Source organism: Psammomys obesus, unplaced genomic scaffold, assembly GCF_907164565.1.
Source record: "Psammomys obesus unplaced genomic scaffold, mPsaObe1.curated_primary_1811, whole genome shotgun sequence".
Lineage (NCBI taxonomy): Eukaryota > Metazoa > Chordata > Mammalia > Rodentia > Muridae > Psammomys > Psammomys obesus.
This window is the reverse complement of record NW_026592636.1, coordinates 3582631-3713848: the sequence shown is the minus strand read 5'-3', so window position 1 is coordinate 3713848 and position 131218 is coordinate 3582631. Positions and strand designations below refer to the sequence as shown.

General features: G+C 53.4%; 14 protein-coding genes across 24 annotated transcripts; 6 read left to right on the top strand and 8 right to left on the bottom strand.

Annotated features, from left to right (window-relative positions):
- The first annotated feature begins 9299 nt into the window (after window positions 1-9299).
- Window positions 9300-16482, top strand: Rad9a (RAD9 checkpoint clamp component A). The gene is made up of 11 exons (XM_055614545.1): window positions 9300-9826; window positions 9904-9974; window positions 10367-10495; window positions 10862-10973; window positions 11069-11168; window positions 13776-13885; window positions 14156-14265; window positions 14339-14403; window positions 14490-14627; window positions 15363-15564; window positions 15693-16482. Exons 1-11 carry the CDS (start codon window positions 9793-9795, stop codon window positions 15786-15788), a joined length of 1167 nt encoding a protein of 388 aa, XP_055470520.1. The 5' UTR covers window positions 9300-9792; the 3' UTR covers window positions 15789-16482.
- Window positions 16260-19662, bottom strand: Ppp1ca (protein phosphatase 1 catalytic subunit alpha). The gene is made up of 7 exons (XM_055614546.1): window positions 19515-19662; window positions 18906-19037; window positions 18533-18763; window positions 17944-18048; window positions 16993-17216; window positions 16779-16913; window positions 16260-16703 (listed from the first exon to the last, which is right to left on the bottom strand). Exons 1-7 carry the CDS (start codon window positions 19567-19569, stop codon window positions 16593-16595), a joined length of 993 nt encoding a protein of 330 aa, XP_055470521.1. The 5' UTR covers window positions 19570-19662; the 3' UTR covers window positions 16260-16592.
- A 1250-nt stretch (window positions 19663-20912) lies between these two features.
- On the top strand, window positions 20913-27799 carry Tbc1d10c (TBC1 domain family member 10C). The gene is made up of 9 exons (XM_055614706.1): window positions 20913-21213; window positions 21920-22019; window positions 22368-22475; window positions 22547-22653; window positions 22809-22923; window positions 23703-23768; window positions 23896-24085; window positions 26693-26847; window positions 27127-27799. The coding sequence occupies exons 1-9, from the start codon at window positions 21062-21064 to the stop codon at window positions 27472-27474; spliced, it is 1341 nt and encodes a 446-aa protein (XP_055470681.1). The 5' UTR covers window positions 20913-21061; the 3' UTR covers window positions 27475-27799.
- Window positions 27800-35662: 7863 nt separating this feature from the next.
- On the top strand, window positions 35663-46445 carry Carns1 (carnosine synthase 1). The gene is made up of 10 exons (XM_055614663.1): window positions 35663-36135; window positions 36477-36503; window positions 38249-38522; window positions 39244-39333; window positions 39583-40070; window positions 40316-40490; window positions 40577-40662; window positions 41265-41496; window positions 41593-41873; window positions 44231-46445. Exons 2-10 carry the CDS (start codon window positions 36501-36503, stop codon window positions 45455-45457), a joined length of 2856 nt encoding a protein of 951 aa, XP_055470638.1. The 5' UTR covers window positions 35663-36135; window positions 36477-36500; the 3' UTR covers window positions 45458-46445.
- A 1010-nt stretch (window positions 46446-47455) lies between these two features.
- Rps6kb2 (ribosomal protein S6 kinase B2) lies at window positions 47456-54459 on the top strand. Of its 2 annotated transcripts, XM_055614551.1 has the most exons (15): window positions 47456-47615; window positions 47911-47951; window positions 48049-48169; window positions 48437-48505; window positions 49920-50067; window positions 51561-51618; window positions 51693-51793; window positions 51917-52007; window positions 52092-52182; window positions 52294-52401; window positions 52930-52992; window positions 53103-53180; window positions 53270-53377; window positions 53466-53578; window positions 54034-54459. In XM_055614551.1, the coding sequence occupies exons 1-15, from the start codon at window positions 47538-47540 to the stop codon at window positions 54221-54223; spliced, it is 1458 nt and encodes a 485-aa protein (XP_055470526.1). In that variant the 5' UTR covers window positions 47456-47537; the 3' UTR covers window positions 54224-54459. The 2 variants fall into 2 exon arrangements, with proteins under 2 accessions (XP_055470526.1, XP_055470527.1); XM_055614552.1 differs by lacking the exon at window positions 47911-47951 and having other exon boundaries at window positions 47548-47615.
- A 79-nt stretch (window positions 54460-54538) lies between these two features.
- Window positions 54539-56953, bottom strand: Ptprcap (protein tyrosine phosphatase receptor type C associated protein). Of its 2 annotated transcripts, none has more exons than XM_055614558.1 (2): window positions 56395-56953; window positions 54539-55327 (listed from the first exon to the last, which is right to left on the bottom strand). In XM_055614558.1, exons 1-2 carry the CDS (start codon window positions 56395-56397, stop codon window positions 54734-54736), a joined length of 597 nt encoding a protein of 198 aa, XP_055470533.1. In that variant the 5' UTR covers window positions 56398-56953; the 3' UTR covers window positions 54539-54733. The 2 variants fall into 2 exon arrangements, with proteins under 2 accessions (XP_055470533.1, XP_055470532.1); XM_055614557.1 differs by lacking the exon at window positions 56395-56953 and adding an exon at window positions 55697-56388.
- A 79-nt stretch (window positions 56954-57032) lies between these two features.
- On the bottom strand, window positions 57033-62557 carry Coro1b (coronin 1B). Of its 4 annotated transcripts, none has more exons than XM_055614553.1 (11): window positions 62469-62557; window positions 61663-61865; window positions 61195-61317; window positions 60961-61090; window positions 60556-60737; window positions 60355-60474; window positions 59680-59784; window positions 59453-59598; window positions 58605-58662; window positions 57579-57842; window positions 57033-57469 (listed from the first exon to the last, which is right to left on the bottom strand). In XM_055614553.1, exons 2-11 carry the CDS (start codon window positions 61861-61863, stop codon window positions 57344-57346), a joined length of 1455 nt encoding a protein of 484 aa, XP_055470528.1. In that variant the 5' UTR covers window positions 61864-61865; window positions 62469-62557; the 3' UTR covers window positions 57033-57343. The 4 variants fall into 4 exon arrangements, with proteins under 4 accessions (XP_055470528.1, XP_055470531.1, XP_055470529.1 ...); XM_055614556.1 differs by having other exon boundaries at window positions 57579-57827; XM_055614554.1 differs by having other exon boundaries at window positions 62476-62557.
- A 4889-nt stretch (window positions 62558-67446) lies between these two features.
- On the bottom strand, window positions 67447-69006 carry Gpr152 (G protein-coupled receptor 152). Its single transcript, XM_055614559.1, has one exon. The coding sequence runs from the start codon at window positions 69004-69006 to the stop codon at window positions 67447-67449; it is 1560 nt and encodes a 519-aa protein (XP_055470534.1).
- Window positions 69007-72328: 3322 nt separating this feature from the next.
- LOC129682390 (calcium-binding protein 4) lies at window positions 72329-75641 on the top strand. Its single transcript, XM_055614738.1, has 6 exons — window positions 72329-72682; window positions 73027-73057; window positions 73140-73283; window positions 74630-74739; window positions 75375-75522; window positions 75613-75641. The coding sequence occupies exons 1-6, from the start codon at window positions 72329-72331 to the stop codon at window positions 75639-75641; spliced, it is 816 nt and encodes a 271-aa protein (XP_055470713.1).
- A 4113-nt stretch (window positions 75642-79754) lies between these two features.
- Window positions 79755-84871, bottom strand: Tmem134 (transmembrane protein 134). Of its 2 annotated transcripts, none has more exons than XM_055614757.1 (7): window positions 84637-84871; window positions 83697-83761; window positions 83277-83366; window positions 83080-83156; window positions 80370-80414; window positions 80188-80241; window positions 79755-80112 (listed from the first exon to the last, which is right to left on the bottom strand). In XM_055614757.1, exons 1-7 carry the CDS (start codon window positions 84808-84810, stop codon window positions 80030-80032), a joined length of 588 nt encoding a protein of 195 aa, XP_055470732.1. In that variant the 5' UTR covers window positions 84811-84871; the 3' UTR covers window positions 79755-80029. The 2 variants fall into 2 exon arrangements, with proteins under 2 accessions (XP_055470732.1, XP_055470733.1); XM_055614758.1 differs by having other exon boundaries at window positions 79755-80077.
- Window positions 84872-84998: 127 nt separating this feature from the next.
- Aip (aryl hydrocarbon receptor interacting protein) lies at window positions 84999-96926 on the top strand. 2 transcript variants are annotated; one of them, XM_055614756.1, is made up of 8 exons: window positions 84999-85057; window positions 89162-89318; window positions 89961-90170; window positions 92872-93051; window positions 95194-95382; window positions 95890-96066; window positions 96161-96302; window positions 96613-96926. In XM_055614756.1, the coding sequence occupies exons 3-8, from the start codon at window positions 90072-90074 to the stop codon at window positions 96816-96818; spliced, it is 993 nt and encodes a 330-aa protein (XP_055470731.1). In that variant the 5' UTR covers window positions 84999-85057; window positions 89162-89318; window positions 89961-90071; the 3' UTR covers window positions 96819-96926. The 2 variants fall into 2 exon arrangements, with proteins under 2 accessions (XP_055470731.1, XP_055470730.1); XM_055614755.1 differs by having other exon boundaries at window positions 89162-89332.
- Window positions 96927-97416: 490 nt separating this feature from the next.
- Window positions 97417-110802, bottom strand: Pitpnm1 (phosphatidylinositol transfer protein membrane associated 1). Of its 4 annotated transcripts, XM_055614752.1 has the most exons (25): window positions 110768-110784; window positions 110622-110708; window positions 109569-109687; window positions 107953-108167; window positions 107743-107864; window positions 107343-107567; window positions 105659-105985; window positions 105483-105578; window positions 105287-105394; window positions 104476-104537; window positions 104141-104391; window positions 103209-103398; window positions 102998-103105; window positions 102611-102768; window positions 102324-102526; window positions 101396-101566; window positions 100729-100893; window positions 100408-100556; window positions 100205-100315; window positions 99723-99839; window positions 99410-99558; window positions 99173-99322; window positions 98912-99095; window positions 98502-98630; window positions 97417-97921 (listed from the first exon to the last, which is right to left on the bottom strand). In XM_055614752.1, the coding sequence occupies exons 3-25, from the start codon at window positions 109644-109646 to the stop codon at window positions 97658-97660; spliced, it is 3732 nt and encodes a 1243-aa protein (XP_055470727.1). In that variant the 5' UTR covers window positions 109647-109687; window positions 110622-110708; window positions 110768-110784; the 3' UTR covers window positions 97417-97657. The 4 variants fall into 4 exon arrangements, with proteins under 4 accessions (XP_055470727.1, XP_055470726.1, XP_055470728.1 ...); XM_055614751.1 differs by having other exon boundaries at window positions 110622-110802; XM_055614753.1 differs by having other exon boundaries at window positions 110628-110802.
- A 1042-nt stretch (window positions 110803-111844) lies between these two features.
- Window positions 111845-113824, bottom strand: Cdk2ap2 (cyclin dependent kinase 2 associated protein 2). The gene is made up of 4 exons (XM_055614683.1): window positions 113272-113824; window positions 112878-112978; window positions 112650-112782; window positions 111845-112331 (listed from the first exon to the last, which is right to left on the bottom strand). Exons 1-4 carry the CDS (start codon window positions 113351-113353, stop codon window positions 112264-112266), a joined length of 384 nt encoding a protein of 127 aa, XP_055470658.1. The 5' UTR covers window positions 113354-113824; the 3' UTR covers window positions 111845-112263.
- Window positions 113825-123879: 10055 nt separating this feature from the next.
- On the bottom strand, window positions 123880-128201 carry Cabp2 (calcium binding protein 2). Its single transcript, XM_055614722.1, has 6 exons — window positions 128040-128201; window positions 125956-125986; window positions 125107-125241; window positions 124842-124951; window positions 124574-124721; window positions 123880-124080 (listed from the first exon to the last, which is right to left on the bottom strand). The coding sequence occupies exons 1-6, from the start codon at window positions 128199-128201 to the stop codon at window positions 124055-124057; spliced, it is 612 nt and encodes a 203-aa protein (XP_055470697.1). The 3' UTR covers window positions 123880-124054.
- Window positions 128202-131218: the final 3017 nt, after the last annotated feature.

The window sequence follows — 131218 nt, the reverse complement described above, 5'->3', positions numbered from 1 at the left end:
CTACAGGGTCATTCCCCCCCCTGCCCCCCCCCCGCCCCGGCCGCAGCAAGGAGTCTCTAAGGCGCTGGCTTGCAGGAACTGTGGGCAGTTCCCAGCAGATCCAGCCCAGGTGGGGAGCAGCCTTTACAAACGGCTCCTGGGGCTCACTGTTTACCTTATGATTCTTAATGTAGTGACCCCACATTCTAGGGAAGTCAAATTCTCCCTTAGCCCCATGTCTGGACGTGCCTCTCTGCCCTCTCCCCTCACCCAGTCCCCAACTCCTGCAGTGCCAAAGGGAAAATCAACTCCATCTCCAAGCTGCCAGTGCCCCTCTGCCATGTCTGGGCAAAGGCAGCAAGCTAGAAGCTGCCAGTTGAGGTGGGGTGGGGGCCAGAGTGAAAACTTTTCGTCCTGCCAAATCTCCAGTAGGGGTGGGCTGCTGGAATTTGGGGGAGAAGGAAGAAAGGAAAGTGAATCAGGAGAGTGCCCCCCAGGGTTTCTGTGAAGGGTGGGGCAGGACAGGTGCTGATTTCCGGTTTCCTACTGAAGGGCTGATGAAGCTCCTGCTCTCTCCTTATCTCTGGTGACTCTCAGGACCTGGTCAGGACCCTTCCACCTCCAGCAGTCTATGAGTGTATGGGGGAGAAGCCAGATTACCCCCCCCCTCAGTTCTAGATTAGCATCCTCAGGAAGAGAGAAGTATGCTCTTTGTCCTGTGAGATCTTGTAAGAGTGCTTTCTCAGCTTGTTTGGGATGCTCAGCATTGCCTTGAAGAATTTGGCAAAGTTTGAGGACCCTTATTTAATGCCATCACTAACCACAGTGAGGGTCCATTGGGCACCAACTCTACAGCTCCCACAGCAGCAGGCAGCGTGGACAGTGGGGCTGGGGCTCAAGCTGCCTGGGTTTCTACTGTTCCTGTTGAAGTTTGACCACCTCCACCCTCCTCTTTCCGATATTCAGGGGGTTGATTGTCGATTAGGATGCTGGTCTGCCCTTCCAGATATCGGGTCACAGGTGGATGGCAGGGAGACCAAGAAGTGGATGGGAGCGGTGCGCAGCTGGCAACCAAGCTTCCCTCCAGGGATTAAAGGCCACTGGGTACTGCTGGCTCAGGGACTGGCTAGAATCCCACCCTTCCTCTTTGCCCTCCCTCCCTTTCTCTCCTCTTCAGTCCTGTAACTGTCATGGGAGGGAGCTCTCCAGGCAGCCCAAAATACTACATTTGGTACAGCTATTGTCACTGAAGGGATACTAGCCTAAGGAGGTCCCAATTCTTGAACTAGGGAAACCTTTAATCTGGTCTTCTCTCAACAGGTGATCAGAGAGTGTAAAGACATTTTTAATTCATTTGTCACCAGACATTTCCTGAGGGCCTCCTCTATGTCAGTTGCTGGGGGGAGGGGGGGGAAGAAGAGCCTTGGTGGCTGTGGGTGGAAGGATAGAGGCTGACCTGGATAGAGGTAGGAAAGGCAGGGGTCCCCAAGTGACTCCTCAGCCTGGGGCCACGCCAGGAGTCCTTTCCCCCTGCCCCTCTGTGTTTTGTTTGTTTTTTTGGGACAGGAAGAAAGGATTTCTCTGTGTAGACCTGGCTGTTCTAGAACTCACTCTGTAGACCAGGCTGGCCTCAAACTCAGAGGTCCACTTGCTTCCGCCTTCTAAGCGCTAATTCTTTTCTTCCTGAGGGTTGTTTGGCTTAAAGAGTAAAATGCTCTGTTAACATCCCAAGCTCCCCCAACCCCCAGCAGCAGTAGTCCTCTTCTGCCAGGTCCGTTTTTGTCCATTTCTTCCTACCTTTGCAAGCACCCTGTGAGACAGGTTCTTTCCTTTTCCTTTCTTAAACGAGGAAGCAGAGGATCAGTTGATAAAGCCACTCCACTGTACTTCCATTAGACAGGAAGGTAGAACATTAGTGGGCCCAGAGCATGGTCTGGTCTCAGGGACTATACCATGCAGCTACCAACCTGGGGATGCCCTGAGAAGATTCCAAAGGGAAGAAGCTGAGGCTGAGAACCTGTTTTGTGTTGCAAAACTTCATTGAGTCCCTATGGAGTCCTCTGGCTATGAGGTCCTTCAAGATACCAACGTATTCCTAGAGACCTTTAGAGGTTATTCTACTACCTGGATTCCTAGAGGCCCATCTCTACCACGTATGGTGTAAGCTGGGCCAGGTGCCTTAACATCCTGCTGTGCCCAAGATCCCAAGGGTACCGAGAACCTCGGCCGGATTCTGGATCCGGTTAGCAGGGACTTTGGAGCCACACCGTGAGCATTAAAGTGGGAGTTAGAAGTCATCTACCAAAGTGGGAGACAGGGCTTTTCTCTACACTGGTCCTCAAAGGCAGTCCCTAGATGGGTTCAGGGGCCCAATCCTGGACACCCTTTGTAAGTGTTCTGGAGAGTTTACCAAACACTCCTGCAGCGTTGTGAGGAGGGAAGGAAAGGAGGAAGCTGAGGATACAAGAGTGGGCACTTTCCCTTTCTCTCCAGCACACTCCAGCCCAGAGGGCCCTGCCTCACCCTGAGTTGGCCCTGATGTCAGCGGAAACCCCAGGGGCAGAGGGTTCCTCTTACCTCAGCAACTCCCTGCCCTGCCCTGGCTCCCCCACCCATACCTGGCCCAGCTCAGGCCTCCCCAAAGGACACTCCACCCTATTTCCTCTGTGAAGCTGGAGGGAAGCTAAGATGCACCCCGCTATGTGCTTCTGTTGCTGTCTCCCCTCTCCCCCACCATGGCCTTATCTGTCATTCATAGGGTGTCTGGGTGATGGGTGTGTGCAGGGCCAGGGGCAGAAGGGATACCTCCAGGAGCATGACTCTTCCTTTGCCTGGCAGGAGCTGCCCTTGCCATTCTCCCAGGATGTTCCATTGCCCTGGCCAACCCATGCCGCAGGCTCTGTGACTCTGTCTCCCCTGGCAGAGGAGTGGGGTTACCTCTCCCTGGGCTGAGAGATGCTTATCCTGCCCTGCTGAGTCACTGCTGGCTCCTCCTACTCTCTCCCTCTCTTCTCCCCCCCATCCTCTTTTCAGGCCTCTCCAGGCTGTCTAAGCCAAGGGTCAGAGATAGCCCCTGAGACCATCAATGATGAACTGATGAGAAGGCTTTGTGACAGAGAGAAAATAGGTCCATCTTCTACTAACTAAGTGACCTTGGGCAAGTCACTATCTCCTGTTCTCCTAGGTGTCCTGTCTAAGACAGGGGTGTTGGTATTAGGACAGTAGCACCTTCCTTGTGGTCCCTAATACAGTCTTTGCATGAATTTGTGTCAGGGCCAACTTGTCAGATTTGTTAAATAAATGCAATAGGAACTAGAGCTGGGGTTGCAGCTCAGTGGCAGAGTGCTTGCCTGGCATGCATGAGGCCTGGAGTTTGATCCCCAGGACTGCAGACAAACAAACAGCATCAACAACAAAACAATGATGATAAGTGCATCCTAGCTCTAAGGAGGCAAAGGCAGACTGACTCTTGTAAGTTCCAGGTCAGCCATGGCTAGTGAGACCCTGCCTCAGAACAAAACAATGATAATGAAATAGGAGCTGAGGGGATGTGGAGATGTCAAGGGAGACCTCTCTGATTGGTCAGAGAGAAGATTGCATGGCCAACAAGGAGGCATATAGAGCTGGGAGGAGCTGGCATGTCTGTGCTGCCCTGTTGCCTCCCAAAGGCTTCCTAAAGCAGCTGTTGTTTATTCCTCGCTGTCCAATGTGGGCCCAGAGACAGCCTGCCTTCCAGGGCCATATGGAAAAGTGACTTTAATACTGGCCAGAGATGCGGTCAGCTTACCATGAGGCTCCAGTGCAGACCAGGGTACCTGGAACTGGCTCCTCCTCAACTTCGGCCTCACAAGGAACTCTAGACACATCCCTCGCTTTTTTTTTGGTATCATAAATTCCAGACTGGGATTTTTCAGTGGCTGAGCATGCGCAAGGCCCTGCGTCCTTTCCCCTGCGCTGGGGACAGTGAAGGCCCGGGTCTGCCAGTTACAGTGGTTCTCTCAACCTCACAAAACCCTTGGAGTTGTGGTGAGGCTCACATGAGACAGTGAAGTGAAGGCTTTGTGACTTCCTAAGCTCCAAGGAGCCCCAAGAGGCTTCTAGTCTTCCCACCCCTGTATGCAGCTACTGTTTACTGAGCGCTTATTGTCTGCCTGGCAGTACAAAACATTTAAATGCTTCTCACGGACAATCTCACACAGCCCTCTTGAGGCACGTGCCATTGCAATTGCCACCTTACCACGTAGAATCCACGACACAAATCCTACAACTTTGCTTAAGACTGTAGAGGTAGGCAACTTGGCTCTATAGCCCCCCTACTTTTAGGTGGCCCCTTCCTTATTCTGTCCTTATATCCCTGAAAGCCCCTTCCCACCTTCATGTCCACTAGCAAGTCCTAGGGAGGGTACCTTCTTTGCCCCCTTTCTCCTATGGGACCTAGCATAAGGCAGGACCCAAGACCGGTACCCACAGAGGCATGCTTGACCCTGGGTCAGGCCAGCCGCCCTGGCTTTGCACTGGGATCTGGGAGTGGATGTGGTGTCTGTCTCCCTCTGCTGGTCCCATAGGGGACAACCTGGCTGAACTGCTTTCCCCAGAGCTGGTTGATGTCCATGTCTCCCCAGCAGTGGCTGGTAAATGTCGGGGAAGCTGAGCACACAGGGGACTCAGGCCACACCCTGGTGCACAGAAACACCAGCGTCACCTTCTGGAAGCCCTGTGGCCAGAAGCTTTTCTTTAACTGGACCCCCAAGGGGTGGTCTTTAGGGAGGTCAGGTTGCCTCCCTGATGCCTGCCCAGGGGGCCCCCAAACAGCCTCTTTCCCCTTCTAAGTCATGAATGGAGCTGTCATCCATGGATTTATCTAAACCTTTTGTGAAGCTATTTATATTTCCAACCGGGACCACATCTTGGGGTAATGAGTTCCATCGGTGTCCTCCCCTGCTGGGTGAAGCATGCTGCCTTTGATTTGTCCTAAACTTACCTCACTTGCACTCCAAGGGGGCCCTGTAACTCCAGCATGCCAGGTTTTGGTGAACAAGCTGAGCTTCCCCCTTTCCATCCCCCCGGGGGTTTGAAAAATTCCATTCCATCTCCCCTCCACTTCCAGCCCTGCAGACTGAAAAGACCTGGTCCCTCATGTGTTCACCGTGTCTGTGTGTCTGTCTGGAGTGTGGCCACATCTTTATCTCATGGGAGCCTCCAGGAGATTTTGGGAAGCATAAGCACTCCCATTCTCCCTGCTCTGGAGGCTAAGGAGCAGCGAGAGCCCAGAACCGAAGGACCACATGTGGGGGCTCAAAGCAGCAGCAGCCTGCTTTCAGGGACCAGTTCTCCCTTCCGTCAGACAGAGCCTGTGCACTCTCCAGCCTGTGGGCTCCATCCTTTCTCTATACCATCTCACTGGGGAGATGTCCCTCCAGGGTTACTGTGTGCTCCACCCTGGTGTAAGCTGATGCTGTGCCCTGTTGTCCTCTCTGATGTTCAGGCTACAGTAAGGATGGACTACACAGACAGAGCAGGTAGAATGCCATCATCATTCAATAGCATATTGGAGGAGCTTCCTTTGCATACATGAACTAAATACATGTGCACAGTAGCTCCTTGAAGGAGGGACTCTAAGTAACTCCAGTCCATACATTAGAAAACACAGACTTTGAGAAGACCAGCCGAATGCCCATTTTCACACAACTTGTGATGGATTCAGACCCCAGCAGACCTGAACCTAGACCTCATTCTGTGTCCTAGACCTTATTCTGTGTCTCAGCAGACAACCTTGGATTCAAGGCTTGCAAAGGTTCTGAGTCTTTGCTCTTCAGTTATTCAGCATAGATGCATCAAACTAATGCTACGTGCCAAACATTGTTCTGATTGCTGGGACAAATGCCAGGAAACAAGAAAGCCTGGGCAGGGCTTGGCAGTGGGGGCTGGCAGCACCTGGTGTGCTACACATGGATTGCAAGCAGGCCAAGTGCTGTTCTCCCTTCCTAGTGCCCCAACAGCTCAGAGCTGCCATGCCCAGTTGGTTATCCCAGAGTAACCACATAAATGCCATATCCTGAATGTACAGCCGAGATCAAGACAAACCCAAATGAACCCCAACTCACCAAACTCCTCTGTCCTTCTGGTTTTTAATTACTCCAGTCTGATAAAACTCTCAGAGTAACCCCACCTGTTTGTCTATAAGTAGGACTGCATAGGACCTAAGAAGGGACAGAGCCTCTCCTGATATCCCCATTCTGACGGACAGCATGTTCCCGGAGTCACAGATTCCTGCCCTTCTCCAAGGTGCAGCTTCACACTGACTTTGTGAGCCTTTGTTCTTTGTCAGCTGTCTCCAGTTAGTTTAGGTCCCTGGGAAGCCTCCTCCCGGCCCCAGCCCCCGAGCTTCGACTCTTACTGGTGAAGCTCATGCCCTCAGGTCTTCGGGCAAATGTCTAACCTGGCCCTACTGTTCTTGAGGAGACTGTCCTCCCCCAGCACCCCTCTGTCCGACTGTGGCACCTGTAGATAAATACTGTACTCCGAGCTCAGGGACCTCCAGTTTGTCTCTGTCCCACACTTGGAAAATCGCACCCAGTGTGTGTTGAAGTAGTAAGTGGCTGAGCACCAAATCCCAGTTTTGGGCTTCCTGTGATTCAGCCCTAACCAGCTGGGTGAGAAGTAGCACTTGAAGGGAAGGGATCCCTGACAGGTAGCGATTTTAAAGATATGAAAGGCAACCACTCTTCATCGACATCCCTAGACACACCTGCATTTACACAGATGTACCTACTTGTAGGAAGCTGCCTCTAACACAGGGTGAGGTAAACACTGTTGAGTTTGGCGGCTGAATCTTGTCATCTCATCCAGCTGAATTTGAGGGAGATACAGTGAGGGGCCTTGACTTGCTCCAGGCCATCTGTGAGCAGAGCTAGAGCCACACCTTGCTCGACTAACTTTCAGGATGGACGCAAGTCCTCTTTGGGTGATCCATCTCCTACCCAGCATAACCAGGACCCCATGGGTCCCAGCTCCCTCTCTTCTTCTTCTTTGCTTCTGGGGCAAACACGCACGACTGGATGCTCCAACTGCACAACGAAGAGGTGGATTGGAAAGCTTCCTACTACACTCACAACCCAGGCATGTAGAAGTAGCTGCATCCCAGGGTTACAGCCCAGGGAAGCGCTTCAGGATCTAAGCGTCAGGTTGGAAGGGGTCTGGGCAAGCACCTGTTTCCTGCCCTCCCTCAGCCCAGTGTATGACAGAGGTTTCTGGCACTGAGGAAGGGCACAGGAGGGTGGCCACTCCAAAGAAACTCCTTTCTCCTTTTCCTAGCATGTATGTCCTCAGGTAGATAGCATCTTACATCCAGCATGTCGGGCCAGAAACGGGTCAATCAGCAGCCGTCTCCCTTGCTTCCAGAGAACCTTGTCATCTGTCTCCTGTTGAGTCTAGCTACTCAGGCAGGAGTTAGAAGAGGAAGTGGAGGATGTTTGAAGACCACGCTTGACCCAGTCCTGGAGGGTGGCAGGATATCTTGGAAGGAAGAAACAGGAAGTCAACAGCTAAATCTTGTTGGTACCAGGGATTGACCCAGGGCTTTTGTTTGTTTGGTTTTGGTTTTTCGAGAAAGGGTTTCTCTGGGTGTAGCCTTGGCTGTCCTGGACTTTTTTGTAGGCCAGGATGGCCTGGAACTCAGAGATCTGCCTGCCTCTGCCTCAGGAGTGCTGGGATTAAAGGTGTTCCCCACCAGGCCTGACTTAACCCAAGGCTTTTTGACCGTTTAGCAAGTGCTCTACTCAGAGATACATTCCAGCCCTTTATTATTTTTCTTTCATCTATTATTAGTGCGTTTGGGATTGCCAGTACTTGCATGCCACAGAGTAACTGTGGAAGTCAGAGGACGACTTTCTGGAATCAGTCCTCTCCTTTCTTGGCTTCTGGCAGTTGAACCCCTGTTGTCGGACTTGCACAGCAAGCACTTTCATCCCTGGCCCGTCAGCTGGGTTTCTCACTTAGTTGCCAGGGCTGGCCTTGAACTCTCTTATGTAATCTCAGTAGGCCTTGAATTTGTGTCAGCTTCCCAAGAACCTGAGATTATAAGTCTTCACCACCTTGCCTGTAGTTACATTTTGGGAGGCTGAGTATGGGAAGAGTAATGTTATCAGAAAAGGGGGCACTGTGGGCAGAGGGTGGGAGCTAGATTTCTTTTTCTCCATGTTATGGGGTGGTTTGTTGGAGCAATCTGGCTTAACGGTGCCACATGTTTAACTTCTTTTCTTTTTGGGGGTGGGGGACAGGGTCTTGCTATATTGCCCAGGCTGACCAAAGTCTCCTTCGCTGAGGGAACCTTTGATGCTGAGCCCAGGAAGAGAAGCCAGCATGGGAGAAGCAAGCCACAGTCTTGGAAGCAACCTATGTGGCGGTCAAGGGCCTGACAGGGCGTTAGAGATGGGAAGACAGTGGAAACGGGTGAGACTTGGGTCTGAAAATTCCAGACCAAGAGACCGGACTTTGGCCAGGAAACTTAAACCGGTGGAGGCAGATCACGGAGAACTGTGTGTTTGGCCAGGTGAAAGCAGCAGGGCAGTGGAGATGGAAGGAGGGTCACATTGCCATCTGATCGGGAAATGAAGCAGCCAGAATCCACTGAAGAACTGAACAAGTGTGGCGGGGAAGACTGCGGCGGATCTCCCAGCCTCGAGTTGGAGGCTTCTACATCTGCACTGGTTGCTGTGGATGTGGAAAGGGAAAGCAGCCTCCTCCCAGGAGGCTTTAAGGACAAAACGCTGGAGGAGGAAAAGAGCCCAGAAAAACAACGAAGGGCTAGGTAATAAATACAGCCTCCCCATTACCCACAGAGCCACACGGGTCACAGGGGCAAAGGGCAAATGTTGCTCCAGGCTGCTCTTTCCACACTTGAGAGAACTAACACCCAGGGCAAGGTGACTGCATCCAGCTGATAACCCTCCTGCTTTCATACTGTCTGGGTAATTGGTAAAATGCACACAAACTTGGGTAGTGCTTAAGCCTTTGCAGGGCTTTCCAGTTCATCGCTTCAGTCCCGACACCCTCCTACCCCCTCCCCCGCAAGGCTCAGGACATCCCACTCACGCACATGCCCCTATGTAGATGGCCTCACGCCATCGCCCCTCTGCTGATGCTGCTCCTGTCAGGACTAGCCCTTCTACCCTTTCCTGTCCCAGAACCTTCTGAACTTTCCGTGCATCTATGGGCATCAGTGAAGGATCCTGAAACCAGAATGGACAGCCCCTTCCTTCTCATGGTCCTTGGAGCAAGTTACGCTAACTTTTCGGGGGGGGGGAGGGGGGAGAGGGGAGCTGGTGGTTGCTGCCGCGACAGAGTCCCCAACCCAGGCTGAGCACGGATTATCTTGCTTTGACCCTGTAACCCCATTCACTGTAGTTTAGCGACGCGGAAGGGTCTACACCTCCCAAGTTCACACCGAACAGTGTCCTACGTGCCCTTCATCACAAGTGCCCCGGGGTGCCAAGACCAGCTGCAGCGCTCTGCAGGGTGTGGAGGTTTAGGGTTGGGCTGGGAAACCCAAACCTGATGAATGACGCAGGAGAGCGCACTCTGGAGTCACGTGACGCAGGCCACACCCCGGGAACTGGCTAGGTCACGTGACAGCCGAGCCTGGGGAACGTTTTTCTCACGTGACGGAGGTGCCCCCAGTGGACCAATAAGGATGCGGAAGCCGGGCTGGCGGGGAAAGGAACTGCAGGCTTCCGTGGTTGCGGGGACTCGCTGTGGGTAGGCTCCCGTCCCGATCTGGTTGCAGGTTAGGCTCGAGTTCAGTGCTGGTGCATCATGAAGTGCCTGATCACCGGCGGCAACGTGAAGGGTGAGTCTCGACCTGCTTGGCGGCGTAAGCAAGCCCGATGAGTCCCCCTAAACTACCATCTGCTCTCCTCCCCGCAGTGCTGGGCAAGGCTGTACACTCACTATCTCGAATCGGGGATGAGCTGTATCTGGAGCCCTTGAAGGACGGGGTAAGAGTCTAGGGTGCAGGGATGGGGGCCGATTCAGTGGCGAGTGGGGAGTCCTGCTCTGTCTTTCAGGAAGATGGTGAACAGGTATTTCGGCGCAGTTTATTTCCTCTTGAGTTGTGCCATCTGCTTGAGCTGTCATCTGGGGCTGCAGAGGACACTTGCGCTCCCTAGAACCGCTAGTGGGGCTAAAGTAACGTAGGGAAAAAGCAAGAGTGGCAGAGCCTGGGCCACGGAAGACTGGGAGGTCTGTATGCAGAAGGCCTTGCTACACGGAAGGGGAGTCTCAGTAAGAGATGGGAGAGGACAGCTATAGGACGAAAAAGCAGGCCGTTGGGATGGGCCTGCTGTTTGCCTTTGCCCCTGACCGTGTCTCCCTGCTTTTTGTGTCTCAGCTCTCCCTCCGGACTGTGAACTCTTCCCGCTCTGCCTATGCCTGCTTCCTCTTTGCCCCACTCTTCTTCCAGCAGTACCAGGCCGCTTCCCCTGGTCAGGACCCGCAGCGCTGTAAGATCCTGATGAAGGTATGGACCACCCGAAGCATCTCCACAGCTGTGCCTCTGTGCCAGGGTACTCAGTAAATAATGATTAGGGAGTTAGCCTCAGATGGGAACGATTCCGGGAAAGATGCAGTCTAAAGATGCTGAGACTCTAGAGAGGTTGTAAGAGCTGTGGAGAGGGTGGTGACATTCAGGTTGGTCAAGAAAAGATTAGCAGCCCTTCCCAGCAAAGGGAACACCATGGACAAGGCCTGGAAGTGTGCCGACATCCTGCGTGTAGTGGGAGCCCATTTCGCAGCTCTGTTGGGCCAGCAGTGGACCAGGGCCTACATGGGATGTAGAACTGGTCTATGGAGGCACAGTGCCAGGCCGATGTCCTACCCTGCCCAGTCCTTCCTGTCCGTCTTCCGCTCTCTGGCAATGGTGGAGAAGACTGTGGAAAAGTGCTGCATCTCCCTCAGTGGCACCAGCCACCTGGTGGTCCAGCTCCACTGCAAGTATGGTGAGCAAGCCACTGATCAGCCAAGAGTCCCTTCTACGGGTGTGGGGGGGAAGTGAAGGTTGTCCAGCCCGCTGAGACAGTTTCCTCTTACCCAGGCGTCAAGAAGACACACAACCTCTCCTTCCAGGATTGTGAATCCCTGCAGGCCATCTTCAACCCAGCCTCATGCCCCCACTTGCTCTGTACCCCAGCACGGTAAGAACACCTGCTTCAAACTTAGCGGGAGCCTCTGTCTTCCATCTTTGGGGCTTTAGGTGTCATTCTAGGAATACACTATTTTCAACAGGCCTGGTTAGCCCATGCCTGTCATCCCAGCAGCTCTTAGATGGAGATGGGAGGTTCAGAAGTTTCAAGGCCAGTGAGTTTCCAGACTGGTCTAGGTTATATGAGGCTCTGTCTCAAAAAGGGTGTGTGTGCTGGGGAGATGCTTTATGAACAGGCATGAAGGCCTGGTTTTGAGTCCCAGAACTCATATAAAAATGTGTGGCATCAGCTGGGCATGGTATCGCACACCTGTAATCTCAGCACTCTGAGAGGCAGAGGCAGAGGGATCTCTCTGTGTTCGGGGCCAGCCTGGTCTACAGAGTGAGTCCAGGTCAGCCAAGGCTAAACAGAACAAAAGTGTGATATCCTCTGGTCTGTGGCCCACACCTTTAATCCCAGCACTTGGGAGGCAGAGGCAGGCGGATCTCTGTGAGTTCAAGGCCAGCCTGGTCTACAGAGCAAGTTTCAGGACAGCCAGGGCTACACAGAGAAACCCTGTCTTGGAAAACAAAACAAAAGGGTGGTATCCACTTACAGTTCTAGTCCTTGGAGAGTAGAAGTGGGATTCCTGGGACTCACAGTCCCAGTCTAGTGAGAGCCCCTGTCTCAAAACAAACAAACAAACAAACACACACACACACACACAAAACAGCCCCCCCCCCCCCCCAACAAGGTTGACAGCACTTGAGAAGAACCACCACCTGAGGAAGTCTTCTGGCTTCTGCTTGCTCCTGTACATTCATACATAACTACATAGAGGCACCTTTCTCTTTATGAGACCACACAGCCCAGTACACATCTGGGCCTTTTCCTGGTTCTTCAAAAGCAGAGGCTGCTGCCCCTCCCCATTTCCATTGACTGTGGGGTCCTGCCTTCTGTATCCCAGAGGCCTGGCTTGGCTTTCTGCCTCTCAAGCCTGCCCTGACTGCTTTTCTAGAGAGCAGCTGTGACCTGCCTGCAGGTCTGTTGAATGACTTGAATAGCCTTGAAGCCTTGGCTGGCCCTGTGTGACAGTTTGAAAGCCCTCTGACCTGCTCATTCTTCTGGTGGTGCCTCTTACAGTGACTTCTTGCTAACTGCCAGGGCTCATGGCTCTGGGCCAAAGGAAGAACTTGGGCAAGGAAGCTGGAGTCCAGGAGGGCTGTCGCACAACTCACTAGTCACCATTAGGAGACGGCAGGCATGGAGGATGTGGGCTCCAGCGGGCCTAAGGTCCCTCAAGAGCAGCCCAGAATGCTGTGGACTCTCCCCTGCCTCTGCTGGACACGTTTCATTCAAGTAGCCCACGCTCCCAAGCATTTCTCAGAGGCTGAAAGTCCCTTCAGGTCCCAATATCAGCTTCCCTAGGGTCTGTTAATAGTGACCGAATTCTGTTTTGGAGAGAAAAAGGCACCAGAGGCTGTTTCTTCTTTTCTCTAAACACTGGAACCCATCAGAACCCAGGACCTGTGCTTGCTAGATACTCTACCACTAAGGTACATTCCCAGCTCCAGCTGCTTTTCTTTTTCGCATAATTTCAAATACAGAAGTCAGTAAGATGGCTCGGCAGCTAAGGCTCTTGCTTTAAGCCTGACGACCTGAGTTGTCAGTGGAAGGAGACGGCTGACTTCTGTGGGTTGTTCTCTGGTCTCCACATGTGCACCAGGGCATCTGAGCTGCTCTTCCCTCCACAGCACACACCCACACAAAATAATTTTTAAAATGTCAAATATAGATGCCAGGCACTCCACCCCCACCCCAGTGCTAGGGATGGAACCCAAAGACCATACATTGCACTGAGCTATATTCCCAGCTCCCAAACTTGTCCTGAGGCAAATCCAGGTTACCTTTTTGTAAATGGTCAGTTGTTATGTATCCTTAGAAGATGGGACCCAAGGTTTGGCTTGGTGGCCCACATCTTTAATCCCAGATCTTAGGAGGCAGAGGCAGATGGATCTCTGTGAGTTCAAGGCCAGCCCAAGTTATACAGTGAGACTGTGTCTCAACATATCTCCACCCCTACCCCCACCAAAAGGATCTACCCGCTTTCATTTTTGTGTATAGGTACAAGGTATTGCTATTTTACACAAGCTGTTCTTGAGTTCCTGTGTTCAGTAGCTGGGCTGGGTATGATAGTGCACACCTTTGACCCCAGCTCTTTAAGACGTAGAGTCAAGAAGGCAGGAGGATTGCTCTAAGTTTGAGGTCAGCCAGGGCTACATATAAAGAACACCCCCCCACCCCATTCCCCCAAAAGTAGCTGGGACTAACAGCAGTGTGCTCCTACACGCAGCTTTCCTTTCTTCCCCCCTCTGTACCAGAGATGGCGCAGGCCTTTGCCTGGCAGTCAAGTGTTTCCTGGGCCCCTTAGCAAATAGCCCTCTGTTCCCGCACCATCCAGTGTTGCCTGCCCATCCTACTGCGTGTAGCCTTTAGTTTGTGCTCCCGTCACCTGAAATGCTTCTGAGCCAGGCAGGCAACATACCCTGCTGGCGCACCTCCTCTCCTCCAGCGTGGGCAGAGCACTTCATGCACATCTGCTGTTTGCCCTTGTCACAGGGTTCTGGCAGAGGCTGTTCTGTCCTTTCCCCTTGCATTGACTGAGGTGACGTTGGGCATTGGCCGCGGCCGACGAGTCATCCTGCGAAGCTATCAGGAGGAAGAGGCAGGTGAGGGAGTTAGACCTGTCCCAGGCGGGAACAGAGCTAGGGCTGAAGCCTGGACTCAAGGACTTTCAGTTTTTATTTTTATTTTAATATACATTGGTGTTTTGTCTGCATGTGAAAGGGGGTTGGGTCCCCTGGAATAGGAGTTATAGATGGTTGTGAGCTGCCATGTGGGTGCTGGGAATTGAACTTGTCCTTTGGAAGAGCAGACAGTGCTCTTAACCTCTGAGCCATCTCTCCAGCCCCGACTCAAGGGCTTTTTAACTCACATAGATAACACCAGCAAAGCCATGGTGACAGAGACCAGCATTGGGGCGGAGGACTTCCAGCAGCTGCAAGCCCCTGAAGGGATAGCTGTCACCTTCTGCCTCAAAGAATTCCGGGTGAGTTAACTACTGCCTTCACCCAGTCTTTCAACCCAACACCAGCGCTCACTACCTGCTGCTTCCTTCCCAGGGGCTGCTGAGCTTTGCAGAGTCAGCAAATTTGCCTCTTACCATCCACTTTGATGTTCCAGGCAGGTAATTCCAGGCTTTTAGACTGGAGAGGAGGTAGGGCTGCCCAGAGCAGGCAAGAGAAACTAGCTTGCCCCTATCCTGTTACCCAGGCCAGTCATCTTTTCCATTGAGGATTCTCTACTGGATGCCCACTTTGTCTTGGCCACACTCTTAGAGCAAGACCCATGTTCCCAGGACCTGTGCTCCCCAAAGCCCCACCAGCCAGTGCCTCAGAAGCAGGTTCACAGGTAAGGGTACCCAGTACCCAGTTCTCCTCCATTTCTGCACATCTCAGGCTGAGCCTGCTACTTTAGGCTTCTGCACCTCCCCCAGTACATACTTCCTGTCAGGCCCAGCCTTTACAGAGCTTCCAGCCTTTACAGGGCTTCCAGCCTTCAGAGTCAGCTGTACTGAGACCCCTCCCATCCAGAGGCATCCCCAAGGTCCTGCTGGCTTCCTTCTCTGGCTGAGGCCTCCCCTCTGAGCCACCTCCCAGACTGGGAGGGGAAGGGCTGCTGGGAGGCAGGGAGCTGCCTGGTGAGGGGAAGCAGGTGGCTGGAAGGGCAGGTGGGTTGGGAGGATGGGCTCAGTGTAGTAGAAGCAGAGGAAGTTTGGTCTGGCTCTCAGCCCAGCACATCCCTGGGCTCTGGTGCTCTCCAGCTCCTGTCCCCTGGGAAGGTGCAGGATTGGGCCCCATGTGGCCCTGATCACAGGACTTGTTGCTTCCCTCCCCCAGCTGAGCTAAATTGGTCCCCAGGATGCGTCCCATGGGGCCCCTACCTGAACTCTGATCAAAGGGGTTCCAGTTCTACCCCCTCCAGGAAGCTCCCACTTAACCCCTGCATCCTTTCCTTCCAGCCAAATCAGGAAGTAATAAAACCAAAAGCTCACCAGCAGTCTTGAGGCCTCAGAGCCCTCCAAAGTGGGGCTTGCCTCTGTATCCCTCCTTTCCTGTTCCTTGCTGACATTATCTCTGCCTACAGTGTACCCCACTTAGATGACTTTACCAACGATGACATCGACTGTTACATGATTGCCATGGAAACCAGCGTGGGCAGCGAGGGCTCCCGGGCACAGCCTTCCACTTCCTTCCCACCTGTCCCCCAGACCTCCCATGACCTTGGCTCCCCCTCAGAGGAGGAAGCTGAACCCAGTACAGTGCCTGGAACCCCCCCACCCAAGAAGGTAAGAGCTGGAGGGAGCTGGAGGGAGCTGGAGGGAGCTGGAGGGAGCTGGAGGGTGGGATAGGAACCAAGAGGTGAGGAAAGCAGCAGCCTCCAGAGCTAACTGGGTTTTCTCTGTTCTCTTTCCAGTTTCATTCACTTTTCTTTGGCTCCATCCTGGCCCCTGTACAATCCCCCCAGGGTACCAGCCCTGTGCTGGCTGAAGACAGTGATGGTGAAGGCTGAACTTGAGAAACTGAAGTCTGTGTCCAAAGACTCATGGGCCAGAAGCAGGCCTAGCCACTGGCAGAGCTGGGCATAGAAAAACAGGCTATGCCTGTGGTAGGCCCTACTTGGCTGGCTGCTGCAGAGTTGCTCAGGCAACCATGTTTGGTCTATATTCACTCAACCTGTACCAATCATGTCTCTTTCTGGTGCCCAGCTGCCACCTGACAGTTTCCCTACCTCTTACCGCAGAGCCTCAGGCCAGATTTCCAGCATCTAGCAAGAGCTAGAAACCTACCTTTTTTTAAAAAAGGTCACAGTGCTGACAACCCCCTGCCAATCATGAACTGTTTGTCAAACCTCTGAGACCTGCTGGGCCTTGGCTTGGAATCCTAATAGCCCCTGGACCTGACTTAGTCTGCCCTCCCAGGTGGCTTTTGTACCAAAGGGCTGCTGGCCCACTGTCTGGTATAAGTAGACAGAGGCCATGGCGAGAATCCAGCTTTGACCTTTATTCAAGAGACCAGATAGGTTGCCCCCAGGATCCGGCTGCCAGCCGTGCAAGGCTGGAGACCCACAATCTGGTCTGCCATTGCCCTGAGCTGCAGCCTTGGCCCCAGGATTCCACTGCAGCCACCAGGTGCTGGTGGGAGGGAGCCCTGGGGGATTAGATGCTGCTATTGATTCATTAAAAAATAAAGGAAAAGACACTTAACGCTGTGTATTCCCCATGACGGGTGGGCCTGAGGGACCAGTGTGACCCATGGCAGCATGATTTCTGTACAAGTTATCCATCATCTGGGGCAGAAGGGCAGCACATGGAGGTTACTTCTTGGCTTTGGCAGAGTTGCGAGGTGGGGTGATGGGACGGCCTCCAGGGTTCAGGCCACTAAACTGCCCGTACTTCCCCTTATTCTTGTCAGCGGGCTTGAGGATCTGAAAGAGAAAACACTGGTCAGGCTCCTGGTGCTGAGCCAGGCAGACTGGCAGCCTCTTCCCCGCAGCACTTACCTGGAAGGAGCACATGAGGCTCTCATCCACGCTCATCATGGCACCAGCATTGTCAAACTCCCCACAGTAGTTTGGAGCTGAGAAGAGTGTCACCAGCTGTCTCTTGGCAAAGAACTCATAGCCATCTTCTACAACCTAGGCAGCGACAGGAACTGTTTGGTCCACAAGTTAAGTAGCTGGCCATCCCCAGCCTGCCCCAGGGCCACCAGCCCACCTGATGGGCCCTGCAGATGAGATCCAAATCATGCTTGTGCAGGAACTTGGCTACCACCTCAGCCCCAAAGGTAAAGGAGACACCGCGGTCATTCTCGCCCCAGCCTTGAACATCCTTGTCAGGGTCAGACCACAGGAGATCACACAGTAGGCCCTGGTCAGGCACGTCTGTGGGCCGCATAATACGCCTGATCTGCTCCATGGATTGCAAATCTGGAGACAGGCCTGGAAGGGAGGAGTACCATTCCTTAAACCAAAAAAGCAAGAACTCTCCCATGCCCAGAGCTCTTGGGAATGAGCCCTAGTCTCCCCACCACCATTGGGGTCCTCTTTTGGACTCCTGAAGTTCAGGCAAGTAGAACAACTTCCGAAAGTGCAAAAGAGTGCAGCCAGGCTCAAAGGCACACATCTGTAATCCCAACACTCGGGAGACAGAGGCAGGTGGATCTCTGAGTTTGAGGCCAGTCTGGTCTACAAAGTGGGTCCAGGACAGCCAAGGCTACACAGAGAAACCCTGTCTTGGAAAAAAAACAAACCAAAAAATTGAAAAAAGCAAGCTGGGCATGCTGGCACATGCCTTTATTCTCAGCTCTTTTGGAGGCAGAGGCAGGCAGATCTCTGTGAGCTGAAAGCCAGCCTAGTCTACAAAGAGAGCTTCAGAACAGTCAGTGTCCCACAGAGAAAGCCTGTCTCTCGAAATAACAAAGGGCAAAGATCAGACCTCCATGGGGGAAAGAGATGAGGGAGTTGCGTACAGGATACCAAATGCCACAACAGGAAAGAGTGCAGCCAAATTGGGGTGTGGGTGACTTCCTACAATAAGTGATATCCAAGATGAGATTCAAGAAGAGCTATTCCAGGAAACTGGGAAGAGTTCTGCTAACAACTTCTCAAAGCCCCTACCCAAGGATGAGGCCCAAGAACCCCAAGCACAGACTCCATAAGCTCTTACCTCCGTGGCAGCAGAAGATCTTCTCATCTACAATGGCTGCGATAGGCAGGCAGTTGAAGCAGTCAGTGAATGTTTTCCACAGTTTGATGTTGTACCTTCTCTTGCCTGTACAGGAGAAGGAAATGGCTCAAGGAGAAGACCACCCACCACACGAAACCCTCAGTCTAGTTCTCTGTGAATTCCTAGTAACTGTGGGTTACTCTGGCAATGCTGGGAAGAAAGACTGGAAGGCAAGGAAGGCTTAAGTCCCTCTCCTTGCTCTAACCTCATCTACCTTCCAGAATTCCAACACCTGGGCCCACAGGAACCTCAACTCCAGTCTGGCCCAGCCTTCATATTCACACCCACTCTGGTCCCATGAATAAGGCCAACCCAAAAGCAGGTCTGGTTTATTTATACTGGCACCCTAAATGCTTAGTGACGGATCGTACATCCATTCACCAGGCCCTTCCTGAGTGCCATGCATGACAGCATGTTGGGGTCTTACAGGGCTCATCCTACACCACGGGTCTTTTGGCAGCAGACCAATGTAGGGGACCCATGAAGAACAGGGAATGTCGTTCTGGGCAACCAGCAACATCCCACTCACACTCATCATAGAAGCCATAGATGCGGTTGATGCTGGCACACTCATGGTTCCCACGAAGCAGAAAGAAATTCTCAGGGTATTTGATCTTATAGGCCAGGAGCAGGCAGATGGTCTCCAAAGACTGCTTGCCCCGATCCACATAGTCCCCCAAGAAGAGGTAGTTGCTCTCTGGAGGGAAGCCACCGTACTCAAACAGCCGTAGAAGGTCATAGTACTGACCGTGGATGTCACCTGGGAACCAAAGACTAGGTAGGTGCAAGATCTGAACCTGAACCCAGAGCCAGCAATGGGCTAAAGGGAGAAGTAAGGCAAGTACTGAGGCAGGAGTGGGGGATATTTTCAGGACGCTAAGGGGTTCTAAGCAAGGGCTCACCACAGATCTTGAGAGGCGCCTCAAGCTCCAGAAGAATAGGCTGGCTCAGGAAAATCTCCCGGGATTTGAGGCACAGACCACGGATCTCGTTCTCTGTCAGCTGCACATTCTTTCCAGGCCGTGAGCCCTGCACTGGGTACGGAATGGGGTCTTGGGACCCTGACCTCGCAGACAGGATGGGAGTAGGTTCATACACCCCAACAACGGGCAACTGTTGCCAGGGAGCCTCCCCGAAACATCTGCATCAGGCCTCCGAAGGCAAGACCCGATCCCTCAGCCACCCCGGAGGCCCTCCGGTGAGACACGGCTGTACTCGGAAGCCTGTCAACCGAAGCTTCCTCGCTCCTGGACCCCTTCCCAGAGAGCTTCGCAGCCTTCCCCACCCTGGGTCCGGGCCACCCGAGCGTCCCCGGGCCCCGAGAGCGCTCCAAAGCCGCGGCGCGCGGGGTGTGTGTGTGTGGGGGGGCGCCGCCGTGGCCACGGGACCTCACGGCCTGTCCCCGCCCAAGCGACGCTGGCCCCCGGGAGCGGCAGGCCCGCCCGCGCGCCACTTCCGGACGGCTAGGGGCCCGGGCTCGGCGCGCGCGCACCTTCCCTGCCCCTGCCCACCTTCCAGCAGGCGCCCGATGATGGAGTCCAGGTTGAGCTTCTCGCTGTCGGACATGGCGGCGCCGCCGCTCCGGCCCAGCAGCTCCGGGCCCTCTCCTGCCTCCCGCCCTCTTGCAGCCTCCTTCCGGCCTAGCTCTCCTTCCGCCCGCCCCAGCCCGCCCCCGGCCCTCCGCCCCGCCTCCCGGGCCTGCCGCCCCTCCCCACCGCACCCGCGGCTGCCGGCTCTCTAGCGCCCCCGCGGGACGAGAAGCGCCGCGGCCGGTGAGAGCCTCGGGCGGCCGGGCGGGGCCTTGCTGGGGGTGGTGGGCGGGGGTTGGCAGGGCGGAGTTGGGTCGGCTCCGCCCTGAAGGAACGGTCCTGAGGCGTTCCGAGGAGTTAGGGCCCGGAAGGACTGTAGAAATTGTTTTTCTCTCCCCAAGTCTCTTCCCTCCACCAGCCAGGGGTGTGAGCACGTTAACCACTGGCTTCTCAAACACTGTAAAGCAATTCCTCGAAGTGCAGAACAAGAAACTAAGGCTCAACGATACTCAGAGCCCACTCTAAGGCTTCCCAGAGACCCGCATTAACTTCCATCTTTGTGGCCAGACCCATGAACACCTGCTACTAAACTCTAAGCATGTTTTGGTGCAGGTTGCCTTGCTGCCTGCTACGTTAATTTTTCTTTGCATAAATGATGTAATAGTATTGCGCTGCGTTCATGTTGTAAGCACTTTGTGGAATACTTGGACATACCTAGCATGTGCAAGACCTGAGCTTCCATCCCTGGCCCTCAAAGTAAACAATAGAAAAGAAAGGAAAAGGAAAGTTATTCTTTTTAAACAGTAAAACATTAAGGGAAACATGGTGTCATAAACCTGTAAATAAAATGCCTGAAATCCCAGCACTCAGGAGTCTGGAGACAGGAGGATCAGAAGTTCCAGGTCATGCTCAAATACACAGTGAGTCCATCTCCCGCCTAGGCTACCTGAGACCCTTGTTCCCAGACGGTATCCCTTCACTCTCCAAAAACAAAGAAAACAGGAAGAAAAAAAAAAAAAGCCAAAACATCAAAGCATAATTCTTATTGGAACCATGAATTGGGTTTTATGTAGAAGTAACCTCAAAACTGATGGTGGCCTGTCATCTTCATCTCGCAAGCCAGGGACCCATCACACCAGCATCCTGTGGATGGGAGGAGTTCACTGCTGGGGCACTAGGGCAAGCAGGAAGAACCTCATAGAGGAAGGGGGAGTCCCCCCCACCAGGGAGGGGCCCCCAACAGGCTGCCTAAGCTGAGACTGAGGAGGAAGTGGGAGGAGAGGTGAGGTGCAGCAAAGAGGTGAGCTGGGCTGCTGGGGCTAGCGGACAGGCCTGGGGCTGGGTCTCTGTATGGAGGCTTGGCCTTGTGGTACCTCAGGGCCTTCTCTACTCCTCAGCAAAAGAAGAGGCTGAGTCCTCTGTGGATGAGGACTGGTGACTGGAATACGGGCTTCAGTCTGGCTACTCCTGACTGCTCACACTGGCTCTCTGCATGTCTTGCAGCCTGTGACACTGGGGTCTAGGGCACAATGGCCCAGGCCCTGGGCGAGGATCTGTTGCTACCATCAGAACTACAGGATGATTCTAGCTCTCTAGGGTCCGACTCAGAGCTGAGTGGGGCCAGTCCATATCGCCAGGCAGACCGCTATGGCTTCATCGGGGGCAACTCAGCAGAGCTGGGGTAAGTGAGGCATGGGTAGGGGAGAGAGTGGGTACAGAGGCTGAGGACTGAGTTCTGGAGTTAGGCCTGGCCTCAGGGGTCTCACTGTAGAGACTAGCCCAGAACTCAGCCAGTGTCACTCCTCAGGTTCCAGAGGGGATTTTAAGGTAAGAAGGGTCGTGGAGGGAACATCCCTGATGTTTCTTTTGTCCTCTGAGGGTCTGCATTCTCCCTTAAAGCTGAACATCTTTCCCCTTTTAATCTCTGGCCCAAGAACCCGAAAGGGAAATCTGTGCCTCCTTCATTCTGTTCTTCAGGTTTACCTTACACACTTAAACAGATCCAGAGACGGAGAGAAACTTGACTCGTCACACAGATCACAGCAGATCAGAAACAGAAGCAGATTCAAACTCGGGGCTTCTGCCTTCCAGCCCAGGACACTGTCTACCCAGCTTCTCCTATGAATTGTCTCTGTCTCTGTTTTGAAGGACAGCCAGACAGACCCTCCCCTCCATATACACCTTCTCATCCCTTTTGTCTCTCCTGCTTCTGTCCCTATAGAAGCCAAATTCCCCTACTTCAACAACCATTGGCAGCTTCTGGGCCACAGACCCCTTTCCAGGACTCCTCAGAGACCCTCAGACCAGGAGCTGGGGTTTCTCTGACAGACTGAAACGGGAAGGTGTATGTTCCAAGGCATACACCTATGTGTGTTCTATGCCTGCAGGCCTAGTCAGCCGCCTGCAGATCTCATCCGCCAGCGGGAGATGAAGTGGGTAGAGATGACCTCACACTGGGAGAAGACCATGTCTCGAAGATACAAGAAGGTGAGGAAAAAGGGGGTCTAAGTACACGGTCCCCATAACTGTCAATCACTCTGCCTCTGCCACACCAAGTGGACCCTTGACCAGTGAAAAGCTGTGCTTGACTCTGAGCCAAGGTGGCCTTAGTCCCATCACTCTGAAGGCAGAGGCAGGTGGATTTCTGTGAGCTGAAGGCCAGCCTGCTCTACAGAGCAAGTTCCAGGACATCCAAGGCTACACAAAGAAATCCTGTTTCAAAAAACAAAAAATAAAAAGAGAAAAGAAAAGAAAAGAAAAGAAAAGCTGTGCTTGGGGCCTGCCGTCAAGAGCAAGAGAGGTTGACCTAACAGGACACCTTGACCTCACCCACAGGTAAAGATACAGTGCCGAAAGGGCATCCCCTCAGCTCTGCGGGCCCGGTGTTGGCCCCTACTGTGTGGCGCCCAGATGTGTAAGAAGAACAACCCTGGCATCTACCAGGTGAGAATGTTGGCAGAGTCTTTTCCTCCCTTCCCAGAGCTCCCTCACATCCACTTTCCTGCCACCCACAGGAGCTGGCAGTGGCCCCTGGAGACCCACAGTGGATGGAGACCATCGGCAGGGACTTGCACCGCCAGTTCCCCCTGCACGAGATGTTTGTGTCACCCCAGGGACACGGGTACGAGGCCAGGGATGCCCAGTGACCCCAAGTCCTCACACTAGATTCTTTAGCCCAGTTTCCTTGGCTGAGAGAGACTATGGCCTGAGCAGAGGCCACAGAGGGCAGGGCAGGGATGCCTAGGAGGCCAGCTCTAATGAGATCTTCTGGCACAGGCAGCAGGGGCTGATGGAGGTTCTCAAGGCCTACACCCTGTACCGGCCGGAACAGGGATATTGCCAGGCTCAGGGCCCTGTAGCTGCTGTGCTGCTCATGCATCTGCCCCCAGAGGTGAGTGACCTTGACCCTGCTCTGAGACCCTCAATCCCTAATGACCTGTGGCCCCTGTGATCCTGAGCTCTTAGACCCCAACCCCAGGTACCCAGACCTCAAGAACCATGTTCTAGTGACCAAAGCCTCATGTCCACCAGTCTCAGTAACCTTTAAGTCTATCATCTTTGACTTCTGAACCTCGGACCTTTGATCCTGACCTTTACCCCAGCGATCTAGGAGTCTGAAAATTTTTCACTTTGACATTCTGACTATCGATCCTGAATTCTATACCATGCCCAGGCTTGCCAGGAGCATCTCTACACTTCGCTTTTCCCTATCTCTTTTATTTTTTGAGACAGGGTTTCTCTGTGTAGCCTTGGCTGCCCTAGACTTGCTCTGTAGGCCAGGCTGGCCTTGAACTCACAGAGATATGCCTGCCTCTGCCTCCCTGAGTGCTGGGATTACAGGAGTGCACCACTGCACCCAACAGTTTTTCCTGTCTTATAGTTTGTGACACTGAGGATCTGGAGCATATGGCCTTGGCCCTGGGTGGGGACCCCAATGACCTTAGGATTCTGGGATATAAACTCTGAGATCCTCCCAACTTTTGCTTCAAACTTAGCCCTTAAATACAGGACCCCAGGCCCTGTGATCTCCAACCCCTCACCCCCGGGACAGGACAGGCTCGCCACAGGGTGGGAGTGGTGTGTGTCCAGGCTCCTGTGCCTGTCCTCACCTCTCCTCCCTCGGTGAACCCTTCCTTAATGAGCACTCACAAGCCTGTGCCCTGCCCTCAGGAAGCCTTCTGGTGCTTGGTGCAGATCTGCGAAGTCTACCTCCCTGGCTACTATGGGCCTCACATGGTGAGAGGCTGGGCAGGGAGATGAAGATGGGAAGTGAGGGCGTGGGGAGTGGGGGCTCGGAAGCCTGGAGTTGGGGGTGGGGGCTTGCGGCCCTGGCTAGCCGGCCTGACGAGGAGCCTGGCTGCAGGAGGCGGTGCAGCTGGACGCTGAAGTGTTCGCGGCTCTCCTGCGACGGCTGCTCCCGCGCGTGCACAAGCACCTGCAGCAGGTGGGCGTCGGGCCCCTGCTCTACCTGCCTGAGTGGTTCCTGTGCCTCTTCACCCGCTCGCTGCCCTTCCCCACCGTGCTGCGCATCTGGGATGCCTTCCTTAGCGAGGGTGAGTGGGGCCCCGGCGGGGGGGGGGGGGGGGGGGGGGGGGGGCCAGCTCGCTCTTCGCTCTTCTAGATTTGTTGTGCTTGTGGCTCCCACTCTCGGCCCTTTTGGAGCCTTATGTCACATGGACCCGGATGTGTCTGTGGAGAAAACAGCCCATCTCACTGACACGGTCCCAGAGTGGTGAATGAGAGCCTCTTCGTCTGTGAGAGGCCAGAGGACAGGGAAGCCTCTGGTGGGGGTTCTGTGTGCAGGAACCAGGGTGGTGGAAGCACATGTTGTGGTGTGTGACTGGTTCAGGGCGTGCAAGGGTGAGGCAGGGTCCACAGCTCCTTCTTAGGGCCCTGAACCCATGGCTCTTCCTGAGTAGCCTAGCAAAGCTGGCTCTGACAGCTAGCTCATGAAACTTTCATTGGTGGGGGTGGGGCTAGGAGGTGGCAGTACCTAAATTAAGAAGATATTTATAGAATGTCATAAGTGCCACAAAGAAAATAAATCAAGGGATGTGACAGAGTGTCAGGAGAGCAGCAGGAGGTGGAAGCTGTTTTTAAAGCTGGTTCTGGCTGCTCTGTAGAGGAGGTAACCTGGGAAGCAAGCAGGAGGAAGTTAGAGGCCAGGAAGGCCACCACAGGCAGGAAAACCAGGCCATGGCCAACCCAGGTGACTCTTGGGAAGAAGGGAGAGAAGGGTAGAAAGGGGTACAGCAGGGCGGAGAGTGGAAGGCGCATCAGAGCATCAAGCTGATCTTTAGGGCTCTGCTTTATGCCGCCCGTCTGGAGATTGATCTACAGACAGGTTCAGGTTTGGGCTGCCAATGTACTAGCTCAGTTGGTAGAATGCTTGCTTAGTATGCAATAGGTCCCTGGCCCAGGCTCCAGAGTTGCATAAAACTGGGTGTGGTGGCACAGGCCTGTAATCACAGCACTGGGTAGGCAGAAGCAGGCATATCTCTGAGTTCAAGGCCAGCCTGGTCTACAAATGAGTTCCAGGACAGCCAGGGCTACACAGAGAAACCCTGTCTCTAAAAAACAAAAACAAAAAGAAAAAAGAAAAGAAAGAAAAGAAAAAGAAAAAAGGAAATCATGGAAAGGAAGGAAGGAAGGAAGGAAGGAAGGAAGGAAGGAAGGAAGGAAGGAAGAAAATTATGTCACATGTATCCAAAGCACACATGTCACCTCCCCTCTAGCCTCAGACCTCATCAAGAAGGGGCTGATCATGGTGGTCCACCTGATCCTTGTCCCCTCTACCTGGGGAAAAGCTCTGCACAGGCTCCCTGTAATAACAATGATGACATTGTTGGTAGCATTTGTTCCTTGATAAGTTGTTGCTAAGACTCCCTGGCACGCTAGCTGCTCTTAGTGGTTCAGAGGATGCCAGAAAGGGATTGTGAGGACTTAGGACTGGCCAAGGTGTGTGTGTGTGTTTGTATATATACCAGTGCTATGTTTTTGGTTTAGGACGAAAATAAGCTCTGCCCAGAACCTTCCTAGAATCAGAAGGTGACAGATTCAAGATGGGAAGTCCTTAATAGGCACCGACCCCACTACTCCTGGAAGTGTAGGATGCTGAGATGCTGAGATCAGAGAAGGCTTGGCATAAGATTGTTAGCAGCCCCTGGCTCCTGGCTGGCTGCCCTGCCTGGAAGTGTCTGCACCAGACTAGCTTGGCTCCTGCAGGGTCCTGTGCCCTCAAATTGTAGTATTCCTTCTAGGCATCATAATTCACATTTATAATCCCAGCCTCCAGCTGAGATAGGGGGATTGTTGTGAGGTCAAGACAAGGCTGGGTCATAGTTCCAGGCCAGTGTGACCTACAGAGTAAGGCTCTATCTCAAGAAAGCAAGAAGCCAGGTGTGTGGGCTGATGAGCTAGCTACCTCAGTGGTTAAGGGTGTGTGCAGTCAAACCTGCTGGCTTGAGTTTGTTCTCCAGGTCTCACATGGTAAAAGACAAGAATTGACTCCTACAAGAGGTTCTATGACCTTCACATGTCATGATATGGCAGGCACACAATACACACACACTAAATAAATAGCCAGGTGTGGTGGCACACACCTGTAACTCTAGTATTCAGGAGGCAGAGGCAGGAGAATTGCTTCAAGTGCAGGACCATCTGTGCTACATAATGAATTCCAGGTCAGCCTGAGCTACACAGTGAGACCCTGTCTCAACAAAACAAAACAAACTGGGCATAGTAGCACATACCTTTAATCCAGCATTTGGGAAGCAGAAGCTAGTGGATCACTGTGAGTTAGAGGCCAACTTCAGCTACATAGTAAGTTCCATAGCCAACCATAGCTATAAAGTCAGACTGTCTCAAAAAGCAAAACAAAACCCCAAGCCACCTGTGGTGTCACACACTCTCTAAAGGAAGAGACAGGAGACTCAGGTCAGTGTCATTCTCGGCTACATAGGCAGATGGAGGCCTGGTTCCATGAGACCCTGTCTCAAAAAATAAGCAAATTGCAGTGTTTTGCCATTTTCCCAAGCCTGAGTTGGGTGAAATGAGTTGGGTGCAGTGAGGTAGAAGAAGCTTATCTGAAGGCTGATTCAGCTGAAGAACTGAAGGGGGCAGGCTGGTTTCCTGTGAGTGAGCTTCTCCTTTCCCCGCAGGTGCCAAGGTACTGTTCCGTGTGGGGCTGACACTGATGCGCCTGGCCTTGGGCACTGGAGAACAGCGTGCAGCCTGCCCAGGGCTCCTGGAGACACTGGGGGCCCTGCGAGCCATCCCCCCCACCCAGCTGCAGGAAGAGGCCTTCATGTCCCAGGTGGGTATCTCCGCTGGCAGGCCTCAGTGCTCTTGCCCATGCTGCAGAACTCGGGAAGCCGAGCCTCAGTGAGAGCAAGGCTCAGTTCCTGTGCCCTGAGCTGCAGAGAATGTGAGAACCTCAGGCCTCAGCTGTCTTTCTTCGGGTCCCAGCAATGCTGTGTCTCAGCCCTCAGCCACTTCCTGGGGTTGTGTACTGCCTGCCCCATGGGGACCTCAAGGCTTCCTGCTCCCTGACACCCTAGTTCAGGCAAAGTCAGCACCAAACTGTTCCCCACAGGTGCACAGTGTAGCCCTCTCTGAGCGAGACCTGCAACGGGAAATTAGGATCCAGCTGGCCCAGCTGCCCAAGTCGTCATCTGGGCCAGCCCCTCTGCCGCAGGACCGCCTTCCTGGAGCCCAAGCCATCTTTGAATCCCAGCAGCTGGCAGGGGTGCGAGGAGGCACCAAACCTGAGATACCCCGAATTGTGGTGCAGCCCCCGGAGGAGCCCAGGCCACCACGACGCAAGCCACAGACCCGTGGAAAGACTTTCCATGGGCTCCTGACAAGGGCCCGGGGACCCCCTATTGAGGGTCCATCCAGGTCCCACCGAGGCTCCGCCTCTTTCCTGGACACCCGCTTCTGAGCATACTGTGCACTTAGAGCCACCATAGCTCAATCTTCTGAACAATGAAGACAGTGCCCAAAATGTGTGCTGAACGTTTCTGCTGGGCTCTGTGACAGCTCTGTTTCCAGCTAGAACCACCTTGAGGAGGGAAGTGTCTCCCCACTTGGTGTCAGGCACAAAGATAAAGGAAGGTCACGAAGTGGAGCTTGTGGGGACCTGTCTGGTGCCTGCCATTGCCAGCCTCCCAACCAGCACTGAAGGAGTGTTGGGGTGAAGTTCTGGCTGGGATATGCTACCCCCAGGGGCTTCTCGCGGACGAAACCTCAAATAAAGCCTGACTGAGAAGATGTCTGATAAAGTTGGATTAAATGTTCCTCCACTGTCCACCCTGGACTTACTGCAATGCTCCTCCCTCCTTCATCCACCCTTCCTGTCCAAGCTGCCTATGGGGACACACCGAGGCTGCTCATTGGCTGCTGGGCAAGGTGTTTACAGGGAAGAGGAGCCGGTAGTAAGCCACCTTGCCCCAGCCTCTAGGGTACAGGTCAAGCTTCTCTACCCGCCAGAGGAAGACTCCCCAGTGAGATCTGGGCCCCAGAGGAACTCCAGCCTCCCGTTGCCTCCCCCACATGGCTCAGGCCTCCCTTGGATGGGGGACTCTAAGCCATGTTGGCCTCCCCAACCATGCTCCTGGCCCCATCTGTCAAAGAGAGCCAGAAAGAAACAAAGGCCCAGTGTGCTCCGGACAAAGGAGAAAGGTCCTGCTGGCCCTTGTTCTTCCCTAAGCCCTGGTGTACCCCCTCGGGACCGCCACCATGGAAACCCTCTCCCACACTCACTAATTGCCCCTGTGGGTGCCTAGGGTGCTTGGGACATGAGCCATTGTCAAGACAACAGGGCTGATTCTGATGCTGCCTTGTCTCCACAGAGCTGAGTCCTAGTTGCCCTGTCTCTCTTGACTCCCTGAGTAGCTTCCCAGCACCAGAAGGTGGGAGTGAGGCAGGAATTGAGGAGAAGGGTTTGGAGCACCGCCCCCTTTTCTGTGGGAAACCGTGCAGTGGCTGTGGTGGAGGCCAGAGAAGTGAGACTGATCAGAGGAAAGGTGAAGGCGGGTGCTCCGCTTAGGGAGAAGGGCACAGCGTTGAGTCAAAGGGAAACCAGCAATGCTGCTCTACCTCAAGCAAAGGAAGGGGCAAAGTTGATGAGGCAATGGACTAAGACCTGGTGTTCTTCCTGGCTCAGGGGTGTGTCCTTTTTTTTTTGAATGATTTTTCCCCTGTGTGAGATTCAGATCCTCTGATCCTCGGGTCAGTGTGTCCTTGCGGGTGTGACAGCACTACCCTGGCCACGACAAAGTCCCTGGTGTCTGCTCCTCGTGATAGGAGGAAGAGCAGGTGTGCGAAGGGGAAGCCACACACCAGCATACCCTCCTAGGTGTAATAGGTGTGGGTCCCTGGTGTTGGGGGGGGGGGTCCTATCAGCTGTGCTGGGACTTTCACCTGGTCCCTGATCAGAATCTGGATCTGGAATGTTCTAGTCATGAGGCTATAGAAATGCATTCTGTGAGCAGAGCCTGATGATACACATGATCTAGGTGCCCAGGAAGTGGGGGTAGGAGGATCGAGTTTGAAGGCTAGCTTGGGCTACCAGTAAGACCCTGTTTCACCCTCCTTCCCTATGCTCTGCCGAAAAAGTGAGCCATGTATGCGTTCTGGCATCTGCCAAGTGCAAGCCAACCTGTTCCCCTCACATTGAGCCTGCCCTGGAGGAAAAAGTTATAGAAGGCCAGACCCTTACTATACACTTCCTAGGGAAACTGAGGCTTGGAAGTAGAGAGAACTTGGCCAAATCCTTACTACCATGACAGACCAAAGGTTTACCATAACCTCCATTCTTGGCATCCCATGAACCAGCAGCCCCGCCCCCAACCCTGGCCTATTCTCCTGGAGGGCTCCTGTGTTAAATACTTAGAATAGGCAGGTCTGGTGGAGCTGCATTCTCAGCTACACTGGAGTCTGAGGCAGGAGAGCCACAAGTTCAAGATCTGCCTGGCCTACTAAGTTCAAGGCCAGTCTGGGTAACTTAGGGATACTGTGTCTCAAAACAAGAAAGGAAACAGAGCTGTGCAAAATAGCTTGGTGGAAGAGTGCTTGTCTAGCTTGTGTGAGGCCTTGGAGTCTATCCCCACTACACAAGGGAAAGATAAATGACACATGGGGCCTCAGGCACCTCCCTCCCTTCCTGTTGCTCACTCAATGGGGGTACCCAAAGCTTAATAATGGTTTTATCTGGGGTTCATAAGGCTGTTCCTCAGATTCCCTGCCCAGTGTCTCCATACAGGCTCTGGCAGCCTTACTAGAGAAGAGGAGGCTCAGAGGCTGAGAGCATGCAGCCCAAAGCCACAGCAGGAGGAAGAGGCAGCTAGGGCTTGCTAGGACATAATCTGAGGCTCTAGTCAGTGCCCAAGCCCTGGCAGGCAAAAGTGGAGCTCTTGCCAGGTGGTGGTGGCACACGCCTTTAATCCCAGCACTCGGGAGGCAGAGGCAGATTAATCAGTGAGTTTCAGGACAGCTAGAGCTACACAGAGAATCCCTGTCTCAGACAAACAAACAAACAAACAAAAAAGTGGGGTTCTCGCCACCCATGTGCTCCTTTCCCTGTACAGATCAGCTCATCCATGGGGATGGGACAACCTTTGCAGCCACGAGCTGAGACGGTCTCTGTAGCAGAGCTCACTAGTGGTAGGTGCTTTCCAGCAGGACCTGGAGCACTCACCTCCGTTCCTCTGGGAAGCATTCTCTGAGCAGTGCTTGAGCAGCTCCTGTTGCCAGCCATCTCCATGGCAACCCTGAGAAGTCAAAGAAGTAGGTTCCTCCTTGTGCAATCACAGTTATTTTGTTTTGAGACAGCTCCTTGCTATACAGCCCGGGCTGGCCTGGAGCTCACTATATAGACCAGGGTGGATTCAAATTAGTGGATCTGTCTGCCTCTACCTCCCAAGGGCTGGGATTAGGGATTACAACTGTGCCTGGTTTATGTGAGCTTGTTTGTTTGTTTTCGTTTTGAGACAGGGTCTCATTATGTAGCTCTGGCTGTCCTGAAACTCACCAGGTAGACCAGGCTGGCTTGGAATTCACAGAGATCCGAATGTCTCTGCCTCTGCCGGGATCAAAGGCATGTGCCGCCACGCACAGCTTTGGTGTGAGCACTTGCATTTACACATTCTGATGGGCCCTCCTCCAGAAGGCAGTGCCAGTCCTTCCAACACTTTTGTGCTAGCTGGAAAAGACAGCCTACCCCAGGCAACCTGGACCCATGCATTCCTGTTGCGCTATCTAGCGTGACATGGTGTCAAGTGACTCTTCAACTGGATGCCTTTATGCCATAAGCAACCGTTTTCCATGAGCCCTAGTGGCTCCTTCAGAAATTGCCTGGAAAGGGGCTCCCAGTCACATCTAGGGTGTTCAACCTGTGGAGACAGAAGCTGGCGTGGTGCCCAGAGGTATCTGCCAACCTGTATTATCCCAAAAGATAGGAGCTGGGACAGGAGCAAGGCTCACGCAGGTGAGCAGAAGGCCAAACAAATCCCCACCCTAGGACGGGGGGAAAGGAGAATTTTTTTTTTTTTTTTTTTTTTAGACAGGGTTTCTAGGGTTTCTCTGTGTAGGCCTGGCTGTCTTAGAACCTGCTTTGTAGACCACATTGACCTCAAATTCAGAGATCCACCTGCCTCTTCCTCCTGAGTGATGAGATCAAAGGTATGCACCACCATCCTTGGCTGCAAAAAGGACTCTTGATTTCCATCACGTATTGTCGTCCACTACAAAAGTCTCCCATACCTACAGCCTCCCTGGTTCAGAGACAAGATGTGGACCTTCTGCCAAGTTCTTGAATAGCAAAACTTTCAAGATCTTTCAGAGCCTCAGTTTCCCCCTGCAGTTAATGGGCAGATACCCACTCCTATCTCAGCTTCCCTTAGGTTTCCCATCTCGCTCTCATAGTGACATCTGGGCAGAGTGACCTTATCTCACCCTAGCTAAACCTGGCCAGCTCAGCCTTGAATGACATTACCTCTTCCCTGGCAGAGAAACTGAGACAGCTCTGCCCACATGCTTGCCCCACATCTCAGTGCCCTAAGCCCAGGCTGAAGTTGCCCAACTTGGACTGGTCTACCCTTTCACAGCTCTTGAGACAGAGGTTTCCCTGAAATAAGATGGCTTATTAAACCATCACAATGATATTGGCCAGAAGACTGGACGAGTTCTGGCTCCACCCAGTAGCAAGGCTAGGTAGCAGCTGGAAAGACGGCTCCAGAATCTACAAAGCCAGAGTCTCTTTATCATGAAAACCGAGGGAAAGAAAAATATAAGTGATTTACATTGACTATGGATAAAAAGGACTCGGCTCTACAGATCAGGCAAAGTTTGGGGTAAGGGAAGCTGAATGCAAAAAGACACAGGGTCATGTTTTCATGTTGTTTGCATGCGTGTCTACATGGGAGTGTGTGTGTGTGCACATGACCCACAGATACGTGTGAAAGTCAGAGGACAACCTGGAGGGGCTGGCTTTACGGCTTCCAGTGATTGACCTCAGGTTCTCAGGCTTGGTGGTAAGTGCATTTACCAACTGAACCATCTTATTAGCTATTCTGTTTGTTTGCTTATGTGCATAAGTGTTTTGCCTGTATGTATATATGTGTGCCATGTGCTTGCCTGATGTCCAAGGAAGTTAGAAGACGGTGTCAACTCTTCTGGAAGTGGAATTGCAGACAGTTATGAGCGATAGTGTAGGTCCTCAGGTCCTCTGGAAGAATGCTCTTAACCACGGAGCCATCCCTTCATTCCATCCCACGTGTTTATTTTGTGTTTGCTTGTTTGTTTTCAAAACAGGGTTTCTCTGTGTAATAGCTCCAGCTGTCCTGGAACTCTCTCTTTGTTGTAGACCAAGCTAGCCTCAAACTCCTCCCGATCCTCCTAACTACACCTCTGGAGTTCTTGGATTTCGGGTCTGGGTCGCCATGCCTTATTCAGGCCAACCTGGTCTACAAAGTGATTCCAGGACAGCCAGGGCTGCACACAGATCTGCCTGCCTCTGCCTCCAGAGTGCTGGGATTAAAGGCATGTGCCACCACGCCCAGCCTGTTTTTGTATTTTGAAACAGGTTCTCAAGTAGATTAGGCTAGCCTTGAATTTGGTATGTAGCCATGGCTGGCCTTGAGCTTCTAACTTCTCTCTTGGCCTCCATCTTTCATGTGCTAGGGCTTTAGGTGTGTATGCCATACTTGGCTCTTCTTCTTCTCTCTCTTTCTCTCAAGAAAAGCTCTTGATAGGTAGCGTAAGATAGGTTGAAACTTGCTATGCACTCAGAGATAGCCACAAACATGGTGACTCTGCTGCCTCAGCCTCCTGAGTACGAGGGTTACAGGTGAATGTGAACATGCCTGGCTACTTTTGTTTATTGAGACATAGCGCTGTCTGCTTGTGTTTTGAGACAAAATCTCTCATGTTGCCCAGACTGGCCTCAAACTCCATATGCAGCCTAAAATGACCTTGAATTCCCCCCAATCCTTCTATCTCCACCTCTGGACTCCTTGAGTTACAGTCTTGGTTACCAAGTCTCACTCAAGCCAGCCTTTCTATGTTGCTCAGGCTGGCTTTCAACTCACCATCTTCTAGCCTCAGCCTCCTGATTGCTGGGATGGCCCGAGTGTTTCCTCATTCAGCTATGGTGTCCTTGTCTTGTTGGGTGTTGTTTGCTTGTTTTGTTTTGGTTTTTTTGAGACAGGGTTACTCTGTGTAGCCCTGGCTGTCCTGGAGCTCACTATGTAGACGAGGCTGGCCTCGAACTCAGAGATCCACCTGCCTCTGCTTCCCAAGTGCCACCACCACCCAGCTATCTTGTTTTATTTGCAGTCCTGGAGTTGAACTCAGACCTTCACTCATGCCAAGAAAGCTCTATCATTGATTTATAGATTTATAGCCCAGTCTTCCTTCTGACTTTTCATTTTGAGGCATGGTCTAATGGAGCTACCCATGATGGCTTTGAGGTTGCTTTGTAGCCCAGTCAAGTGACTTGTCATCCTCCCGCTCCAAACTTTCAAGTATTTGGGATGACGGGTCTGTGACACGAAGCCCAGCTTAGTGTTACTTTTATTTTTTAATGATTGATTGATTGATTGATTATGTATACAGTGTTCTGCTGCATGCCAGAAGAGGGCACCAGATCCCATTATAGATGTGAGCCACCATGTGGTTGCTGGGAATTGAATCAGGACCTCTGGAAGAGCAGACAGTGCTCTTAACCTCTGAGCCATCCCTCCAGCCCAATGTTACTTTTATTTTATTTATTTATTTTTTTTGAGGCAGTGTCTCACTAAGTAGCCAAGGATGGCCTGGAATTTGCAGCAATTTTCCTTCCTGCCCAGTGCTGAGCTTTGTAGCCCAGCAATATTGTTTCTTATCTGTTAAAAACTAGAAAGAAGAAGATGAAGATGCAGGGGGACAACCAATATATTCTCTGCGAGAGGTTTATTAGGGGGGTATGGAGGAAGTGGGTAGCGGGACATGGACAGGGAAGGGGAAAGGGCGTGCCGAGAGAGAGAGAGAGAGAAAGAGAAGAGTGTAAGAGAGAGAAAATAAGAGAGGCTGTAAGAGAGACCACATGTCGGATCGGCCCTTTAAGGGGGAAGGTAACCATGCCTTCCAGGTGTGGCCGAGACACATGATGACGTCATAGGTTGCTGGGTAACACAGGAGCAGGTTGTGTTCCAAAATACTAACATTATCTGGTTGGATTGTAAAAAGAATGGCACCCTCATGGTTCAACTCCTGGGGTGTGGACCAATCTTTCAACATTTAGGAAGCTGCTGCTTTTGTTATTTTTCCTCCCTGCCACCATTTGTAAATAAATTTAAGCCATCTCAGAATTTTCCTTTTTTTTTCACTTACTAGGCAAACACAAGTAGCCTGATGCCAGCTGGGCTTGCCTAGGAGTGGGACAGCACCACGCTGTTTCCTAGGCAGCATGTATACACTGGAGCACGGGAAAGATCCCAACAGATGGCTTCCTACCAGCTGTGGGACCTTGGACAGATCATACCTCTCTGAGCCTCACTTCCCTATGCATAAAGGCAGAGCCATAACAGCTTTCACAGTGCTAAGAACTGAGATGCTTCATGCTCTCATATAGTGCCTTTTGCAAGAATAAGCACGTACAGACCAAGCGTGGTGGTGCACACCTGTAATCCAGCACTCGGGAGGCAGAGGTGGGTGGATCTATGAACAGCCAGAGCCAAGCAGAGGAACCCTGTCTCAAAAAAAGGATAACACTGAAATCACAAGCTCACTAGTATCCAGAGGCCCCTCCTCAGCCCCACCTTTAAAGAATTCACAGTGCCCCCCCCCATTTGAAAATGAGAATCTGGGGCTCCAGAGGCTGCATAATACATATGAACTCTACCTTGTCCTTACAGTAGGACCCCTCTGGAGCTCAGGCCATACATATCAAGGAAGTGGGGCTCCTGGGGTGGCTGCCCCTCACTGTAGGAATCATGGTGGTGACAGAGGCTCATGTGGACCTGGAGCAGGGGAGGCCACAGCAGCTCTAGAAAGCCCAAAGGGAGGATGTGGGGTACTAGGGAGCCCTGGGTACATCATCTTCCCTTCTGAGTGGTAGAGTCAAGGTGGTCCTCACAGACTACTATGCACACTCTTCCTCAGAAACTATGAAAGCTGCTACCTCTGTCCTTAAGGAGTGCTATTGGCCCCTTAATGCTCTCAGTACTCAAGATGTTCTTGAGAACAATGGAGGTTCTGGGGAGCAAACAAGGAGGAGGGAGGGTCAGACCCTATGGTTGAAGGCAGAAAAAGAAGTGAGCTTCAGGACTAAAAGTTTAGCTGTCCAGATCCTGCAGCCCAGTGCCAAGACTGAAAGCCACAAGATTGGAGTGGCTGGCTGTATGAGCCTCCAGGCATGATTGTGTGGGTCTCAGGGAGATTGTGTGTGTAATTGCGTGTACATGGATCAGTTATGTGGGCTTCTGAAAGCCCTGCTCCTGGAGGTTGGTCCTGCCATGGCTTCACACCAGCATCTTAATGGGCTGTCCTCATGCTACCTAATTGGCAGCTCAGGCCGGACTCTGAGAGAGTGTGTTCTGTGACCAGGGGCTCCTGACTAGAACTGACAGCTGCCTAGCTAGGAGTACTGGGAGTTCTGCTCCTTCTAAGGGCAGGCTGCAGGGGCCTGTGCTGGGCCCCGGGGCACGTGGTTCTAGTAAACAGGCTGGGCTCAGCGCTCCCTACCCTGCCTCTCCTCCCAGTCCACGGCTTTCCCTCTCTTTTTTTTCCCTGTGGGTCTCACAGTAGATGTGTCTGGATACTCCTCCGCCCGGGAGCAGGGTTGTGTCTGCACTGTTGATTGGATTGCCTCTGTCGGTCATTAGATCCCTACGCCCTCTCTCCCGCCCACAAGTCCCTCATTCTAAGCTTGAGTTGCCAAAGGCGGCGCCCTTAGGGAAAGGAGAGGCGGAGCCCTGGCATGAGTCTGGGCTGCCCCGCCCCGGGCATGGCCAGGCTGGCTGCATAAGGACAACCGTGTTTGTGCCGCCGCCCCTGCAGCACTCTCTTGCTCTTTGCCCACCCGCCCGCCTGCCCAGCCCGGTCCAGTTGCTGCCGCCAGCAGGTACCTCGGTTCCTGCCCTATCCGCGGGGAGCCAGGGAGCGGGGATGAGTGGGAATAACGGTTAGGACCTTGCACATTCACGGAAACCCGGGGCGCCCCACCGTCACTGCAGGGGCCGAGCCAACACTCCAGGTCCCAGCAGGGCGGGAGTAAGCGGGGCTTGGAGGACTCAGCTGCGTGGCTCTTGGGGTCCTTGGAATAGAAGTTCCTCTTTTTCATTGAGGGTGGGGGCAGGGCAGGGATAGGACAGAGGGTGTCTGGGCTCCTTGAAGTCTTAAGGGCTGAAAGGTCAGTTAGGGGCCAGGGTCCCCTGATCCCTGCTTTGTCTCTCTGTCCCCTAGTCTCTCAACCTCTTCACCTCCAAGATGGTGAGTCTCTTGTGGTCCCTTCCTACAAAGGCCCAAGTCCCTGGATAGAGGGAGGGAAAGGACTGGTATCTAGAGACCTAGTCCTGAGGGCTGTCAGCTCACACCCCATAACCAGCTCTACCCCTTGTCCCCTACCCCGTGTACCAGGCGCTTTCCCTCTTCACATTATCCCCAGGGGGTGAGTGCTGTAGCTCCTCAACCAACAGCACCTATTGAGTACCACCTACGTATGTGCTCAGCACTGGTCTGGGTTTAGGGGCTCAGCGATGAGCCTACAATCCATGACATCAGGGAACTTTCCTAGGAAAAGACACAAGGAATCCAACTCTGCTGTCCTGAGTGCAAGTGAAGGTTTGAGGCTCAGACCTTGGATGTCTGGGCCATAGCTTACAGTTTCTGAGCTAAGAGATGAATCCTCCAGGCTAGACATACCTCTTCAGAACCCACAGGGTGGAAATAAGGCTGACAGCAAACAGTCACCAAGCCAGAGAGAGCTAACCCACGGTGGCTCAGCCGGTCTCTTGAAAAGACAGGCCCAGCTGCCAGGCTTGTATAGGCCAAGGCACTGCAAGGAGCCAGGTCCCCATTTCTATCACTCCGAGGCTCCCAACCTCAGAGAAGGGACAGGAGTGTCAGACTTCCTGCAGAGAAAACAGTGCCAGGACTCCATATACCTGTAGAGATGTTGAGCCCGGTGTGGTGACACATGCTTTTAACCTCAACATTCAGGAGACAACAGCAAAAGAATAGCCAGTCCAACGGCAGCCTGAACTACACAGCAAAACAAACAGGGATGAGTATGTAATTTGTTTAGAGAAATGCCTGCCTAGCATGTAGTGGGTCCTGGGTTTAATCCCCAGTTCCCTATGAAACCAGATGTAGTGGTGTACACCTTTAATCTCACTGCTTGGGAGGTGGAGTGCCTCGCATTTGAGGCCAGCCTGGTCTAAAGAGCAAAAGCCTGTTTCAAAAAAAAAAAAAAAAAAAGGAACAAAAGCAAAAGGAGGGACTGAGGTTGCAAGGCAGTTGTAGAGTACTGGCTCAGGGCTCAGTAGAAATGAGGCTGAGTTCTATGGCGAGCACCACATAAACCTGCCGGTAATCCCAGCACACAAAAGACAGGCAGATCAGAAGTTCAAGGTCATTCTCCACTAGATAGAAGTTTGAGGCCAGCCTGAACTACATGAAACCCTGTCTCAAAAAAATAAAACTAAAAAGGATGCCAGCCCTCACCAAGAGGTGCTGTGTGGGGGGGGAGGGGGGATGATGAGTGGGAAATGAATTCATCTAATAGGTAACAGCAAAGTCCATGATGGTAGACGAGTCACCGAGTCCCGGAGAGAACAGGGCTGGACAACAGTTGAAATATTTCAGTCAGTAAACATCTATGGAGTAAACATCTGTGTATTGCCACTGTGTGGGAGCCGGGATTGCAGTGATGAAAAGAACAAAGCCCGGGCTCCTGTGGTCCCAGCTAGGACAGGCCCTATGTGTGATAGGAGTCAGTGGTCCTATCAGGAGGATGTCCTTTCCCTTTTGCTGGCCAGGACACCACATGATCAGTATTCTATACCTTGTCATATTTCCCACCCAGCAAGCCTTCCCTCCACCCACCTCCTTCCTCTTCTAGTCCTTTGTGTTTGACTCAGGTGAGCAGACTGGGAGGCAGGCTTATACCTTTGAGTGATTTCAGATACTCCCTTGCCAATCCTGCCCAAGATGTACTGTTTCTGCCCCCTGCTCAGCTCTGCCTGGATCCACTGGCTACCAAGTGTGACTATTCCCTGGGCTCCAAGGACCCGGATGGAAAGGAAGGACCCTGGAAAGGAGGTTCTGGCCTGCCACCCACAGGCTGCTTCCCTGGGCCCTGGCGCCAGGATGTTAGCCTGGACTGCAAGGGCTCCCCGGAAGAGGCTGAGGCTCGGGCCTGGAGTGTATACTACTACAACCTCCTTCAGAGCTGTCTGCAGCAAGCTGGCCTTCCCGAGACCCAGGATCGTAGCCAGGCACCTCGTCCAGGTGCCTCAGGGCTCCACAAAGGGGGTCTACCAGAGACAGAGAGGGACGTTTAGTTTAGTTGTTTCCTCTTGGCTGTCTAGGCTGGCTCCTTCCTCCAGCTCTGGTTCTGTCTAAAGGCAAAAGCAGAGGGCCTAGGGCAGGCAGGTATTGTCTTCAAAGACACCAGGCCAGGGCTCCCCACCATGTCCCCCTCTACCCACCCTGCTCCTTGGAAATCCACAATATCATTTGCACATTCTGTGGAGCTGAAACTTCTAGAGCGATGTCTAAGGAGATGCTATGGATGCAGCTGAGCAGTTGCGATCCCAAGATGCCTCCTTGTTTCATAGATCAGGTGGGTCATGAATAATTTTGTGTGGACCAAGTGATCTGCAGCTAGAATACATGAGAATCACAGGCTTGTTCCCATCACATCAGACTGGAAAACTGAGGCTTAGAGAAACAGTGGCCCACATGCAAAATCCAAACTCAGGTTAGAGACTCATCCTCCAGTGCCTTCTGGATCAGATGCAGATAAAGCAGAGCCAGTCTTAAGGCAGTATGTGAGACATCTCCTCCTTTATAGTCAGCTCCTTCCTGTCCTCTGCCTTCTCATTTGACCCCTAAGAAGGACCTGGGAGGCCTAAGGATGAGGGTAGGAGTGTGGAGGTTGGGGAAGAGTAGGCAGAAGGGCAGCAAAAGGAGGACCCTTGGTGAACATGGCAATGTTCTTTTCCCCCAGGCTGCCCTGGGGCAGAGGTGACCTTGTGCATTCTGGGTTCTCCCAGCACCTTTCTCTCTGTGTTGCTGGAGGGTGGGGTCCAGAGCCCTGGTGAGTGTGTGTCCAAGTTTCCCATTCTCTTCTACAGAAAGGGCAGCCCCGCCCCAGCCCAGCCATATCCCAAAATACCCACCAACCTTGGCAACTGCCTGAATTCCACAGGACCAGCTGCCATGCTCTGAGCAGGGGTGGGTTTTGGAAGTCACTGACCCCCATGATACTGAAGCCAGAGCTGGGGGTGGAGGGTGTTGGCACCACCAACCATTCCCTGGCCAGCCACCTTCCTCCCTTTGCCCACAGGAAACATGCTCCTTTGCTTGTCCCCTGCCTGGCTGATGAAGGTGGCAATTCCAGGCCAAGAGGGTGAGGCGGCCCTGTTGGTCTCCAAGGCTGTGAGCTTCTATCCAGGGGGCCTGACATTCCTGGATGATTTTGTTCCCCCTCGGCATGCCACCTACTTCCTGGCCGGCTTGGGGCCAGAATCCGGCCATGGCAGAGAGGCAGCAGAGCTGGCTCGGAACCTCACCTGCCCCACAGGGGCCTCAGCAGAGCTGGCACGACTGCTGGAGGACCGGCTGCTGATGAGGTGGCTGCTGTCCCAGCAGAGTGGTGTGGCTGTGCCAGCTACCCTGGCTTTCACTTATAGGCCTCCAGGGCTGCTCCGGAGAGGGGATGCCAGCCCTGGACTACGGCTGGTGGAGCTGAGTGGGAAGGAAGGCCAGGAAACACTGGTAAAAGAGGAAGTAGAGGCATTTGTGCACTCCGAGGCCTTGGGTGATGCTGCACAGGTAACAACAGGTCCCACTCTGCACTGAGGTCTGGGGGGTACCCAAAGAGGGAACCCATGTTGTGATTACCAAGTCCTGCTGGGAAATAATCCCAGACTCTTAGCTCTACCACCATCCCATTTCTCCATAGTAGTGCCCTGTGCCTTCCTACCTCAGTTTACTTCCTGGCACCTGTAGCATGAGCATACTACCTTTCAGGAACATGAGGTGGTGGTGAGGAGGGTCCTTTCCCTTTTCTGCTGTAGGTGGCTGTGAGGCTCAATGGCTGGCGCTGGCAGGGACAGCAGGCACTGCGTCTGCACCTGAGGGTGGAGCCATCCGCAGTGGCGAACGCAGTGCTGGGATTGCTGGAGAAGCTGGAGGAGGAGGAGAGCGTCCTTGTGGAGGCCATGTGCCCACCTGCCCGGCTGCCTTTACCAGGTTCTTGCTTGTGCCAGCCAGAAATTGGGAGCAGAGACTGACGACCTAAATCTCTTCCTGGCTTAGACTTCTCCATGTTCCCTCAGGCAGTCCTGCACCTGGCCCTGAGCTGGCTGTGCACATCTGCGCAGTGGTGTGTCGGATTCAGGGTGATAGGCCCCTTCTGAGTAAGGTGAGAATGGCTCAGGTCTAGGACATGGCCTGTCCACCCCAGCCCTGCTCTGATGAGGGCCTGGTGCAGAAAGGATATGATCTGTGGGGGGGATTCTGGTTACTTCTGAGGAGACTCCTGGGGTTGACACTTTTTTTCTTCCTCTTTAATCCTTAACTCTTCTGTATCAGGAGGCTGAGCCCTTGCGCTCAACCCCTGTTCCAAGACCTAGGGACCTGATTCCTTTTCCAAAATGCTTCTCCTCACACAAGAAACTAACTTAGGGTCCGTCCCATAGGAAGGGCTCCAAGCTGGGGACCGCAGGAAGGCTTGGGGGACCGCCAAGGTACTCAGCAGAACTCCAGGGGAGATGATGAGGGTCTTCCTAGAGACATGCTAAGGCTAGGAAAAGCCAGGGTGGCTATAGAAGGTAGGAGCAAGCATGCTTGGAATCTTCGCTCTGAGCCTGGAAGCCAGCAATATTCCTAGGGATCTGGGGACCAGATGGCCGGTGAAGCTGAGAGTGATTTATAAAGTTTGTCTCGATGCAAAGAGTACTTAGGAAGGTGAGCCCTGGCAGGGCTTCTCCCGGGCTAGCGCCTTCTGAACTGCATTGTGGTCAGGTGGTGTGCGGTGTGGGCCGAGGGGATCGACCCTTGCGGCACCACTACACCCTGCCGAGGACACTGGGGGTGGCGCTGGCCCAGTGTGGCCTGGAAGAGGAGGCGCAAGTGGCGCTTCTGGGGCGGCGCATCAAAGAAGCAGCTGAAGCCGCGTTGGCCGCAGTACTGGCCCTGGAGGCCGGACTGAGTGTGGAGCAGCGCGGTGGGCGCCAAGTGCAGACCGACTTCCTCGGTGAGATCCGGAGGCGCGGCTCGGCCTGGGCGGCCTGGGAGGCGTGGGGGACCAGGGCTGGGAGATGCTCAGTCTGCGCATCCTTACCCGGCCCAGGCGTGGACTTCGTCCTCACAGTGGCCGGCCGCACGCTGACCCCCGTGATCCTTAAGCTGAACAGCGACCTGTGTCTGGCGGCGTGTGGCGCGCTGGAGGGGCTGTGGGCCGCGCCGCGCCTGGGACGCTCAGCTGAGGAGGCGGCGGCGGCACCGCTGGTGGAGACCATGCTGCGGCGCTCGGGGCGCCGCCTCGCGGACGGCAAGCAGCTGCTGGTGATCGGCGCGGGCGGCGTCAGCAAGAAGTTCGTGTGGGAGGCGGCGCGCGACTACGGGCTGAAGGTGGGCGGGGCGCGGCTCCAAACCGCTCTTCTGATTGGTGGAGGCGGGGCATTGGGGGCGGGTCCCCCTAGCGGGGGGCGGGACGGGCTATCGTGAGTGAGGCCCCTCAGAGAGGGCGAAGAAGGAAAAGAGGAGGTGGGGGAAATGGGCTGGAAGAGGCAGGAGGCCGGGGATGTTTCAGGTCAACAGCGGAGCTCACCTCTGCTTTATGAATTTTTGAGAAAGGGTCTCACTGTATAGCCCTGGTTGACTGAACTTCTCTATGTAAACCAGGCTAGCCTCAAATTCCCAGAGATCCTCCTGCTTCTTCCACCCTAATGCTGGAATTAGAGCTTGCACCATCACGCTCAGCTGTTTGTTTTCCTTGCTGTTTTAGGGACTGAATTTGGGGCCTTGCATATACTGTGAGAGCGAGTTCTCTATCACTGAGCTACAGCCCTAGCTTTCATTACCTTATTTTCTTTATTTTTTGAATTTTATTTTATGTATGGGTGTTTTGCCTGCATGTATGTCTGTGCACCATTTGCGTGTCTGGTGCCCACAGAGGCCAGAAGAAGGTATTGATCTCCTAGAACGGGAATCGAATTTCAGGCCGCTGTGAACTGTCATATGGGTGCTGAGAATCAAACCTGGTCCTATGGAAGAGCAGCCACTGCTCTTCACTGCTGAGCCATCTCTCCAGCCCCGATTTATTTTACTTTTTAAAATCTATTGTATGTGTCTAAGTCTGAGGTATGTATATGCACAAGTGCAGGTGTCAATGGAGTCCAGAAGGGGGCGTCATCAGAACCAGGGTCACTTGATAGGAGTGCTAAGCACTCCTTGGTCCTCTGCCAAGACAGCAAGTGCTCTTAATGACTGCAGCCATCTCTCCAGCTCTCAATATTATGGGATTCTTGAGATAGGGTCTCACATAACTCATGATGGCCTCAAATTCCTAAAGCTGGCTAAAGCTGCCTTTGAATTGATCCTCTTACTACACCTCCAGATCCTGTTTTTTAAATATTTTTTTTCTTATTTTAGCCGTTAGTTATTTATGCCAGACAGGGTCTTACTCTGTGGCTCAGGCATCCCTGAAGCTTAATAGAAGAACCAGGCTTGCCTTGACCTTTCTGAGATCCTCCTGCCTCTGCCTGCTAAGTGCTGGCATTACTCTCTTGAGCCCCGCCTTTTTTGTTTTGAGACAGAGTTTCACTATGTAGCACAGACTTGGTATACTCATCACATAATTCTCCTACCCTAGCCTCCCAGATACAGAAATTACAATATATACCACTAAACCTTGTAGCTCCTAGATCTTGAACAGCTGGGTAAGGAGTCCAGCTCTGCCTTGGGGAAAAGCTCTTTGAAGCTGAATTCCTGAAGCCTGGCACATAGGATCATAGATTTCACTTCCAGGGGTGAAATGAACAGTTTATAGACCTCAAGTCAATTTTATTGTTGGAGGGAGGGGCTTATATTATAGAGTTAGCTAGCCCACAACAGACATTCTCATTCCTATTTCTTCCTCCTCCTCTTCCTCTCTCTTGGTGTTTTGAGACAGGGCTTTTCTGTGTAGCCATGGCTATCCTTGACTCGCTCTTGTAGACCAGGCTGGTTTTGAACTCACAGAGATCTGCCTGCCTCTGCCTCCAGAGGGCTGGGATTAAAGGCATGCACCACCACTGCCGGGCTTCTCGTTCCTGTTGAAGCATATAAAAAAGCTGAGGCTTTCTCAGGCTGGCCCTGGTCCACCACAGTGGCTTCTTGGCCACCACTATGCACAGTCCTTGGGGAATTCTCAGCAGCCTTGGCATCCCAGTTTCTACCTGATAGTGTGTATGCCAGTTGAAGTAATGACAAACTCTTTATGCCAACTTACCTTACAAACAGCCACTTTCCCTCTCTTACCAGTGGCTGCTTCTGCCTTGAGTAGCAGCTGCCTCGTGTCTGTGTTCCCCCAGCAAAACACAAGCTTTGGGGACACGGGCTCCTCAGGAGTCCTGCACATCACATTCCAGTGTTAGAACATGTGGAACGAATGATAAGCAAGCCACCTGCCTCCAGCCCCTGATGGCTGGTCTCCAAGCCCTGCAGGAAAGCTGTTTGTGAGCGTGGCCTAGTGAGCCCTCTGGTGTCCTCTCCTTGCATCCTGGTCCTCTTACTCAGTCTGCCCTTTCCTCCTGAAGGCTTTTCTTCTGACTTCTCTCCCATCCAGACTGAAGTAGGTGTCTCACCTCTGCACATTTATTCAAATAATTAATACATATCCATCGAGCACCTGGTGTTTATGACTCAGTCTCCCCTGTGGGACGCCATCCTGTCTCTTCCGTGACTCAACACCTGCTGACATGGATGTCCCTCTTATGTTTCTGCAGCTGCACCTGGTGGAATCGGACCCCAACCACTTTGCATCCCAGCTGGTGCAGACCTTCATCCACTTTGATGTGACCGAGCACCGGAGGGATGAGGAGAATGCACGGCAGCTGGCCGAGCTGGTCCGGACACAAAACCTGAAGCTAGATGGCTGTTTTTCTTTCTGGGACGACTGCTTGGTGCTTACTGCTCTGCTCTGCCAGGAGCTGGGTCTGCCCTGCAGCCCCCCAGCTGCCATGTGCCTGGCAAAGCAGAAGAGCCGTACCCAACTACATCTGTTGCAATGCCAGGGACCACCGTGGCCTGCAACTTCTCTCCATGCCGTGGCCTGCTGCCCATTAGAGAGCGAGGCCGATGTGGAGAGAGCCATTTATGAGGTGCCCCTTCCAGGGGTGATGAAGCTGGAATTTGGGTCAGGAGCAGTAGGCGTACAGCTGGTGAAGGACGGGCCACAGTGCCACGAGCACTTTTCCCGCATCCTCCATGACTTGCAGGGTGAGGCCGACCACCCAGGCATTGGGCTGGGCTGGGGCAATGCTATGTTGCTGATGGAGTATGTCGAGGGCACAGAGCACGATGTGGACTTGGTGGTGTTTGGCGGACGGTTGCTGGCTGCCTTTGTCTCTGATAATGGCCCCACAAGGCTGCCTGGCTTCACAGAGACTGCAGCCTGCATGCCCACTGGGCTAGCACCAGAGCAGGAGGCCCAGGTGGTACAGGCGGCTTTTCGCTGCTGCCTGGGCTGTGGGCTGCTGGATGGGGTCTTCAATGTGGAGCTCAAGATGACTGGGGCTGGGCCAAAGCTCATTGAGATCAACCCTAGAATGGGAGGGTTCTACCTTCGAGACTGGATCCTGGAGCTCTATGGTGTCGACTTGCTGCTGGCTTCTACCATGGTAGCCTGTGGCCTGCAGCCTGCCCTGCCTGCCCACCCTCGTGCCCGTGGCTATCTGGTGGGTGTCATGTGCCTGGTGTCCCAGCACCTAGAGCTGCTGAGTTCCCCTGGTGGTCGAGAGACTCTGCAAGCCCTCCATGACCAGGGTCACTTGCGGCTCAACCTGCTGGAGGAGGCCCTGATACCTGGCCAGTATGAGGAGCCGTACTGCAATGTGGCTTGTGCTGGGGCCAGCCCTGCTGAGGCTCGTCTCCGCCTGCTGGGCATCTGTCAGGGCCTGGGCATTGACAGGCCCAACTATCCAGTTGCTCATTTCCTGTCTCATTTCAAATAGCACTGAGTTCCAGGAGCAACAGGGTTGAAGTGCTAGGGGGAGGGGGCCTGGTGCTCTGTTTCCCTTCTCTCTCTATTACTTTGCCCAAAACCTGGTTCAGTACACTCCTGTGCCTCAGGTTTACTCCAGAGCAGCAGAGCCATTTTGACATCAAAGTCTTCTGGGTTCAAGGACCATAAAACAAGTGTCTGGAATTTTACTGGGTCCTCTTGCCTTCCAGAAAGCCTCCATCTAGCCCCAGTTATCTTTAGGACTCGAGCCTTTAAAGAACTAACAAACAGCAGCTTCATCTCCACATTGTCAGTGCCCAGCCCAGATGGGAGTGGGTCCAAACCAAGGTCCCTCCCTCTACCCCTCCAACCCTTCAGTTTGTCTCTTCCTGTCACCTACAAGAGGAGAGAGCCTGCATGGACCCATGGCCTTGGACAAGCCCCATGAAAACTGAGATTAGCGCTCCTGTCTTTATGCAAAGTTCGGAATAGTTATAGAGCCTGCTGAAAATATCTAGCAGTGCTTTACTGTATCTGTTGGCCTGAGCAGTAAAAGCAGAGGTCTGTGGTCAGCAATAGGAATAATCATCTCCCTTCACACCTCCAGGCACACACTAGTGCCTCCATGCTATAGATGAGGTAGCAGGCTCAGAGAGGAAAAATGAGGGCCTCCAAGGTCCTCCCACAGTGGACAGGATGCAAAAGCCAGCCTTTTCTGTTTACTGCTTTACATGCTCAGTCAGCTTTCAGGACCTCTCTGCCCTCTACCTTCATTCACAAGCAGCACTCAGACTGCTGAACACCTCTCTTCCATGTACCACACATGTTCTCTACCAGCTTCGTTGCTTTGGCCCCTGGCACACCTGACTAGCTTGGCCCTGGAAATTCTGTCTACACCCCTTTTCTCACTCTGGGAAGCTACACTGAAAATGCCTGCCTCTGCCCAGCACAGGAGCCTTGGACAGCTCCCCAAATATGCCTACCCAAATAAAGGCTTGTAAACTAATAAAATATCTGGACTCTGGGATAGGTTTATTTTAGACAATGCCACGCCCAGGTTCAGTAGGTTGTGGAGCTAGGAGGTGGGTGTGAGAGGTGGAAAACCACCCTATTGGCTGAGCCCCAGGGATGCCCTTTGGCAGGGCCCTACCTTATATTAATGTGTTGGCCTAAGTTTGAGAGTGTCTCTTTCTTGAATTACAATCCTAGGCCACATTCAGTCAGTAAATTCTCTGCTGGCCTGGACGCCCCTAAATTCTGTTCGTCTGAGGTTGCACTCTGTATCCCAGTGGGCCTCCCCTGTGCAATGGAAAGGCTGTCCAGACACACTCCAATCAAAATGCACAGGCTTAGTCTGGGATAGAATCATTCAGGCTTGTGTAGCAGCCAGGCTTGTGTAGCAAATGACTTTACTACCTGAACCATCTCGTCAGCTCTTATCCATCCTTTCCACCATATTCTATTAAACTGAACTAGGCAGCAGGAATACTCAATATGCTTAAGAAAGCAAAACCCCGTTTGAAGGCGTGTTGAGCCCTTTCAGAACGGGAGCCTGGTAACAAAGCCGAGGCAGCCACTCAGCAAATGTCAGACCTTCAGGGAGATTGTGGGGGGAAATCCGTGAGATAGCTCACTGTTCCCTAACACAGTCAGTCACAGGACTTTCCCCAGCAGCTCCCACCTCTAAGAAGGGCTGAGGATTTGCCATTTAAACCCAAACCTACACGCACCTGTGATTCTGCCCGTTCAATCTTGAACTTGCCCCAGAGCCAAAATGGGAGCCTCTGTGCTGTTCGTGTCGGTGTGCATCCAGGACAGCCCCACTAGGACTACGGTCCAGTAAAGTCAGTTCAGTAGGCTGAAGTACGGGTTGTCCAGCTCTCTGGAACTACGACTCCCGAGGGGCTTTGCGATAGGCTCCATCTTCCCCGCCCCCCTCCCTCCGGACGCACGGAGAGTGGGTGAAGCAATTTTGCGTCAACAGCCCGCGCGGCTGCCGTCGCGGAGAGATAACGTAGACCGCAAGCTTGGGACTGTCAGTCAGAGCTCCGCCTGGTCCCGGCCAAGGGGCCCGCGGGGCCGGCGGGGCCATGGCGGCCGTGTTTGATTTAGACTTGGAGACCGAGGAAGGCAGCGAAGGCGAGGGCGAACCGGAGTTCAGCCCTGCGGTGAGTATTTCCCGCCGGGCGCGACTGGACCCAGGAGCCCAGCTGGTTAACCAAAACCGGGGTGCTCCCTGCACTGTGTGGGCTCTGATCCCCTCCAAACCCGGTTCTTTCCCAGATTCAGCCCCAGCCCCTGGACCCGATCTTTCTTTTTCTAACCTTGGTCTCTCCTCTCTAAACTTTCCCATCCCTGCTGTCACCTATCCTTGGTCCTCTCCCCTGGGCCAAGCAGTTCAGCCTGGGTTGGGAGGAGATATTCTGGCACCTCCCATGGTTCTTACCCCTTGGTTTCCCACAGGACGTGTGTCCCCTTGGCGAGTTGAGGGCTGCTGGCCTGGAGTGAGTGAGAGTCTTGCTGGGGAATGGGGGCATGGAGTAGGGGATGGGACTTGGGGTACACTAGAGCCTTGCCCTCATTAACTTATTGTGTCTTTAGGACGGTGGGACACTATGAGGAGGTGGAGCTGACAGAGAGCAGCGTGAACCCGGGCCCTGAGCGCATCGGGCCCCACTGCTTTGAACTGCTGAGTGTGCTGGGCAAGGGAGGCTATGGCAAGGTACTAACACATCTCTTTCCCTCCTGGTGACCTCAGCTCTAGCCTGAGGCAGCGTACTGCCCTTCACCAAGGAGTCTCTGATGGGATTCAGAGCTGGAAACGTGAGGGAGGGAAGGGCAGATCCTTTCAGAATCTGATAGAGATCTTTACTGTTCCACCCTTGAGCTGAGCTTAGGCCTTTTGGTACCTATACCAGAGCTTTAGGGTGGGGCTTCTTGAAAAAGGGATGTGGTGAGGGAAGTTGATCCTGTCTCCCCTGCCCTACAGGTGTTCCAGGTGAGGAAAGTGCAAGGCACCAACTTGGGCAAAATATATGCCATGAAAGTCTTGAGAAAGGTGAGTCATTTGCTCAGCCAGCAAATACCGAGTTGCTACCATCCCCAGCAACCTGTGCCAGGTTTTAGAAAGACAGCTGGAAACATGATAGAGACAAGTCCCTATCTTGGCACTTGCTGGCTTAGTATCTATTGTCATATATACTATTTTGCAGTAACTCTTAAATGGGAGCAACTTGCCTGCTAGGGTATATATGGCTAGTTTTGATTGTCAGGACTAATGAGGGGATGTTGGCTTTTGGTGAATGGAAGCTAGGGATGCAGCTAAACAGGAACCCACAACAAAGCAGGGTGTCAGTAGTGTCAAGTTTAGCTGAAGTTGGTAGGATACGCCTGTAGTCTCAGAACTTGAAGGGATAAGGCAGGAGGGATCTGAGTTGTTCTAGGCCACCCTGGGCTACGCAATGATAATGTTGTCTCCGAAAGAAAAAAAAGTGTCCAGGTTGAGAGACTGAGAGGATAAACCAGGTCCCGAAAAGGTTTATTACTCACAGCACAGAATTACAGAGAAATTCTGGTTGTGACTGAGAAGCAAGAGAAAGACAGGTGTGGTGGGGCGGTATTTAACTGACTGATGATCTCTCAGAGATTCTAATCAATTTAATTGTGAGAGAGAGAGAAAAAAAAAAGAGACATGTCAAGTGATTTACACGTGTATGGAGGCCAGAGGAAAGCACGGAACACCCTACTCTGTCAGTTTCTTATTCTCATGAGACAGGGTCTCACTGACCCTAGAGGTAGGCTGGTGTTCAGTAAGCCCCAGTGATGCTTCTGTCTCTGCCCCCACAGTTCTGAGGCTACAGGCACACACACAGCCTTCTTGGCTTTTTCTGTGGGGGTCTGAACTCAGATCTTCATGCTTGCAGAGCATGCACTTTTAACTTCTGAGCCTTGTCCCCAGTCCTCCAGTTTTCTTTCTTGGTTTTTCAAGACAGGGTTTCTCTGAGTAGTCCTGTAGATCAGGCTGGCCTTGAACTCACAGCAATCTGCCTGCCTCTGCCCCCCTGAGCACCGGAATTAGAGGTGTGCACCATCACTCCCAGCTTTCCTCCAGTCATCTCTGTCTTGTTCAGTTCTTGTGGCGGGCAGACTGAAGAAGGCTCTAGAAAGGGAGCTCATTGAGATAATGTTCCACCATGGGCACCCCGATTCTATGGGTTTGTTACTGATGGGATGATCATGATATCAGTGCATGTCCATGGTCCACACAGATTTAGTGTGTAGACCCTTATATGGCCAGGTTGTGTTTCAATATTTATTTGAAACAAGAGTCATGACTTCCCTTATACTGGGACACCGCCCCCCCCCCCTTTGCGTGGTTGAATCCTGAGGTTGAACATTGTGCGAGACTATAAAATAGCAATAAGGGAGGCACTCTGGGTCCCTCACCTTTGAACCCACTCCTGCATCTTTAGGCCAAGATTGTACGAAATGCCAAGGACACAGCACATACTCGAGCTGAGCGGAACATTCTAGAATCTGTGAAGCATCCGTTTATCGTGGAGCTGGCCTATGCTTTCCAGACAGGTGGCAAACTCTACCTCATCCTGGAGTGCCTCAGTGGTAAGTGTGTGGGCTAGGCTGTGTAGTGGGTAACCAGCACTAGAACACTGGTGGGGACTTAGGGAATCCTGAGAGATATAGCTGTGGAGGACGGCTAGGAGGCTCACACACCATGCCTGGCCATTTGTCCATCTGTCCGTCCCTTCATTTGTTCATTCATTCAGCAAACATCCATCCCGTGCCTAACGTTGGTGGGGTGAGTGAAGCTGGTGGGAGTCTGTATAGATGTCCAGAGGGAATTTCATCCATTTTGCTACCTTTCCTGCCTGCCCCTTATGTACCAGGCACCCAGTCAGGTCCCCATCTTGCTGCATCCTTCTTCATCTTGGAGTCTCATGGGTGGTTACTATTTCTAGGAGTCTTCTTTTGTTGTTGTTTTGTTTTAAGATGTATTTATTTCTTATTTATACACTATTCTGCCTGGATGTGCGCCTGCACACCAGAAGAGGGCATAATAGATGGTTGTGAGCCACCATGTGGTTACTGGGAATTGAACTCAGGACCTTTGGAAGAGCAGCCAGTGCTCTTAACCTCTCTCTGAGCCATCTATCTAGCCCTTTTGTTTGTTTGTTTTGTTTTTGTTTTCTCTGTGTAGCCTTGGCTGTTCTGGACTCACTTTTGTAGACTAGGTTGGCCTTGAATTCACAGGGATATATCTACCTCTGCTTTCCTCAGTCCTGGGATTAAAGGTGTGCTGCCATGTCTGGCTATTTTGTTGTTGTTGCTGTTGTTTTATTTTTATTTTTTTGAGACAGGGTCTGCTTATGTAGCCTTGGCCTGCCTGGAACTCACTATGTAGATAGAACATGCTGGCCTCAGGTGATCTACTTGAATTCAGATCCTTAAACTCAGGAGATCTTCCTGCTTCTGCATGCTGAGTGCTGGGGTTAAAGATGTGTGCCACCATACTTCCTTGTTTTGTCTTTTTGACATCTTCCTAGAACATGCATCTCTAACCACCCAAACAAAGCCTTGGCCCTTTTGCTCATGCCACTGCTCACCAAGGGTAACTGAGGCCCATTCTTTCTACCAATCTCCCCAGGGCCAGCCGAGCCCTACAAGCTTCCTCCTGTATGCTAGGCATACCTTTACACTGTATCAGCACCCTGAAAGCCACATCTCTACTGCCCTTTTCTATTGTATTGAGATTAGCTTCCTCTACCCTGCATGAGGCTCTGTGAAGTTCTCAGAGATATTACCTGTGCCTGGCATCCCAGAGCAGTGTGCGCATGTCTGTCTTCCCATTAGACTGAGCATCCTGAGGTCAATGGCTGGGTCTTCTCCACTCTGCCCCAGCTTCACCCAGCACAGGGCCAGGCACCGAGTGAGTAGGCGACGGTAGATGTTTGCTGATTGAATTGAGTCCCCACGGCAGCTCTGGGAGGCAGGTAGGGTGGGATCTCCAAGTCCCATTTTTCTCTAGAAGAAACTGACACTCAGACAGCAGTGGGGCTGGGCCTGAGTGCACAGCTGGTGATGTGCTTGTGTCACAGGTGGTGAGCTCTTCACACATCTTGAGCGAGAAGGCATCTTCCTGGAAGACACAGCCTGGTGGGTCTCTGGGGGCGCTTGTCCTTGCCTTCACTCCACCTTTGCCCAGCCTTTACCTTGTCATACCTTTGCAGCTTCTACCTGGCAGAGATCACACTGGCCCTGGGCCATCTCCATTCCCAGGGCATCATCTACCGGGATCTCAAGCCTGAGAACATCATGCTCAACAGCCAGGGTGAGCACACTACGAGCATGCACAGGCACACGTCCCCTGTCTAGCCAGGATCTGCAGAGTAGGGCTGCGGAGCCCACAAGTGGACCTGGACCATATGTCATCCCTTCCAACATTCTTTCTCAGGCCACATCAAACTGACAGACTTTGGACTCTGCAAAGAGTCCATTCATGAGGGTGCTATCACTCACACCTTCTGTGGCACCATTGAGTATATGTAAGTAGCTCCTGGCTGGCCCCAGGGTCTGTGAGAATAATCAGAGAGGGCCTGCCCTTCCTGACAGCTCCACCTGCCTCCCAGGGCCCCAGAGATTCTGGTGCGCAGTGGCCACAACCGGGCAGTGGACTGGTGGAGCCTGGGGGCCCTGATGTACGACATGCTCACTGGATCGGCAAGTCCGGCCTTCTTGGGAGGAGGGTGGGTGTTGGGGAGATCCCTTTCAGGCTGGGGCAGGACAGGGTGGGAGGACCCCTAGGCCGTCCTCACCGTCTGCCTCCTCCAGCCGCCCTTCACCGCAGAGAACAGGAAGAAAACTATGGATAAAATCATGAAAGGGAAGCTGGTACTGCCCCCCTACCTCACCCCGGATGCTCGGGACCTTGCCAAAAAGGTGAGGCACCCTCCTGTCCAGGCACTGGTTCCCAGCTCTTTTCCAAGCCCTGTCATCAACTCCACACATATGCTTGACTGTCCCTAGGCCCTGGGGAAGGTCAGCCCCACCCCCACCTGTGCAGTTTGTCCCTGGGAATGTCAGGAACATCTTTGGGGTTCAAAACCCAGAGGTCAGGCCTGGGCTCTGAGAGCCTGACCACTGCTCCTGAGCAGTACTGGATCTGTGTCTTTGTCACAGGGTGTTCTTATGAGCTAGCCCTGTTCCATCAGAAAGGCCAGCACCAACCTGCTAAGGGGAAGGGTGTGGCACATAGATCCTAAGCCCTCTAAGGAGATGCGAGCGAGCATGAGCTTTGCCAAGGCTTTATGAAGAGGGCACTGTTGACCCAACTCTGAAAGTATTGAGGGGTTCTATGGGCAGAGGTCGTGTTCCAGGCTTAATATGCTGTCTCTGCTTGCCTTCTCGTTCTGGAGGCTGGGCACGGGCCATCAGTTGCCTGCCACCCACAGCTCTTCTCTTCTGCAGTTTCTGAAGAGGAATCCCAGTCAGCGAATTGGGGGTGGTCCAGGGGATGCTGCTGAGGTGCAGGTGAGTCTGCTATATCACAAGGAACTGGGCCAGAGGATGAAGTGGGCTACAGCAGTGGGAGGTAGGCAAGGTGAATAGTTGAAATGTTCCCAAGTACCTTCTACCTGCAGAGGCACCCCTTCTTCCGGCTCATCAATTGGGATGACCTCTTGGCCCGCCGTGTAGACCCTCCCTTCAGGCCTAGTCTGGTGAGTATCTGGGTATCCTTTTGGCCCCACGGCAGGTGTAGGTCCCACACTTTGGATCCCTTTAATTCCCCACTTGGATCTCCCCACAGCAATCAGAAGAGGACGTGAGCCAGTTTGATACCCGCTTCACGCGGCAGACACCAGTAGATAGCCCTGATGACACAGCCCTCAGTGAGAGTGCCAACCAAGCCTTCCTGGTGAGGGCCTGGGGGTAAGGGGGCCAGAACAAGGTGGTAGCTAGGGGCTGGAGATGCCAGGCATCACCTCGCTGGGCCTCTCCCCCAGGGCTTCACATATGTGGCACCCTCCGTCCTGGACAGCATCAAGGAGGGCTTCTCCTTCCAGCCCAAGCTGCGTTCCCCCAGGCGCCTTAACAGCAGTCCACGTACCCCCATCAGGTACTGAGGAGCAGGGCAGGCATGTGGCTGGGACAGGGTTCTCTAGTATAGACCAGTACCTTTGCACCACTCTGGGCCAAGCTCTTCGTTTTCTGTTTTGTTTGTCAAGGTCTCTCTGTGTAGCCTTGGCTGTCCTGTGTAGCTTTGGCTGTAGACCAGGCTAGCCTTGAATGCAGCAGAGATTCCCTCTGCTTCTGCCTTCCTGAGTGCTAGGATTACAGGTGTGCACCACCGCACCCAGTGGCTAAGCCCTTCTTTTAAAGGCCAGCCTCAGGCTCCTGCTCCCTGTGGGACCCCAGCCCCATACCCATTCATAACAGGGGCTGCTAACGTGGTGGTTTGTGGATCTAGAACCTGTGTGCCCAAGTAGATAAAGAGCCTCGGCTCCCTGAACTACTGCTAGTATTCCTGACTAAGCCTGGGAGGCCCTGACTCTGCCTTGGTTTCTCCTGCAGCCCCCTCAAATTCTCTCCCTTTGAGGGGTTCCGGCCCAGTCCTGGCCCACCAGAGCCCACGGAGCCGTCTCTACCTCCACTCCTGCCACCGCCATCACCACCACCACCCACAAGCACTGCCCCACTTCCCATCCGCCCCCCATCAGGGAACAAGAAATCCAAGAAGGGCCGAGGGCGCCCAGGGCGCTAGGAGAGTACAGGAAGAAGGCAGCACTGAGTGAGGCCTGCTCGCTGCAGGCTGTGAGAGGCTGGCGGGCGCCAACCTGTGTATATTCCGGAGATGAGGGTGTCATGTGGAGGTGGGGCTTCCAGTCATGTACAGGAGGGCTGTGGGTTGCCGCCACTGGCAGTGCTTCCCAGCCCCCATTTCATCAAAGGGCCCGGGCCTTCACCTGTGCTCTTACAGAATTAAAGGACTGAATCATGGCAGAGTGGCTTTGCTGGACTCCAGGACACAAGAGTGGCCTGTTTAGGAAGAGGAAGGGATACTAAATGACCACAGACCTCAGGGCTTTAAGTTTTATTTTCAGTGTCTGCCCCAGTGCCTGTCAGGGGAGGGGGCATGACACACACTCTGGGGAACTGGTGGGGGTGGCAATGTGAGAAGCTTCACATGAGGTGGGATGATGAAGGTCCAGTGTTTCATCATGATAACATGGGAAGAGACAGGCTGGGCAGGAACAGGACAAGCAGCTAGCATCTACAGTGCAGTGACATGGAGGCCCTGGCCCCCCGCTCTTCCCGCACTGTCATCCCAGGCAGCACTGCCTGAAAAGGCGTGCAGGTCACTCAGAAGGGCCTCCGCGCTGCTGCCTGAGCCCACAGGACCGTGAGAGCTGAGGCCCAGGCCCCCTTCACTGTCTGTGTCCTGTGCATCTGGGGCCTGCTCTGCTTGAGCTCCTTCACACTGCTTCTCCTCTTCCTGGGGATGAGGGCCACCATCCATCATGAAATCCTCTTCTGCATCCTGTTCATCTTCCTGCTGCTCTGGTTCTTCTGGGGATCTCATCTCAGAGCGGGGCCGAAGCCAGCGACCTGCAGGGCTGGCCCAGAGCAGGCGGCGGGTGTGGCCCCACAACGCAGCACCCAGGCGAACCGGGTGGTAATAGCCCCCTGAGACACGGCTGAGGCGACGCCAAGCCAAGGCTAGACCAGTGACAAGCAGCAGCAGAAGCAGGAGCAGCAGGGTGATGGTGACAGCACTGGAGCCTGCACCATCCTCTGTGCCCGTCCCAGAGGCCCAGGCCCCTGGCAGGGCCAGCAGCGCCCCAAATCCAAGGATACCAGGCAGAGCCTGTGGGTGAGACAGTAGGGAGGAGTTGTCACCTAACAAGACCAACTGATCTCAGTTGGTCCTCAGTTGCCTCAGGCAAAATAGGGACAGTCAAGCAGAAAATCCCCAGCCCTTATTTGGTCAAGGCCTTGTGTGATCCCCTTAAACTCAACTGCCTGAGGCTTGTGCACTGGCTGTCCCACTGCTCAGACACTGAACTCCCACAGCTCATGGCTACCCGCTTGCTGTGGCCTCTGTAGGCCTTGCTGAGGCCCTGCTAGACCTGTACAGCTGACTTGTATAACTTTAGCCCACCCATTCACCAACTTCAGGTCCCGGAATTACCCATCTACCAAACCCCACACCTATTGATCTGTTCTGTTGCCTTACCAGAATAAGCTTCTGGATGATGGGATTGGGGCTGGAGAGGGGGGAGGGAACCCAAAACCACGGGTGGCACATAGATGCTCAATGGACATTAGCTGGATACTAAAATGGTCCGCCTGGCAGGGGAGGAAGTTGAATGGCTCTGAGGCTGGTGGCAGGTGACTCTCTTAGGTACCTAAACCATGGCCTCCAGAGAGCCAACTCAGGTTGCCTGGTCCTAGTATGGGGGTCTTTGAGCCCCTCCTCCCAACCATGGGAGGGCCCAGCTGCAGGGTTTCCGTTTAGCTCCCCATTCTGCCCTGGAGGGCCTCAGGCGTGAGGGCCACCACTCAGCTTGGGGGCAGCATGTGTAGCTATCAGAGGAAGCCTGCGGTTGGAACAAAGCAGGTGGGGGTGTGGTGTGGTAGCAGGGGGGGAGGGGTGCGGGTACAAGCCTCCCCTACAGCATGCCCAAACTCAGCTCATTAGGGGACCAGATGAGGGACTATCCCAAGTGTCTTAGAGTAGGGTTGTGTCCAGAGTGAGGAGCTGGAGGACCTAACCTTAATTCCAGAGAGCCCAGTTCTGAGTGAGGGCTGAGTTCCAACCCATCCTGGTCCTTGCTACCCCAGGCCTCTTGTAAGGGGGCCCTTCTGTAGCTCCTGGAACCTCAATATTCCATCCCACCACACCCCAAGAACCCAGAGTGCTCCACAGCTCACCATTGATCCGATGGCCTTTGTCCGGGCACCCACCTGACTCCGCCTGTGTTTAGCGAGAAGTGAGCTCTGGTGCTCTCAAGTACAGTAGCTAGTAGGAGTTTCTGACACTTCCGTTTCCTGCCCGAAACACCCCACCCACTCTTGTCTATCACAGAACGCTTATGGGGTCTCAGCCTTTCAGGATCACTCAGACCCACACCGAATCTTCCCAGGCCTCACTAGGTGAGGCTGGCTCACACAGCCTGCCACCAGAACTCCGAAAGGAGGAAATATGCATCTAACTCAAAGCAGGACAGCCATCTATATAGCTTTGGCTGGCTTGGAACTCACAGATCCTCCTGATTCCACCTCTGGAGTGCAGAGACCAAAGGTCCCTGGCTTGTGTGCACATGCCTGCGATATGGGGGTGTGCAGAGGTCAGATACATCCCCTGTGGGTCCCAGGGATTGAATTCAGGCCATCAGGCTTGCTTAGCAAGTGTTTTTATCCACTGACATCTCACACACCTTTCTGGAGCCCTTTGGCCTGTTTCTCTCCACAGCGGAACTCTGATACGCAGGGCTATTTTCCATGTCAGATTTGCGGTTTCCCTTCCTAGCACCCAGCCCTGACCTCCGAAGCAGCAGGTCAAACCTGGCTTTAGAAAGAACATTTTATTTGGAATGAAAATATAGAACCCATCTCTGCTGCTTTCTCTGGGGAGGGGGCAATGGGTTGGACAGGTGGGAAGATGGTCCCTTAAAATACGTGGGAGTTTGCCTTGGTACAAAAATCTTCCAAAAGCTAGGTGGTGCTCCCAACCTGGGCCCCAGGCTTTGGAGAGGTGCAAACTGGCCATGACCTGCCCCAGAGGCACTGAGCAGCAAACTGTGTGGTGTGACCTGGCTGCCAAAGCTAGGTGAGAAGGGGTGGAGGAGGAGGCAGTGTTGGGGGCAGGTCCCTGGTGGTCCTATGAATCCCCGTTTTCCATGCGGCCCAGCTGCTCCTCCAGGCGGCTGATACGCTCCCCCTGTTCCTTGACCAGCACCCGAAGTGTCCGAAGCTCCTGCATCACCTCTTCCAGCTTCCCAGATTCCTGCAAGGAGGACATATGGAAGTCAGAGGCCATCAGCCATAACCCTCCCCTAGGGTAGAAGCCTGAGGCTCAGCCAATTGGACAGCACCCCCAAATCTAGGGCACGTACACCAGCCCCAGCAAAGGTACCACTGGGAACATCAATAATTGCAGTCGCTGTGGCAGCTCCAGGGCGGCTGGAACTGGCAGGCCGGCTGTCGGATAGCACATTGCGCCGGCTGACCTTCAGGTCCCGTTGTTTACTGGGCACATAGGCTTCCCGTAGTGAGATGAGGATTGGATCGGCATCCTGCCCGCTCACCCAATCCTCCGCCTCAAGAGCAGCCTCAGGTCCAGCTGTGTCAGGATACAGATCATCCTGGAAAAGGTCAGACTGCCCACCAGGTAGGGGAGGTCAGAATCAGTTGCGGGTCCCTATAGGGGTCTCACATCTGGTCTTTGAGTGGCTGCATCCTCAATACCCTCCTGACTTGCACTCTTGTCAACCCATCCTCCAAATGCCTGATCCCCAAGAACCTCCAGAGCTCCAGTCTCCCTTTTTACTTCCTTCTTGAATGTTTTCACTGAAGCCTTACCTGATCTTCCTGGCACAGCCCTGCTGGCACCCTCTCCAACAAACCACAAGGGCCAGCTATGTGGCTCTGTGGAGTCCTGTGAGCCACATCTGTGCCCCATAGACTGATTGTGACTTTTCTCCAGGACATGCCTGATACACTGAGTCTGTGAACAACAACTGGAGGACAGTGGGAATGTGTTCTAGGCTCCTGGCTGGGCTTCTGAGGCCAAGCTGTATGTGGCCAGGCCCCTCCCCATCGGATTCACAGCCAGAGCGCTGTCCCTCATGCCCTTCCTTCAGCCCTCTCCCCCCCAGAGTGCCATCCCAGCCCTGCTGTTGGTCGTGCCTCATGGGTGGCCCTCTATCCCTGCTATCCTGCTCTTTAGTGTATGGCCTCTGTCACTGCAAGGCCTCAGCTCACCTGGGTCACCCCTCCAACAATTCTCTAGAACTCAGGCCACCCAGCATCTATCTGTACAGCCCATAGGCTTACACCCATTCACCAGCCTCACCCAATGCCCTGGTGTGGCCCTTCTGCTAGGGAAGAGAGTGGGTGGACGGGGTCATCGGCAGCCTCACCTTTCTTGGCACGGTCATGACTATAGGCTCACACTTGCGCTCGTGCAGTTTGTAGAACCTGGAAAAGGGAGGGGAGCCATGGTGGAACCTCCTACAGCTCTCTAGTTTCTCTACATGGTGACATCCCCACAAGCTGACCCGGGACCCCACATACAGGTCGCCTTGTGCTCATGGCTTCCCTGTCTCAAGGGTTCCTATAGAGTGACCCTAGGCAACTTTGGGGTTGTTATTCTTTTTTTCTTTTTTTGTTGAGACACGGTCTCACTGTAGCCTTGGAAGTCTGAAACTCACTATGTAGATCAGCCTTGCTTCAAACTCGTAAGACCAGCCTGCCTCTGCAAAAAGCTAGGATTAAAGGCATGTGCTTCTCCCTTTATTTTTTGAAACATGGTTTCATAAATCCCAGGCTGGCCTTGAACTCACTAAACTCACTAAACTTCAACTCGTGCTCCTCCCTGGTCCACCTCCTGAGTGAATTACAAGCATGTGCCACAGCACTTTCTTCACAGTGCTGGAGTAGAACCCCGGGGTTTATGCTAGGCTGTCACTCTACCAACTGAGCTTTTTCACATCCCTCTCCTTTGATTTGTTTCTGCTTCAGACAGGGTCTTGTTCAGACTGACCCTGAACTTACTATGTAGACCAGGCTAGCCTCTGCACTTGTGGTCCTCATAACTCCCAAATGCTAGGATAGCAGGTGTATGGCACCAAGCCCAGCTTAGCCTCCACAACCTAAGCTTTCACCTTGGATGCTGACAGCCTGGCCCCTGCTCAGTCTGACCACCTTGCAAGGCTGGGTCCTTGAGTAAACTCGGGCCACAGACGGCTGCCTCAGAGGACCTTCTTACCGGGCAATTTCACACTTGCTGACCTCCAAGCCCCTCTTAGGCATGCTACCCATACCCCTCTGGGGTTCTTTGCTGGTGAATGTATTCAGGAAGTGGATGTAGGGGGGCTCATCTGTGATCTCAAAGTACCGGATGCTGGAGTCACCCTGTGGGAATAAGAGCTCTCAGCACTTAGCCAGGCCCTTCCCTGCCTTTTAGCCTCAGTCTGTTGCCCCACCCAGCCTTACCTTGCCACAGACATAGACCACGCTGGTGTCTGGGTCATAGAAGGGCAGGAGGGCCCCATTGCTTGAATCCAGCTCCTGCAGGGCCATGGGCTCCTCAAGGTTTTCCTAAGCACATGGGGCACAGTCAGGCCAAGTCAGAATCTTCTCATCCCAAACACTACAGGACTGGCCTCAGCCAGTCTCACACACCAGTCAGCTGCACTTGCCAGCATGCTAATGGTTTTCTTCATTCCCAGGTCCCACTTTCCCAGACTTCTCCAGGCTTTAAGACTATTCCCAAACCAACAGACAAATGTTGAGAATGTCTGTCCACAGGAAGGCTGGAACCAGGTAGTATAAGCCCAGGCCTCAAAGGGGCCCTCAAGTTCATCGTGCAGGAGTGTTCTGCTGGGGACAGAGTGTGGCAGGGCAAGGACCTGGGGTTCCCAGGAGCAGAATCAAGGACGTGGGAGGTACTGGGGGAGTGTCAGGGAGAGCCAGGGAGCTGGGCCAAGGAAGGGAGCGTCTGGCAAAATCCTAGATGTCTCAAGGGCCAGGCAGACAGATCAGCACGGAGAAGTCTATAGTGCTTAGCAGCTCAGCCTGACCTCATACTCCTCCTCAGTGAGGAGTATCCTAGGGTGAGGCCCAGGTCTCAACCCTGCCTGCCTGCCTCAGGCTTGCTACATCACTCACTGGGTCCCAGAGAGCCAGCTGCCGTTCACTCATGCGGCTGAAACCCGTGGTAAACACCTTGCCATCGGCCAGAAAGATGGCACGCATGGGCCGGGCCCCCTCATGAGCCTTCTCCCGCTCCTGTAGGATGGACAGGTGGTCAGCATAGTTCAGATCAAGACCCTGAGTACACTGCTATCTTTGCCCTCTGGGGATACCTACTGCCACCAGGGTGCCCCGCCGGGGGTCAATGATGCGGATGCTCTTGTCCTTGCAGGCTGAGCAGAAGAGGCTGCCGTTATGGTTCCAGCTCACGTTGTAGATGAGGTCAGGGTGCAGGCTGTCCAGACGGTAGAGCTCCTCTGCCGTGCCCACATTCCAGATAAGCACCATATTGTCACAACCTGGCAGGCAATCGCTCATCAGCTCAGGCAGGCCCAGGCAGGTAGTGTTAGGGCCATCAACCCACCAGACCCACTCTGCCCCTTCCTCTGCTACTGAACTGGGTCTCCATCTTTGTAAGCACCAGTTTCCCCAATCTGTTAGACTGGCCTGTGAGAGGATACACAACATTCCAGGACCACCCTGGAGAAGGGTTTCGAAGAAGGGCTGGGGAGCGGTGCAGACCTGCACTGAGAAGCACATTTCGGGCTGTGGGGTGCCAGGTGATGATGCCCACACGCTTGGTGTGCCCCTCGAGCACCACTACCGGCTCTGTCAGAGGGGAGGTCAGCCCATTCTCTGGAATCTGCCACACCTGTGGTGGGGAGCGGGAAGATGGGCTCAGGCCTGTGCTTGCCCCTGCTGCCGGCGTCCTCCAGCCACACCCCGAGACCCTCATTGGTACAGTCCTATGCTCACCATGACAGTGCAGTCCTCTGATCCACTGGCAATGACTTCATCATTGTGGGGACACCAGTCAATGTCCAGAACAGGTCCCGTGTGTCCACACACTGTTGGGTAGGCCTTGTCAATGCGGCCTGTCTGTAGGCATGAAGGGCCGTCAGAGGAGAACCAAAAGCCCGTGTCTCCATTCCTCCCAGCATCTGCGCCCCTCCATGGTGCAAGAATGATGCCACTACCCTGGTTCCTGGTGGCCCAGCTGTGTCTCTGCTCTACCCAGCGTAGGAGGAAATGCCTGCATTCTCTTATCCAGACTCGGTAGCAATAAACACTTTTTCTACTTGCACCAATACCTGCTGGGCAGTAAATCTGGATTATGACTTGTCCAGCAGGAGCCACGGGCCAAGAAGTGGCTCAAATTGCCCTGCCCACAGGTGTGGCCGGTGTGTCCTCATTCCTCCTCTCCACCCTGACCCCAAGGCCCACCTTGCTTAGAGGGAGCACCATGAAGGCACCCCCGCCGCTGGCTTCCACAATCACCGCCAGGAACTTGGGATTGACTGCGCAGAAGGTGCTGTCCCAGGTAACCCGGGACACTCGAATGTCCTCATAACACTGATCATTCTTGACGGGCTGACCAAACACATGCCGGAATTTGCTCTGCCGAACCACTTTTCGGAAGGACATGTCTACGGGGCAGAGACACCTGGATCAGCTGTGGCCCTCCAAAGAGACACACAGAGCGTGTCACCAGGGACCTGGTCACCATAACGCCGGAATTCTGTTTCCCCGGTTTTAGAATGGGTTCATAGGTGTAAACCAACAGACTCTCCCCCCAAGCTCCTCCATGTCTCTGAGTGTGTGTGTGTGTTTGAAAGGAAGAAAGACAGAGCTTAGATCTTATGTAGGTCCCAGTTGGTTCCAAGCAGCTTTCCACGCCCGGAGTTTAGAGGCTGGGTGATGGGGAGAAGAGGCGGCAAAAGGGTTTTGTTCTTCCTACTAGGCCGCGGCTGAGTCCCAGGGAATGTGCAAAGAGCTGCAGGAAGTCCGGCTTAGGGGACCCTGGCAGAACAGGGATCGTAAGGATGTTGCCAGGTCCTCAAAGTGGCCTCGAAGCAGCGTCCGAGGTGAACCGGGAACCCGACTTCCAAAGATCCCTGGCCAGGAAGGGAGAGATGGGCAGCCGAAGGGGTTGGGGCTGAGGGTGGGGCGCCGCACTCTTCGGGCTCGCGCCCCCCACCCCAGGCCCACGTCCGCGCCCCTAGTCCAGCCCAGCCGCTCTCACTGCTCACCGCTCACCGCTCGCCAGGGGCGCCGGGGACTGCGGCGGCGACCTCGGGCGGCTCCGGATCCCAGCCTCTGGGAAGCAGGAAGCGGGAATCAGGAAGTGACAGAGAGTGGGGTGGGGGTGGGGCAAGGTCACGCGCAGAAGGCGGGACATCGTGATGCCCCGCCCACGGGGCAAGGCCTAGTCGCCAAGCCCTGGGCTGCTTGTTGAAAGGGACAGCCCTGGTTGGAGCCGCTGGTACAAGCCTTAGGCGTCTCCTCGGGAGGGGCGAAGCTTGCCCTCTGATTTCCCTATCTAGTTCTACCCGAAAGGATTCTCTCGCTCCGCCTCCAGCATTTACACGTGTTTTTGTTTTGTATTTGAGACATGATTTTACTGTGCACACTTGTTGGCCTGGAACTGGCAAAGAACTCAAAAAATCTACCGGCGTCTGCCTCCCAAGTGCTGGGATTTTAAAGGCATGTGCTACCACACCCAGCCGCAAGTGCGGGGTTTTAAGGTTGGGAGCTCATGATGTCCGTTAACTATGGACATTGAAGAGGTGAAAGGCAATCTCATACATCCTGATGGACACCCGTAGTTCCTGCTTGGGCTTAGTAAAAATCAAGATGTCCTATGGATCCCGCACAACTTCCTTTCTTTCCTCCAACTCATCAGAGCCCGGATTTGCCTCCTCAGATTTTGTCTCATTCTTGAGGACTTAGGTGCCCCTGTTAGGACCCACAGTAGCAGTACTGTTCTTTCCTCTGTCTACCTTCCTGGTGATGTAGGAGGGTGTCTTTCCCAGAAAGAGAAGAGGTTAAAAAGTGCTTTGGTTAGCCTGCATGAAGCCCCAGCTGTGTGTGGGAGGGTAGGTGGACTTGTGTCCCATCTCAGAGCTCAGCAGACTCTGTGAAGAAACACGCCTAGAGAGGACAGGTGCTTGATTGAGGCCTCCCATTTGTTATTTCCGAAGTCTTTGGATTTCTCACTGTTGATGAACCCTGGAGTCAGGCAGGCAGGAGTGTAGCTTGAGTTGGGTAGTAGGTGTTTCATGGGGAGCTCACATCAGGCCAGTTGGCTACATTCCCATATACTCCAACATCACCCCACTTCAAATAAAATCCACAGTTCCATGTTCCTCTCCCAGAATTCCTGTCTGACGCCTGCCAACCACCCCAGGATCCCCACTATTGTCCTCTCTCAGCATGTGTCCTAGACACACCAAACCTCCACTTCCACCTGAGGCTAGCACATTCTCTTCTCTTGGGAAAGGCCGAATCCCTCAGTGACTCCAGGCATAGGCTCAAGTGTCACCTCCCCTGTGGGCCTCCCCCCTGACACACACACACTCCCCTCTCACCCAGTCACTGTCTGGCTTTTCCTTGTTCCCATCAGTTGTTCCTAGTCCCAGATGCTACACTGTCATTATTTGGCACCCTGCCAGCAAATGAAAGACAGGGGCTCTGTCTTCTTACCCCCTCCTCCCCAGCCCTCTGGCCTTCTGGTACCCAGAAGGAGACCCTACCCAGCACCCATCGTGAAACCACTTCATGCTCGGTGAATGAATGAGCAGCAGTCCTGAACATAGAATTGCAAAATATTCATATTCACATTTCTCAGAACCAATATCTGGTTCCTCTGGAAAAAAAAAAAAAAAAAAAAAAAAACCCACAGGGATTTCACTTGGAGGAATAAGGAGTTTCCCAGAAGGCAACAAGAACCTAATCCCCTGCGGTGTGTTCCCTCTGCTGTGGACTGTTTTAGGTTTGAGGTCTCCTTTTCTGGCTCCATCTTCTCTAACACAAACCTCTTCTGTGAGCCCTTAGGAAAACTCCTACTTATCCTGTAAATCCTTCTAGGGTACAGCTCTTCCTTCTGAGGTGGGCCTGGCTCACTCCCTGAGAGGTAGGGCTTGTGGGGTGGGCTATAGCTGGAGGCAGGAAAGTTTTATTCTCTGATCTGCCTGCCGTGTTGAAGAGGCTTTGGGACCCTGTCAGGAGAAGGGAGAGGGCCATGGCAGAGTACCCCAAGGGAGACAGAAATTAAGGCTCAACCCTCAGACACTGTGAACTCCAGCAAATGAAGTAGGCAGGGGGAGATGAACCTTTTCTGTGGAGGAGACACCATGGCGGTGTAAGGAGCCTGATAATTGGCCCCTAGGCTACTTGCCAGGAGGGCTCTGGCCTAGGCCTCATTTGGTCTCAGAGTCTCCACTAGCATATCAGATTAATGGCTACCAGTGATTGAAAACTTTTTCTCTACAAAAGGGCCAATCATTATAATACCCATTTACAAACCCCAAGAAGAGCTTTGCTGAAGCTGACACAGTAAACACGTAGTGGAGCCAGGGCCCAATAAGCCTTAGCGACACCCTGACCCCTACATATGTGTCTCTAAGATGGAAGGCTGGCCAGAAAACTCTCTGGTAAATGCTCACTAAATATTTTTTTAGATGAATTATTCAACAAATACTTTAGAATATCTCTCCTACTGGCTTTTTGGTGCCTGTGGTGGTTTGAATTAGACCGGCCCCATAGACCCAGATATATACATATGAATGCCTTGCCACCAGGGAGTGGAACTCTTTGTTAGGATTAGAAGGATGAGAGGTGTGGCCTTGTTGGGAAGTGTGTCACCACTGGGGTAGTCTTTGAGGTGTCAAAAGCCCATGTGAGGCCTGGTTCATGTTTTCTGCCTGTGGATCAGGAAGTTGCTCTCAACTATTTCTCTAGCGCTATGCCTGCCACCATTCTCCCCTCACGATGATCATGGATCAAGCATCTGAAACTAAGCAAGGCACCAGTCAAATTCTTTCCTTTATAAGAGTTGCTTTGGTCATGGTGTCTCTCCACAACAATAGGATAGTGACTAAGACAGACCCATTATAATGGCTGCCATTACCCTTTGAAACTGCCACTGCCACTCCGTGGCCTCCTCATGTGAACCTTATACTTGTAGCCATCAGCAAGAGAGCATACATTATTTTGCAGTGCTGGTTTGTGAGCCCAGAGCCTTGAGTGTTTTAGGCAAGCACCCTATTATTGAGTGTATCCCCAGCCCTTTCTTTTCTTCAGATTTATTTTACTTACATATATATATATATATATATATGTAAGTATATATATATATATATATATATATATATATATATATATATCTGTCTGTGTGTGTGTATGTGTATATGTGTGTATATATGTACAGGTACCTATGGATATCAGAAGAAGAGGGTGATGGGTCCCCTGGAGCTAGAGTTTCGTGTGTGTAAGTTGCCATATGTGGGTACTGAGAACCAACTTTGACCCTTTACAAGAATATCATTTGCTCTTAGCTGCTGAGCCATCTCTCCAGTCCCACTAGCCCTTGTGTTTTACACTCAGGGTCTCACTATGTAGCCCAGGCTGGCCTTGAGTGTATGAGACTCTTGCCTTGGCATCCTGAGTGCTAGGATTGCAGAAGTTGTGCCCAGCACATTACCCCCTTCTTACAGATCAGAAAATCGACCTTAAGAAGGAGTCTGCGACAATGCAGATCTGTCTGCACCCCTCCAGATGCCTGCACAGCCTTCCACCTCGTCTTTTTTATGATGCAAGTTTCCCAGGAAAAAAAAAAAAAAAACGCTTCAGATAAGCTGTCACTGCCATGGGAACCCGGGACTGAGGGCATTTCCTCATCAAAGGGAAAGGATGCTGGGGAAGGGAGAGAGACCTGCTCTGGAACACTAGAGGCTGGTGTGGGTGAAGAGGGGATAACTGGAGAGCAGTGTGTGGGAAACAACTTCAGCACTTCCTGTTTTGTTTTGTTGTTCCCTTGCAGCATCTGCAGCTGGACAGGAAGAGCTGGCTCAGCCCTCTGACTTTGGGGCTTTTGCCCTTCCTGGGACCATGGTGCTCAGGGCTGCCTTTGGACAGCCTCCTGTCTGTGTCCTGGGGTTCAAATTCCAGCACGCTCTGCAGCTTACAGCTTTGTTAGATCCTGTCCAACCCTGCTCGAGGTCTGGCTTCACAGCAGGTGACGTCAGTTCGGCTTTTGAATGGAGTCAGACCTTGAAGGTTTCTTGAGTCTCTCACCCTGAAGGCACCCTCAGAACGCCTGGTTGTCTGCAACCCAAGCAATCAGAGGATCTCAGGTGCTTCAGGCAGGTGGTGGCGCTGTCCTCCTGCCATCCAGGCCCAGCCCCTGGAAGGCTATTTTTTGTCAGGACCTGCTCCAGAGCCTCACTGTGTGCCTGGCTCCTGCGGGTACCACACTCACTTTCGTATTTAATCTTCAAATGTCCCTCAAAGCAGAAGTGTGCCAGGTCACCAAGACAAGAGTGTGGCAGAGCTGAGTTTGAATCCAGGCATGGCTTCTCCTGACTCTTGTCTAGATGTTTCTGGTTCTTGGTTGCACCTTACTAGGGAATCCTGTCCTAGGCTCTGTATGCTGGGGGCAGGTGAATGTTGAAGACAGCTTGGCTATGCCAGGCCAATTGGCTCCTGCTTGAGTCTGTGGGCTCCTGGAAGCCTCCCTTCTCTATAAGGATGTTACTGTTTGATGCCCAAACCAGAGAACCAGAGAGGAATGAAGAAAGTGAAGGAAAGTTTAGAGGAAGATCAGATCAAGCCCAGAAAAAGTGGCGCTTGCTGTCTTCCTCTATTAGAATGGAGGTGATAAGGGGAAGAAGCATGGATTTGGAGGGACTAGAGGATAGAATCCAGCAGGACCATCCTCAGTGGCTCAAAGATGTTGGGTGGCTGTATGTGTTTGGGGTAGTAATGGAACAGCTTGGTGAGACCAGGCTGGCGACATTCACAGCCCCCTGCCTGGGACTTCTGGCTGACTGGTTTCACTTCCCCCTCAGCCCTCTTGGCAGGCTCAAGGGAATCAACGGGGGTTTTCGCTGCTGCATTTCTTCATTGTTCCCACCTCTGTTTCTTCATGTTCCCACCTCTCTGCCTAGCTGCTTCAGTGGCTCTCTCTGACTCTTCTACTACCCTGGCGGACCTGGGCTTCCCAGGCACTCAAGTAGGTCCTGCACTGGGGGCCTCATTTGGCTGGACACTGCTAGGCCTTTCTCCCTCAGGAACAATGGGTTTGTCTAGGTTTTCAGGGTCTCCAGGAGTGGGATCTAGGGATGGGCTAGTGGAGTTTTCCTCACCAGGGTTAGAGGCTGACTCAGCCCCACAGGCAGGGATCTCAGCCTCTGTGCTTGACTGTGGCTGGGCCACAGGATCCAGCCCTGACTGGGTCAGGGAGTCCACTTGAGGCTGGACCATAGAATTTGACTGTGGTTGGGATGAGGGGTTCACTTGAGGTTGAGCCGTGGGATCCAACTGTGGCTGGGTCAAAGGGTTCACCTCAAGTTGAACTACAGTATCCAAAGGTGGCTGGATCAGGAAGTCCGCCTTAGGCTGGACCACAGAATCTGACTGCGGCTGGACTGAGGGGTTCACCGCAGGCTGGACCACAGAATCTGACTGCAGCTGGGCAGAGGGGTTCACCTGAGGCGGGATCACGGGGTCCAGCCTTGGCTGGCCTTCAGCTGTCAGTCCTGGCAGAGTCAAACCCTCAGAAGTCACCTGGGTCTGTGGCTCAGCTAGTGTGAAGCTACCAGGCTGTTCCTCGCAGAGAGCAGCCGTGAAGGAGGAGAGCACAGCGCGCAGCAGGGCCCGGAGGTCAGCACTGGCTGCCAGGCATAGGAAGGGGCTCAGGCAGCTGTTGAGCAGGATCAGGTAGTCAGAATAGACCAGAGCTTCCCAGAGCAGGTACCCAGGGTAGACATCCCATAAGAAAGCCAGATAGAGCAACTGTGCCAGCTGGTAGGGCAGCCTCAGAACCACATAGGCTGAAAGAATGGTCTTGGCCACACGGGCAAAGCCATGGCAGGCCATGGGCCTAGGCTGACGCCCACAACAGGTCTTGCAAGTAGTGGCTTGGGTGAGGACATGGCAGACCAGCAGCAAGAGGAAAGGCAGAAAGCCCCCCAAGATCTCAAGCATCCGCAGAGGCAGTTCCTCGCTGTCCCAGAAGTCCAGGCAGATGACCAAGTCATACCACCAGACAGCAGCTTCGGGGAAAACCAGCCAGGGCACACTGAAGAGTGTGGCCAGGACCCAGACCCCAGCGCACACCCAGAGGGGCAGGCGGGCTGGGCGGCGCCCTGCGTACCAGCGTGGGCACAGTGCCAGCAAGCAGCGGTCCAGGCTGAGGGCTGTCAGTAGGAAGAGGCCGGAGGAGTAGGACACACCCCACAGGAAGTAGTAGAAGCGGCAGGCGGCAGTGCCCAGTGGCCAGTGGCCTCCATGCTGGATCTCCAGGATCTGGAAAGTCGCCGCTGCCAGAAACAAGAAGTCAGAGAGGGCCAGGCTGAGCAGGAGCAGAGCCAGTCTCGTGCCAGCCCCGTGCCGGGCCTGTGAGCCAGCCAGCCATGCCATCAGCCCATTGGCTGGCAATCCCAGGATCAGCAAGGCCACCAGGAAGACTGTGTCCCAGCTGCCCTGAGGGTAGTAGTCCTCATCATTGATCTCTGTGCGGGGATGGTGGCCAGCAGCGTCCAGGTTGGCTTCCATAGCAGTGTCCATTCTGGGTCCTCAGTGTAGCGCTGGACATGAACTGCCAGTCTGCCGAATCAACAAATGCATGATGGCTTGGTATGAGAGAGATGGTGCTGTGCGCCTTCAGGCCAGCCACTGCCCCTCTCTGGGCCAGTGTTACCTCCTTTTGATTAATTAGCCTGTGCCAGGCACTTAAATAGATAACCTCATGTGGTTCCCCTGCAATCAGTCTTACCAGTGAGGAGATGATTGTTCATTAACTCTGTGACTTGGTGAAGATTACAGATGTGGTCAGTATCTAGACCAAACTTAATACCATTTTGCCACATGGAATCCGCATGTCCAAGTGGACTAACCCAAAGGTTTTAAAGTTCATTGGGGAGACTTTTAGATGTTGTCTTAAGACAGGGTTTTCCTGTGGAACCCTGGCTGGCCTGGTACTTGATGTGTAGACCAGGATAGCCTTAAACTTGAGGCACGACTTTTGTCTCAACCTTTAAAAAAAAATGTATATTTATACAGTGTTCTGCCTGCATGTGAGCATGCAATTCAGAAGAGGGCACCAGATCTCACTATGGATGGTTGTGAGCCATCATGTGGTTTCTGGGAACTGAACTCAGGACCTCTGGAAGAGCGCAAGTGCTCTTCACCTCTGAGCCATCTCTCCAGCCCTTGTCTTAGCCTTTTAAATGCTGGGATTACCAACTTGTACTGCCAGCTTCTCTCTCTCTGTGTTTTAAAATTTATTTATTTGGGGCCAGGCACAGTATCAAATGCCTTTAATCCCAGCACTTAGGAGGCACAGAAGCAGGTGAGTCTCTGAGTATAAGGCTAGCTTAGTCTACATGGAAATTTCCAGGCCAGCCAAGGGAGCTAAATAGTGAGACTCTGTCTTAAAAAAGAAAAAAAAAGATTTATTATTTATGGGTATGAGTGTTTGCCTGCATACTTACATACATACATGCATGCAAGTACTTTGTGTGTGTAGGTGCCCTTGTAGTCCAGAAAGGGGTGTTGAGCCCCTGTGACTGGAGTTACATGGCAGCTGAGAGCTACCATATAAGTATTGGAAACTGAACCTGGGTCCTCTGCAAGAGCAGCTCTTAACAGCTGAGCCATCTTATCTCTCCAGCCCTGATTTAAAATTTTTGAAACAAAATCTCGTGTAGCCCCACATGGCCTCAATCTCATTACAGAGCTGAGGATGGCCTTGAACTCCTGACCTTCCAGTATCCATCTACCCTGCACTTGGATTACAGCCATGCACTACTATGGTCAGCTTATGCAGTATTGAGGAGGGAACCCAAGGCCTCTTGCATGCCTGGCAAGCGTTCTACCAACTTAGCCACATCCCCTGACCCTCCTGCCTCTTGTTTCTTTGGGACAGGGTGTCACTATGTAGACCAGGCAGGCCCCACATTTAAGTGATCCTCCTGCCTCTGCTTCCCCTGTGCTGGGATTATAAGGAGTGCACCATCATGCCTGGCTTCAGCTCTACATCTTGTTTTAGGATAAGGTGCTATAGTGGAACATCTGTGTGAGTGGAGAGGTGGGGCTCTAAAGCTGTGGGGGCTCCCACCTAGTGTTCCAGAAGACACTGTCTGAAAAGCACTTGAAGGTAGTAATGCTGGTAATATCAGTACTTGGGAGACAGAGGCAGGGGAATTGCCATAAGTTCAAGGCCAGTCTACACTACAGAGTTTTAAGACCTTCTCTCAAACAAAACAACAACAGCTGGTGCACACTTGACATTTCAACATTGGAGAAGTGGGGCAAGAGGGTTCAAGGCTAGATTTCTACACTTGGGAGTTTGGAGCTAGCCTGGGATGCATGAGACATTATCTCAGGAGAGAGAGAGAGGAAGAAAAGAAAGAAGAAAGCAAGCAAGTAAGTAAGCAAGCAAGCAAGCAAGAAAGAAAGAGAACCACTTGGTCTTCCCCTCACTAGATCCTGGCATACTGGATTCTAAATGCATCCCAGGAGGGAAAGTGCCTTTAGTGCCCTCCCCAGGACACCAGGTGAGGGCTGAGCCTCCAGACCCTGGCAGGCTGTGGCTGGGCGGGCCCTGAGAGCGGTCTGTGGCTCCTCGGTGTCTTGCACTGCCACTTGTGTTCCCTTCCCACACCTCTGAGTTTGGCAAAGGTGGCCTTGTTTGTCCCTGGAGCTGCTATACAGAGGAGACTCTCGGTCACTCTGTAGGACGATGAGAATGAGGTGGACAGGGGGGACCCAGGCTCGAGGCTCAAGTGCCTTCTGCTGTCCTTACTCTACTTCCCCCAACTGGTGAAGGAAAGAAAGAGTCCCTTTGAGGGTAGAGAGAGACCGGCTACGAGAACACATCTGGATCATGCCTGGAACCCGTGGTTGCGACCACCATCCCCACGGCTCTCCACCTCAGCCTCTTCCTTGGTGGAGTCTGCTCTATGAGCTCCAGCCCCTACGGCCTCAGAGCCTGGATGCCCCTCCCTTGGGGTCTATAGCACTGCCTGGCTTACCTGGGAGGTGCAGGCCAGGTAGAAGGAGCAGGATGCTGCCTGCTTGTCCAAGGTCCAGCCACCAACCGGCCCCACGATGGAGCCTGCTGCATGGCACCCAGTGGCGATATGGCGGCAGACAGGCAGGAAACCCAAGCTGAGAGGTCATTAATCATTCATGGGTCTGCTGTCCGGAAACCCTAACCGTGGCCCCATAGGGCTAAGTCAGCAGCCAGGGGCCCCGATCCCAACAAGGTCAGACAATGGAGACCCTTTGCCAGGAGCTCCTCTGGCCCAGGGTGGCTGTGTCATTTCCCCTCTCCCCTGCCCCGTGTCACCCCTCCATCAGCATGAAGGCCTCTGGTCTGGCCTCCTTTCTAAAAATTCATATGCCCTGCACTCCAATTAGGATGTCACTCCATTGGAGACCCAAGGTAACAACTCTCACTTTTTCTAGTATGCCTCCTCCTGACTAAGGGGCCTTCACTTGTCTTTGCTACACTGACTTCAGCTATGTCACACTCTGGGATGAGTGTTTAATTCTACAGCAGTGTGCCCTCCCACCCCCATTTCACAGATTCGGAAACTGAGACTTGGAAGGATGACTAGGCAAGAAATGGCTGAGCTTAAGTATGAGCTCACTGCCACTGCTGTGCCCTGGCACTCCTCACCCATCAAGACCCATCTGGTGTGTGCAGGCCACCCTGGGGCAGAGGGCAAGGATTAGGCTGGCTGCCTGACTCATTTACCCTAATCCCCCTCACTGTGGATCCCAGGTGATCAACTCAAGCCTGGGGGGCCGTAAGCAGCTTTCTGGGCCCTGAGAACCAAGGGCACTCCATCGAGCTACATCGCTGAGTCCTGTTATCTTCTACATGGCGACGGAGCACAGTGCACAGCTGGCTCCTGGCCCCCAGAAGACCCCTGAAGTAGCTGTATCTCCCAGGAGTGCTGTGGAGGACCCCACCTTGACCAGGAGAAGGAGCAAGAAGGAGAAGCGGCTCTCAGGGTCCCAGAAGGCCAGTTCTGGGGAGCAGTCCTCTAGCCAGGGCTCTGAGGCCTCAGGAAGCGGCAAGAACCCCCCAAGGACCAGAGCAGGACAGGATGAGCCACCCTCAGCACCTGCCGGGCACGCCTCTCACCGACATTCCCACCGGCATCGTTCTGACCCTCAGCAGGACGCTGCCCAAAGGACTTACGGGCCCCTGCTCAACCGCATCTTTGGAAAGGTCAGGGGGTGTAGGGGTGGGGGGTGAAGTCTAATTCTACTCAACTTTATCCCTTCTTGCTCCTACATGCCCAGGCCTCCTGCCTCTTGTACCCCAGACCAGGAGAGCCAGTGCAGGACAAGGTTGGCTTTAGGCCAGCTGGTGAGCCTAGGCAGACCTCATAGCAGACATCTTGGAGAACCCACGTTAAGCTCCGAGAGCACGGGGAGAAGGCTGCTCTCCGCTCGTGGGGTCTGTAGGATTTCAACTGTCTTCACCTGCTTTGGTGAGCCAGCCCTGCCCAGTGAGCACACTGGCAGAGGCTGGGGGAGCCGTGGCAAACATGTCGGCTTACTCCCGTACAGGATCGTGAACTGGGCCCCGAGGAGCTGGAGGGTGAGTGTCCCTCACTGCTGCTGGGAGGTAGGAGGGGACCCCGGGTCTAGCCTCCTGGCCTGACTTCTGCTAATCCCTACAGAGCTCCAGGCAGCCTTTGAGGAGTTTGACACCGACCAGGATGGCTACATCGGCTACCGGGAGCTAGGGGACTGCATGCGGACGCTGGGCTACATGCCCACGGAGATGGAGCTCCTAGAAGTGTCACAGCACGTGAAGATGCGCAGTCAGTGATGGAGCCCGGCTGGGTGATGGGTTTGGGAGCCAGCCTGGTTACCTGGAGGGTGGGTGGGCCATGGCCCTGCTATTTTCGCTTTTAGCTGTTATGAGTGAGGGGGTGGGATAGTATGTGTTTGGAGCCCAGAACACAACCGTCAGGAGTGAGTCCTTCTGGCATGTGGGTCCCAGGGGTCTACTGAAACTCAGGCCACCAGGCTTGTGGCAAGCACCTTTATCCACAGAGCCATCTGTTGCTCTTGCTTCCTTATTGACAACAGTTTCCAAGATGAGCATGGAATTTGTCCTGGATGCGCACACCCTGGCTTGCTTTCTATTGCTGTGATAAATGCCATGACCAAAAGCAAACTGGGGAGAAAAGGGTTAACTTTGTGTTACATCTTATAATCCATCATCCAGGGAAGTCAGGGCAGGAACTCAAGGCAGGAACCTGTAGACAGGAACCAAAACAGAAACTGTGGAGAAATGCTGCTTCCTGGCTTCCTCCCCAGGCTCCTGTTCAGCTACCTTTCTCATACCTCCCTGGACCACCTTCCCAGGAGTTGTACCACCCACAGTGGAATAGGCTCTCCCACAGAAATCATTAATCAAGAGAATGTCCCAGAGGCGTGTCTGTGGGCCAGTCTGATGGAGGCATTTCCTCAGTTGAAGTTCTATCTTCCTGGATGACCCTCTCTTATGTGAACTTGATAAAAAACAAACAAACAAATGAAAACAAACCCAGAGCCAGGCATGGTAGCACATTTCTCTAATCCAGGCACTGGGGAGGCAGAGGCAGGAGGATCTCTGGGAGTTTGAGGCCAGCCTGGTCTACATGGTGAGCTCCGGGCCTGTCAGGACTGAATTGAGAAACCCCGATTCAAACAACAACAAGAAAAGCACAATACCCATTCAGGGTCATGTACCTCTTTTCCCCCAAAGTTTTTATTTGACCATTGGAGTTTTATGGGCCATTTAGAATTGAGGGGCTGATGACACAGCAGTGCTTTTAAAAGGTACTTGGTGTTTCCTACTCTGCTCTAGCCAGCCATAGCCTTGCTCCATAGAGTAGCTTCTTCCTGGGCCATCCCAGGATGAGAGCAGGAGGGTTGGTGAGCCACTCAAGGCCCCACACAGTAACAGGATTTGAACTTTGGGCTGCCTGCTCTGAAGCCATGTCTCTTTCTGGCCCACTGGGGCTTTGTGAAGATCAGGAGCATCCCTGATCGCCCAGTAGCCAAGAAACTCCTCTTTGAGGAAGGAACATGACTTCAGAGCCCTGGTGGGAAGACAGAAGGGCATGGCATCCCCACTGAGCAGATGCTCACTGAGGTGACGTTCTACCTGGGTCCACAGTGGGGGGCTTTGTGGATTTTGAAGAGTTTGTGGAGCTGATGAGCCCAAAGCTGAGGGAGGAGACAGCTCATATGCTGGGCGTACGAGAGCTACGGATCGCCTTCCGAGAGGTGAGGAGAACAAGTGGGTAGCAAGCATGGACCATGTCCTTCCTGGGAAATCTCAGTCTTCAGGAAGCCCAGAGAGGCGAGCCTAGGCTTGGGAACAGGTAGGGAGTGCTTGGCTGATTCCCAGTTGGGGTCTTTGAATCAGGGAAACCTCCCACCCTAGGAGACAGTATTGGTTCTTGAGGTTGGGGAGGTTTAGACAGCTGGTGGGGAACATCGTCGCCATGCATCAGGCAGTGTTGAAAGAAGAACCAAGAACAGGATATAGTTCAGTTGGCAAAGGGCATAGCTAGTATGCACAAAGCCCTGGGCTCAATCCCCAGCACCAAACAAAACAAGGCATGGTGGAGCACAGCTGTAATGCAGGGCTTGGGAGGTGGAGAAGGAGTTCAAGTCTACATCATTACATAGTGAGCCTGAGGCTAGCCTGGCCTGTGCCAGAGACACTGTCTCAGTTGTAAAAACGTACCAATTAAACTAGCTGAAGAGGGCTGAGCACAGTGGTCCAGCACTTGGGAGGCAGAGGCAAGAGAAGCTCTGTGAGTTCAAGGCCAGCCTGGGCGGGATGACATGGTGAGACACAGTGAGTCAAATATGGAGGCAACTTGGGGTCAGAGCCCTGCTTGGACTCTCTACAGTTTGACAAGGACAGGGATGGGCGGATCACAGTGGCAGAGCTGAGGCAAGCAGCACCAGCTCTGCTGGGGGAAGCACTCGAAGGCACAGAGCTGGATGAGATGTTACGAGACATGGACCTCAACGGGGATGGCACCATAGACTTTGATGGTGAGTCACCCTTACAGACACCCCACCCAGGCCTCTAGCACCTTCAATCCCTGACCTGGATTGGCCTTTCCCTACCCATCTCCTCTGCAGAGTTTGTAATGATGCTATCTATTGGCTGAGGCACCTGCCGGGATAACCAACTGCCCCAGGGACCCAGACACCAGCAGGACCCAGACTATCACACCCTTCCCCAGGGTGGGAGAGATTCCCCCCAACCCTAGGCTGCTTCCCTCCTGACCACACCCGACTCCAGTGGCTGCCTGTGCTGACTTCTCCTCCCACTTCCAGACTATGAAGGGGTAAAAAAAAAAAAAAGCTGGTTGCAGTTCTCACTGGAGAACAAGATTTGAATCTCTCCAGGCCCTGGAGAGGCAGGGATTTCCCCAGCACTGGCTGCATTCAAATAAATGAAGCACAGTGTGTTGGGGGGAATTCCTAGGACATGGTAAATCAAGAGGGTGGCCGGCTCACTTCCCACTACTTATGTGTATAAAGGGTTGTTTTCGAAAAATGAACTTGGGCCTGGTAATGGCTTAGCAGGTTAAGGTTCTTGCCAACAAGCCTAAACTAGATCCCTGAAATTCGGGTGGTGGAAGGAGAGAGCCAGCTTCACAAAGCTGTTCCTTGGCATGTTAATGCTCTGTCCACCTGCCCCAGCCCCACTCCTGCCATGAATAAATAAATGAAAAGTGAACTTGAATCAGGGTGTGGCAGTACATGCTAGTAATCTCCATACAGGAGGCCTGGGCAAGAGGGGCAGGAGTTCCAACAACGAAAGAACCTGCACGGAAGGGCTGATCTAGAGCTCAGTGTTGGTCCTGGGAGTGAGCTAGCAGCGAGGAACTCAGTCCTGGATTGAGGTTTGGAGGCCTGGGCTCTAACACTCACAGGGGACAGAGACCTGTTTGAGTCTGAGGGGGAAGGCATGAATCACCTACTTACATTCCAGAGTCTGGAAAGGGGGGTCAAGTATGAGAAAGTGGCGGCGTTGAGGGTAGTCAGGGCCTTGTGTGGAAAAAAATTCTGCAGAGACAAAAATAGCACAAAAGGAAGAGACAGCTTGTGTCTTTTCTGCAGTTGTCACAGAGAAGGAGATTTACTGATTAACTGTGGACTTCATTTAAGGTTAGCCTGGAAAATAACTGACCCAGAGTATACCATTCAATAGCCCAGCAGAGGGGGAAAGGAGGAAGATGAAGAATTCTGATTTAAACTAGGAGAAGGCTGGGGAAGAGGCAGAGACAGGGAAATAAGCTTTTTGTTTTGTTTGTTTCTCGAGACAGGGTTTCTTGTATAGCTTGGCTGTCTTGGACTTGCTTCTGTAGACCAGGCTGGCCTCTGTCTCCCTGAGTACTGGGATTACAGGCACGTGCCCCCTTGGTGAAGGTTTGTTTTGTTTTGTTTTGAGACAGGGCTTCACTATGTAGCCCTGGCTGGCCTGGAACTCACAGAGACCCTCTTGCCTCTGTCCCAACCCCCAAGTGCTGGGATTAAAGGTGTGTACCACCCACAGCCACTAAGGAAATTTTTGTGTGTCTCCAATCAGTATGTCTCAAGATGAAAAAAAAAATACTGCTTATAGTGTCTATTTAGAGTTGTGGACCCCAGGGTTCCTTGAGAAGTATGGCCAGTGTCATCTGGGTTAGATCAGCTAACCAACAGAAGGCAAGCCCCAGGCTAGAGTGGGACGTTTGGTACAGTGCCTGCCTAGCATTGGCTGTGCTGGGCTTGGATGCTAGCACCACTGAAAAAAGCAAAGAAAGAAAAGAGAGGGCCAGCAAAACGGCTCAGCAGGTTAAGGCATCAAGTCTGACTATCTGAGTTCAGTCCCCGGCATCTACACGTGGAAGGAGAGAACTGACTCCCACAGCTGTCCTGACACACACACACGGTGCTGCACGTGTGAACCTCTACTCCAGAATAAATAATGTAATTTTTTTTCTGGTGTTTTGAGACGGGATTTCTCAGTGTAGCCGTGGCTGCCTGGACTCACTTTGTAGACCAGGCTGGCCTCAAATTCACAGAGATCTGCCTGCCTCAGCCTCCCAAGTACTGGGATTAAAGGCGTGTGAGACCACGCCTTTAAGTCTGTTTTAAAAAAACCAAACACGATTATTGTGTAGGACAGTGCCAGCCATGTTACAGGTGTGGAGGGCAGAGGATAATTTGGGGGAGTCAGCGCTCTCTTTCCACAGTAGGATCAAGCTGTCAGGGTATGAATAAGTGCTTTCATTCAATGAGCCATCTCTCCAGCTTTCTTCTCAGTGAACAGTTTTGTAATTTCCCTTTCCCTTCCTGTTTGCTCTCACTACGTTTACTGGACTATAACTGTGTGAGTGCGCTGGTAATACAAAATAGGGGCTTGAGTTTGGTCTTCCTCACTTTTTGGAGAGTTGGTTCAGCAGTTCGTGCAAAGGGTTTGATTTCCAGAGGCTCACCACTTCCTTGGGTACCAGGCATACATATGGTTCACAGACATATATGCAGACAAAACACTCACACACAAAATAATAAAACAAACAAAAAATTCAATTTGGGGGCTGGGGGCATGAGGATGCCATAGCATATTTGTAGATTTCAGAAGACAGCCCCAGTTGGTCTTCACCTTTTGCTCTGGACAGGCAGGGGCTCTTGCTGACTTGGGACTTCAGACATCAGGCTTGTAATCGTCCAGGGATTCTCCTGTCTGCCTCCCATCTCTGTAGGATCTGGGATAACAGACATCAAGTGCTGTGTCTAGCTTTGTGCGTGCTCGGGAGATTCCAACTCAGATCTTCACAATTGCATGGCAAGTACTTTATCCACTTCCCCATCTCCCAGCTTCTTCACTTTTCTGTTTATCACACCCCCCCCCCAAACAGTGTTTTTCTGTGTAGCCCAACACCAGGCTGGCTTTGAACTCAGAGATCTGTCTGTCTCTCCCTCCCAAGTGCTGGACTCAAAAGGTGTGTGCCACCAGCACTGAACTTTTTTTTTTTTAAATCACATTTGTGTGTTTGTGCTCAAGTGTTCCATGAAGCCATGTGTGGAGGTCAGGAAAGAGCTTGTGGGAATCTTCTCTTTCCATCCTGTGGGTCCTAGGGATTGAACTCAGGCTGTCAGGCTCGGCAAGTGCCTTGACCCTTGGAGCCATCTCACAGGACCTTTATGGGCTAGCTATATAGTCTTTGCCTTAGCTACTTGCAGACTGGCATGTTACTTACGGTGATCTGACTGGAGGTGTGAGGGTGGAAGGTCTGGGTGGGCCAGAGACCAGGTGTCCACCCATTCAATAAAGGCCCAGGACTCTAAGGCACCCATCGTCCTGTTGACTCTATATGGACACTCATGCTTTGGTCTGGAACACTCACTCAGCTGGTCTTTGGTGACCTGTAGAGGACACCAGCCTGGTTCCCCCTCCCCTTTTTTTCTCTGAGTTTTTTATACTGGGCTTGGGTTGTGTTTTCGTCCTTGGTGAGTTTGGTCCCTACCTGTAAACTAGGGCTTTGGCCTTGTCCTCTGTGAAAATGGAGCTGAGGCAATGAGGACTCTAAGACTTGATTTAGGGGAAGTGCTCAGCACAGCTTATTGCATGGGAACTACTGTGAGCTCAGATTTCCTTAAAGATTCTGGTTTTTGTTTGTCTGTTTATTTGTTTTAGTTTTTTTGCTTATGTTTCAGACAATATTACTAGAGGCCCTGGTTTTGCAAAAATCTGAGATACGGTTTCAAACATTTGGTGGCCCTAAGAGTCTCCTTGTCACTGCGGTGCTCTGCTGAGCTGTGCTCCCACGCCCTCTGCTCCCTGTTCCTCCCAACCTCTGGGTCTAGGAAGTGGGGCAGTGGGTGGGTGGGTAGGGGACACTACTGTCTCCATATTTAGAGATGGCTATGACAGCCTAGGGCTCCAGAGCCAGGCTGGTACCAGGATACCAGTCTCTAAGCCACAGGCCTGCAGCACTGTCATTGCTCGGAGCCCCTGGCTGGGGCTACAAAGATCCTGTTACAGATGGGGGTGGGGCAGCTGAATCTCCTCAGGGCTGAAGGCAGGGAGGCTGGGACTGCTTGTCCACCCAGCTTTGCCCTGGACATAAAGGTGACCTTGATCACCAGGTTGTCCTTGATGGCATGGGAGGGTGTGTGGCCCTCCACAGTTACCAGTGAGTCTGACACTAGACCTTTGTAGAAGGGGATGGCGGTCATTATTGATCTGGCCCTGGCTTGGTAGGATAGAAAAGTGCAACCATCCTTGCTGGGATTAATTATCCTTTTATTAGCACAAAATTACACCAACCCAGGAGTCCAGAGCCCCGGAATAAGTTAAGGCACACATCAGATAAGGGGCAACATTCCCAGGCCGGCATGCCCCAAACTTCCTGAGCAAATGTAGAGGGGGCTAGTGGTTGGGAGGGCCTTTTCCTTCCAGGTGAAAGGAACAGAAACGGGCATTTGTTGGAGGACCGCTCTGTGGACACGTGGCAGTGGCCTGAGGCCTAGGAGCGCTGCTATCCTACCGGCCAGGTGCTGCTCACTTCTCAAAGTAGGGCAGGTAGAAGAACTGGAAGCCCCGGCGGCCCTTGACAGCACAGTAGATGAAGATCACATGGTAGACTGTGGGGTGGCGTCTGTCAGTGGAAGGGCCCGGCCCCACCCCGCCCGTGCCCCACCACACCTCGTCCCTCTCACCTCCCGGGACTAACAGCAGGACCCCTGGCACAAAGAAGATGGCGCTGGAGACACCTGCGGTAGAAAGGAACCGGACAGTTCAGGGCTGAGGCTCTCCCACCCCCGGAAAGGCCTCCCTCTCTCCTGGAAGGTGGCTCGTTCGTGCTGGGAGTTGGGAGGATCCAGGCAGGAGGGGTGCTCACCTGGAGAGGGGGCCACCTCCAGTCCCACGCCGACCAGGATAAGCACTGCACACACATGGGGTGGTGGAGGGGAAGGACAGGAGAGGTGAGGGCAGGGTCTTCCATGCCCAAATCCCAGCCAGGCATGATGCATTTCCCACCTAAACTGATGTCCCCTGGGCAGAAAACCTCCCCAGGACGCTCACCAGGCTGTTTTCAGGGCAGGGTTCTTGGCAGGCTCTGGGAAACAGCTATGAAGTGGGAGTTTTTGCTGCTGTTTGGTGTGACCTTTCAGTTACTCGACAAACACTTACGGTACACCCTTAATCCCAGCACTCAGGAGGCAGAGATGGGCAGATTTCTCTGAGTTTGAGGCCAGCCTGGTCTACACAGCGAGCTCCAGGACAACCAGGGCTATAGAGAGAGATCCTGCTTTCCCCTGCCCCCCCATGGCAGATGAGGGACAGCAAGATGGCTCAGTGAGAAAAGATGCTTGCCACAAAGCCCTACTACTTGAGTTCAATCCCTTAGACTCAAATGGGGGAAGCAGAGAACTGACTCTTGCAAGTTAATCCTCTGAGCTCTCTTGGGCTGGGGCACGCATGCACCCTCCTTCCACCCCCCCACAAATAAATACATCATGTAATTAGAAAGGCAGATGGGTCCTTGCCTCACGTCCCTTCTTACTGGAGGGACCGACAAGATCCTAGCTATGATCCATGGTCCGTGTGAAAGCTTGAAGTAGCTTCCTCAAGGGAGCATGGTGAGGCTTCCTGGATACAGGAACACTGAAGCCTGGCCAGGATGGCAGGAGCAATGGCACTGCCAGGCCCTGAGCTCAGCATTATATGCAAGGCCTTGATAAACTAAGCCGTGACTCAATGGGACCCAGGAGAAGCTGTGGCTGTGACTGTCATCCAGGCAGAGAAAGAATTCAGCACAGAGGGACCAGCATGGCCAGGTCTCAGAGTGTGGGGGGAACTTGAGTCTTTATTAAGAGCTGCCAGCACTTGATGAGACTGAACAAGAAGAACTTGGGCTGGAGAAATCAGGCAAGAATATGGCCTCCAGTGGAGAAGTCATAGCTGGATCCATTGATGGGGTAGGGCACAGCCAGGGGGGGGTCTTTGGGGAGACCATGGACTTTTGTATACTTTATGTTCTATAAAGAACAACTCATAAAGGGTGTTCCCACTTACTCCTTGCCCTGGTTTAGGGCTGCAGGTCCTGCTCTCTTGGAGTGAACATCTTTTTCTAATTTGCTAGAGCCCATGGTGACTTTCTGGTGGTCCCAGGGCTTGGCAGTCATGGGTGTGGGTCTTAATCCCAGGTCATCTGCCTCCCAGCTGCAACCTGAGGAAGCCCCCTTTCCTGCCTGAGCGTGAGTCCTACTTCTAAAACCAGGGTGTTACCAGTGCTTGCTTTGCTGAGTTGAGAAGCTGGCAGTAGGTGTCACCAATGCCTGGCCTGCAGTGGTGCTGGCAATTGGCAGCTATGTCCCCTGCGCTCAGACACCTAGAGGTGGAGATTGGATTTCTGTCCAGGAGACCTAGCTGGCTGGGGGCTTTGACTTCCTGGAGAAGGAGCAGAGGTAGACCTAGGGCAGCAGCCATGACTGGTCCTTCTTTACGGCCCATTGTTGATCTCAACCCTGGATGCTCTGGGTTTATGTCTCAGTTCCATAAGGAAGTCAGAAATATGCGGCTTTTGTGAAACCTGCCTGTGGTGTCTACACCCCAGTTTCCCCCACTGAACAAGGTAGGGTGGAGAAGGTCCTGGTTAGATCATAGACCACAGAAGCAGCAGCAGGCCTGATATGGGGCCTCGGGGACAGTAGTATTCTGAGCACCTGGCCTGCCTCCAGGGATGTGGACCCTGCCTCTCATTTGCCACCTCCGTAAGGTAGGAAAATGGACCTGTCAGTAAGCAACACAATGAATGGAAATTGTTACTTCCCCATCCTCTAGTAGATTGAACAGGTTAAATTTAAAAAGAAAATAAACAGCTGTGGGTGGTGGGTGGGGCGGCACACACCTTTAACCCCAGCATTTAGGAGGCAGAGGCAGGATCTCTGAGTTTGAGGCCAGCCTGGTCTACAAAGCAAGTTATAGGACAGCCAGGGCTACACAGAGAAACACTGCCTCAAAACTCCAATAAATAAATAAAATAAAAAGAAAGAGTAATATGGGCACAGTGGTGCATAACTGTAATCCCAGGATATGGGAGGTAGGGGAAGGACGAGCAGGTGTTCAAGATCATACCTGAACATTGTCTGGGCTACCTGAGACTCTGTCTCAAAAACCTTAAAAGCGGATAGGGAACTGGAGAGAGAGCTCAGAGGTTAGGAGCATGTACCGCTCTTGCAGAGGACCCAGGCTTGGTTCCCAGCACCCACACAGGGCTTCCCAACCCTCTCCAACTCCAGGAGACCCGACTCCTTTTTCTGACTTCACTGGAGACTGCTCACACATGGTTCATATACATACATATAAAACAAAAGTAAATATAAAAAAAATATATTTTTTTTAACTTTAAAAAAGGCAACAATAATTTAAAAAGCACTGAGGCGGGTTCCATTTTCAGCCCTTGAGACTCTCTGGCCAGAGGGTCAGGACCATGGGGCTAATCTTCTCACAGCACAGTTGCTCAGTTTTAACAGGGGGGCTGAAGTGCCCAGGGGCTTCAGGGCCTGCCCATAGAAGGGAGGGTAAACAGCCCTCAGAACACTCACCTAGCCCCAGCAGCAGAAGCAGGAAGGAGGCCAGGACTACCCGGCGGTTTTTCTGGATCAAAGGATGTTGGGTCCAGCTGGGTGGCAGGAGAGCAAGACAGAGGTTAAGGAGGTGACTCGGGTGGGGAGCCAGGGCTGGCTGGCAGGCAGAAGCAGAAGGTGCTTGGAAGCTGAACCCCAAGTGAGGAGGCTCTCACCTGCAGCAGGCGTTGTAGGAGCGCTGGGTGGTACTACTGATGGTGCTGAAGGACCACTGGGAGCTTCGGATAGACATGTGCCCAGAATCCCTGAAGGACAGAAGGACGGGGAGGGGGAGGCAAGGAAGACAAGTTGAGATAAACCGAGGATGTATATAGGTTAACTCCTGTAGGATGGAGGGCCCCAAAGTTGAGAGTGGGGTGTGTGTTAGGAGGGATGGGAAAGGGAAGGTGGGGGCTGGTTAAACCGAGGGCCTGTGGTAAGGTGACCTGGCTAGGCAGGAGACACCATGAGAGACGGATGTATGTCCTCTAAGGACAGATGAATGAATGCATCGACATGGGGGGGGTACGTTCTTGCAGACAGGAGCCTGAGAGGTGGGGCTTAGGGTACAGGACGGGTCCCCACCTGGCCCTGACCTGGTGCTGACTCCCCCTTCGGGCTCTGGAGAGGCCTGGGCTCCGTCCTCATCATTTTCCAAGTTCTGTCTCAAAACACAGGGTTCAGAGAGGTTGCTGGATTTGGGTCTTTTCACTCCCCTCTAGGGAGAGGAGAAAAGCAACCAGACAGCTCCTACCTGGCATGCCTGGCATGCCTGGCAGCTGCTCTCCTGGCTCTCCCTGCCCTCCCAGCGCAACCGGTTTGATGATTCAGAAATCAAAACCCAGGAAGTAGGTGGCTGTTGGGGGCTTTGGCACAAAAGCCCACAGGAGTGGGTGGAGGGCTCCCAGCATGGATCCCAGGAGCAGGTGACTATCTAAATGGGACCCTTGGGATTTTTCAGGGGCCCAACACAAAGGCTCTGGATTTGGTGTAGCAGAGCACAGGCTTCTCTTTACTATGTCCCAAAGAACTCTAGGGTTGGGGGAGGCTATCTGGGACAGTGAATTATGGTGTAGTTGGAGTCAAGAGAAGGGCAAACACATCATGTGTGGAGGACCTCCACTTCTAGGGTAATTCTCAAAACAGACGGGATGCAGAGTCTCCATAGGTCTTGTGGCCTGAGGCTCAAGGCATGCTGCAAGGACCAGCAAGGTCTGGTTCAGATACGAAGTCCTCCCCAAACTCCGAGGGGTGGTACTGGGGTGTCAATTTCCAGGATGGGTGTACTCTCCACTGTTGCTGAGGTCTGAGTTCCTGGTCCGGGTTTGCGGCTCTCCAAAGCTGCAAGAGGCTCAAACTTGGAGCTCAGAGGGCAAAGACATAACTCTGGATGAGCAGACACATCTTGGGGGTGGGGGCGTATCCCCGCTCCTCTGAGGTCTTTAGGCAGAGTCTCCGGAGTTGGGGTTCTCCGGGGCTCGGCCTGGGGTCCCGCCCTATCCCGGACAAGAGAGTGAGATGAGCCGGGCCGTTCACCTGGTAGCGCAGCCGGGACTGCTTGTCTTCATCAGCCACCTCGAACCGGGCCCGGCGTTCGAAGTGCAGCGGCCCGAAGCGGGCGACCCCGCTGGACTCGGGCCCAGGCCCCGCGTCCTCCAGTGTCAGCTCGAAGGCGTCATCGATGCTGAACTGGGGCCGGGAGGCGCTCATGGCCCCCGCCCGCCTAGGCGCCCAGCGCCGCCGCCATCTGAGCCCGCTACGGCCCCGCCCACCAAACAGGTCCCGCCCCCGCAGGCCCCGCCCCGTCGCCCTGGGAGCAGAGTCCTGCCCTCTACAACGGCCCCGCCCTGCCCGCTCGTCCTCCGCAGGCCTGAGCTGCAGAGCGCCGAGTTGATTCGAGATCACGTCAGCTTCTAGCGCGTAGCGGAACTCGCGGCGCCACCCAGAGGCTGCCTTGGTGAGAGAAAGCCCCTGCTGTGACCAGGATCAGTTTAGGCTTGTGCTTGAAGGGGCAAGACGGGGCGGGGTGAGGCGGGGAGAGGGGCTGCTTTCCAGATCCAGCAGCTCAAACTTAAAAGTGGTGGCCTGAATCCTAACCCGCACTCCTGTGCCATCGAGACTCTTGGACCTATTCCTCCATCCTACACACTACGGCTTCCAGTGGAGGGGTGTTCTTGTCGTTTTGCAGATGTGGAAACTTAGGCCGAGAGCTTATGTTGCTTCCTCCAGTTCAGAATCCATGGGGCAAGCTAACGTGATTTTTAAAACAATCGTTCTCGCACCGAGTCTGCATTCCCTTCTGTCTTCTTTTGGTTTCTTAAGAGAGGGTCTCACTATGTAGCTCAAGCTGGCCTTGAACTCATGATCTTTTTGCCTCAGTTTCTCTAGTACTGTGATTCCAGGCATACACCAACCACCACGTTGGCTTACTCATGCTCTTTTGCCTCCTCTCTCTTTCTCTATGTGTATGTGTTTTAAAACAAGATTTCATGTAGTACAGATTGGTCTCAAACTCAATATGTAATGGAAGATGACCTTGAACTCTTCCTGCTTCTGCTTCCTCTTACCACCATGCTTAATTTATTCCATGCTGGCAATTGAACCTAGGGCCCACTAAATCCTAGGCAGGCTTTTAAAAAAAATTATTATTTATTTTATGAACACTGGTGTTTTGCCTGCTTATGTGTGTGTGTGTGTGTGAGAGGGTGTTAGAACCCCTGAAAGGGGCTGGAGAAATGGCTCAGAGGTTAAGAACACTGGCTGTTCTTCCAAAGGTCCTGAGTTCAATTCCCAGCAACCGCATGGTGGATCACAACCATCTGAGGGGAGATCTGGTGCCCTCTTCCCGTGAGCAAGCACGCAGACAGAATGCTGTTTAAACCATGTGGGTGCTGGTTACAGGTCCTTTGGAAAAGCAGCCAGTACTCTTAACTGCTGGTGTGTGCGGGCATGCATGTGTGTGTGCGTGCATGCATTTCGTTATGTAGCCCAGCCCCCTCAGTGCTGTGTTACTGTGACTGCCTCCATGTGTGTGGTACATGCGCACATGTGAGTACCAGCAGACTTCAGAAGAGGTCGCCCCCTCAAGCAGTCCTAGGCAGTTGTGAGTTGTTTTGACATGGGCGCTGGAAATTGAGCCCAGGTCCTCGGCAAGAGCAGTTAACCCCTGAACCATTTCTCTACTCCCTAGTTTTTGGCATTATTTTTGTTCACTGCTCTCTCTTCATACTCAGGAGTGTTTGGAACTGGATAGATGCTCAATAAATATCAGCGGCAGGACAGAGTGGCAGTTTGCCAAAGTGGTACATCTGGGATTTGAACTCACACCCTCCTGTCTCACAGTTTTTGTCCTCCTTCATGCCTACTCACCCTCTCATTTTATGATCTCTCATAAAGAACTGAGTTAACCTCATTTTCTCAGTTTATGGCGCCTCCCTACTGTGAAAGAGGCTCCTCTCTAGTTATGGTAATTCATTTTTCCTTCACCATTTCCCATCTTCCCCCCCTCTTCCTTCGTTCCCCAGTACCTAGCCTCACTGTGCTTCAGCAGACCCTGCCTCTCCTGTCCCGCACATGGCATTGTCTTCTCTGTGGATGTGTTTGCAATTTACAAACATGGTGTCATGTATCAAGCTCATTCTGTTGTTTACATTTCTGTTTTTCCACTCAGTGCTAATGGGTTCCACATGCATCTTGCTTGCTGTTCCTACTAGCTGTGGGCACGGTACCAGTTGAGCTTCCAGCGCTCAGCTCCACAGCAGTCACGCTCAGGTCGGCCTTATGCACACATCTCTACTGTCTGCCATGAATGGTGTGTGGGGAGACTCCTCTTCCAGCAGGTGGACGTCCAGGTCATAGGGCGTTTACCCTGGCGATTCTGCAGAGCTTGCAGATGCTCTTCTGACTCGTGGTGAGATGACACCCACTGTGAGGCTTCTGGCTTTCTCTCAGCCCCTGGTGTCATCCAGTTTCCTAAGAGCTGGCAGGTCTGATGAGCCCAAGGCAGTGTGGTGCTTCTCTCCTTCCCAACCTTCCTTTTTTTTTTTTTTTTTTTTTTTCTTTTTGGTTGTTGGGTGAGTTGGTTTGGTTTGGTTTGGTTTGGTTTGGTTTGGTTTGGTTTTGACACTGCCATCTGACTATGTAGTTCTTACTGGGCTGGGACTCAGTATGAAGACAATGCTGTAGGTCTCCTGCCTCAGCCTGATAGTGATGGAGTTACAGGTCTACCTCATATACCTGCTTTCTTCCTTCCTTCTTGCCTCCCTTTTGCCTTCCTTTCTTCCTTCCCCTGTCAAACCCTTCCTTCCTTCCTTCCTTCCTCTTCCTTTTCCTCCTCCCTCCTGCTCTTCCTTATTTAGTGATCTGTTTATTTATTCTATGTGTGCATACACACATGTATATGTCATGGTCCACCTGTAGGTCAGAGAACTGAATGGGAGTAGGTTCTTTTTGTCCATCACGTGGGTTCAGGCGTGTCTAACTCAGATTGTCAGGCTGTGGCAGATGCCTTTATTAGACCCTCCCTTTTCTTTTCTCTTCCCCCTTCTTCTTTTTAAGATTTACATTTATGTGTATGAGGGTTTGGCCTGCATGTATGCCTGTGTTATCACATGTGTGCCTGGTACCTGTAGAGGCCAGAAGATCCCCTGGAATTGAAGTTACAGATGGTTGTGAGGGGCTATGTGGGTTCTGGGAATTAAACACTAGTTGTCTGGAAAAACTACAAGCGCTCTTAACCAGGGAGCCATCTCTCCACCCCGTGTCTCAGGTGCTTTTCCCATTGAGCTGTCTTACTAGCCTGAGCAATCAATATCTCTCGTGTTAAGCCAGTCTTACATTGTTGGGTGAAATGCTGCTTGCTCATTAGTTTCACTTTCTCTCTCTCTTTTTCGGGTTTTTTTGCGACACAGTTTCTCTGTGTAGCCTTGGCCTGTCCTGAAGTCGTTTTGTATATCAGGCTGGCTCACAGAGATCCTCCTGCCTCTGCCTCCCCAAGTGCTGGGACTACAGGAGTGCACCACCTCACCCAGTTCAGTTTGTCTCTCTCATCTTGCATTTTTTGTGTGTGTTTGTGTGTGTGTGTGTGTGTGTGTGTATGAAACAGTTTTCTCTGAGGTAAAATACATATAAGGTCAACTTGCTGTCCTCACAGTTTTAAACTGTGCAGTTCTGTAGTCACAGTATTGTGTGGACAGTCCCTAGAGCTTTAACTTTGCAAAACAGAAACTCAGAACTTACTTAAGAAACAACTTCCCCATTGCCACCATTCTACTTTCTACTCTGTGAACTGGCCATCCAAACACTTCAGTAAGTGTGATTATACACTATTTTTAAATGTGTGTATGTGCATTACACATATGCCTGGTGCCCACAGAGGCCAGAAGAGCACGCCCTGTCCCCTGGAACAGGATTTACAGAAGGTTATGAACTGCTATGTGGGTGTTGAGAATGGAACTTACGTCTTCTGAAGAAGCGGCCAGGGCTCTTAACCGCTGAGCCATCTCTCTAGCCCAGACAGTGTTTTTTCATGACTGATATTTCACTGAGAATATTGATAGGATTATTTAAAGTAGTGGATTCTATTAGCTTAATTTGTGGGTGTGTAAGCTGGAGAAAGAACCCAGGACCTCTTACATGCCAGGCAAATGTTAAACACTGAGCTACACCCTTATTATTGTTTTTTTGTTTTGTTTTGTTTTTTTGTTTTTTGAGACAGGGTTTCTCTGCATAGGTCTGGCTGTCCTGAAACTCTATAGACCAGGCTGGCCTCGGACCCAGAGATCCACCTGCCTCTTCTTCCTGAGTGCTAGAATTAAAGGTGTGCACCACCACCACCACCCAGATATTTTATTATTTTATATCTATCGTCTTTCCTGCTGTGGTGTCTACTTATCTGGTTCATTGGCCAAACTAAGTCAGCCATGTTGGTCAGCTTTCCTTCCTGTTGTACAATCTGGAACATAAGTACAGCAGAGTAATTTTTACTAGAATTTGGGATAGCTTGCCTGTAAGCTCCCTGGGCTGATAAAAAACAAACCAAGCTTGTTTCCTCTTCCTTCAGAAGCCCTGCCCTCTCTGAGGACTTGCTGGAAATTGAACCAGTCCGAATATGCGAAGCACTTAGCACCTGGGGCTCATGGGAAAGACAATAATCCTCCCGGTAACGAAGATGGAAGAAGACACTGAAGAGGCTCCCCCCACCCCTGACTCCTTACCTTGTGAGAGCAGGAAGGTCTCACAGCTGTTGTTTACAGCTAAGCTCTCTCTTAAGGGGGGGGGGGGCGGGGAGCGGCCAGCTAAACACGTCCAAGCAAGCGGTCCCCACTGAGCTACATCCCAGCCCCGTTCTTTTTTATTATTAAGACAGGGTTTTACGTACCCCATGTTGGCCTATGTATAACCAAGGATGACTTTGAACTCCTGATCCTCCGCCTTGCCACCTTTGGAGCACTGGAATTTTAAGTGTGTGTCACCACACCGGTCTGCCTTCCCTTTTTCGGAAGACAAACGTCCAGAATCTAGAAGTCATAATTTATGCTAAGTATGCAAACTAAAAGGCCCAAAAGGGAATACACGGGTGAAGCGGGTTTTTTTCGTTTTTCATTTTCCTAATGGAATGCTGCTAACAGGGCCTCTACAACCTAAAAGGAACTGGACCGGCGCACAGCTACCGGAGCTGCAGTTCCCAATAAAGTCAAAAGCATAATTGCTAGGGAACGCCCGGGCCGCGCCCCACTGGCCAAACAAGCCCCGCCCCTAGGGTTTTAGGTCCCGCCCCCAGCTCCGCGTTAAAGCCGCAGCACAAGGAGCCAATCATGGCTCTTTTCTGCATTCCCTCCCTTTTTGGCTTCTGCCCTCAGCTAAAATGGCGCTTCCTCAGACACTGCCGAGGCTCTAGTTGTTGCCGAAGAAGGTCCGGAAGCTACCGAACGACTCCGGAAGTTGCCGAAAGGGAGCAGCGGGGAAGGAGGATGGCGGATCTCATCGCAAGACTTCGAGAGGACGGGATTCAAAAGCGTGTGATACAGGAGGGCCGAGGAGAGTTGCCTGACTTTCAGAATGGCACTAAGGTTTGTGTCCATCCTCCCCCCTCCTTCCCCACCCCCGTCTTTCTTCTGAGGCGCGGTGCGCATGCGAGGCGGGAGGAGGCCGTAGGTGAGAGGTTGCGCATGCCCAGAGAGAAGCCGCCAGTCACCCTACCGCTCACATGCCGAGCTCGACGCTGATTGGTCTGGATTTAAGTGGGAGTAAATTCAGATATGTCTACCCCGCCCCTTGGCTTTGTTTTAGAATTGCATTGGATAAGGGGGGATGTCAGTCGTCTCAAACTAGTTTGGGGGTGGGTGTGACCTCAGTGCTGATAACCCTACCTGAAGGTTCAAAGCTCATGAAGTTTTATGAGTAAATGGACCTTCTGAAACCATCTAGAACAGTTCTCATTGTTTAGATAGGGAAGCTGAGGTCCTGGGACTCAGAACCCAGAGCTCTGGTTTTCCAGACCAAACCCCTCTGTTAGCTTTCTGATAGATAGTTGCTTTTATATCCAGGAGCCAAGTTTAGATGTCCCCTCCCTGAGACTCTCCACATCTCTAGGCCTCTCTACTCTGTTGCTGCAGATCTCCAGGCACTGTTATGGGCTGGCACCAGTGAAGCCAAGAGCGAGGATTCTGTGAATGAATGTATGCTCTCTGGTCAGTGGTGCGGAGCCAGCAGGCAGCGAGTTTAGTTTGATGTGGTGAGGGGTGAATGCTGAGAGCAGAGAGCAGGCATGTGGTGGTAGTGATCTCCAAGCTGGGCCTGGTGGCTCAGGCCTACAATCTCAGCTACTCATGAAGCAGAGGCAGCAGGATTGAAAGTTAAAGACTAGCCTGGGACACAGCATGATTTCAAGGCCAACCCGAGAAACTTAAATACTAGATGGAGTTAGAGAACTGGCTTTGGAAGAAGACTGACAGGAGGGATTCTAGATGGAACAAACTAGGATAACATAATAAAAGGGTAGAAATCTGTGAGCCAAAGCACCCAGTTAATAGGAGTAGGCAGGATTAAACAGTTATTGGGGTTCAGGGCAGGGACAGTCTTCTGCCGGTGAGGTAGGTAGCGCAGTGGGTAAAGGCACTTGTTGCCAAGCCTGATGACCTGAGTTGGATCCCCAGGACTCAGATGGTAGGAGAGAAGAGACCTCATACCAGCACTATGTCACACATAAGCCCCCAAATAAATAAATGAGTATAATTTTAAAATATCACTACAGTTAGGGGTGTGGCTTAGTGGTAGAGTCTAGGATGTAGAGGTCTTGGATTTCATCCCCAGCAGAAAAGCCAAGGAAAAAGCCACCAGTGAGCCCTGTGGTTCATGTTCCTAGGCTTATCTCCCACCATGCTAGACAGATACTGTTGATTCAGTTTTACTGATGTGGAAACTGACTTCAGAGAAGCAGCACAGCCATGTAGCAGTAAGAGCGTGGGCTCAGCTAACCATATCCTGTTGAGATTTCCGCCTCAAGCTCTCTCCTCTCTGCCCTCACTCTAACATGATCTTATCCAGAATCAACTTTAAAATGACTCCATGCCCAGATTACTCCCAACTATGGAGGTCTGCCTGTCCGTCCGTTCCCTACCCCCCCCCCCCCCCCTGACCTTGATGTTGAAATGGCACCATAGTCTTTTTTTTTTTTTTTTTAAGACAGGGTTTCCCTGTGTAGCCCTGGCCATCATGGAACTCACTCTATAGACCAGCCTGATCTCAAACTCACAGAGATCTGCCTGTCTCTGCCTCCTGAGTGCTGGGCTCAAAGGCGTGCACCACCACTAATGGGCTGTGGTGACACAGTCTTAATCCTCTCCATCTGTGCTGTCTCACAGCAGTTCACCCATAGTGGCCTAAGTCATATAGACACCGTCTGTCTTGGCTTCCTCCTCCTAGCCTTGTTCCTCTAAAAGTGACCACATCACAGCGACAAGAACCTAATTTGGATTACGTCCCACTTCTGCTCGGAGCTGCCCAGTGCTCTTATTTCAGAGTAAAAACTCGGCTCCTGGGCATATCCTGTGTGCCCTGTGGCGGTCATCCCTGCTTCTGCTTGGGCTCCATGAGTCTTCAGTTCTTGTTCACTCTGTGGCCTTGCTGTATCTGAACACCCCGCATATTGCTGCACTGTGTGGATGTTGTTCCTTTGGCCTAGAAAGTTCCTGTCTGAGTCCCTGTCTGATGTACTCTTCTCTTTATTCCTTTCAGATCTCTGCTTAAAATTTCCCTCTTTGGAGAGGCCCCCACTCAGTTCTATTAAAATTTTTATTTTTGCTCAAAATGCTAAGGAGAAAAGAAAAAAAAAAAAAAAAGAAAAGCAAAATCACTTTCCTCTAACATAGCCTAAGGGGTTTTGTCTGACCCTTCTTCCTGTATTCTAGAAAGACCACGGGAGCTCCCATGTGGGTCCATGGCTTCTGTGTGGTTTACCCCACACAGGCACTCTGTGCCTTGCACAGAGTGTAGGCCTGTGGTAGGAGCTTCGTAGATCCTTTCTGAAAGCGTGATTGGAAACAGGCTGTGTCTCAGCCCTGTGCCCCAGTAGCCATGTGCCCTCCGCCTCTTACTTCCCTGTCTGTGGTTCACTCTCACTGAGGTGGTGGGATAAAGCCAGGGGCAGGGCTAGCTGGTGGTCCCAGGAGAGTGTCATCTCTCACCACGTCTTTAGGAGGAGGGTGAGATTTGAAATTGGGGCTTGGTGAAGCTTAGTACCTTTGCCTGATGTCCCATGTGGCCCCACAGGCCACATTCCACTTTCGAACGCTTCACAGTGATGACGAGGGATCTGTACTGGATGACAGCCGAACACGTGGCAAGCCGATGGAGCTCATCATTGGCAAGAAGTTCAAGTTGCCTGTGTGGGAGACGATCGTGTGCACCATGCGTGAGGGGGAGATTGCCCAGTTCCTCTGTGATGTCAAGGTATCAGTGCTGGGCTCTGTGGCATTTGTCTCGACATGCCCTATATCCCACCCTTGGGTCCCCTGCCCCGGCTTAGCCACGAACTTTCTCCAAATGAAGCCAGGAGATGCTGGTGCACGCCTTTAATCTCAGCACCCTTTCCAAAGTATCACCAGTCTCCTGACTTGTGTCCTGGCTTCTATTCTCTTTCCTGTCCATAAACCAGGCTCCATCCAGGGGACTCATTCTTACACACAAATGGCCCATAAAACCCATTACTTCATACTTTTATGGCTCTTGTTCATTTTTATGGCGGTGCATAACATGGCTGCTCACATGTACCTTGGAGTCTGTCCCTGTGTAACCCTTTGCCTGTCCTTCCCATTCATTTCCTGTAGCCAGGTCCATCCCTCATACTACAAAGCCAATTCCTGGCAATCACTGCTAGGAAGTTTTCCCCTGGCTGTTAGAGGTTTCCTTGAACCTCTCCTCTGGGTTCTCCTACCCTGGTTCCCTGCATGGTCAGGATCTGGCCTACTGTCTGGTTGTACCCATATATGATGGGAACTGGCTTTTTCTTTCTTTCTTAAACATTTTTTTTTTTATGTGCACTGATGTTTTGTCTGCATGTGTGTCTATGAGAGGGTGTCAGATCTTAGAGTTACAGACAGTTGTGAGCTGACACTTGGGTGCTAGGAATTGAGCCCAGGTCCTCTGGAAGAGCATTCAGTGCTTTTAGCTGCTGAGCCATCTCTCCAGCCCCGGAACTGGGTTTTCCTTACTTCTTGTTCCCAGATGGAGCCAACCCAGAGCCCTGTGTCCAGAGGCATCTGCATGTGAATGTCCGCCAGGCAGTCCACTGTGTGCAGAAAGCAGGGGCCATGGGGAGTCGTTACATGAATTCCACTGTCCCTGCATCTTTTCTGACGGAAGGGTTCTAGGTTAAGCCGTCTTCTGTTCCCATCTTCTCAGAGCTTTTTTCTTTTTCTTTTTTAATCATGGTAATGAGGACTGAACCCAGGGCATCAAACATGCTAGGCAAATAACCCATCTCTGAGCCATACACCCAGCCCCACTCTGTGGAAGCACTTGTTGTTTTCAGCGTGCATGCGTGCGTGTGCCCCAGACTGGCTAATGCACTCCAGGGACGCACCTGTCTCCATCTCCCAGAACTGGAGTTACAGGCATTCTGGGTCACTCATATACAGCTTTGACATGGGTGCTGTGAATCTAAACTCAGGTCCTCACGCTTGACCCTTTGAGCCCCTGGTTTTTGTTTTGTTTTGTTTTGTTGTTTTGGATTTCTGTACTGTCCAAGATGCTCTTGAACGCCCAGACTCAAATGATCCTCCAGCCTCAGTTTCCTAAGTAGGTAGGATAGTAGGTGCACTAATGCACCAGGTAGTTCCCCCTCGGGACTTTTTGTCTGTCTGTCTGTCTGTCTGTTTTTAGAGGCAGGGTCTCTCTATAGTCCTGAATGTCCTGGAGCTCACTCTGTAGAACAGGGTGTCCTCGAACTCAGGGCTCAGGGATCTATCTCTTAGAGTGTCTACTACCACAGCCAGCTCCTTTGGGGATTTCAAGTGGCTGCCTTGTGCCCAGCTCTGAGATGGGCCTTGACATAAATAGATGTGGAGCAGAAGGAAGAGGTGGTGCTGGGACAGGATGTGGTAAGGAGCTTGGCTTGTGGGCTTCATCCCTAAGAAGAAGAGAAGGGGGAGGGGAGACGGCAGAAAGAGGAGAGAGCAAGACTGTATCTAGATGGACAGGAGACAAGTGAATTGTTGGTCTGTGTGTTTGTGAGTTAGGCAGGTGCTCGATTTGGCGGCCAGAGATCATGGCAAAGCCGAGGGCTTTACTGAAAGGGTAGAGAGGCACCAGAGGAAGCTGGGCAGTGGTGGCACACTTTGATCCCAATATTCAAGAGGCAGAGGTAGGCGGATCTCTGGGTTTGAGGCCAGCCTGGTCTACAGAGCAAGTTCCAGGATAGTCAGGTACACAAAGAAACCGTGTCTCCAACCACCCTCCTGCCCCACCCCCACTATCCTCCCCTCACAAAAAAAAAAAAAGAAAGAAAGAAAAAGGCACCAGAGGGAGAAAACCCTCTGGTTTTCTTTGTTTGGATGGTGATGGTGAAGCTTTTCTTGTGCCACCTTCCTGCAGCATGTAGTCCTGTATCCGCTGGTGGCCAAGAGCCTCCGAAACATCGCCGAGGGCAAGGACCCCTTGGAGGGCCAGCGGCATTGCTGTGGAATTGCTCAGATGCACGAGCACAACTCCCTGGGCCATTCGGACCTGGACGCCCTGCAGCAGAGCCCTCAGCCTCTCATCTTCCACATTGAGATGCTGAAGGTAAGGGCCCCTCTCTGTCTCAAGGGGGCATTAGCCCTACCTCCCCACTCCACCCTGCTGTCCACAGTTGGTCTGTGAAAGGACAAGGAGAGGAAACTATGCGGAAGTTCCTAGGGCCCCACACTTCGCCTCAGGCCTCAGGGATCACCTTTGGGGAGGACTGACCCGTCCACCCACCTTGCCTCTTCTGTCCTTTGTCCATGAGCCCATCTTTCCCTGCACAGCTGGCCAGCGGGCCATGCTTTGAAGGTTTAGGTAGTTCCTCTTGTCCATATAGGTTATTTTCTGCCAGGGCATGGGTGTTTGCCATCATCTTCACTGTTACATGAAGTCCTTAGTACTTGGTCTGGCTGGGCACAGAGGGGCTGATGAGTGTGTACTAAGAAAGCAGTGATCAGGTAACATGGTTTCAGTGAGGCCCAGCCAGCCTTGCCCTGGACAGGTTTGCTGCAGAAGACTCCAAGATGCCCCACGGGCTCTGCCTTGAACTGGCCCCTGTCCTGGCAGGTGGAGAGTCCTGGCACCTATCAGCAGGACCCATGGGCAATGACAGATGAGGAGAAAGCAAAGGCAGTACCACTCATCCACCAAGAGGGCAACCGGTTATACCGTGAGGGGCAGGTGAAAGAGGCTGCCGCCAAGTACTACGATGCCATCGCCTGCCTCAAGAACCTGCAGATGAAGGTACACTCAGAGGCCGCAGTGGGGCCACATGGGGGAAGCCAGGGCTAGGGCCAGGTCTCAGCGTCTCCACTTTGCCTGCCCCCACACACCCCAGGAGCAGCCTGGGTCACCTGACTGGATCCAGCTGGACCTGCAGATCACACCACTGCTGCTCAACTATTGCCAGTGCAAGCTGGTGGCTCAGGAGTACTACGAAGTGCTGGACCACTGCTCCTCCATCCTCAACAAGTATGATGGTGAGCACCAGGCCCTGGGCAGTCCAGCATGACCCCTTCCTGCCCAGCGCAATGGGCACTGGGGCCCAGTGCTTGGCTCTGACATCTCCCCATTCTGAGACCCCCACAAGAGCCTAACCAGAGCTCCCATCCCAGCAGGGCAAGGGTTGTGTCCAGGAAGTATGGGTGGTACGACAGGGTGGGGCAGCATTGGCCTGCTGTTGAGAGAGTAGACCAGCTCTCCCCAGGGTGGGCCCAGGTGCCGGGAGACAGGCCGGCTGTTCTTCTCTCATGCCTCTTGAGTGCCTTCTGCTTTCTGGTGTGCCTGCAGACAATGTCAAGGCTTACTTCAAGCGGGGTAAGGCCCATGCTGCTGTGTGGAATGCCCAGGAAGCCCAGGCTGACTTTGCCAAGGTGTTGGAGCTAGACCCTGCCCTGGCACCTGTGGTAAGCAAAGAGCTGCGGGCCCTGGAGACAAGGATCCGGCAGAAGGATGAGGAGGACAAAGCCCGCTTCCGGGGCATCTTTTCCCACTGACAGGGCCTCAGTCCTGCCCTGCCCTGCCAAGCCCACTGCTGCCACCACCTGTCCACCCCACTGCCACTTTGCGCTTCTCTGTATATAAAGGCCTTATTTATCTCTCCATCCCAAAGGCTGCTCATCACTGGCTGGCTGCTCGGTGCACAGTGGTCAGCAAGAGATCAGGATCTCACTAGGTCCCTACTGGTCTGCTCTAAGGTCTCTGGGGGTGTTTCTTTCTGGCTACTCTAGTATTCAGGAACCTCTAGTATTAAGTAGTAGATAAAGCAGGAATGGTCCATATAGGTCACTCTATTCTAGCCTCAGGTCCCATGATCCCCTGGCTTTGGCTTTTAGAGACAGAAATTTCCTTTGGGGCAGAGGTGAAGGAGGGCTACAAAGCAAGAAGCCATGTGACTCTCATAAACTCAAACACTGTCCGAGGTTGGGGGCAGGAGAAGGAATAGGCAGACTATCTAGGAAGTGACCTAGGGAAGAGCAGCCAGGACTCTTGGGGAAAGCAAAGGGGCCTCCAACCTGGCCGTACTTCATGACTCTGAGCAGGTCCTAGCCCCTTTCAGCACTTCAGTGCCCCAGACGGCAGGCCTTCGGTAGAGTGCAGTTGTTTATTTTTATAGGTTCACACACTGGAAAAGCTGCTGGGCCCTAGCCTACTCCCTCCTTTCTCCCCTGGGGGCTATGGTCCCCCCACCCCCCACAAAGGGACGTAATACTGAGGAGTAACCACACAGGTTGTGAGTGCAGGGCTAGGGCCAAAAGTCTAGGCCCCAGTCTCCCTCACAGTCACCAAAGCCCCTTGAGTATCAATAAATAACCCAGGTCCAGCCACAGTTCGCTCACTCTTCACTGTCCAGCTTGAGGCTGATGCTTCGAGTCTTGCCCCTGGCCAGGGTGGTGGGAGGTGTCCCTGGACCCTCACGGTCCACCTGGCTGGGGCCTCGGGAGCGAAGCAGCTGGCTCTGCTTACGGAGGAAGTCCACAGGGGCAGTCACAGCATAGCTGCTCTTGGCCAGAGCAGCTCTCGGAGGTCCTGAGGGGGCATGGGAATGGGAGCCTGCCTCCAACTGGCCCAAGTGTGCCACATAGCCATCTGACAGGAACTGTGGGCAGAAGGAGGCAGGGATGAGGGGATGGCCAGCCTCAAGCCCATCCTCTGCCCTCCCTGTTCTCCTGAGGCTCCTGCACAGGGGAGGTAGACTGAGTGATACTGGCAAGTGGCAGCCTGGCTTAGCTTGACTGGAACATAGTATCCCCAGACTGAGCCAGGCACCTTGGCTCCACTCCCCAACCTGCCTCTCTCTGGACCTGACTCATCCTCAAGCTGGCATCTTGGGGAAATAACAGCATTTGGTATTTAGTGAGCACCCAGGCCTAGCCCTGAGCCTTTGACCTTTGTTATAAGCTAATGGGTACAGAGAGTACTAGCATCATTTGCAACCTACAGCAGAGGCTCAGAAAGGTCAATGCACCTGCCCAGGGCAGGAGGATCAGTACCTGGGACCCTGAGCAATCACAGCCTCTGTGACCACTTCTAGTTTATACGCAGCAAGTACAGCCCACGGCCCCTGTCCTAGGAGGAAGAGTCACTGGTGCCACAAAGACCTGCCCCCTCTCGTAGGACTGACTCAGCACATTGCCTTACTCCTGAAATCCTCTTCCCAGCCTTCCCTGGGCCCTCACCTGACACTGCGCCTGCAGCTTCCGCACAGCGCGGCCAACAATGTAGGTCTGGCTTGGAGACAGTCCCAGGGCAGCGTACACTGCAACATCTTTTGGTGACCCATATCCAGCCACAATATTCAGTTCTACCTGTTGAGAAGCCAGTCAGCAGCCCTGAGGGTGGAGCCAGAGGGCCGAGGGCGGGGCATGCATTCCCAAGTTGCTGTTTCAGGGGCACTGCTATTTGTGAGGAGATGGGGACAAGGTCCTAGTCAAGACAGCTCAATCTCCCCAGCTGACCCCAAGGACAAGGGCCCTCAGGAGAACAGGACCACAAAGACCTCAATAGGTCCAAGTTGACAGGAGTGGGACCACTGTCGTGTGGAATGGGGTGCGTGTGGGCAGGATGGGGTCATTCTCAGCCATAGTACCTCTTGCACCAGGCTCTGCAGAAACATCGCTTTCTGCCGCAGTGGGTCATGGGTGAGGCCGTCACAGAAGGAGACGACACCGTGGGGGAAGTTGTGTTGCGACAGCCAGGCTACCACCCGGTGCTTCTGCATGTCAGGCCGGCCCGTTACGTACACAATCAAGTAGCCTGAGTCCTGCCAGTGCCTGTAGATGGAGGCCTGTCAGCTCCACAGTCCAGAGTGATGACCAGTCATCGTGGCCAGCGGGGCTGCGGTTCCTACCTGACCACGTCCACAGCGCCAGCGCGCACCTTAGGGTCGCTGCCCATGATAGAGACACTGGCCGTGAAAGAGCCGTCGATGCTGAAGACCACAGCCTCTGTGCCTCGGGCCACCACAGTCAGACAGCACTCAGCATAGGTGTGGTCACCCCTGTGGTCCAGGGAGGCATGGCATAAGTCGAGTGGGACGTGGCTGTCGGGGCCCGGCCCCTCAGGAGCCCAAAAACCTGCTGCTCACCTGACCACCATGCGTATGGGGTAGACACCAATGCCCAGCGCACGTTCTGAAGGCACCGGGAAGGTGAGGCGGCCTGAGCTGTTAGTGACCTCTGTGCCAAAGTGGATCCACTTGCCTGACAGTGGCTGTGTCATGACGTAGACATCCACCTGGAAGGGGGTTGGAAGGGCTGTGGAGGCAGAGCTGCTGTGCACCATTTGACAGGCAGGCGAGAGCAGAGGGTGGGTAGGCAGGGAGGGGGTTCACGCCCCACAGCTCATCAGCTATTAGGGCAAGGTAGGAAAGAGCAAGAGCGTGGGTGTCTGGTCCTGACCTTCTCTCCAGTGAGTGTAACCACATCCAATGGTCCATACATGAAGCGCCCATTCAGCACCTGGGGACGGCCCTCACATACCACGGTGTCACTTGCCCGATGGTTGGAAGTGACATTCTGGTGGGAAAGAGAGGGTGGGCTAAGGACTCGACTGTAGGGAGGAAGACTTGGCGGAGGGTGGATTCAGGGCACTCTGAGGGTGGGGCATGAAGAAGGTAGGGCTGCTTCGGGAGACCATGGAGGCTAAGCATGTGGACATCTGTGGACCCATTCGAAGTACGTGGAGGGGAGCTGTCTGACAGGATGCAGAGGATGTCAGGTCACGGTGAATGAGATAACAACCAGGAAGAAGCAGGCAGCGGAAACAGGTTTCCAGAGGCAGAGCCAAGGCAAGGAGGGTATGAGGCCAGGACCCTGAGGGTGGGACTTAAGAGGATGCTAGGGAGATGGCCCCAGCTGGCTCCTGGCAGCCGGGCACATACCCGGATCTTGACCTGTGTGCGTTTGCGCTGCCACTTCTCCCTGGGGAAGGCAGGGCTGTAGATGGACGGCTCCTCACACTCCGTCAGCTGCGGCTGCTCCTTCTCAATGACCTGCTCAGGACACCAGGCAGGAAACAACAGCCCTCTTCCACAGTCCTGTGCTTCCCGTCTGCCCGCTGGCCCACACCCCAGGCTCCACTCACCTGGCGCAGAATGAAGGCCACTACATCGGCTGACTCCCAGTAGCTGGCGTGGAAGAGGTGGGGCAGCGTGACCGTGGGAAAGGCGGTGAGAGCCTCGGGGCAGTACAGTGAATAGTCGATCCGCCTGGTTCCCCACCAGCGTTCCAGGACTACACAGCCATGGTGGGCAGCGAGTCAGGGTGGCCTGCTGCCCGCCGCCCATCCACCTGGCAGACGGGTTCTTCCCTCCCTCACCTCCATCTACCTGGGATAGTGTGTCTACTTTATGAAAGGACACTCTTCCAGCCAGGCTGACAGTGCGGGCCCGTAGAGCTGACTTACTCTTAACCACCTCGCTGGTGGTGCTGGGGGCTGCTGGCTGGGCTGCTGGCTCATTGCTTAATTCACTGCCCTTCCAGAAGGCACCGCTGGCCGAGGTGGGCGTGGAGGGCACCATCATCTCCAGCTCTTCCAGAAAGAGGCCCGAGTGGGTCTGCAAAGTGTCAGCTGGGGAAGAGGACCAACCTGAGCACCAGGCTGGGCAGCACAAGGCTGCCCCATGTCTCTTCTTCCAGAGGCCCCAGAATAACCCAGCTCCTGGGCTTACTATGTGTCCTTTGAGCCTCTGCTTGGCTGAGGCAGATGACTTTCCAGGTTTTTTGTTTGTTGGTTTTGTTTTCAGGGAGGAACAGTGTTGCCTGTGGTTGCGCTTAGTCAACTATACTCCTGCCAGAATGCCTGCCACCCCAGAACATGCGAACATACACGGGAGCCCCTAGAGCATGCAGCCAGCTGCACGTGGAGGCCATGGTGACATGCCAGTGCCCCTCAGTCTCTCTAGATTAGTCACTGGCACCTACTTGACTAAAGGTCTAAAGGTCCTGGGAATCCTGGCTGCCTATGGAAGGAACCTTGCATCCAGGAGAGGTTACCTATGATGTGGGGGCTACCTGCTGGCTTTTACCGACTCCCTCTCTCAACACTGGCTGGGGGGAGGGGAGAGTTGTACCCAGCAGCAGGGAGGAGCCATCTCCGAGGGGAAACTTCTGGTAACGAGGCACAGCCAGGGGGGCGATGGCCTGGAACTTGGGGGCCAGCAGGGGCTCCAGGCGGGAGGCACAGGGGTCAGCGGCATGGAAGAGGTTGTAGATCTGCTCGCAGGCTGGACGCATCTGAGCCACTGTGTACCCATGAGACAGAGTAGGGGGAGTTTGTTGTTGTTTGTTTGTAGGCAGGGTCTCTCTCTGTAGCCCTGGTTGTCCTACAACTCTGTAGACCAGGATGGCCTTAAACTCACAGAGATTTGCCTGCATCTGCCTTGCAAGTGCTAAGTGCTAAGATTGAAAGTGTGTTCTGGTACGCCTAGCCTGTGGGGGTGCCCAGGGAGGGATGGTTAAGCCAGGCATTGCAGGGGTCTCCTGGCCGAGCAGCTGGGAGCCTTCAGTGGCTGTTGAGTCATGACATGGAGCACTTCCTATGTGAGAGCCCCTTCTTTTAAAAAAAAGTCTTCAATTTCCCTTTAGATTTATTTATGTTATGTGTATGAGTGTATGAGCGTGATGTGCATGAAGGTCAGAAAGGGCTATCAGATGCTCTGCAACTGAGTTACAGTTGTGAATTGCCATGTGGGTGCTAGGAGTTGAACCCAGAACCCAGGTCCTCTGCAAAAGCAACCAGTATTCTTAGCCACTAAGCCAACTTTCCAGCCTCGGGAGCCCTTTCTTACAGAGAATACCTTTTCCCCCCAAGATGCTCCTCCTGGTATCCTTTCTGGGCCTTCGACCACCCTCCCCACCCCCCCTAGCCAGGCCATTCCTTCACAGCAAGGAAGGACAGTAAGTAAATACCCCTGTCTCAAGTGAGCCAGCAAGGCTAGCAGAGGTTGGGAAGGAGCAAACAGAAGCAGGTGAGCCCTCCCCTTTACCCCAGAGACTCACCCTCCAAGGCGGGCATCACGGTTTTGCGTAGAGCCAGCACCAGACCCAGTGGGGAGCCGAAGAGGAAGAAGCCTGAGACCTTGAAGTCCAGGCGAGCAGTATTGGTGGGGGCCTCAGCAGCCTCAGAACTGGCAGGTGGACAGGAGGCTGTGCTTGCCCGACGGGGCTCTCCAGAGGACGTGGCCGCAGAAGCTACCTGCAGGCTGCAAGGGAAGGAGACATTCAGTGCTGTTGTCTCTGAGGTCCAGCCTATGCTAAGGGTAGGGGTTACTGGGCAGGGATGTCACCTGTTCTGAGAGCCATCAGGCTCAGGATTGGCCGTGTCACCGGAGGTACGCTGAGCAGGTAGAGCTGAGGGTTCTGGGCTGGCACGACCCAGTACTTCCACCCCGTCTGCCAGCGGGTCCCGTACTGGACCCACCTCTGGGGAGAGCATCTCATTGTTCTAGAAGGAACAGAGGACAGAAGCATCCTTAGGCCCGAGACCATCTGATTCCCACTTAATTTGGAAGTGAGGAGGCAGGCTTGGGGTTGGATCGGGCAGAGTCCCAGAGGAGACTCCATTTTGCAGCTGGGGCCCTGCCCACATGCAAAGAGGCCATATTCCAGTGGGGCAGAGACCTAGAGATGGAGACAAACCCCCTCCTGAGGAGGCTGGGTTTGGCCACACTGACCATGCTCCCACGGCGGCTGCTGCCCCGACTCCCTGTGCCCGCACTGGCACTGTGGCAGAGCGCATCAAAGCCCAGGATGCCACCAACGCCATCTCCGATCAGCACCACCTGGGTGAGAAGGTGGCACAACTCAGAGGCTCTGTCACCACCCAGATGGGGCCACTGCTGCACGGGTACCCGATGCTTCTTGGGAGAGTGTCTAACCCCTGACCTGCCCGCAGAAACCCGTGCCCTCCGGTGAGCGCAGGAAAGCTGCATAGGCCTGGTTGGTGCGAGCGATGACAGTGGCTACAGCACCCTGGTACCGGGAGGATGAGGTGGCCAGCAGTGGCAGGGCAGCCAGCGGGATGTGGTCCTGGGAGCGGGACAGGCTGTCACCATCATGACTGTACGGGCTCAGGCTGCGGGAGAAGGGGTGGCGGGTGGGTAGAGGCCTTCAGTTTAACCACTGCCACCAGCTCCCTGTGCCTGCCAGCAAGTGTCCTTCGTGGGACGTCAGACCTGAGAGGCGTTCCAGGTGGAACCATGGATCGGGTCTGTGCGTATCCAGCCACGATGCCGCACCCCGTGACCCCAGCCCTCTGGAGCAGCGGTTCTCAACCTTCCTAACGCTGCGACCCTTTAATCCACTTCCTTGTGTTGTAGTGACCCACCCCCACCACAGAATCATTTTCCCACAAGTTGAGGCCAGTCTCAGCTATAGTGAGTTCCAAGCCAGCGAGGGCTGGAGTGAGACCATCTCTCGGAAGAGCAACATCGGGGGCTGGAGCGGTGGCTCGACAGTTGAGAGTACTGGCTGCTCATCCAGAGAACCTGGGTCTGGTTGCGAGCACCCACGTGGCAGCTCACAGCTGTCTGTAACTCCAGTTCCCAGGGGAGCAGATATGTTCTGGCCTCTGGACACTAAACACACACGAGGTACACAGATACACACATAGGCAAAACACCCATCCACATAAAATAAGCATAAAAGCAAAATCAGACAAACCAATCCAGATCTGGTCCGTTCGTGGCCAGGACCGATCCAGGCATGTGATTTCTCTCTCTACCCCCACGACCTCCCTGATCTTGGGAGTCCCCCAAATAGATGATTGCCCCTTGGGGACCCTGTGTGTGTGCCACCCTTCCAACCCTGGCAAGTACTTGGAGACAAGGGCATAGGCAGCCGCGCAGATGGGTGGACAGGGCACCAGCCGCAGCGCCACGTGGCCCAGGGCCTCGGGGAAATGGACCCGGGTGACAGCCTCAAAGGCTGTGCTCAGCGTTTGCACATCAGCCTGCTTGGAGCTGGTGTCTCCAGGGCCGGAGTCCAGGATGCTGCCGCTGTGCAGGATGAGGAAGAGGGCATGCACGGAGCACGCCTCAACCCCTAGGTCCCCCGCTCCATCCAGGCCCTGAGGACAAGATGGGGTACGGGGTGTCAGTGGCCAGTCAGAAAACGAGAAGAACACGGGCATACGGTGGTTGAACATACTTGCCTCTGAGTCCCTGGGAGCTCGGGCCCCATCTTCAATGCCTTTGGTAGCCATGACTGCAGGATCTAAGGCAAGGGAGAGCCAGTGAGGGGGAACCAAAGACCACTGCAATCCTCTCCGTGGCGCTTCAGGCACCCTAGCCATGATGACCACCTGCCATTCCCTATCTTACTCTCGCCCAAACCTCCAGACCACTTTACAGTTTAGGCTTCTCCCTCATGCTGGCCCTGAGATGTTGCCGCAAAGCCTCCGGCGAACTCCTTATCCTGCCCCATGTGATACAGCAAACCACAGGATTGGGGGTTTGGTGGAGGAGCACTAGCCCAGCAAGCGTAAGTGTTCTACCGCCAAACAAAATCCCCAAAGCCAAACAAAGTGGCATCAGCAAGCACCTCAGGGGAACCACATGATGGCCACAAGCCGCACGTGGCAATTTATGCTGAAGCGAATTAAAATATGATATGAGAAAAATAAAACCCGCACTGAAGTGCCTGCTCTTCACGTGGTGCTGGTGGCTACCACATGGGGCGGGGGGGGGGGGGAAGTAGCTCAACCCAGGAAGACCCAGCGTAGATATCAGTACCCATGGCAAGTCTTCCTGGATACCCAGGGAGTCCGTCCCTGCCACCTGGACTTGTCTGCTCCTCTCTCATCCACCATCCCACACTTTACCCATCCTCTTGCCATCTAAGCATCGATGGGAACCCTCTCCAGACTGACCCTCCTCTCCGGCCCCATTCCCTCAGGGCTGAGCTGCTGTGAGTCCCTGCGGCACACAGGGCGCTGCTGTCTACCCTGAGGCGAGGTCTTTTACCTGGCACCCCTTCCACCTCGGTTGGGGAGGCAAAGGCATCGATAAAGTCATTGGAGTTCCACTTGGTCATCTCCTTGGGGAAGACTTCATCGCTGTCTGAGAAACCTTCTGAGGGGACAGGGGGTTGTGTCATGGGGTGGGGTGTCTTAAGATCGCTCGAAGACCACCCCCCTCCACACGTGTCTTCTGTGCTGACCGTGGGCATCAAAGAATTCTTCCTCGGAGCTGTTCTCAGAGTCTCGGGCTATGTTCTGCATGCGCCACTCAGACAAGCTCTGTGGGGACACGCCACCTGCGGGGCCACCTGGGCTTCAGCTTGGGAGCCCAGGCAGGGCGAGTGGCTCCCTCCCAGCCCCCGTGCCCCAGTCTCACCTCCATGCTGGGATGAGTAGGAAGAACGGGAGGATGAGGACCACTGCTTCCCAAAGCTGGCATCTGGTGAGGCGTCGGGACCAGGAGGCGCCTCAGGCCCATCAGGGGTGCCAGTACTGCTGGTCCCAGGCCGGGCCTCAGTGCTGGTTTTCCCAGGGGTCTGGACCTCAGGACCCTCACTGCCAGCGTTGCACTTGGCCATGCGCTGAGCCAGCATGCGTGCGGTCTCCTCCTCCAGCGCCCGGATGTCAGCCATGCTCAGTTCTACCCACTCATCCTGCCAACACCAGGCCTGGCGATGGGCCCGAAGCATCACCCTGCGCAGACCTGCAGGTGCCCCAGACATCAGAACCGTGCCTCCCACCTCCACCTCCCCGCTGGCACAGCCGCATGCCCGGTCCTCAAGGTTAGGTAATGGCTCCCTGAGGCATACCACCTACCAAGAAACACAAAGTAGAGCAGGGCCTGAGCTATCTAGCGAACAGGACAGGAGACGGGAGCATTTGTCTGCCTGTCCTTTCTGGTCTATTTCTCTGGACACTCTGATCCTGTCACTCTAGCAGACAGGACCAAGGCTGTGGCTTGTTTTCAGCTGGCTTCCTGCTGAGGAGCTAACAGTTAATTAAGGTGGTAATAGTTAATGAAATGTCATGGTTAATGAAGGTGTTAATAGTTAATGGGAATTCTGGCAATCCTCAGAGGGTGAAGTGAAAGACGATACCCATTCTGGGTTATTTTCATCTTAAGGGGAGAAATAAAGTTAAGAGACCCCGAAGAATCGAGGGCGTAAAGTAATAATGGTTGAATTACAAACCCTTGGAAGGAAATGCATTAGTATTCTAAGAGAGGTTGCATGTCGGTGACTTTTTCCAAAAGCATCACAGGGAGTCTGCATTACTCTTCAAACTCTGTGTAACATCTGCAAAATGGGAATGGCAGTAGCCCCAGTCTTAAAGGGGTGTCATGAGTGCTAAAGGGGACCCTGTAGTAAAGGATCTGGTACATTGTCATCAGTCACTCAGGCACTGGCTGTCACAATCTGTCCTCACCCCTTCCTCATGTCAGAAAGGAATTTAAGGTGCTGAGATGGCTCACAGCTTGCTGGGACAGCTGCAGGGGTCGGGACTGGGTGGAGTCCAACCTGGCTATGGGACTCTCCCACCCGGGGATGGTCCTTCTACGTGTGTGCACGTGGCCTACATTAAGAGCTGACAAGCAAATAGGGCTGAGCAGCAGCTCTGGGGGATGAAGAGGCTTAGAGTGGGTCTTCGTTATCAGGGCCATGGCTGTGACCCTGGGTGCTGGGGAAGGGAGGGCACCCAGGGGAAAACAGCGATGGAATAAAAAAGCAAGTCCTGGGAGGGCTGATGACCCTCCTCAGAGTCTCTCAGTATCGCCAAACTCATAGAGGCTTCACAAAGGTGGCAACGTCTTTGAGTATTGGAGACAGCCTGGACCTCAGAGACCAGGCTGCCATCTTCTTGCCCTCCTGATTCTTTTGGGTTATCTCAAAGCAGGCTCCTTGAGTCCTAGCCAGAGTACACTAGCCCCACCCTCCCCTTCCCTGTGTTCTACCCTAGATGGAAATGATGGTTTCATGCTGCCATGTCCCCGGTGGATGGGAGCATGTCTGGCTCCAAACACGGGCCTGGGCATACGGGATGCTCCTCATCCAGATGCTCACCGACATCATGGATGAACTGCTCAATCTTGGCCTGCATGCCCCAGTAGCGGAACTCGACCTTGCACAGCTTATAGGCACACATGAGAGGTCCTGTCTGGGCTGCTGTCCGCGCCCAGTCATCTGCCAGTGGCCCTCGGCCTGTTTTGACGGAGCGGTACAGCCGAGGGTCCTCTTCTGCTTTGTACTCTCCGGGGGCCACTGCATCCCGCACGATGTCGATGGTGTCTGAAGGGGTTTCAGTCCAGCACTAAGCAAAGCCAGCCCCTGTTCTGATCTCTGCCCCACCACCCCAAAGGATTAGGTGGGAAGCCTCTCAGACAGGAAGATGAGACTTAGAACTGGGGCACTCTTCAGAGACTGCCCACCAGGGTAACAGCAGGGGGCCCCAAGAAGGCCTCACCCAGGATCCTCTGCCTTCTCTCAGCCCCGCTCAGGTTGAAGACGTTAGGCTGCTGGCCGCCATCAGGCAGGTAGTAGGTCTCTATCTCAATGGAGAATTTCTCCACAAAGGGGCAGGTGTACCTGGCAGAGGGCAGTAGAAAAATCACTGCTGTGTCAGCGGCGCGGTTTCCTTCACAGTCCCGAGCCTGTGCCTACCTCCCGCACTCACCGTGTTCGGGTGTAGGGATAAGCATTCCAGGATTCCTCTTCTACCTGCAGAGCAGCCTTGGGCAACAGTGCCCGGAACCAGCCTGGGATATGGGATCCCACGTGGTACACCTTGTGTGTGTACTGCCCGCTGCCTCCAGGCCCGTCTGTGTAGGGCCGGTTGGCCAGGATCTCCACACCGCTGCCCTCGCCACTCGACTCCTCCCGGCTCTTTTTCTGCAGCCCAGGACAGAGAATGGGGGAACTCAGCCCCTAGCTTACATCCTGGGCTCCTCGGGTTGGTTCTGATTCTTTGCATTAACCCTTCTTTTAAAGAGGTTTATTTAAGCATGTGAGGGCTTGCCTGTGTAAACGTGCGCGCATCACACACACATCTGGTGCCTGAAGGGGGCATTGGATCCCCAGAACCTGGGTAGTCTCATTGATTGTGAGCTGCCGTGTGGGTGCTGGGAACAACAACAACAAAAATCCAGGTCCTCTGCAAGAGCACCAAGTGCTTTTAGCGGCTGAGCTATCTCTTCAGCCAGAACAGCCTTCCAAATCCCTGCAACTTCCTGGGGTTGGGATGGGAGGTTCTGCCCAGTTCCCATGGGTTTCTGCAGCCTAGCACTTGATCTGGTTAGCAACTGGTTGGGATGCAGAACCGGTATCTGTTGACAAACAGCACCTACTCCTGCTACAGCTGAAGCAGCAGCAGAGGGAGAAGACAGGAGGATGGCGAGCGCTTGAGGAAAAGAAGGCTCGGTGAGGGTGGAGAGCTGGGAACCGAATGCCGGTAGGATGGTCACTTGAATATGTGGTGGGGTGGGGCGTGCACGAGCACGCATGAGCGTATGTGTGTGTGCACGGAGGCTGGGGGCTTGGCGGTAGGGCAGGATGAGTAGGTTCAAGGAGTAGCACCAAGACCACACCTCTCAGACTTGGCTCACCCTCTTCCCGGCCCCTGTGGTATCCTTCAAGAGCCTCCAGCTGTCCTTTCCTAACTCTGCAACCCCAATGAGACCCACTCAACCCCCAAGAGGTGGGATGTGGTCCTCTCTCCTCACAGACAGGCCTTAGAGAGCAGGCCTTCCTCATACCCCCCCCCCCCAAGCCCTGATAGCTTGCCTTGATCCAGCATCTTTCTCACGGCCGAGGCCAGATGCCGTTCCTCACCATATAGTCCCTGCCTGCCCTGACCCTGCCACAGTTTTCGGGCCTGATCCACATGCCTCCTTTCTGATCTCCTGGGGACGCCAGAATTCCACACTTTTCCCTAGAACCCCTTCCCGCTTAAGCTACCTACCACCTAGTGTCCCTGATTCCCCAGTCGCCTCATAGGCTGCATTCCCTTCCCCCACAGGATTACAGATTTTAGGATTAAAGGAGACCATATGTGGGCTGTGCAGGCTGGGCATTTAATGCATGGAAAGCACCGGCTGGCCTTTCTTGCCCTTCTGCCCTTCTGTTCGACACTTGCACTTGAATATCCCAAAAGGATGTCTCTCTTTCCTCTTCTGGGCTAGAAAGAACCCACTAACGGAACTGGCTGGGGGACTATCCCCCAGCGGCCTGTGAATTCCTTCTCCACTCCACTGGGAAGCATCGCTTCAGCACAGCCTTCCCCAGCGTTCTCACCTGGATCATGTAGAGCTGGGCCACCTGGTACTCCTCCAGGCTCATGGGCAGCAGGATGTGGTACTCCTTGACGAGCATCCTGAAGACGCTCCGGTGACCGCGTGCGGCCTCCGCTCCTCCTAGCGCAGGGTACCGCGCGTCAGTCAGTGCAGGGCGGTGGTGCGCGGGACCGAGCCCTGCGCGGCCGCCGGGGGGCTCGGGCCGAAGAACCCCATGCCCGGGCCCGCCGCGGGGGAGGCAGAGGCGAACCCGGTGTTGCCTCCCGCGCCGCCGCCGGAGCCAGGAGCAGCAGTAAGGCTCAGAGCTGACCTCTTTTCCACGCAGCCCCCGCCCCCCGCCCGCCTGTCGTCATGGCAACCGCGCGCTGACGCGGGCCCCCCAGAGCGGCGGACGCGGGCCGACACGCCGCAAGGCCATCCTCGCGTCTCCACGGCTGCCGCGTCCAGCGCTTTCGGAAACAGCATCCCTCCGTGCCGCGCCCGCCCTCCAAGCCTAGAACCTTAGGGACCCGCCCCCTTCACGACTTCATCCCCCACCCCTCCCGAAGTCGATGGGGTCCGGCGTGTCCCACTCGCAGACATCCACCTAGACCCTCGTCCCCCAGGGCGTCTCTCAGGGAGCATCCCCTGTGCGTCCCTGCGACTCTGCTAATGCTAACTTGGCTCTCGGTGCCAGGAAAAGGCCCTCGGCGACCTCCACGCCCGCCTTCACCGCCCTAGCGGCCACCGGGGTCCTGAACTGTACTCTCGGTCTGCGCCGACTTTCCCCTCGTCCTTGCCGCCACCCCGTCATCTTCCCACGAGGTTGGCCATTCCGGGCTGCTGCCCATTCCGCTGTCCGCTGGTAGCCCTCCGGCCTCCGCCCTGGGAGGCCCGCTCTGCCCACCTGCGTCCCGGCCTGGCGCCACAGTTCCGCCGCAGCCGCCCCTCCCACCCCCACCTCGCACCCGGCGGGCAGGCGGGAGAGAGGCCCTCGGGCTCTACTTCCCTCTGCTGGGCGCCTCGGTCGCCAGGCGCGCTCCTGACCCGCCCGCTCACCGGTGTCCCCTCTCACCTCTACCTTCTGGCGGGCGCCCCTCACCCGGCCCGGGCAGGGGCGGCCGGCTCCAAGGTGGGAGTCCGTTGTGCCCCCAGTCCCGGCCTCGGATTCCAGATGGAGCCCGATCCTCTGGAGGCGCAGAGCCGGCCCATAGCCCCGACCTTTCTCTCGGTCTGCCCGCCGGCGCCCCTGTTGTCCCTCCCCACCGCGTCACTGCGGCCGCCCCGCCCCCTTCCTGGGCCCGACTAGTCCTCCCCACCCCAGCAGGGTCGGGGCAGCCCCGCCCGCGGCGCCGAAGGGCAGGCCCCTTGCCTTCCTTGTCCAAGGCAGATGGGGAAGAGGCCGGTCCCCAAATGCCAGTTCTTTATTTCTGTGCTGCCTGGACAGCCCTAGGATCCTCGGTTTCATTTCCCACCCTGGCTAGCCAGGGCAGCCCTCTTGTGTGTTGGAAGAGGTGGAATTTGCCTTGGCTGGCTCCCAGCTTAGCGGAAACGCTGCACCCCAAAGTTAGCCAGAAGTTAGTAGCTCTCACTTGCCTCTGCCTAGGGTTGGGATTTCAGGCTTATTCAGCTCCACACCCAGATACAGACCTCTGACATTACAATTCTCTGGGCCATTTCCTTAATGGAGCCCAAGTCCTTCCCTACTTATGCCTGCTAGGTTCTCAAATTTGGCCACCCATCTAAGTGCTCCGACTCTGTACACAGACTAAAACACCGAGGGCTGGCTCACGCAGCCACACCCATCCTGGTGGAAGTTGTTGGGACAGTGGATAGCAGCATCAAGCCGAGTGCTGGGGGAAGGGCGCCTCTAACTGCCTGCCTGAGGAGTCGGCGACCCGGTGTATTTACAGCCTTCCAAAGACAATTTAGAGCAGAGGGTAGTGTAGGGGCATTAGGGCACTGAAGGGAGAGTTAAGTGAACTGGTATTTCCACCCTGCCAGGCATGCCTGCCAATCCACAGGGAGGGCCTCCAGGCTCAGGCTGTCCAAAGGTGCCTCCAGCTGCGGATGCAGCCGAGGCCCTGCGCTGCCCCCTGGCGGCACTGCGAGATGCACGCTTCCCCACTGCTGACATTGTGGCCTTTCAGCTGCTCTCCCAGCTGGAAAGCACAGAGAAAGAGGTGGCAAAGCAAAGCTGGGTTCAAGCAGCCTTCCCCACTTCCTGCTCTACTCTTGCCCTTCCTCCCGGCTCACTTAGGCTTCTTCAGAGGAACCACACACGGAAAGGCTCAGAGATAAGAGAACGACTCCAAATCATCTTTTATTTATACAAAAAGGGCATATTTAGTAAAAGACACACCAAAAAAAGAGTTGGCTGTAGCCCCAGAGGTGAGGCCAGAAGGGAGGCCTTCTGCACTCCTATTGGAGGGACTAAGTTAAGGAGTAAGTGCAATGTGGTGGGGCCACAGAAAGGAGCAAGCTCCAGTTGGATCAGCACTGTGAGCAGGTCATGGATGGGACTCGCTCCTGCAGAGAGAGGGGCCCAGTTTGTACAGCCAACTGGAAGACCTGCTGCCTGGTTCCTGGAGCGCGCCCACCAAGGGACACAGGACAGGAAGCCCAGGAGAGGAAGCAACTTGGGGCGAAGGCCAGGGAGAAGCAGGTGCTCTGCAGTGGCCAGAAAGGTCCAGACGAGGATGTCAAGGCGCTTCCTGTTACGTGCGGGCATTGCGTTCTGTCTCTGCCAGGCACTCTCTGACAAGTGCCCGAGCGTGGATAATGCCTGGGGTGGGGATGGGGAGGGAAGAGGGTCTCAGCAGCCTTCTATGGCCACAACTCCCACCCTTCAGGGGAGACTCTGCCCCAGCCCCTTCATGGTTCAGGAAGGGCAGCTCTAATCTAATGAGGCTGGATGAGATTAAGGGTTTAGCTAATCCTCACATTCACTCAGAGTTAACAGGCAACTTGGAAACTGACTCAAGTTCATTGGAAACACCTCCCTGAGTAGAGGTTCTGGCCCAATCCAGGCTGGCCCAGGAGTCCTGCACTGACTCCAGACGCCTTAATGAACAAACAAGGGTGGGTCTGTGTCTTCACTTACCTCTCTTCAGGCGCTCCATGGCACTCTTGCTACCAGCATAGGTGGGCCGGATCTCTTTGCCCATCTCCTCTATGACAGACAGCAGGTCCGTGTAGGTGCTCTGAGAGCCCTGGGAACCGGGGGGCTTCATAGCCTGTGTCAAAAGAAAGAAAGAAAAATAGAGAAGTGACCTCAGACACTGAGGGGATCGCCTGTCCCCATCCATAGCAAGCTCTTGGCCACACTCACCTGTACATACCCCATGGAGGGCGGTCCAAAGTCATTAAACAGTGGTCTGAAAGGTGCCGCAGCTCCGGGCACTGAGCCCGACGGCGACGGGACACTTCCGGCTGCAACAGCACAGGTTAGGAGGTCAGAGTGTGACAAGGGCCTCATCGCAGCATTCCAAACCCAGGACCGCCCGCCTGATCATCCCCAAAGGCATGCCTCTTCCACGCCGAACAACTTCAGAGACACTTTCCTCCCCCCTCCCCCCCCGCAGCGCTCCACCTACGATCGCTACGTGACCACGCCCACTTCTCTGGCCAACAAACTGAGGCCGAGCAAGGCTCGCCCAGCAGGCCCCGTACTGCAAAACTCGACTGCCCGGACAAGGCGAGCAGGGATGGAGTTGGAAGCTCACCTGTAGGGACCGGGGTGCCTGGTCCGGGGGTGCTGGAGCCGGGGGTACTGCTGGGGGCCGGCGCGATAGGTTTGTAGGACATCCCAACTCCTGGGCGCGGCGGCTGCCAGCCGGCCACTCCTCCGGGGTTGGCTGTCCGGCCGCTCCGGCGCACTCCGATTGGCAAGCGAGCTGCACACCCCTGGTAAATAGAGCTCCGGCCGGAAGGGCGGGCGGGCACGGCCGCTCCTCACTCTCGATTGGCGCGCCCGGCTGTCACTCAAGCCTCCTCATTGGCTGAGCCCTGCCCCGGCAGGCCGCAACCGCTCCCGATTGGCCTCCACCTTCCGGACCTCGCACCTGTCTGCCCCGGATTGGGCGGTGACCGCCGTCCTCCTCAATTGGCGAGTTCGGGGCCCGGGGCCGGCGCGCTTTCAATCCGATTAGTCCCGAGGTCCGAGAGGCGGGGCCTCGGCAGCGGGCCAGCCTGATCCCCGCGGCTTGCTCCGGCGGCGTGTGGCCGGCCTCCGGACGCACTCCGTCTCCGCCGCCTCGCGCCCTCCCTCGCGCCCTCCCTCCGCTGTGGACACCGAAGGCCGCGGCTCCCACCGGGCGAGCCTTCCGCCCCACCCCGAGCGTTTTACGTCACCTTTCACCGGTTCGGCGCCCCCTTCCTGCTGGCCGTGCGCATGCGCGCGCCTCAGGCCTGTGTTCCCATGACAACGGGTCCCTCACCAAAAGTCATTACCACTCTCTTTCTCTGGGTTGGTTTGACTCTTGGGACCGCTCAAGACCTGACTCTAAGTCCCCCACCTCCTCCACAGTGACAGGGCGTCCCGCCATCCAGGGCTGCTTGGAGGAAGGTCAAGGTCCTTGGGCGAACTCTCCGCCCCTCATTTCCCTGTGGGCTCTCCTTTTGGAGGGTCGGGTGGGATTTGAGACAAGGTCTCAAGTAGTCCACTCAGTCTGAACTCGAACACCCTGGGTAGGCGAGGATGACCTTGAACTCCTGACCCTCCACCTCCCAAATGCTAGGGGTTTCGATCACAGGCCACAGAGTTTCTTTCCTTAATATGCCTGTGTCCTCATCTGAACCGTGGAGACAGTAAGCCCTGGAAAGTAAACTAGTAAGTGGGCAGAGGAGTGGAGATGAGAATGGACTCCATATGGACCGAGTCGGGGTTGATTGCTCTATCCATTAATGAAATTCCTTCATGGGTCTGGCCATCGAGTTCCTATTTCCTTAAAATCAATTTACTTAAATTTTTTAACCTGTTTTATGTATATGAGTGTTTTGCCTGCATGTCTGTCTGCAGAACTGCTGAGCCATCTGTTCAGCCCCCAACTCACTTTAAAACACACACACACAACTGAATAAGAGGCTGGAGAGATGGCTCAGCAGGTAAGAGCATGCGTTGCTCTCCCAGAGGACCCAGCTTAGATTCCCAGCCTTCACAGTGGCTCAGAACCATCTGGAACTGTGTTTCCAGTGGACCAATGTCTTTTCTGTTCTTCCTGGGCACCAAGCAAACATGTAGTACACAAACATAGATTTAGGCAAAACACCCTAGACATATTTTTTTTTTTTTCCCCTGAGAGAAGGTGTCGCTATTTAGCTTTGGCTAAACAGTGCAACCTGATATGTAGAGCAGATTGGCCTTGAACTCACAGAGATCTGCCTCCTGAGTGCCCGGACTAAAAGCATGCATTCCCAGCTAAATAAATTTTTTTAAAGATCTATTTAGTTCTCTGTGAATGCTCCACTGCATGTACACCTGCATGCCAGAAGAGGGCATCAGATCACATTATAAATGATTGTGAGCCACCACATGGTTGCTGGGAATTGAATTCAGGACTTCTGAAAGAGCAGACAGTGCTCTTAACCGCTGAGCCACCTTTTAAGACTTAAAAAAACAAACCAAAAAAACCTCAAATTAAAAAAAGAGCATTTAATCAATGCCTCTTCAGAATTCTCTAATACATAATTAAAATAAGGGCTGGGCGTGGTGGTAGGAGCTTGGAACCTCAGCTGAAGCTGGAGGATCATGAATTCAGTGCCAGCCTGAGCTACACAGATCCTGTCTCAAAAAATGAAGTGCTGTCCAGGTCACCCAAGTATGCCAACAAGACTGCACTGTGGAAAGGCCCCCAGGGGGAGTGGGTGAGGAGGAGTAACTGTGAAATATTCTTTTAGGAATGGGCCAGTCCCCCTCCCTTCAACCTTAAGCCTTCCTGCTTTCTCCATTGCTCCATATGCTCATTTGTTGGGGCCCACTAATATCCAGAAACAAAATACCAGGGGCTGATAGTTTAAATTGAGAAGATTATTTTTGCAGGGCTTAGGGGCTAAAAGTCTGAGGTCAGGGTACCAGCTTCCTGGGTTCCAGATGTGGGCTTTCTTCCTGGCCCCACACAGTGTTTCTAGGTAAGAGCCCTGCCCTTTGACCTTTTTCCCAGACCTACCTCTAGATTCCACCACAGTGGGAACTAACGGAAATCTGAGTTTAAGGGAACACACAAACGTTCAGCCCCTAACACCTGGGGGAGGTGAGAATGGGGCCCAACTCTGTAGTACGGCAATTTCAGATGCTCCCCCTCCAGAGAGTGGGTCCTCTAGTGAGGGGCACAGCGTCCTGAAGAAGGCAGAGGAGACAACTGTGGTCTACCCGAAGACCAGGCTCTGCTTACTTGGGGGAAGATGGCAAAGGCCTCCTGACCAGTTTGTCAAGGGGACCCTTCCCCAGGCCTGGGAGTGTGTGTGTGTGTGTGTGTTGCATGCATGGGAATGTGTGTGTGCTCAAGTCTATGTGAATACCTGAGGAGAACAGAGAAAAATGTCAAGTATCTTCACCCTGTGCTGTTTGCCTCATCACCTCGAGATACAGTGAGTGTCACTGAACCAGAAGCGCACATTTCAGGATCCACTTGACTGAGCCCCACACCCCCTGCATTTTGGAGGTCCCAGGAACACTGAACCATGCCTGGATTTTTATACATGTATTCACAAGGGATCCAAGCTCAGCTCCCCGTGCTTGCAGAATGAGTACCCTTTACCCACTGAACCATTTCACCAGCTTTGACGTTTGTGTTTGTTTTTGAAACAAGATTTTCCCATATACCCCAAGCTAGACTTGAACTTGTAGCAATCCTCTTGGCTCTGCCTCTTAAGCTTAGACTACAGTGTGAGTCACCATACCTGTCTTACCTGTGCATTTGTGGAAACTTTCCAATAAGGACATCTTCCAGATGAGGCCCAGTTTATGTCGAAGGCTGACCCATTCAACCATCTATAACTTTATATTAATAGCTGACAGTGGTTTTCTTTTGCTTTTTTTTTTTTTTACAATGTGTTCTATTTTTAATTTGTGTGTGTGTGTGTGTGTGTGTGTGTGTGTGTGTGTGTGTTGGTATGTGCAGGTCAGGGCAAGTGCCTGAGGAGGCCCTAAGAGGAGTTCCAGGCAGTTATGAGCCACCCAAGATGGCTGCTGGGGATTGACTTCAGGTCTTCTGGAGTGATAGGCAGGCACTCTTGACCACTGAGCCATCTTTCCACTCCCTTTCAAAGTTGGTTTTTGTTTGTTTGTTTGTTTGTTTGTTTGTTTTTTGTTTTTTTTTTTCTGAGACAGGATTTCTCTTGGCTGTCCTGGACTCAGTTTGTAGACCAGGCTGGCCATGAACTTGCAGAGATCCGCCTACCTCTGCCTCCCTGAGTGCTGAGATTACAGGCCTGCACCACTGTGCCCAGCTCCCTTTCAAATTTTTTAAAATTACGGTGTTTTTTTTTTTTTTTTTACATTTATTGTGTGTGTTGTGGGGCTCTGTGTGTATGTGTGTGTGTGTGTGTCATGGTGCATGTGTGATGTCTGGAAAACAGCTGGCAGGATGCAGGCAGTTGTTGGCTTCTTCTGCCATATGGGTCCCACGTATGGCCTCAGGTAATGGCTTACCCATGGAGCCATTTTGCTGGCTCCAATTTGTACTTCTGTACATTTCCCCCCACTTTATGTTTGTAAAGTTTTAGGGCTGGAGAGATGGCTCCGCCATTAAAGGCTGGGGTCACACACTATGTTTGGAGAGTTTTATAGTAGAATGCTGAAAAGAAAGGAATGGATTAACCATGAGAGAGACGCCTCTACACCTTGTTTCTGACAAGGACATCGGCGCAGCGCTGGCAGGAGCTGTTCTGCGCAGTTGGTGGGAAGGCAGAACGGCACAGCCACTGCTGAAGACACTCCAGCAGCTCTCCCAAAAGATTAGAGTCTTAGCACAATGACCCAGAAAATGTATTCCTGGGTGTTGACGCAACCGGTTTGAAAATGTCTGTCCCTGCAAAACATGCGCCTGCGACCGACGGCAGCAGTGCAGATGAGTGTCACCTAGGGCTCCACTGCCGGGAGTGACAGGCTGCCGCAGACCGTGGGCCGCAGGGAGGCTGGCTGTGTTCCGTGGCTTCGGGTTTCAGTCCATGGCCATTCCACCCTGGCTGGGGCCTATGTCAGAGGGTACTCGTTCACGGCTGTGAGACTTTCATGAGAGGTGAAAAACGACGTAGAAGAGCCAGGAACTGCCTCTCCCCTTCAAGGACAGTTGGCTCATGCCCTCACCCTAGGAGACCCACACCCTAGCTTCCATCACTCCTTGTAAGAGTGCCATGAGCTGAGGGACCCGAACCTTCAACACGTGGCCCTATGGGGGGGAGACATTCAAGGTTCAAGCTTTAGAGGCGGGTGTGTGGTACTCTCCTGGAATCCGTGCGCTCAGGCTCAGTGACCTGGGTCCATCACCGTGGGTTTGAGGTCAGCCTGGGGTACATAGCCAGGCTCGGTCTCAAAAGTAACTTCCAAACTAGAACACCCTAGAAATGGGTGGATAGGAACAGGTGGGTGCCCTGGCTCGTACGGTTAGTGCCAGCGCTGGGGAGGTGAGGCAAGCCCAGCTCTGAGTTTGAAGCCGGTCTTGTCTACATAGAAAGTTCCAGGACAGCCAGAGCTACACAGAAAGACACAAAGAGAAAACAAAAACAGGTGACTTGATGACTTGATGTGGTATACCCATGCAACGGAATTTTATCCCACAACAGATAGAGATCATATATCTAGCATCAAAATGTCATAAAATATTTTTAATTTTAATTAGTATTTTGTTTATTTTTTTAAAGATTTATTTACTTACTTTGCATCTGAGTGCTCTATCTGCATGTACACCTGCACGCCAGGAGAGGCCATCAGAGCCCTGTATGGATGGCTGTGAGCCACCCTGTGGTTGCTGGGAACTGAACTCAGGACTTCTAGAAGAGCAGACAGCGCTCTTAACCGCTGAGCCATCTCTCCAGCCCCTAATGAGTACTTTATATTTATTGGTGTTTTGCCTCCATGTATGTCCACGCAGCACATTCACGCCTAATGCCACCTGGGGCCAAAAAAGAGTGAGCTTCCTTACGGGTGCTAGGAATAGAGCTTGGTCCTCTAGACCAGCAGCCAGGGAGTGAGTGCCCTTAACTGCCAAGCCATCTCTCTGCAGTCCCACACAACATAGATACATCTTTTTTTTTTTTTTTTTTTTTACTTTTTATTGAGTCTTTGTGGATTTCACATCATGCACCCCAATCCCGATCATCACTTTGCCTCTTCGTATCAGCTCTCCGCCCTTGAAACATTTCCCCTCCCTCCCTTATCTCCTCCCTGCCCCTTCCCAAGTCCACTGATAGGGGAGAACCTCCTCCCCTTTCATCTGACCCTAGTTTATCAGGTATCTTTAGGACTGGCTGCAAAAAGCATCAAGTGGTAGAAGCTGTATGTAGTGTCTCACAGAATACTCTCTTGTCCACACATCTTCACTTGCAAATGTTCATTGCGATGAGTCCTTGGTCTGGTGCCAGGGCTCTGGCTTCTGCCACCCTACCAGTGCTGGACCCTCCCTGGGACTCCTGCCAGATGTCCTGTCATTGCCTGTCTCTCCACCCCATCCTTGCACATCATAGGGGTGCCTGCAGCAAGCGGCCCCCTCGACAGAGATAAGTCTTAAGTGTACGGTGCTCAGTGAAAGACATGCCGGAAACAGCTACAGTATGTATGATTCCGATTGTGCAGTTCGCTAGAAAAGGGAAATTGCCAGAAGACTGACAGGTGACTAGTGGTCAGGGGGTTGCTAAGGGGTCTAGGATAGAGCCGGGTTATTTAGGCAGTGTTTTTAGGAGAGAGAGACTGTTTTCTATGATTCTATGAGGGTGACTAGAAGACACTGAATATCTGTCAATGAGCAAACTTGAAAGTGCGTGCATCCGTGAGTGTCTGGGAACCCAGGCTCCCCACAGCCTCTGCCTGTCGCTGGCTCCCCTCCTAGCCCTGACCTATTCCAACTGAGATCTTTTGGGACAGTGGACTAGAGGCTCTTTTGGGGTGGGGGCACACAGAACATCTGGGAGACCCGTGAGCACCTGCAGTGTGAGCAGACACATTGTGATTAAGACCCTCTCCGGTGGCCTTCACCATCCACCCACAGAGGCGGATGGGTGGCAGGGGGGCAGCGGGCAGCTGACCCTGCTTGCTTCTCAGGAGCCATTCTGTCAAAGGAGCTCATTAGGCGGGCGGGCCATCTGGACGGGGATCTGGTGTTTTGCAAGGTCTGTACCTCGATGCACCCCAGAACTGCTTCCAGCCTCTGGCAGCCCCACCATGTGTGCCCTGCTGCGTCTCTCTAAAGTCTGGTGTGGTGTGAATCGTCACTTTCTGGGTATTTACCCACTCTGGTTGAACAAACTCCCCGTGGCGTCTTATGGAAGATGTGCTGCTGTTCAAATGAATTCACTCCTGATTATGGAATTCCTGATTTGATTCAAACAATTTCGAATGTCAAACTGCTTTAGAACTTCTTAAACAATTTTAGAAAGTTTACAGCTGCAATAAATAACTTGGTGGACATCCAGATGCCTCACTAGGAGACAGGCTTAAGGGAGATTTGTAGCCTCAGATAGCCTTTACTCCAGATGACACCATGAATCCTGGTATATGCCATAAATATAGGCTAGTTGGTTTAAACTTCTCATGAACCCAAAAGATGATGGGGCTACCAATAAATGTCTAAATTAAATTAATAAATCTCTAAATCTTGATATCATTAAATATAAATTGCTTTGTTATAATTTCTTATACCTTGTCACCTTATGACACATATATTCTTATTAAATTTTAATTTTTTAATGTTAGTTACAGTTTATTAACCTTGTATCCCAGCTGTATCCAGCTCCCCATCCCAACCTCCCTCCCTTATCTCCTCCCTGCCCCTTCCCAAGTCCACTGATAGGGGAGGACCTCCTCCCCTTTCATCTGACCCTAGTTTATCAGGTATCTTTAGGACTGGCTGCAAAGTCCTCCTCTGTGGTCTAGCAGGGCTGCTCCCTCCCTTGGGGAGGGGGTTAGGTCAAAGAGCCAGCCATTGAGTTCAATGACATTGTATATTATCATTTTAAATTTACCTTGTTTCTTAGAATGAAAGACAGATAAAATTATTTTCCTGAACTCACTATAAACTTAGAGATAGCTGGAAAATGTGTAGCCAGGTCAATTCTAATTGAAAAGACATATATTCTTAGAACTTTTAGATCCTGTTAAGCTTTAGGCCTTGTCAACCTTTGTCAGTCTGAACTCACTATGAACTTATGTAATGGATAAGTAGATAAGAAATGTTTAGTTTTAAAACATGCAACCAGTTTCATTTCAGAATTCATCTGCTTTCGTGATTAATTACCTTTTTGACTATGAGGTAATTCCTTTGTCTCAGAAGTATAAAGCTGAGACCAGACAATAAACATTAATGAAAGCCCACAAGAATGGAAGCCTGCTGGAATTTGCTTCATCCATGAGTTGTAAATATGTGTTTAGATATGTGTTTACATGTAAATATGTCCATCTGTTTGTTTTTTGTACATGTTACATGAGTGTATGTCAGCTGTCTGTATGTAAGGAGCTCCTTTTGTATTGCCCATTGAATGTGTGTATGAATATGTACAGGTCTAAGTGTCTGATTGTTTGTTTATGTGTATATACATATGGGCTGATACTATGGAACCAGCAGCCTAAACTTGCTGAAGTTTCTGCAGAGGAGATGCTGGCGATAATCAACATCATTTCATATGTAAGTTTGTGGAAATTCATTGAAGTTGAAGTTAAAGTTGGGGTCTTTTCTGAGACTGATACTCCAACCAAGGACCATGCGTGGAGATAACCTAGCACCCCTGCACAGATGTAGTCCATGGCAGCTCAGTATCCAAGTGGGTTCCTGAGAAAGTGGAACAGGGACTATCTCAGTGAGCTCAGTGGCTGGCTCTTTGATCAACTCCCCCTGATGGGGGAGCAGCCTTACCAGGCCACAGAGGAGGACAATGCTGCCATTCCCGATGGATGAGACCTGATAGGCTAAGGTCAGATGGAAGGGAAGGAGGACCTCCCCTATCAGTGGACTTGGAAAAGAGCATGGAAGGAGATGAGGGAGAGAGGGTGGGATTGGGAGGGAATGAGGGAGGGGGCTACAGCTGGGATACAAAGTGAATAAACTGTAATTAATACAAAAAATTAAAATTAAAAAAAGTTTTAAACTTCCTCCACCCTTTTCCCTTGAGCATGTGTGCATGAGTGCTCATAGCTTACTTTCTCTCCTCTCTTCCTTTTCCTATTGATTCACAAGTAAGTGAGTAGATTCAGGACCTAACTATCAGCCTTATCAGATAAACAGCCTGAAGTTTACTTTAGCCTGTGGAGGCGGCCTGCGCAGGAGCGAATCTCAGATCAAAGAGACCAATTTTACAACACCTTGCAGTTTTGGCTAGAAGCCACCTTTTACAACTCTAGTCAGAGAAAAAAATGGTCAGTTTAAGTTTTCCTCCTTAGCAGCAGCGTAGCCGGTACTTAGCCCTCAAGAAGGAAACTTGGACTCCCTCCCCCCTTTCTTCTTTCAATTATCCTTCTTGATCCATCTTGGGTTGCTATCAGCTAGACGACCCAAGAGATAAAGCCAACAGGGACTCCACAGCCCATCCCAGATCTCAGATCCTGAACCCTGGAAACCTGCCAAAGCAGAGAGAGATGTTGGCAGCAGACTTTGGCAAGAAGACCTTAACACTTGCTTTTCCCTCAACTGTGGTGGTTGCCACCCCCAGCTTTTGCAGAGATATCTTCTCATGGATAATGCCATCTGTGCCAGCTTCTCGAAAAGCCATGGGGCTCAGGCAACGCAGAGCTGGAGGCTGGAGGCTTGGCAGTACAGATCACTTAATTGAGGATTAAGGATTAATTGGGATCCGTAGGCTGGGTGATGTTGAGGCTGCTGAAGCCAGCGCTGACACCTCAGAGTCCAGCTTCCAGGCTGCCGCTCAGGGCACTGGGGGCTTCCTGCTTGCTCTACCTGAGACTGCCTTGGGAGGGCCAATGTGGCCCCAACTCCTAACCATTTTGTGTGTGAGTCAGAGATTGGCAGCTGATGTCTTCCCCCAATCACTTTCCTCCTCCTCATTATTTTTAGAACTTGCTAGGTGGACCAGGCTGGCCTCAAAGTCACAGAGATTTTTCTGCCTCTGTCTCCTGAGTGCTGAGATAAAAGGTGTGCACAACAATACCCAGCTCCTTCTTACTTTTTGAGACCAGGCCTCTCGCCGAACCTGGAGCTCCCTGTCTGGGCAAGACCACACTGGCTGCCCTTCCTCTCCCTTTCTGAGTCGGGGTTTCACTATATAGCTGAGGCTAGCCTTAAACTCTTGATCTTCCTGCCTTGGCCTTCTGAATGCCGGGGTTAGAGCATGTGTAGAAATGTGAGTCTCTAGTACAGTGGAGGTTTAGGTTAGGGATACTAGTGAAGAACCAGGCAGCTGGTTAGGAAAGGAGGCCCTGATTCCTGACAGGCAGGTCCTCTGCTGTATGCAGACCTATAAGGCTCACCAACACATATTGTCCATTAGAGGGGCCTTGAAATGGGCAGGGCTGGCCAGTCCTGTTTCCTGCCCCCTGTACTCAGGAAGTACTCGGGGCTCTCTGAGGAAAAAAGTCCCAGCCTTCAGACCGATGTGCTTCCTGGGCCCTTCTGCCAGCTATCTCCCTTCTGGATTCGGAAGGCTGAACCCTGAGTGGCACCCCTCCCTGGCTGTGGCAGGAATATGTATGACAGAGCTGAGAGAAGGGCTGGGAACTTCAAGCAAAGAATTCCAGAAGCCCTGATGTGTGTGTGTGTGTGTGTGTGTGTGTGTGTGTTTTACCAGTTTAAAGATGTTTTGTTGTTGTTGTTGTTTTGTTTTTCCTTTTGAGACAGAGTTTTTCTGTGTATAGTTCTGGCTGTCTTAGAACTCAATCTGTAGACCAGTCTGGTCTTGAACTCACAATGATCTGCCTGCCTCTGCCTCCTGAGTGCTGAGATTAAAGGTGTGTGTCACCATGCCCAGCTCAGAGCTATCTTTTGGCACTTGCTTTGGGCTGGGCCCAGAATCCAGAAAGGTAAAAGAGGGGGATCCCCAGGCTCCCGGAGCTCACAATTGAAGTTACTTGTAGTTAGCCCCGTTCCAGGACTTAACTTTTGGGGTCAGATGCCAGGCCTCCAGGATTAGCGAGTAGGGGAAAACTCTTTCCCCACAAGAAGATGCTTTATTGCCAGAAAACCAGGGAGAGGTCCAGGGTGGTAAGGGAAGAGGGCACTGTGCCAGGCAGGGATGGGGAGGAGGTTCACAGTCCTGTACACAATGAGCTTCAACGAGCATATGGGATCCTCTGCAATTCGGAGGCTGTGATCCTCCAGGCTGGTCCACTCTGGCTTCTACCCAGGCTCATCGAGACATCATCCGAACAAATTCTGCCAGGACAAAAGCGAGGTTTTAGCTCTGCCCTCCTAACCCCATTAGGGATAAGGCAGATCTGCCTGCTGGGGGTGGACTAGGGTATGCTTGAGGAGACCATGAAGGGCATCTCTGTGTATCAGGTGGGAGGGGCCTCAGTTGCCTAGAGTTGCCTCAGTCTTGGCTCTCCCTATTTCCTTCTCCCAAGTCAGCACTTTAGCTTTCCTGAGAACTGTAGGAAGTTCTCACCAGCAGGGAGTAGAACTGTTCAGAAATGGTGGTTCTCAACCTTCCTAAGGCTGCGACCCTTTCATACAGTTCTTCGTGTTGTGGTGAGCCTCCCCCTCCCCCAAGTATGAAATTATTTTGTTGCTACTTCATGACTGTAATTTTTGCCACTGTTATGAATCGTCACGTAAATATCTGATATTTAACCTCAGGGGGTCACGATTGGGTACCCCTGGTTCAGACTCTTTCAGGGCACACGTGGCTAAGCAGGGGAGGTGTTACCTTCAAAGTCAACCAGGCCATCTCCGTTGAGGTCAACGTCTTGGAGTATCTCATCTACCTCCCTCTGGCTGAGGCGTTCCCCCAGCAGAGCCTTGAGGGCTGCGCGGAGCTCCGCTACGCTGATGCGGCCGTCGCCGTTGGTGTCAAACTGCGGCAGCATTGACGGCGGCATGGCGTCACTGACGGGGTCCTAGCCCCACTCAGCCACTCACTCTCTGCGGCCCCACAGTCTCACCCACCCTCCACCCCTTCCAGGTGCGAGACGCACCTCCCGGAAGGCATCTCGAAGCTCCCTCACGCCGATCATGTCTGCCGTCTCTGCCAGCAGCTTGGGGCCCATCAGCTCCACAAAATCTTCAAAATCCACCTTCCCACCACCTGGGGGCACGTCCTCCATCAGACCCCGGCTTAGCACCTGGCCTACCTTCCCGAACCCACTGCCTTCCCTTTGGTCCCTGGTCCCCTCCTTCGCGGCCTTAGATGGGGCTGTCCTCCCTGTGTGCCGACGGCTGGGCCGGGTCTGAAGCACATACTGATTTGTTGTGATATCTCAATGAGCTCCATCTCCGTGGGCATGTAGCCCAGCGTCCGCATGCAGGCCCCCAGCTCCCGGTAGCCAATGTAGCCATCCCGGTCTCGGTCAAACTCCTGGAAGGCGACCTGCAGCTCTGCCGGGCAGGGTGAGGTTAGTCCTTTCCCAGAACCCTCCCTGGGCTGCCAGCTGGGACCAGCCCATCTATTCCCTTTGCTCTAGTCCCTTCTTGCTGTTAAACCTCAGTTCCTATTTGTTACGTCAGGGCCTTTGCACAGGTGGCATTAAAACTGTGTTCACTTGTCAAATGCTTACCTAGCATCTAGCGTGTGTCACTCTCTCTTCTAGGTGATTAAAAAGAGAAGGAAGAGAGGAAGGGAAGGAGGGAGGGGGCCGGAGACAGAAAAGCTACGACCTCAGGGGGGCTGCATTCCTTTCTCCTCTGGTTCGGTATCACCTACTCCAGGAAGACTTCCCTGCTCGTTTCTCCCTCACAGCCAGTTTGTTGGTCTCTTTAAGAGTGCTCTACATAGCTGCAGCCATAGCTAGCTCCAGAGGGTGGGGACCTTATCTATCCGGTTAGCAGGGTTTCCTGGTGCTCAACGAGGGGCCAGGCCCGCAATGGGCAGCCAGGAAGTGTCAGCCAGGTGGACAGATATGAAAGAAGCCCTTGACCAGTGCGGTCACTGAGACCGAGGAGCTGGCAACAGAAGGGAGGGCTTCCACCTCCCCCTACCCAGTCTCCTCCCCATGGCCTTCTTGCTCCTCTTCAGCCCTGAAGAGGCCCCAGCTTCTAATCTCTATCCCGAATGCCTCCTCATCAAGCTCCCCCAACCCCCGAACCCTTTACCTTCGATCTCCTCTGGTCTCAGCTCCCGGTCCTGTAGAGTACACATGGGTTAGGGGTTCTCTGGCTCAGCCAGGCCTCAGCACCTTCCTTCCGTTTCTTGTGGTTTGTCATCCAGACACCCCCACAGCACACCCAAGGCTTGTGCCTTATTCTTCCCAAACCTGTCCACCTTTCTGGGTGTCTTGGGGACCCCAGGACCCCTGTCCCCACACTTCGGAGGTACATAGCTCCTTCTGACAGAGGTAGATCCCAGAGTCAGACAGAACCTCAACCCACCTGGCCTCGGTGTCACTGCAGGTCTGCCACCGGCCTCTGCCCCCCCCCCATCCTGAGGACCCTCCCATCTCTCTAGCCCGCTTCTCCTTGGAAGCACTTCCTATTCTGATTTTATAGTGCTGGGGATGTGACCCAGCTTGCTGTAAGCAGTGCTCCGACACTGGGCTACACCCACAAATCTCTGGCGGCTGTTTCTAGGGTCCCCACCCAATCCCTATGCCTGGTATGGCCCTGGGGGCTCCCCTCCGCATCCCTGCCCCACCCCTGGGCCTCTCGTCTTTCCTCTAACGTCCTCTCTAGCCTTCCCTTCTACTCGGAAGTGATGAGACTAAGGGACCACGGCAGCAGGCTGGCAGAGGGTGACCGTACATACGAGCTGGGTGGCGGCGATGCTGGGTCGGAGGAAGATGCATGCTGGCCCCACCAGGCTCCCGAGCACTGAGTAGCCCTGCATGCCCTCCTGCTCCTCAGCTCTGGGGTCAGGGCTGGGGCGGGAGCCCCTTAGGGGGGATCCAGGCCACTGCCAGCGTTCCTGTGGCAAAGTCAGCCATGAGCCGAAGCAATACCTGCAGCCCGGTCTCCCTCAGCCCCACTCCAGTCCTCATCAGCTGCTGCTTTCTCTGGAGCCCAGCACCTGACAGAGGGGGAGGGGCCTCTAGCTACAAGAACCATTGACACTCTAGGCTGGAAGAGTTCACCCTCAATTGCTCAGTTGGGTAAACTAAAGTCCAGAAGAGAAGAGGGTCTTGGCCAGGTCACTGAGGAAGCCTGAGGCAGAGCAAGACCTGGCCTCTCTACCTCTGGTCCCCACAGCCAAGGCTGAGAGAGTAGGGCCTACACAGAATGGGCAGCTGGCCTATCAACCTAGCAGGGGAGACCTAGCCAAGACTGGAAGAAGTCTGGGAAAATATCTTCTTCAAGAGGAGCATACAAATGTCCCCTCCTCTCCTCTGGACCCCACCTCTAACGCAGCCCAGTAACCACCCCCCCAGGTCTCTGGCTACTACCTGACCAATGCATGGGGCTACCCAGGCTTCTGTCCTTCTGTCTCCCCTCCGCCTTCCTACCTTAGGCCCCCGGCGCCATGGCCGCTTGGCACAGTTTCCCATGGGTCTCTGAACCATGCCAGGCCCCGAGTCCTGAGAGGACACCGTGGATTCTGCCAGGCTCCTGCTGTTTCCAGGGACAGCCTGGGAGTGCTGGAGAGGATTTTCATGGGGTTTTGTGGGCAAGATGAGGGGCGGGTGGGCAGGCGGGTGGCCCTGGGCCCGGGGTTTGGGCCCTAATCCAATCCGGGATTATCTTTGAGTATCTGGGGGGGGGGCATTACTCAGAGTCAAGGCCCCCTGGAAGCCACAGCCTCCCAGATCTTCCTGAGGAAGATCTTCTGAACACCCTCGATAACCCTTCTCTCAGCCTTGCACTAACTTCCCCCAGTCAGTACCTGGATGGGGATGCAGGCCTGGATCCCTAGGGAGGAAGCAGGCACCCGGAACCAGTACCAGCTGGATTCCAACTCTCCCAGAGTGGCAACCTGGGACTGGAGGATGAAGTCCTCGGAGAGAGCCTGCCTGCTTTCCCCTTGGTCCAGTCTGAAGTCCTGTCCATCGATGCCAGGACCCTGTCTCCGTTTAGTACTGGCTTGACCTCTTACATAAAGGGACAGCCCTCGGCACTGTAGCAACAGAGCTGGCAGATGGGTCCCTTCATTTCTCCTGACCACTCTGGTCACCTGTGTATGGACTTGTTCCTGGGTCAGTTTCACATCCAGCTGGGACATGGAGTCCCTTAGGAAAGGACAGTCTTACCTGCCCGTAGGCAGCCTGCACCTGGGCCTCCAGCTCACGGAGGAGGGCCCGCCTGCGGGCAATGGGGCTGGCTAGGTCCTGGCTGGGTCCTGGAGTGCCTGCGGATGGGCTGGAGTCCCCTTCAGGGAGGCTGCCATCTGCTGGGCCCTCGGGCAGGGCCATGGACACCGATGGGGTACTTTCTCTCTTCTGGCTGGGTCTCCTCAACCTGTAGGTAGATGGCTCAGTGGGAGCTGTGGATACATTTCCCTTCTGGCTCTGGGGGGTTAGGAGAGCCTTACTCCCCTAAGGTCACTCCCTTCTTCCATTGCCTCTCCCACAGTCCATCTTTGAAATCTTCACCTTCCTCCTAGACCACCTTTCAGACTTCATAGGACCACAGACTACACCCTGGGGCTCCTTGATGGCCCAGGTGGCCAGGCTCCCAAGCTGACTGGCCTCCTTCGCTCCCCATGTCCTGCCTGCACAGCTCTGGTTGGTTGCCCTAGCATGTTCTTGTTTTATATCCTGATCACTCTCCGTCTGCCTTGGCCTTTGCTACTATCTCTGTCTTAGTCTAGCACAGTTCCCATGACCCTCAGGCCTTCTTTGTCTCTCTCTGGTTCCCCTCAGTTTCTCTCTATGCCTTACTCTCTCTCTCTCCGTTCCCCTCAGACCCTGTCTGTCTGTCTGCCTGTCTGTCTCTGCTCTTTCACGGTTACCCACAGGCTCTTTCTCACCTTGCTCTATCTGTCTGTCCTTCCTACTCTTCTATCCTTCCCTTTCCCAGGATGGCTCCAAGATTCTAGAAACGTATGCCACCTGCTTCTCCCTCCCTCACCTGGAGCCCTAAGACACCTCTCTTTCCCACCTTTGCCTCCCCACCTCCTGTGTGGACCTCTCCTCTGACCTGCAAGCTCCTCTCAAGGAACATAAAGATAAAGGTGCCACACAGCCCTCTGCCCCCTTGCCACAGACACTCACCGCACAGCTGCTTATTCTTCACTTTTAGAATGAGGTCAGCTGTGGCCTGCTGGCCTGCTGCAGGCCCCTCATCATTTATTCACCTGCCCTCTGCACCGGCCTGTGTCCCAGGGAACCAGATCCCATGGCGTGGCTGCCATCTGAGCTGCCGACTCTATCATCCATTCAGTGACTAGCTTGCAAACATCAAGGCCAGGGGAGGAGGTAAAAGAAAGAGAGAGACTGGGCCTTTAGCTCCCTTGGTAGAGGGCTTGTCTGACATGCAGAAAGACCCTGGGTTCAAATCCCAGTACTGAATACACTGAGCATAGTGTCGAGTACCTCTGAAGTACCCACCCGGGAGAGGATGTAGAAGAACCAAATTCTTGGCTCCATAGTGAGTTTTAGACCAGCCCCAGGTGGAATCTAGTCCCAGGCCTTCAGCCAGGACCACATAACAGACCCCACCTGCCCTGAGGACACCAGCCTCAGGTGCACCTGACTCAGACAAGGGCCACCAAACGGTCTGTTTGTGCTTGGGAACACCCGCCCAGGTCGGTGAGAGGAAGGCTCTGTACACCACCCTGTGCACTGCTGATGTCCTCTAGTCCTGGGCGAGGTGATGGGCAGTGTCTGGGTGGGTGCTGGAGTCCTCAGGCAGCACTGGGCGGAGCCCTCGGGAGATAGGGGAGGGCATCAGTATGGACAGCAAGAGATGGGGGCATCAGAGGGTGGTGTTTGTTGACTGTCGGCTCAGAACCCGCTGAGTCTGGGAGCTGGTGACAGGATTGTGCAACAAGCTGTTGGAGGGAAGCTTTATCCTGGAGACACAATAAGGTGACCGATAAAGTGACCGGGAGCAGGCGGCCTCCACCAGGGGGGAGCCCTCTGAACACGGCCTGAAGGAAGCTCTGAGGTCTGGACAGGCAGAGGTGCATGAACCCTGACTAGGCAGACAAGGTGGGAAGGGCTCTTTGTTATATTGTTCACAGACTCAACATGTGGCTTTCTTCAGCCTCTCTGCACCAGGCGGGGACATCCCTAGAAAACATTCCCTAGAAAGCATATTCTCTGCAAGATCTTAGAAGAGGCCAACAGGGCTGGGTCCCCCTGGGAAAGTACTTTACCTTTAACGGGCCCTAATTGCAAGATCCCTGATGGCTCGGCTCCAGTTTGGCTAGTCTAGTTAGTTAATCTGACTTTTTTGTTTTTGTTTTTGTTTTGTTTTGTTTTGTTTTGTTTTTAAGACAGGGTTTCTCCGTGTAGCCTTGGCTGTCCTGGACTCACTCTGTAGACCAGGCTGGCCTCAAACTCATAGAGATCTGCCTGCCTCTGCCTCCCTGGCCAACGCGCCCAGTTTAATTAGCTAATCTGACTTTCCATTTCTTTTTTTCCTTTTCTTTTCTTCTCTTCTCTTTTCTTTTCTTTTCTTTTTTCTTTTTTTTCTCCTTTCCTTTTGTCAGGTAGTTGGGATTGTAGGCATGTACCACTCAGTGAGTTCAGTGATTTCTCTGGAAAAAAGAAAGAAAGAAAAAGATCCTAACTTTGTATTTGCCTGTAGGAAAGTAGGTAGTGACGAGAAACATGTGTCTCAAAGTACAGACCAAGGAGGCTAGGGAAGTAATTAGTCAAAAGTCAGTAGGCAAAAGTTTCCGAGGAGAGCCAGGCATGGTGTGGCACACCTGTAATGCCAGCACTCAGGGAGGCAGAGGCAGGTGGATCGCTGTGAGTTGGAGGCCAGCCTGGTCTACAAAGTGAGTCCAGGATAGCCAAGGCTACACAGAGAAACCCTGTCTCAGAAAACAAAAACAAAAAAGTTTCCCATGGGGACAAAGGCTTTGTCTCCTGGCTAGAAGCCCCTCCTGGCTTGCATTCCTGGAGCTGTCCTCAGAGAGTTCATCTTGGTGTCCCCAGTTAACTCCCAGGGACTTCGGTGAACTGAGGTCCCGGCCCTGATGTCCAGGGTTGTCAATCTATAGATCAGAGGCCCTCAGGAGGCAAGAGAAGGGTCACAGGAGGTGAGAGGATGGGGTTGGCAGAGTGCAAGAGATTAGCCTTACTTCTAGAACCTTCCATCTGGTGGGAGCAGCCCCTTCATCAGTGGGGAGATGGGTCAGTGAGAGGAGCATGGTCTCACTCTGTAGCCTAAGCTTGCCTAGAACTCACTATGTAGCCCAGATTAGCCTCAAACTTAAGGCAGCCCTCCTGCTTTGGACTCGTCAGTGCCGAGATTACAG

What these genes read in the sequence shown, in the direction of transcription:
- Tbc1d10c (XM_055614706.1), top strand. Translation starts at nt 21,062, where the DNA reads ATGGCCCAGGCCCTGGGCGAGGATCTGTTGCTACCATCAGAACTACAG. An exon ending in TGTCTCGAAGATACAAGAAG is followed by an intron (nt 22,020 to 22,367) that starts GTGAGGAAAAAG and finishes CCTCACCCACAG; the next exon opens with GTAAAGATACAGTGCCGAAA. An exon ending in GCTACTATGGGCCTCACATG is followed by an intron (nt 23,769 to 23,895) that starts GTGAGAGGCTGG and finishes GCCTGGCTGCAG; the next exon opens with GAGGCGGTGCAGCTGGACGC.
- Rad9a (XM_055614545.1), top strand. Translation starts at nt 9,793, where the DNA reads ATGAAGTGCCTGATCACCGGCGGCAACGTGAAGG. An exon ending in TCTGCCTCAAAGAATTCCGG is followed by an intron (nt 14,266 to 14,338) that starts GTGAGTTAACTA and finishes CTTCCTTCCCAG; the next exon opens with GGGCTGCTGAGCTTTGCAGA. An exon ending in CACTTTGATGTTCCAGGCAG is followed by an intron (nt 14,404 to 14,489) that starts GTAATTCCAGGC and finishes CCTGTTACCCAG; the next exon opens with GCCAGTCATCTTTTCCATTG.
- Aip (XM_055614755.1), top strand. Translation starts at nt 89,237, where the DNA reads ATGGGAAAGACAATAATCCTCCCGGTAACGAAGATGGAAGAAGACACT. An exon ending in TCAAGAACCTGCAGATGAAG is followed by an intron (nt 96,067 to 96,160) that starts GTACACTCAGAG and finishes CACACACCCCAG; the next exon opens with GAGCAGCCTGGGTCACCTGA. An exon ending in CATCCTCAACAAGTATGATG is followed by an intron (nt 96,303 to 96,612) that starts GTGAGCACCAGG and finishes GTGTGCCTGCAG; the next exon opens with ACAATGTCAAGGCTTACTTC.
- Cabp2 (XM_055614722.1), bottom strand. Translation starts at nt 128,201, where the DNA reads ATGGCCCTGCCCGAGGGCCCAGCAGATGGCAGCCTCCCTGAAGGGGAC. An exon ending in TGCAGGCTGCCTACGGGCAG is followed by an intron (nt 125,987 to 128,039) that starts GTAAGACTGTCC and finishes TGTACTCTACAG; the next exon opens with GACCGGGAGCTGAGACCAGA. An exon ending in TGAGATATCACAACAAATCA is followed by an intron (nt 124,952 to 125,106) that starts GTATGTGCTTCA and finishes ACGTGCCCCCAG; the next exon opens with GTGGTGGGAAGGTGGATTTT.
- Coro1b (XM_055614553.1), bottom strand. Translation starts at nt 61,863, where the DNA reads ATGTCCTTCCGAAAAGTGGTTCGGCAGAGCAAATTCCGGCATGTGTTT. An exon ending in AAATGTGCTTCTCAGTGCAG is followed by an intron (nt 60,738 to 60,960) that starts GTCTGCACCGCT and finishes ATTGCCTGCCAG; the next exon opens with GTTGTGACAATATGGTGCTT. An exon ending in GTACCTTTGCTGGGGCTGGT is followed by an intron (nt 57,470 to 57,578) that starts GTACGTGCCCTA and finishes TCCTCCTTGCAG; the next exon opens with GAATCTGGGAAGCTGGAAGA.
- Tmem134 (XM_055614757.1), bottom strand. Translation starts at nt 84,810, where the DNA reads ATGAGCGCCTCCCGGCCCCAGTTCAGCATCGATGACGCCTTCGAGCTG. An exon ending in AGTCCCGGCTGCGCTACCAG is followed by an intron (nt 83,762 to 84,636) that starts GTGAACGGCCCG and finishes GTTTTGAGACAG; the next exon opens with AACTTGGAAAATGATGAGGA. An exon ending in TCCTACAACGCCTGCTGCAG is followed by an intron (nt 83,157 to 83,276) that starts GTGAGAGCCTCC and finishes CCTGCCACCCAG; the next exon opens with CTGGACCCAACATCCTTTGA.
- Rps6kb2 (XM_055614551.1), top strand. Translation starts at nt 47,538, where the DNA reads ATGGCGGCCGTGTTTGATTTAGACTTGGAGACCGAGGAAGGCAGCGAA. An exon ending in TTCCTGGAAGACACAGCCTG is followed by an intron (nt 51,619 to 51,692) that starts GTGGGTCTCTGG and finishes ATACCTTTGCAG; the next exon opens with CTTCTACCTGGCAGAGATCA. An exon ending in ACGACATGCTCACTGGATCG is followed by an intron (nt 52,183 to 52,293) that starts GCAAGTCCGGCC and finishes TGCCTCCTCCAG; the next exon opens with CCGCCCTTCACCGCAGAGAA.
- Cdk2ap2 (XM_055614683.1), bottom strand. Translation starts at nt 113,353, where the DNA reads ATGTCCTACAAACCTATCGCGCCGGCCCCCAGCAGTACCCCCGGCTCC. An exon ending in AGGCACCCCGGTCCCTACAG is followed by an intron (nt 112,979 to 113,271) that starts GTGAGCTTCCAA and finishes GTGCTGTTGCAG; the next exon opens with CCGGAAGTGTCCCGTCGCCG. An exon ending in CATGGAGCGCCTGAAGAGAG is followed by an intron (nt 112,332 to 112,649) that starts GTAAGTGAAGAC and finishes TCCCCACCCCAG; the next exon opens with GCATTATCCACGCTCGGGCA.
- Ppp1ca (XM_055614546.1), bottom strand. Translation starts at nt 19,569, where the DNA reads ATGTCCGACAGCGAGAAGCTCAACCTGGACTCCATCATCGGGCGCCTG. An exon ending in CATCGGGCGCCTGCTGGAAG is followed by an intron (nt 19,038 to 19,514) that starts GTGGGCAGGGGC and finishes TTCCGTACCCAG; the next exon opens with TGCAGGGCTCACGGCCTGGA. An exon ending in GATCTTCTGCTGCCACGGAG is followed by an intron (nt 17,217 to 17,943) that starts GTAAGAGCTTAT and finishes CCTCCCTTCCAG; the next exon opens with GCCTGTCTCCAGATTTGCAA.
- LOC129682390 (XM_055614738.1), top strand. Translation starts at nt 72,329, where the DNA reads ATGGCGACGGAGCACAGTGCACAGCTGGCTCCTGGCCCCCAGAAGACC. An exon ending in TCAACCGCATCTTTGGAAAG is followed by an intron (nt 72,683 to 73,026) that starts GTCAGGGGGTGT and finishes ACTCCCGTACAG; the next exon opens with GATCGTGAACTGGGCCCCGA. An exon ending in GGGCCCCGAGGAGCTGGAGG is followed by an intron (nt 73,058 to 73,139) that starts GTGAGTGTCCCT and finishes TAATCCCTACAG; the next exon opens with AGCTCCAGGCAGCCTTTGAG.
- Gpr152 (XM_055614559.1), bottom strand. Translation starts at nt 69,006, where the DNA reads ATGGACACTGCTATGGAAGCCAACCTGGACGCTGCTGGCCACCATCCC.
- Carns1 (XM_055614663.1), top strand. An exon ending in TAGCCAGGCACCTCGTCCAG is followed by an intron (nt 38,523 to 39,243) that starts GTGCCTCAGGGC and finishes CTTTTCCCCCAG; the next exon opens with GCTGCCCTGGGGCAGAGGTG. An exon ending in CCTTGGGTGATGCTGCACAG is followed by an intron (nt 40,071 to 40,315) that starts GTAACAACAGGT and finishes TTTCTGCTGTAG; the next exon opens with GTGGCTGTGAGGCTCAATGG.
- Ptprcap (XM_055614557.1), bottom strand. Translation starts at nt 55,768, where the DNA reads ATGTGCCACCCGTGGTTTTGGGTTCCCTCCCCCCTCTCCAGCCCCAAT. An exon ending in TCATCCAGAAGCTTATTCTG is followed by an intron (nt 55,328 to 55,696) that starts GTAAGGCAACAG and finishes TCTCACCCACAG; the next exon opens with GCTCTGCCTGGTATCCTTGG.
- Pitpnm1 (XM_055614751.1), bottom strand. Translation starts at nt 109,646, where the DNA reads ATGCTCGTCAAGGAGTACCACATCCTGCTGCCCATGAGCCTGGAGGAG. An exon ending in GAGAAGGCAGAGGATCCTGG is followed by an intron (nt 107,568 to 107,742) that starts GTGAGGCCTTCT and finishes AAACCCCTTCAG; the next exon opens with ACACCATCGACATCGTGCGG. An exon ending in TGGCTCCTCCCTGCTGCTGG is followed by an intron (nt 100,894 to 101,395) that starts GTACAACTCTCC and finishes CCTCTTCCCCAG; the next exon opens with CTGACACTTTGCAGACCCAC.